Consider the following 144,179-nt stretch of genomic DNA (forward strand, 5'->3'; position numbering starts at 1 on the left):
TTATATTTTACTTATAAAATAAATTTGTAAGAAAAAACAAAATATAAAAAAAATCACCTTTTTCAACTTTGAGTTCTGATTTTGATTAATATTGTCCGTAAAAATTACAATCTGGATCCGACTTTTTATAGCCGTTTATACATATTATTTGTTTTTATTTTTCTTGCTACTGTTTATGCTTTCTCTTTTGCTACTGTTTCTCTGCTCTGTTTCTTTCCTTTTTGCAGGCATCCATTGAGAGTCAACAGAGGCAAGAAAGGCGGTCTTCTTGCCTCTTTGGTGAAAAGGAGACAAACCTCGAGACGAGCATGCTGACGTGGCTGAGGGCAGCGGCGCGCCTAATGCTAGAGTTTTTTGTTTTGCCGGTAATGTTTAAGTATTTTGGACCACTGGGCCTCTTTTTCATTTGGGTTTGATGTATTTTTTTATTTAAATCATTTGGGCCTATAAATTTGGACGGCTATTATTTATATTTTTGGTTTGGTTTGGGCCAGGGAAAAAATGGCCCGTTACATTAACTTTATTCTAATTTGGTCTTATTTGATTCTTTTTAATAGTACATTAACTAAATTGAACTATTTAATAATAAAGAGACTAATTTGATAAAGTCCTTAGAATACAGGTCGTCTCAAATACATTCACCCAAATAAATAACAATAATGACATAAACATCACTTAAGCATTCCAAATTCAATTAAAACATCAACATTATCATTACTAAATCATAATTGAAATATTAAAAATTTGAAACTAAACAACCAAAACAAACATTAGCAACATAAATTCAAGTGAACAACATAACTAATCTCTCGAGTTGATATACATACAAAGTCTAATATCATCCAACTAATTAAAATCATTTCAAACAATAAACACATTAACAAAGTCCACAACTAATTAGACACTGGAATCCAATAGTTCATTTTATAGTTTAATGATTTTCCATGATAGATTCATTTAGGTTATCTATTTTTTTATTTTTCTATGTTGGGTTAATCCAAATGCATGTTCAACATAAACATGGATAACATACTATATTGGACATAATCAGCATAAACTCCGATATCTTGGGTGATCATACATACATATTCTAACTCAAATTACCACATAAACATACTTTATTCAACTTAGTATTTAGGCTCTATTTGAATGGGTCAGCACCTACCTTCGACTCAATCAGCATATATGTTCTATTCGACATAACAAGCATGAACACAGATAACATAAGTTTTCACTAACACATGATATATTCAACATAATCAGCAAAACATGAATAACTTGTGTGATCATGTATGCATGCTCTAACACAAATTACCACATATTCATGCTCTGTTTGACTTAGCACACATGCTCTACTGGACTTGGCATATATCCTCGACCTAATCCACATTTATGTTCTATTCGACACATACTTCAGAAAATGTAAAGTGCAGGTAACATAAATAGAATGTAGCAAAGCCCAAATTGCATTCGAATGTATAATCTCTAACCTCAGCAATAGTTCCAATCAAACGAAAAAGAGGGTGCATCTCAAAACTCTGCAACTTCGGTCTGATCAAAATAGCAACCAGTAGGGCCTCCGTCGGGGATGAGAGCACATTTAACGGGGCCTCTAGCACCCTCTTCTGTCGTGATCACCCCCGTGTGCCAATTCAAGTCAGTGTTGACATAACCAGGATGAACACAATTTATGCACATATTTGGATATTTTCTGGCTAGAATTCTTGTGTAAGCATTGAGGACCACCTTCGACATGCTATAGGCTGGCAGCATTAACGGCCATCCATTAGCTTCAAGAGCATTGTCTTTAAAATCCTTCAAGAATCTTTGCAATATGCCGTCCAGTTTCTCTTCAGTTAGATTCTCTAAATCTCCAAGTTCATTTCTGATGCTTCCACCAGGAACCCTCTACAAAATTTGAAGCTTACCATTATGCAATTGTGATGGCATTATGTACCATTTCATTGGCCTTTTCCGAACTTTCTACAAGATTATGGTACAGCCAGTGAAACAAAATTGTATAATAAATGTATTTATTAAAAGTTTATATAGAAACCAAGTAAAGCTTTGGTTAAAATGGTAAAGTTGAAGATTTGAAAACCACAGTGACTGAAGTTAAAATCTCACCTTGTATGTCAAGAGCTTCAACAACAGTATAGTGTATAGAGATAACAATAGATTTTTACTTAATAGACTAGGAATTCTCAATTCAGTGATTAGTCTTTATTCAATGATTAAAGCGAAGAATAAAACTAACTAGTTATGAGATTAAGCTCAAATTGTCACTGTATTACGGTCAATATCAATTTTGTTTTTACTGTAATTTGATTGATTTAGATGAATTATACTATTATATTTCTTATTCTTTTCCTATCTAACATGGCAAAATCCAATAAAATCGAAGTATATTAAAAAAAAAAAAAACAACAACATTAGATTATAATATAAAACAAAAATTTATCCCAATCTCATTAATTATCTTGAGATAAAAATCATAATGAAAGTACCTTTAATTCGCTCCGAAGAGAAGAAACATTGACAATCCTAGCTCCTGAACTGGACAGCTGCAGCAGAGGGAGAAGGGTTTCAGTTACTCTTTGGACACCATAGTAATTAGTATTCAAGCAAACTTCTGCCTCTTCATATGTATACGTCATCACACTTTGGACCATCTTTGCCACCTTCCCTGACAGCTGCACCAACAATTAATTAGCTCATTCATATAAATAATGGCTATAATACTGAGAAACTCAAAGCTCCCCAACTATTAAGTTCTTGTACTTAACTTACCCATGCTGTAGAATCTATACCTAAGGCTTTGAGTTCATCTTCGTCAACTATAGCACCACTAGCTCCCGCATTATTTACCTGTCAAATGTAATATGATTTTATGAGCAATTGCAAAACTATAAATTTGAAATCATGTTGTCAAGATGCAGGCGATTAAGGTTGCTTTTGAAGATCTCTGTATAGGGTACTAACACCGACATTCATAGGTCATACCAAACTGCGTAACATGGATCCTTACCAAGATATCAAGTCTTCCAAACTTCTGAGATAAGAAATCAGCCAATGATTCAATGCTAGCTTGATCCAAAACATCGAGTTGATGGAAAACTACATTTGCCAATCCCAGCTGGTGGAGCTTGGCGGTTGCCTCATTTCCCCTCACTTTATTTCTAGCTGTTATTACAACTGTTACGCCATTTGAAGCGAGCTGCCTTACAATCTCAAACCCGATGCCCTTGTTTGCTCCGGTCACTACGGCATATCTACAAACACCGACAAACGAAAATCCACCATCAACGAAACCACTTTAAACGATTTGAGTGCCTGACAATTGACCAATAAACCATATATAACTAACCTCTCTGCGTCATGTTTTCCACTGTTTTCCATTTCTGCAAGTCTTGAAGAATCTGAGTCTGCCATTGAAGTGAACCGATGAACGGAAATACCGGACAGCAAACCAAAAGGTTAATTCTCAAAATAAGTAACATTCATATTCAATATAAAGAAAGAAAAAAATCACAGAGTGCCTTACCTCACTTTCAGTCGGTTCGATTTTCTGTTTTGCCCTCTAAAAATCACAGAGTGCCTTACCTCACTTTCAGTCGGTTCGATTTTCTGTTTTGCCCTCTCTTTTTCAACCTATTTTCTTCTCAAATCTTTCTCTACTCTATTCCTTTGATTGGTTGGGTTTTTTAAAAAATAATAATATTTGTGCGTATACGCAGATTTTAAAAAACAATTAGAGAACTACACCGTTTTATTTTATATTATACGGATGGCAAAAACGGCTAAATAAGGCTTATATGACAAATTTTTTTCAATTAGTCCTTTAGGACATTTTTAATTTTATTTAGAGAAGTAGTTAATTTAAAAAGTGAGCTCAACGGCACGCTTTTTGTACAGTTAGTAGAAAAATTCGTTTAACTAAACACACTTTTTTTTAAGTTGTATTTTTTATTTTTAATATAATTAATTTCTTTAATTGAATGGTTTAATGTTAGTAGTTTTGTTTTTAGTCCTAAGATTGATTTCTCTCCCACTCACGTTTATATTTTTTATTTCATATTATTTGAAGTCTTTTTTTCTAATGAATGTTTTAATATATTAATTTCCTTAGTTAAATGGTTAAATAATAATATTTTGTATGTATATTTAAAATATTTCACAGTAAACATAATGATATTTTAAATAATTAATTAAAATATTTCACATATAAAATATTTGAAATATCATATTTTAAATGTAGATGAAAAACAATGATATTTGAAATATTTTACATATAAAAAATAATTATATTCAAAATAATTATTTTATTTTATAATATTAGAAATCACCATACTCACGATATATGTTGAGAAAATAAATATTTTGACATATAAATATTATATATAAAGAAAAATATATTAAAAAATTAGTTAATGTTTATATTATGTATATATAGGAGTTATTAATTTCAAATATTTTCAACATAATGATATATGTAAAATGTATATTTTTATTATATAATTACAAATTTATTATTTGATTTTATGAATAAAAGAATTATTAATTAAAAAGATGAATTAAAATAAAAAAATTGAAAACAATATATTTATTAATTAAAAAACTTGAAACCCTATGAAATAAAAATTATAAATATGTTTAGAAAAGAGGAATTGAACTTAAGTCTCAAAGATGAAATCATTATTATTTAATCATTTAACTAAGGAAACTAATATGTTAAAAACATTCATTAAAAAGAAGAAGCTTAAAACAACATGAAATAAAAAAATATAAATGTGAGTGGGAAAAGAATTAAACTTGGGACTCAAGGAAAAACCATCAATATTTAACCATTCAACCAAAAAAATTAATTATATTAAAAAAAGTTAAAAATTGCGACTTGATAATACTCTAAAATGACGTGTCTTTATATATTAATCATGTGTTTATTTTGAGCTTGAGCCTACTAATTTGAGCTATTTATGTCTTTTTATCTTTTAAGGACTAAATTGGAGGCGAAAAATAAATTCAAAGGAAAAAGCGTCAATTTGGAGATCAAATGGGCCAATATGCAACGTGGGACAAATATGGTGTCAAAAGTGCAAACATGGAAGGCACAAGGACTTAAAAGCAAATAGAAGAAATTTTATTTCGGAAGATTCTATTTTATTCTATTTATATTAGGATAATTAATATTAAGATAATTATTAGGATTATTCAAATTTAGGATTTTATTTTATTTATCTTTAATTAAATGTATTTATCTTTTAGAATTTAAGTTCAATTAGACTATCTCCCTAGCACTATAAATAGGGGGTGAAGTGACTCTATTGGGGGTTCATCTTTTCTGTAAACACTCTCCCCCAAAAAGTCTTTTGTTCTTTCCATATTTTTTTCTTTTAATAAAATTTCTTTTTCCATAATTTTATTTTCTTTTCCACCATTATCATGAGCCACTAAAACCCTTCTAGCCAAAAGTTGTTAATATTTCCCCAAAAAGGGTTCTTGAGGCCTAGAATCCGTACTTAGCCTTCTCGCCAAGTATTCATCGTTTCTCCGCACTACGGGCTGACGCTTTCGTCCATGGACCTTAAAAAGTAAGATTTTCAGCATATGCAAAGGCGGCCACTTTGTATGTTTTGGAAGGATTGCATAGTCGAATCGTTAACTTACTGCGTCAGAGGTTGTCGAGCCAAAGAGACAAAATAGCGTGGGATTCGCCATTGAAAAGCGTTGATCTAGCATAGATTACTGGCTAGAGTCAGGTTCCCTAAAAAATTATAAGTCTAATCTTTGGAGCTGGTGGTCGTAGGCGTCCTCTTCCACTATAACTGGCTTACTTGAGTCGAGAAGGATCATCCAAAAGCCAAGGATTGAGCCCAAGGCGGAATAAGACAACTGAAAGCTGGAACTTTCCCATAAGAATTTATTTTCTCTTAAAACTCTTTTTATTATTTTTATTATTTTCGTAATCCTAATTTCAGTAAAATTTAAATTCTGTTTTTATTTTATTTTTTGCTTCCAAAATCAATTCTTAAATTCTGTTTTATTTTTTATTTTTTCTAGGAACACAGGTTTTCTTGGGCACGATTCTGCCCAGGATTTCGAGAAACAAGTATTCGTATAATCCAGTCCCTGAGGATTCGACCCTACTTCCCCTTTACTATTTCTTTTTCGTTATTTTACAGGGAATAGGATATTTTTGGTGCTCTCAACGACCGCATCAAATTTTGGCACTGTTGTCGGGGATTGGCAACGTACTAATCTTGTTTTTCTTTGTTTTTTATGACCAGATCTGCTCCAGGCACTTTTGTATTCGACTCAGAAATCGAAAAGACAGTGAAAGCTAATCGAAAGGAAACAAAACTAAGGAAAAAGCAGTCAGCGGTGGTTGGAACTCAAAGCAATCCACTACCAGAAATTAGAATCGACGACGAACTAGAGTCTAGGGTTAACGAAAACCCTACTCAAACGTTAGAAAGTAAGGAAGAAGAAGTCGATTCACTTGAAAAGGTTTTTGACACCAGGATTAACGAAAGCCCAAATCAGGTGCAGCAACAGATGGCTCAGACAATTCGGCAACTGGCAGAAGCGCCGACAGAACAACCGCCACTATGCATCACGTATCCTACTATGGATACTGATTTTGAATTAAAGTCAGGCTTGATTCAGCTACTGCCAACTTTCCGTGGGTTACAAAATGAAAACCCCCACAAGCATTTAAAAGAATTCCATATGGTTTGTTTGAGTATGAAACCTTAGGGGGTAACTGAGGATCAAATTAAATTGCGCGCTTTCCCTTTTTCCCTAGCAGATTCAGCTAGGGAATGGTTATTTTATTTACCTCCTGGATCCATTACAACTTGGGCTGATCTATCTCGCTTATTTCTTAACAAGTTTTTCCCTGCATCACGAGCGGCTGAGTTAAGAAGAGAAATCGTGGGCATAAGGCAAAAAGATGCAGAGACTCTGTACGACTATTGGGAGCGATTTAAGAAGTTGTGTGCAAGTTGCCCACAACACGGTATAACGGAACAGTCTTTGCTCCAGTACTTTTATGAAGGCCTAAAACCCATGGAAATGAATATGGTAGACGCCGCGAGTGGAGGAGCGTTGGTCAATATGACTCCACAACAAGTAAGAAACTTGATCTCCACGATGGCTGCAAATTCTCAACAATTCCGAACTAATCCTGAACCCCTTAGAAGGGTTCATCAGCTAAGTAATCCAACCTTAGAAGATAAAGTTGATAGAATTGCTAATATTTTTAATTCTCTTGTTGCAGAAAAAGTAAAGACAGCCCGGTTATGCTGAATATGTGCTACCCCTGAACATACAACTGATGCATGTCCCAGTTTGAATGATGATACTATGGCCCATTTAGATGCTGTGGAAAATTTTCCTAGGCCACCACAAAGGCGATACGACCCTTACGCAAATACCTACAACCCAGGATGGAGGGACCACCCTAACTTTAGTTATGGGGCTAATCCACAATATAACCAGCCATACCAAAATCAGGTCTCACAACAGCCACAAGATTCAGGTAATTCTTTGGAAACTTTGGTCAATAAATTAGCAGCCAATGTCCTTGATTTTCAACAGCAAACTCTTAATTTCCAAAAATAAATGAAGGCATCTATAAGAGAATTGACCACGTCAATTGAGAAATTGAGTTATCAAGGGAAGCTGCTGTCGCAAACAGAACTAAACCCGAGACAGAATGCAAATGCAGTAACGTTACGAAGTGGAAAGGTGCTGGAACCAATTCCTGGCAAGAATCTTGGTCAAGAAATCGCCTAGGAAACTCCAAGAAACGACGAACAGATCCGAGCAAAACCCCCACTGCAGAAAATCCAACCTCCGTTCCCAGAACGATTAAATCAGTGTCGAAAAACTAAAGAATACAAGGAGATACTCGAAACATTCAGAAATGTCGAGATCAATTTACCACTGTTAGACGCCATCAGACAGATTCCACGGTATGCCAAGTTCCTTAAAGAGCTTTGCACCAAAAAATGAAAACTAACAGGTAATGAAAAGGTAAGTGTTGGTGAGAATGTTTCTGCAGTGCTACAGCAGAAAATGCTGGTTAAATGTAAAGATAGGGGTATGTTCGCTATTCCATGCAAAATTGGCCATTTAGGAATTAAAAAGGCTATGTGCAATTTAGAGGCCTCCATAAATGTGATGCCTTATTCTATTTATGAATCACTTAACACGGGTTTTTTAACAAAGACAGATGTTATTATTCAATTGGTAGACATGTCTATTGTGCATCCCGAAGGAGTCCTCGAGGACGTCTTGGTAAAAGTTAATGAACTTATTTTCCCTGCAGATTTCTACATAATAAAGATAGAGGAGGACAACACTGCTAGATCTTCGGACCTCCTGTTGGGCCGACCCTTCCTTAGTACTGCTAGCACCAAGATCGATGTCCGAAGCGGCACTCTTACGATGGAATTTGATGGAGAGATCGTGAAATTCAATGTTTACGATGCCATTAGCCATCCAAGCGAAATCTTGAGCGTAAACCATGTCGACCTGGTTGACTCATTAGTAGACGAGACTTTTGAGTTAACTTATGAAGACAAATCTGAATTTAGATATGATGAATATGAATTTGTTAAGACATTATTGTCCCCATCAGAAACTAAACCTCTACCTTCTGTTGTGCAGACTCCAGATTTGGAATTGAAACCGCTTCCCGCGCATCTCAAGTATGCATTTTTAGGAAAAGGTAATACCTTACCCATTATAATTTCAAATAAACTCTCTAAACCCGAGGAGGAAAGTTTGATCAAGGTACTAAAGAGTCATAAGGAGGCGATTGGCTGGACCATTGCTGACTTGAAGGGGATAAGCCCTTTGACATGCACCCACAAGATTTACTTGGAGGAGAACAAGAAACCAAGGAGAGAGGCACAAAGACGTTTAAACCCGAATATGATGGAGGTGGTGAAAAAAGAAATAATTAAGTTTCTGGATGCTGACATCATCTTCCCCATTTTTGACTGCAGATGGGTAAGTCCGGTACAAGTCGTGCCCAAGAAAACGGGCGTGACAGTAAAACAAAATGCTGAGGGTGACTTAGTACCGGTCTGAGTGCAGAAAGGATGGCGTGTCTGCATCGATTACAGGAAGTTGAACGCTTATACTAGAAAAGATAATTTCCCTCTTTCTTTTATAGATCAAATGCTTGAACGTTTAGCTGGTCAAACTCACTTTTGTTGTCTTGATGGATATTCAGGTTTCTTCCAGATCTTTGTTGTGCCAGAAGACCAGGAAAAGACCACCTTTACATGCCCGTTCGGCACGTTTGCATACAGGAGAATGCCATTTGGACTTTGCAATGCACCAGCTACCTTCCAGAGATGCATGATGAGTATATTTTTCGAATATGTAGAAAAAATTATTGAAGCGTTTATGGATAATTTTACCATGTATGGAAACTGTTTTATTGAATGCCTTGAAAACCTTACGATAATTTTAAACAGGTGCATAGAATTTAATCTTGTCTTGAACTATGAAAAGTGTCATTTTATGGTAGACAAAAGTTTGATTCTAGGTCATATAGTCTCATCTAAGGGAATTGAGGTCGATAAGGCCAAAATTGACATTATAAATTCTCTGCCATATCCCTCTACTATTAGAGAGATACGTTCTATTCTTGGCCATGCAGGATTTTACAGGCGTTTTATAAAAAACTTCTCAAAAATAGCTGAACCATTGTGCGAGCTGTTGCAGAAAGACAAGAAATTTGAGTTTGACCTAAAATGCAATGAGGCTTTTGATACACTTAAGCAAAAGTTGGTAACCGCCCCTATAGTGCAAGCACCAGACTGGAACTATCCTTTTAAAATTATGTGTGATGTAAGCGAACGCAGCGTGGGAGCCGTATTGGGACAAAAGATAGCGAAAGAGCTTCATGTCATCTGTTACGCCTCAAAGACCCTAGATGCTACACAAAGCAACTACACAACCACATAAAAAGAACTTTTAGCTATTGTGTTTGCTTTAGATAAATTTCGATCATATTTATTGGGATCTAAGGTGATCATTTTTTCTGACCATGCAGCTCTTAGGTACTTGATCGCAAAGAAGGAAGCAAAGCCAAGGCTCATTAGGTGGATTTTACTGCTCCAAGAATTTGACATCGAGATTCGTGACAAAAAGGGGTGTGAAAACCTTGTGGCCGACCACTTGAGAAGGATAAAAACTCCGTTTGATGATGATCCCATAAAGGATGAGTTCCCGGACGAAAGCTTATTCTCAACCGAGGCTTACTATCCGTGGTATGCAGACATAGTTAATCTCTTAACCACGGGATCGTTGCCCACTAAGTTAGCTCAATCCGTAAAAAAAAAAGCTTAGACGCGAAGCTCAGAATTACATATGGGACGATCAATACTTGTTGAAACATTGCTCAGATCAGATAATACAACAATGTGTTCCAGATGTAGCGACGTAAAAATTTTAGCTTGGTCGTTAATTGTGGCAATTGAGTGAAAACTTGACACGCTAGAATTTGATTTTAAAATAAAGAGGAGTCGCCACCGATCTTTTTCTAGGCGTGATCGGACAGCTAATAAATCATCTTTTTTGAAAAGATATTTATTTTTTTTAAAAATGAGGGCCAAATTTAGGTTTACGTAAAAATCAAGAGAAAATTTAGGGTTCGGGAGTCGGTTACGCGTGAGGAAGGTTTTAGCACCCTCGCGACGCCCAAAATTGGTATCTTATAAACACATGTTGTCTTGATTTTCAACAATACGAGTTCAATGTAACATTTAGTCGTGATCCGATTGAAAAGATGAGGAATCTTAGTTTTTCGATTTTTGAAAAGGACATACCGTTTTAACGTGAGTCAATTGATGTTCACCCAACATAGCGATGAAATCGATGACTTAATGTTAAATCGGTACGTTGCCTTGATTATTGAAATAAATTAGAAAACAAGGATGTGATTTTCGAAGTAATGTAAAACAAACTTGAGATGAAATAAAAATAAATAAATGGAAGAACTAGAAATATATTGAAACAAATAACAATTATGACAATAATGTTTAAAAACGCTAACAATGCATGCAAGATTAAATGTAATTATAGTATCAAAACGAGAACACAACGAATATACATATGTAAAAATGACATTAAGAGTATGTACGTAAAATAGAATGAAAAAGGTTTACAAAACAATACTAATATGGGTACGTAATATATATATATACAACATATTTAAAATGAACATATATAATGTATATATACTAATAATAATAGTAAAAATAGTAACAATAAAAAGATAGGTGTACGCCAAATAACATATAATAATATTAAGATCATGAGTGACAATTTAGAAAAGAAATAATAAACATAATAACATATGAAAATGATACTATATAAAAATATATATATACGTATAATAAAATATATGTACTAACATTGGTAACAATAATAAGGATTATATAAAAATACCTACATGAAATAGTATACAAAATACGTACAATTAATTAAAATACATGTATATCGTATTACAATACATATATAATAAAAATAGAAACACACCATTAAAGATACATATATACATACATTCGATAACACATGCTAATATTAATAATGATGATAGGAGTAATGAAGATATATACACGATATGGTATAAAAATATATACATGGAATAGTAAAGAAACAATATATATAATATAAACATATACAATATATACATATATTAGAGATAATAATATAAAAAGAAAACTATTAGTACAATACATAAATACATACACGTAGACACATACATAAATATTAAGTGAAAATATACATTAGTACTAATAATATTATTAATAAATATAATAATAGTATATTAATAACAGCCATAATATAATAATGTGGTAAAATAATAATAATATAGATAGTAATATTGAGATACAAAAAGTTACTATAATAATGAAATTATAAAAATAAAGTAATAGAACATTACTACATATATACATATATACATAAACTATACACTAATAAATAATAATGATGATAATAACAATAATAATAAAACTATAACAATAATAAAATTAAAGTAGAATAACGGAAAAAAGTAAAAAAAGGACGAAATTGAATTGAAAAACTAGCTATTGGGGCCGATTTGAAAAAAAATAAAAAGAAGAGGACGAAATTATAAAACGCGCCTAACCTGGAGGGGCTAAAAGCACAATAAACCCCTTGGTCAAAAAGCAGCGCAACATGGGGGATCAAATTGAAAAGCGCTGAAAATTATGGGGCCAAATTGAAAATAAAAAAACTTGATTGTAAAATCCCAGAAAATCGAAAGGGCTAAAAGGGCAATTAGCCCTTCCACTTTAAAAACACGCGGATCCTGTTCGGAGCAGGTCGGGTCGACCCGACCCGGGGCCAAAACGACGTCGTTTTTCGTTTAATGGGGGGACCAAAACGGTGCGTTTTGGTCCCTATAAAAGCCAAATTTTTTTAAAAAAATTCATTATTAATAGCAGAAGAAAAAAAAGAAAAAGAGAGAGGCGAGAAAGGAGGGAGGGGAGAAAGGAGAGAGGGATTCCGGCCGAGGGGGGGTCACCGGCCGATCGTCGGCCGCCGTCCGTCGCCGGCGCTGGCCACCGTACACGGTGGCCGAAAAAGGTAATTTTATATCCTTTTTTTTATTTTTTTTGCTTAATAATATAGTATAAATATATAGTAGAATATCTTGGAATATAGAAGAAAGAAGAAAAAGAAAAGCAAAAGAAAAAAAAACGATTCAATACTAGGAAAAAAATAAATTTTAATCACCTCTTTGATGTTGATCCTGATTTGAGCAATATATAATACTGATCTATTGTTGTTCTTTTTGAAAACTAATGTATGTATTATCTGTTTTTTTGTTTTTTTTTAACCTTGAGAGCCTTTTTTTTGTTTTACAAATTTCATTCGGCTTTTATATCCGATTTGGTTACACTGCCTACTTTCTATTCTTTTGCTGATGTTACGTGCTCTGTTTGCTCTGCAGGTAGTGGTTGAAAGGTGGGAATGGGGGTTAACAGAAGGATCGGTGGAGGCAGACGGTATGGGGCTAGGGACAGAGGTCAGAGGTGCAGCCGATTTTAGGGTTTCCTTTTCTCTTTTTTCATTTTGGGTATTAGGCTACTTGGGTTTTAAGGGTTAGTGGGCTCTAAGAATTTGACATCGAGATTCGTGACAAAAAGGGGTGTGAAAACCTTGTGGCCGACCACTTAAGTAGGATAAAAACTCCGTTTGATGATGATCCCATAAAGGATGAATTCCCGGACGAAAGCTTATTCTCAACCGAGGCTTACTATCCGTGGTATGCAGACATAGTTAATCTCTTAACCACGGGATCGTTGCCCACTAAGTTAGCTCAATCCATAAAAAAACAAGCTTAGACGCGAAGCTCAGAATTACATATGGGACGATCCATACTTGTGGAAACATTGCTCAGATCAGATAATACGACGATGTGTTCCAGATGTAGCGACGTAAAAATTTTAGCTTGGTCGTTAATTGTGGCAATTGAGTAAAAACTTGACACGCTGGAATTTGATTTTAAAATAAAGAGGGAGTCGCCACCGATCTTTTTCTAGGTGTGATCGGACACCTAATAAATCATCTTTTTTGAAAAGACATTTATTTTTTTTTAAAAATGAGGGCCAAATTTAGGTCTACGTGAAAATCCAGATAAAAATTAGGGTTCGGGAGTCAGTTACGCGCGAGGAAGGTATTAGCACCCTCGCGACGCCCAAAATTGGTATCTTATAAACACATGTTGTCTTGATTTTCAACAATACGAGTTCAATGTACAATTTAGTCATGATCGGATTGAAAAGATGAGGAATCTTAGTTTTTCGGTTTTTGAGAAGGACATACCGTTTTAACGTGAGTCAATTGATGTTCACCCAACATAGCGATGAAATCGATGACTTAATATTAAATCGGTACGTTGCCTTGATTATTGAAATTAATTAGAAAACAAGGATGTGATTTTCGAAGTAATGTAAAACAAACTTGAGATGAAATAAAAATAAATAAATGGAAGAACTAGAAATATATTGAAACAAATAACAATTATGACAATAATGTTTAAAAAATGCTAACAATGCATGCAAGATTAAATATAATTATAGTATAAAAACGAGAACACAACGAATATATATGTAAAATGACATTAAGAGTATGTACGTAAAATAGAATGAAAAAAGTTTACAAAACAATACTAATATAGATACGTAATATATATATATATATATATATATATATATACAACATATTTAAAATGAACATATAAAATAGACATATACTAATAATAATAGTAAAAATAGTAACAATAAAAAGATAGGTGTACGCCAAATAACATACAATAATATTAAGATCATGAGTGACAATTTAGAAAAGAAATAATAAACATAATAACATATGAAAATGATACTATATAAAAATATATATACATATAACAAAATATATGTACTAACATTGGTAACAATAATAAGGATTATATAAAAATACCTACATGAAATAGTATACTAAATACGTACAATTAATTAAAATACATGCATATCGTATTACAATACATATATAATAAAAATAGAAACACACCATTAAAGATACATATATACATACATTTGATAACACATGCTAATATTAATAATGATGATAGGAGTAATGAAGATATATACGATATGGTATAAAAATATATACATGGAATAGTAAAGAAATAATATATATATATATATAATATAAACATATACAATATATACATATATTAGAGATAATAATATAAAAAAGAAAACTATTAGTACAATACATAAATACATACACGTAGACACATACATAAATATTAAGTGAAAATATACATTAGTACTAATAATATTATTAATAAATATAATAATAGTATATTAATAACAGCCATAATATAATAATGTGGTAAAATAATGATAATATAGATAGTAATATTGAGATACAAAAAGTTGCTATACTAATGAAATTATAAAAATAAAAAGTTGCTATACTAATGAAATTATAAAAATAAAGTAATAGAACATTACTACATATATACATATATACATAAACTATACACTAATAAATAATAATGATGATAATAACAATAATAATAAAGCTATAACAATAATAAAATTAAAGTAGAATAACGGAAAAAAGAAAAAAGGACGAAATTGAATTGAAAAACTAGCTATTGGGGCCGATTTGAAAAAAAATAAAAAGAAGAGGACGAAATTATAAAATGCGCCTAACCTGGAGGGGCTAAAAGCATAATAAACCCCTTGGTCAAAACGCAGCGCAACACGAGGGATCAAATTGAAAAGCGCTAAAAATTATGGGGCCAAATTGGAAATGAAAAAACTTGATTGTAAAATCCCAGAAAAGCGGAAGGGCTAAAAGCGCAATTAGCCCTTTCGCTTTAAAAACACGCGGGGGGCCAAAACGACGTCGTTTTTCGTTTAATGGGAGGGACAAAAACGGTGCGTTTTGGTCCCTATAAAAGCCAATTTTTTTTTAAAAATTCATTATTAACAGCAGAAGAAAAAAAAGAAAAAGAGAGAGGGGAGAAAGGAGAGAGGGATTCCGGCCGAGGGGGGTCACCGGCCGATCGTCGGCCGTCATCCATCGCCGGCGCCGGCCATCGTACAAGGTGGCCGGAAAAGGTAATTTTATATCTTTTTTTTTTATTTTTTTTTGCTTAATAATATAGTATAAATATATATTAGAATATCTTGAAATATAGAAGAAAGAAGAAAAAGAAAAGCAAAAGAAAAAAAAATGATTCAATAATAGGAAAAAAATAGATTTTAATCACCTCTTTGATGTTGATCCTGATTTGAGCAATATATAATACTGATCTATTGTTGTTCTTTTTGAAAACTAATGTATATATTATCTGTTTTTTTTTTGTTTTTTTTAACCCTGAGAGCCTTTTTTTTGTTTTACAAATTTCATTCGGCTTTTATATCCGATTTTGTTGCACTGCCTACTTTTTATTCTTTTATTGATGTTACGTGCTCTGTTTGCTCTGCAGGTAGTGGTTGAACGGTGAGAATGGGGGTTGACAGAAGGGTTGGTGGAGGCAGACGATATGGGGCTAGGGACAGAGGTCAGAGGTGCAGCCGATTTTAGGGTTTTCTTTTCTCTTTTTTCATTTTGGGTATTGGGCTACTTGGGTTTTAGGGGTTAGTGGGTTGTTGGGTATTGTTTGGGTTTTAAGGGGTTTGGGTAATTGGGTTTGAAAGTAAACGGGCTGATGTATGTAGGGTTTTTTAGAGGGTTAGTGGGTCTTAGGGTTTGATGTGTTAAGGGGTCTAGGGATTGGGTTATAGATGGGCTTATATTGTAAATGGGTTGGGTAATTTATGAATGGCCCAAAATTGGCCTATAACACCAGAAACCGAGGTAACCTCTATCCTTACTTTTTGTCACACAGAAACTTGTGGAGGTCACTTTGGCCTTAAGCGGACAGCTCACAAGGTATTGGAGTGTGGGCTATATTGGCCTACAATCGTTCACGACGCGTTTAACTTTTGTAAGTCTTGAGATAAATGTCAACATACAGGTAATATCACTAGACGAAATCAAATGCCCCTATCCCCGATTCATGTATGTGAGATTTTTGATGTATGGGGCATTGATTTCATGGGCCCCTTTATTTCTTCATTTGGAAACGTATATATACTTCTTGCAGTAGACTATGTTTCTAAGTGGATAGAAGCAAAGCCTACTCGCAATGATAATGCTAAAACTGTTGTGGAGTTTCTAGAACGAACAATTTTTTCTAGGTTTGGAACACCTCGAGCTTTGATCAGTGATTGTGGTACCCACTTTTGCAACAAGGTCATGGAGGCACTATTATAAAAATATAGGGTTCATCATCGTATAGCAACAACCTATCATCCCCAAACGAACGGCCGAGCAGAGGTTTCAAACAGGGAGATCAAGTTAATTTTGGAAAAAAACGGTTCGACCCAACCATAAGGATTGGAGTCTTCGGCTCAATGACGCGCTTTTGGCCTATCGGACGACGTATAAGGGACCAATTGGCATGACCCCGTATCGACTTGTTTTTGGCAAGGCGTGTCATCTACCAGTAGAGTTGGAGCATAAAACTTATTGGGCTATTCGACAATGTAACATGGAGTTAGAGCCCGCGGGGAAGGCAAGGAAATTGGACATTCAAGAATTGGAGGAAATTTGCAATGATGCCTACGAGAATGCTCGAATTTATAAGGACAAAACAAAGATGTTTCATGACAAAAATATAGTTCAGAAGCATTTCTCAGTAGGACAAAGAGTTTTGCTTTATAACTCCGTATTAAAGCTATTCCCAGGTAAGCTTCGATCTCGGTGGCAAGGACATTTTATTGTGACTGAAGTATTTACGCATGGCGCAGTTGAAATAGAGAGTGAAGAATCAGGAAAGCGGTTCGCAGTCAATGGTCAACGGCTGAAGCCATTTTATGAGAATTTCCAGGCCTACACGGTCGAGAAAATTCAGTTAGAACCACCATAAAACCGTTCAAGGCGTCGAGCTAACGACGTTAAACAAGCGCTTATTGGGAGGCAACCCAATCTTTAATCTTAAATTTTATTATTATTATTATTATTATTATTATTATTATTATTATTATTATTATTTTATTTTATTTTTTATTATTTTATTATATTAATAAAATTATCTTCTTTTAAATAGATGAACCGAGACGGAGGTAAAGTGCAATGGGAAGAAAAACCTTAAATCTGCAGCCAAACAACCCCACTCCAGCCCGTATCACTATCCTTATTCTTGGCCTAGACTAACCCTACACCTGCAGCCAAACAACCCTGTACCTGCAACAAACACCACTTTTCAGCAACTAAAAAACCCCCAATCCCTAAAATTTTCCCTCATTTTCTTCCATAGCCGTCGCACCCATCTCCCCAACCCCCTTACTGTCGATCGCCGACCGCGATGGTGCGAACTCGCAGTAGCGTCACTGCCGAACCCTCTTTCACCGTGAACCATCGTCAGCGCCGTTTCTCTGCCCCTCAAGCCATCGACTTGAGTGACGACACCCCCTCCTCTTCTTCTTCTTCGCATGGCACTACTCACCTGCCAACGAATTCTCCCACGCCGACCGAGCCGTCCAGCAACACACCGCACGCCTCGCTCACGCCATCACCGAACCCCGACGAGGCCACGACGCCACCCGACACAACGGCCTCCTCCTCGTCACACAACGTAAGCAACGTTGCACCACCGTCACCTCTCCAAGCCGAACACCCCCTTCTCGCCCTACCACCGCCGTCACCCCTTGCTACCCGCGCCACGACGCCACCACTATGGGTGGCACCCGAACCGTCGCACCATCGGCCCCACCGAGATAGGACTACCCAAGCTTCGGCCCAACCCACGTCCACACATGTCGGGACCTACTCCAACACTAATACCGACACCTCTGACCATGCCGCAAGTTCCGCTAGTGCCGAGAGTCGCCACGACCAGCAACCACTGCCTACTCGTGGCCGAACTTACCAGTCTCACACATCTGTCTTACCACCCGAGTGCCATCTAAATGGTAATTTACAGTTCGATACTACTACTAGCCAGAACAGGTATGATCGCTTACGCCACAAACAACTCGTACCTTGCAAATGCTTATCATTGCCTGTTTTGGATGCTCTGCGGATTGGAACTGACGTCACTAGTTATTTTCACAATATTGGTTGGGTTGGGAATTTTAATATTTCTCATTGTGCATATTATGAAATGGTGTTGGAATTTTATTCTACATTTCACTTTCATCGACACAGTAATATTTCGTTAGACACACCTGATGTTATTTGATTTCGACTGCTTGGTACTTTGCATCACTTGTCCATTACCGATTTTAACATAGCACTATCTTTTATGACTGAGGACTATTCAATAGGCAGTAATTATGAACACAGTTTATGTACTTTTCCTACAGATTTTGAAGTTAACGAGGCCTTTGCTTTGTTAACTGATAATGCCGAATCCACATATAGCCCGAAAACCTCAAAGGATTTGTGGTTTCGTAACCCTGCCTTATGTTGCATACACCGTTATTTGGCTTATAATTTTTTAGGCCGTCGAGATGCTCCAGCTACCGTCTCCAAGACGAAATTATTTTTATTATGGTGTATGTATACCGATCGTCCGGTAAACTTGGGCTATTGGTATGCGCTACAATTTGAGCATGTTATAAATGCAAAACGACCTCTAATTTTGGGCTCTTTTATTACGCAATCGCTATTTTCTCTACATGGTACTAATGCTCTTGTTTCAGAATTACATGTTGCTTGTCAGGCCGATCCTTTGGATGCTCGATGTCTCGACTCAATGGGGTTGCTCGTTGGCCATCATCCTTTCTTTTTGTCCCTCCAGGCGTTTGCATCGCACCAACTAAACGAGTCTTTCGACGGCGACATCATGACAACGCACCGACTCCAGCCCAACCTTCGATGACCGTTGAACAACGCCTCGAGCGTATCGAGGCTTGACTCGACACTTTTGGCCAGCAACTAGTGGACCTCATCGCCGTCATACGCGAACAACAGTGATTACACGGGGAGTTCTTCTAAACTTTTCTTCTACCTATTTATTTATTTATTCCACATCGAGGACTATGTGTTTTAAGTTAGGGGGAGGAAGTTATTCATTTCGTTTTAGCTGCTGAATTTTTGTTATTGCTGCTGGTTTGGTTGTTGCTATTGTTGCTGGCTCTCTATCTTTTTTGGAATATCCTGCCGCTTTTCATGCCCAAGATTTTACCAGGAATTGCCCACTGTTTGACTTTCATGCATGATTCTTACCTTCTAGGGAAGTTATGATTTCTTCCCATAGTTGATGCCATCTCCACTGCTTTATTTTTATTAGGCTAAAAATAATTGTGATTAATGGAGTTAACTCTATCTTGCTTTTCGTAAAATTGATCAAGTTTAATATAAAGTGAACACTTAAAATGATTGTATGCTTAATTAATGTTCATGGCTATTAGGCGATTATTGAAACTTATTTTTGACACTTAAATTTTTTCTTTCCTGAGTTCTCAAGAATTTTAAATATCGTTTAATTTTTAATAAAAGTTTTCCATGGTTATGAGTACAGCTTAGATCGTGACTGACTGAGTAACCGGGGTAGGGTGCTTGGGTTGTCATTCTACTTCGCGTCAAAAGGTTGTGTGATGTGACAAGTAAAACTCCGCTAGCCGAGGTTATAAGTATGGCTCAAATCGTGATCGATCGAGTAATCGGGTAGGGTGCTTGGGTTGTCATTCTACTTGGCGTCAAAAGGTTGTGTGACGTGTTGGGTAAAACTCCGCTAACCTAAAATAAATAATTTTAGGAGTATGTTAATGAGTAACCGGTGGGGTGCTTGGGTTGTCATCTCTCTTCGTGTCAAAAGGTTTAATATATTCCTAAGTAAATAAATAATAATAAAATTAAAAAAAGAAAAAAAGAAAAAAAAGAAAAAAAAGAAAAAATAAGTACTAATAAAGTTGCACTTGGGGACTAAAGGAGGAAATAATTAAGGTGTCTTAGTAGGTTTGGTAATTTACCTAAATAGCATAACTCAAGTCGATCTTAATTTTGTGTGAATTAATTGGAATACTTTTTCTGTTTTACTTAAAGCAAGCTTAGAGGTCTCTTTATTTTTCATATGCATTTTTAACTAATTTTTATGAAACTTTGGAGTGATATTTCTTTTATGGCAGAATCTAGCTTTCATAGTCGATAGGAAACATACTTGAGGGCAAGCATGGGCTAAGTAGGGGGGAATTTGATAATACTCTAAAATGATGTGTTTTTATATATTAATCATGTGTTTATTTTGAGCTTGAGCCTACTAATTTGAGCTATTTATGTCTTTTTATCTTTTAGGGACTAAATTGGAGGCGAAAAGTAAATTCAAGGGAAAAAGCGTCAATTTGGAGATCAAATGGGCCAATATGCAACGTGGGACAAATATGGTGCCAAAAGTGCAAACATAGAAGGCACAAGGACTTAAAAGCAAATAGAAGAGATTTTATTTCGGAAGACTCTATTTTATTCTATTTATATTAGGATAATTAATATTAAGATAATTATTAGGATTATTCAAATTTAGGATTTTATTTTATTTATCTTTAATTAAATGTATTTATCTTTTAGAATTTAAGTTTAATTAGACTATCTCCCTAGCACTATAAATAGGGGGTGAAGTGACTCTATTGGGGGTTCATCTTTTCTGTAAACACTCTCCACCTAAAAGTCTTTTGTTCTTTCCATATTTTTTTCTTTTAATAAAATTTCTTTTTCCATAATTTTATTTTCTTTTCCACCATTATCATGAGCCACTAAGACCGTTCTAGCCAAAAGTTGCCAATATTTCCCCAAAAAGGGTTCTTGAGGCCTAGAATCCGTACTTAGCCTTCTCGCCAAGTATTCATCGTTTCTCCGCACTACGGGCTAACGCTTCCGTCCATGGCCCTTAAGAAGTAAGCTTTTCAGCATATGCAAAGGCGGCCGCTTTGTATGTTTTAGAAAGATTGCATAGTCGGATCGTTAACTTACTGCGTCAGAGGTTGGCGAGCCAAAGAGACAAAATGGCGTGGATTCGCCATTGAGAAGCGTTGATCTAGCATAGATTACTGGCTAGAGTCAGGTTCCCTAAAAAATCGTAAGTCTAATCTTTGGAGCTGGTGGTCGTAAGCGTCTTCTTCCACTATAACTGGCTTACTTGAGTATAGAAGGATCATCCAAAAGCCAAGGATTGAGCCCAAGGCGGAATAAGACAACCGGAGGTTGAAACTTCCCATAAGAATTTCTTTTCTCTTAAAACTCTCTTTATTATTTTTATTATTTTCGTAATCCTAATTTCAGTAAAATTTAAATTCTATTTTTATTTTATTTTTCGCTTCCAAAATCAATTCTTAAATTCTATTTTTTTTATTTTTTCCAGGAACGCAGGTTTTCTTGGGCACGATTCTGCACAGGATTCGAGAAACAAGCATTCGTATAATCCGGTCCCTGAGGATTCGACCCTACTTCCCCTTTACTATTTCTTTTTCATTATTTTACAGGGAATAGAAAATTTTTGGTGCTCTCAACGACCGCATCACGATTAAAAGGAAAACGCGTTCAACTGGGTGCGCTTTCCTGCCAATTATGCAGAAAGCGTGCCCAACTAGACGCGCTTTCACACACACTCCAAAAATAGCCTATTTACCTAAATAAAATTAAAAACAACCTAAATGCCTAATGAAAAAAAATTGGCATATAAACCTTATTTAGCCGGCAAAAACGTTCGCACTTTCTTCCTTTTTCTTGTCACATTAGTAAAAATAATTTACTTCAAAATAAAATAGTTGTGGAATTAAAACTTAAAAGAGAAATAAAAAAAATATTCCTTGGATTGAAATTTGTAAAAATTGAAAGAGATTTAATAACTTTTGGAAAACTCAATAATCCCGAGATAAAATTTACAAATTGTCTCATCTTCTTTATGACAAAATTGTCACAAGAATATGAATATTGGGAAAGAAAAACTTTAAGTGTTTTTCTAATTTGTGAGTAATGTCCGATATTTTTAGATTTATGAGTAAGTAAATTTGGTGTCGTCGTTCGAATTTGATTAATGAGTATTTATTTTTATGTACAATGTTTTTTTTTTTTAATTTTATTTTAAACATGTGAAACAGATTTTCTGGTAAAGATGAGTAAATGAGTTAAAGTCGTTATTTATTATGACAGTCAAATTTGTGAAACAAAAATTGGGGTCATTTTGTTTTAACCCAATCTACATATTTAGCTTTTAACTAGAGCATCAAACTGAACTAACTTCTGTCAAGAATTAGATATCTAACATCAATGAACCTTATAAGATATGATACATTTGAGTTTGAAATATAGATATCTAACGTCAATGAACCATGTAAGATATGATACATTTGAGCTCAAATGCAACATAGATGTTGAGTTAATGTTTGATACGCATTGCTCAACTGGAAATGTTATACTAGAGCTATATATCTAGCTTGTCAATGTAGAAGAGGATGGTCCGAGTTTGACAACAATTTCGGTTAATTTTTTTTATGAACAGGAAGAAGAAAATCCAACCACGTAGTTGTGCGGTGGTTTCACAGTGTTGTTGCAAAGCTCATATCAAGGAATGCCAAAATCATTAATGGAAAAACATTTCTCGGTTTTAGCCTTCAATTTCAACTTTGATGTACAATTGGGGTAAACGTGAAGACCCCAACACGGCATTTTGTGAGCACCTTTTATTTCAACTTATGCAGATATACCATCAAGTAACATGAGTGGAAAATTCGTAAGTAATATTGGTTTTAACGTAGGTTTGATGAGAACAAATGATGTTTTGCCAACAAACTGCACTAGTGAAAGGACATACAATCCGGTACATGAAACCAAAAATGGGATTGATAATGAAAAGGAAGTTGAGAATGAAGAGGAAGTTAAAACCGATTATGATCCAATCTAGGAGTCCAAACTCAATGGTTAAGAAATTGCATTATTTTTAGAACTAGAGATCACTCCTTCCAAACTAGAGGGGAATGATTCTGAAAATGAAGGTCCAGACATTGCTAGAGGAACTCAACCAGATTTTACAATATATGAACCTCTACTCCACATGCTTAATAGCAACATTAATGCTCAATATGGGTTAGAATTTTCAAAACGTCCTCATGAAAAACCTGATCATGTGAGTTCTACTAATTTCGACGATTTACAAGTTGAAATGGAGTTTTCCTCTAAATATATTATTATTGCTGCAGTAAAACGATATAGCAAGCATAGGTCAATTCCCATGTTACAAAATCAAGAAATATAAATGCAACCATTTGAGAAACCTTCCTCATTGTTTCTCCAAGGACTATATAATCTCATTAAAGTCTCCCATTGTCATCCATAGTAGGCACCCGCTAGAGTGAAGAGAACCTAATAAGGTCCATGAATTATATCAAAGATGTCATTTAAGCAATTTTTGTCAAAATCCTTAGTTCCCCAATTAAGCTTCCTGCCTTATCAAGATTACGGGCAGGACTGATAATGGATTTCTCTTTTGAGTCCACAAAGAGAGACAAAGCAAAAAAATCCATACTGTTTGACTGTAAATTCATATATGGTATTTGTGTCGATTAAGGCCTACAAGGAAAATTTATTAATAAAAGACACAGAATCCACAAAGAGTTTCCAAATTATCTCATTCAATGGAGTCTTTGATGAGATTGGATTAAGGGCACCTTAGATCCTCTTTTTAATTGAGGATTGACAAGAATAATATAATCTCTTTAAACCTTTTTAATATAACTCAAGAGTATACATAATATTTATACAACAGTAGTCACGTAGGAATAGGAAAGATATATAATATAATCCTAAATATATTCTTAAATATATGCCTAAAAGATATACAATTATATACAATATATTCCTAATAGATAATATCCTATAATAATATCCTAACACCCTTTCAAGTTGGAGTTCAAGTTGGAGAATACAGATCATAAATGCCCAACTTGCTAAGAAGGTATTTAAATTGCGGTTTACCAAGTCTCTTTGTAAAAATGTCAGCCAAATGAATAGAGGTTCGAACATAAGAAGGTGCAATAAACCTATCCTTGATTGTATCCCTAACAAAGTGACAATCCACTTCAATATGTTTAGTATGCTCGTGAAATACATGATTCTATGCAATATGCAACGTAGATTGACTATTACAAAATAAATGAATATCTTTAGGATGATGAACACCTAAGCTCAATAGCAATGCCTTCGGCCACTTGAGCTCACAAGTGACAGAAGCCATAAACCTATACTTATCCTTGGTGGAAGAATGAGAAACAATATGTTGTTTTTTAGTTTTCCAAGAAATAGGAGATTGTCCCAGAAAGACAAGCTAGCCAATAAGCAAACACCGAGTTAACAAAAAGCAACCTAATTTGAATCATACCATCCCCTTAAGGAGAAATAACTATCAGATCTCAATAGAATCCTTTAGATGAGAGAACCTTTCAAGTATTGGACTATACGCAGAGCCGCGTCCTAATGTTCCTGTATTAGCTCATGCATAAACTAAGATAAGACATTAACCGAGTATGCTAAATCAGGTCTGGTTACTGTCAAATAAATCAAACGACCCATTAATTATTTGTATGACTTAGGATCAATCAAAACTGCCTATGTAGCATACGTAAATCTATGATTTTGCTCAATTGATGATACTGCGGGCTTTGCTCCCAAAAGGCCTATCTCTGAAATAATATTAAGTGCTTATTTCCTTTGACAGAATTATACAAAAAAAAAACTATGAACTACATCTATCCCCAAAAAATACTTTAAAACACCAAGATTCTTCATATGGAACCAACAATTGAGATACCCCTTAAAATTTTTCAAAGCAACGAAATCGTTCCCAGAAATAAGCAAATCATCAACATAAACTAGTACATTAATGTACATAGATCCCTTAGTGCATGTAAAGAGAGAATAATCACAATATGATTGAAGAAATCCATACCCTTTCAATGCAGTAACCAACTTAGCTAACCAACACCGAGGACCCTGTTTTAACCCATACAAAGACTTGCGCAAATGACAAACCATTCTAGGCTTATCAGGGGCAAAACCTAGAAGAAGCTTTATATAAGCTTCTTTATCAAGATCACCATGCAGAATGACATTATGTATATCCATTTGATGTAACTCCTAATTTTTTGAAGCTGCAATAGCTGAGAAAGCACGAACAGTCACCATTTTTTCCACAGGAGCAAAAGTTTCATTATAGTCAAAACCTTTTACTTAGTGATTATAAAAAACAACGAGACGAGCTTTAAGTCTCTTAATACTTCCATCGGAGTTATATTTAATCTTGTACACCCATTTACTACATACAACTTTCTTTTCAGGAAGATGTGTCTCTATAGACCAATTGCCATTATCTTCCAGAGCACGAATCTACTTTTTCATAGCATCATGCCATCCTACATCCTTCACATCCTCTTTAAAAGACTATGGATCAACCCCTACAGTAATAGTTGCATGAAAATTTCAGTGTTTTATAGTAAATTTTTCATAATCAACATAATGCTATAGGAAATAAAGTACTTGAGGAAGGCTCTGAAGTATGTGAGGCGGGAGATGGACTTTTCTTTATGACGGTATGAGTGAAAAAATTTCAAAGTTTCACTGAGGGAAATTTTTCCTTATGCTCTTGTCCCGATTCAAACGCATCATTACCTAAAGCCCCATGTACCACCGTGTCATCAGAAAAATAAGAAGACACCATAAGTGTCGAAGAATTCGTAGGTGGTGAACTCACGGGTTACGGAGGAACTGTTGTGGGCTATGACACCTCTGACTCACCAAAATATGTATAAAAAATTGCATCAGCACTCTCATATAGCAGAGCGACATGGTCGGGCTTAATGGTTGCAGCATTCCCATCCAAATACGAAAAAATATCCTCAAAAAGTTTCACATCATGAGACACAAAAAACTTCTTAGAATCTATATCATATAAATAACAACCCTTTTTGTCAAAAGGATACCCAACAAAAACACACTTTCGACTCTGACTAGAAAACTTATCACCTTTAGAATGTTGGATATGAGCAAAACATTGGCAACCAAACACACGAAGATCATTAAACAAAGGAGGTCTACCAAATAAAATTTCATAGGGTGTTTTACCATGAAGAAGAGGTGAATGAGTTTGATTGATAAGATGAGAAGCGCAAAAACACACTCCCCCCCCTAAAAAAAAGATATAGGTAGATTTCCTTAGAAACGCAAAGTACGAGCCACATTTAAAATATGCTGATGTTTTCTCTCCACTCTTCCATTTTGTTGAGGAGTACCAGCACAAGCTATTTGAAATCCAATGTCATTTATAAGAAAATAATCTTGGAGACAATTAAATTTCATTTCATTATCACTTCTAACAAACTTTATCTGTTGAGAAATTTGAGGATCAATCATAACAATAAATGACATGAAAATCTTGAAAACCTCTTTCTTATTAACCAATAGATATACCCAAACAACACAAAAGAAATAATCAACCAATGTAAAAAACAATGAGATCCACAAGATGAATGAGTGTCATACAAACCCTATAAATCATAATAAACTAACTCAAAAATACGAGTGGCTTTTTATTCACTAATTAGAAAGTTATTTCTTGTTTGTTTAACACGATGGCAAATTTCGCATGCTTTATTCAAATGTTCTCTAGAGTTACTAAAATAGGGAAGTAACTTCACTACTTTTCAAAATAGTGACCCAATATTCTATGCCAAAGTTCCAAAGAGAATGAAACTTTAATTGAAACCGCTTTAACCATTGATACTTGCTGGATGTAGTAAAGTCCATCTCGCCTTTCACCCGTTCCAATTAACCCCCTCAAATGAATGTTTTGAATACCACATATGTTAGTAGAAAATTGGACAAAATAATTCATATCATCATTCAACTGTGAAACCAAAATTAAATTGTAGTTTAATTTATGAACATAAAAAAATGTTTTAAGTTAATTTTGCTTGTCAATTTAACCATTCCTTCTTGGATAGCCACCATTGTTTGACCATTAGTAAGTCGTACGAAACATGCTATAGCTTCTTTAACATTCGTCAAACACATAAGATCACTTGTAACATGATTTGAACACCCCATATCAATAATTAAATTATTCTTGGACTCACCATTCAATCTATTGGTAGTGGAGTGTGTATTACTGAACACCACTAGAAAAGACAACCATTGCTTAGCGGTAAAACCAAGAAATATTACCTTCTTGACTTAGGTGGTGGTGGTGAAGAAGTAGAATCACCGCTAGCCATTGAGAACGATGAAAAAAATTGTGTTAAACACCAAGCTCAGATACCATGACAAGAATAGGGTAATAATCCCTTTTAATCTTATTGATAGACCTCAAGAGTATACATAATATTTATATAGCAGTAGTCACATAGTAATAGAAAAGATATATAATATATTTCTAAGTATATGTCTAAAAGATATATAATAATATACAATACATTCCTAAAAGATAATATCTCATAATAATATCATAACAGGAATGCTTTCATCCAATCACCCTCCTTGGTTTGATCCCAAACATTGAGTGTTCTCGCATTTTGTTTTCCCCTTGTTTGTATTTAACAGCCCCTTGCAAAAAATGACGTTGCTTGCGACAAAATGCAATAAAGCGCAGTGGAAGCTTGGAGACTTAACGTTCCACCTTCATCCTTATGAAATTGCGCTCTCCAAGTTTCTTCATATTTGAATTAAAGGACACATACTTTCTTATATGATTACTGATTCGCTCAACAATTCCTTCCACCATCTGGTCCCAAAGTTTAGGAGTATCAAAGGTATACGCTCACGGTCAAAGTTGGCCATCATAATTCTGAAACAACCATAAATGGTTGTCAAAGGACGAAGACACACCCTTGAGAACACGATATTTGTCTCTCATGGACCCAAACCTTATCAATAAAATAGAATCATCTAGTGATTCAAACTGGGCTGGAACATAGCTATTAGGGCATCCTGATTTGGAGCTCTAATTTGCGCACAATCTAGCTCCACAGTTCTTCGTAATTAGACGACTCATGTATATCTTCAACATCTTAAATCTCATTATTACTCTTGTTGAAATGACCTATTTTGTTGTTTAAAAAATTAAATTTTATAATTAAAATGTTGTAAAAAATATGAGATCAATGATTAAGTGCACACCCCAAAGTTCAAACCCTTTTTATGGAATTTTTTTACTTTGTACAAAAAATAATTAATTTTAAATAAAAAACATTTTAAAAATGATTTAATTTAGATTTGGCTGACCCGAAAAATGAATCAAACTATCCAGGCTGTTGGGATAAGTGGACCTAGAACACGTCTACTAGTTACTACTAGTTAGTAGCTTAGAATAAATTTATAAATTTGGCATAGCTCGTCACTAACTTGTTTATTACTCCCCCATCTCACTCACCTTCTCTCTCTCAAATCTAACTTGGTTCCCCTTCTCATTTCCCACAGTAGCGTTAGCCTGCCTTGACCCACAGAGATGGCAACTAAGCAGAGGGTAACAATTGTTGTTGCCACCATCTTTGTGCTAACATTCTGCAGGGTGGCGACGGGACAGGAACCGGATGCGGTGGGGTTGGGGTTGGGACCATCAGCGGAGGCACCGACGGCGGATTGTTTTACGAACTTGTTGAACTTATCGGATTGCTTGACGTTCGTGGAGGCAGGGAGCAATCTAACGAAGCCGGGGAAGGCATGCTGTCCGGAGCTGGCGGGGTTAGTGGAAAGGAGTCCACAATGTTTGTGCAATTTATTGGGTAAAAACGCAACCGCAGTGGTTGGGATGGACATTGATATGAAGAGAGCTCTGAATCTTCCCACGGTTTGTAATGTTTCCACTCCTCCTGTGACTCTCTGTTCAGGTATTTCATTTGTTCCTCTTTACCTTTTCCTTTTAGATCTGGTGAAGAATCCTAATTATCTGTCTACTTGATTCACAATATATGTGATTTTCAATTTCAAATTTCAAAAAACAACGTTTAGATTAGTTTTGAATAATTAATTATACTACAAACATGAAAAACTAAAGGATTGAACTCGGAGTCTACCTAATCTATTCATCTGCGGACACTGGAAATATATATAATATTGATACGTTAGTTGGTAAAATTTCAAAAATTCTTAAATATATAGTTAAAAAAATCATTTTCAAGTAAATAAAAATAATTAATGGCTCTTATATAATATTTTAAAAATAAAATTCTGCATAAGTTATTTCGTTTTAAATAATGAAAATTACAAATTGAAACTTTCAATTTAATTTGGATAATCATAATTTTTAAATTTAAAATTTAAAATCGGCAAATATCATAATTCAAATTAATTTTCGATTTTTCTAAGCAGTAATTACCATGAAATAGCATAAGAAAAGTATGTTATTCATTTAAATTTTGTGCATTAGATTTCCATTTTAATATAAATTTAATTTAATTTGAGTAGCATAAGAAATAAGTGTTCATCATTTTCTCTAGCCAAAAGAATAAAGTGTTAATCATTGTCCATTAACGCTAGATTACAGGGCTTGGTAGGGTCCACGGTTTCTAAATTTTAATACTTCTTTCAAAAAAATTTTTTTTAGTCGGTCATTTTAAATTATTAGTATTATCATTTCAACATAAGATATATTCGTATTTGGCTAAGTTTTCATCAAAATATCCTTACTAAACCTTATTTGTTGATCTTAATTTAATTCTTATTATTTTACTTTTTCAATCAAACAGTACACTTATGTTAATTACTAAGTAAATAGTAAATAATTTTATGTATAATTTAGATATTTTAATTAATTGTTTTGATTTTTTTTTTACTTATGCTTCTTTATTTGGTTCATTAATTATTTAATATCGGTTAAAATTGGGATTCGTAAAAACTGATCGTATTTATTATTTTTGGCATAATATATTAAATTTTTCAACTCATAAATAAAAGGTTAATACGTTTCAGTTTACTCAAACTTATATCTTCTTATATTTATATTTACTGTGTCTTATAAAATTTAATTTTCTAAGAGTTTTAAAAATTTAAATCTACATAGTGAAAGCCCTTTGGTATCTTGAATGAATGCCTTTTGCTAAAGAGAAAGTTGTCATTAAAAGCACTTATTAAAATTAATCATGTTACTATTTATACAATTATTATTCTATTATTAAATACAGCAGTTAATAATTAATTTAATAATTTTAATCTATTAAATTGTAACTTGTTCAATATGATGACCTAAAATTATATTGAAGTTATTGATTAAGTTTTAACTCGATTGGCATAGTTTTATTATCAATACAAAAGATTATTTTTTATTTATGAGTTGAAAAGAGATTATGAATAATTCTAAACATTCTATAAAAAATAGATATGATCAAAACTTATAATACTATTTTTAAAAAAATTTAGAAGTTGATTGTTGCTTAGTATTATTTTTATCAATGAAATCAAGAGTATTAATACAAATTTAAAGAAAATTTAGGAGCATTTTTTCAAAATCATTAAAAACGTATTAGAAAATTAAATATACCTGTTGCCTGGTTCTCGGTTAGCTCTCACCTCACTTTACGTGCACTGCCTTCATTAAAAAAAAGACTTCATATGCACAATTTTCTTTTAAATATTAATAATTGGGGTAGGCTTTATTTATTATAATTCTGATGGTGAGATTTTAGTAGAAAAGAATGGTAAAGGATATTAAATTAAAACAATAAATTATTAAAAATATATTTAAATTAAAAAAACATATTATATTTATATTAAACAATTATCTTAAATAATAATGATAAAAACAAGAATCCTCCAGTTCTCTACCCAAGGTTCAGTCCAGTCATAGGACCCTTAAGTTAGGGTTGGTAAAAATGATTTAACCAATTCATTTGGGTAAGATTATGGTTAACTTAATTTTCAGTTTAAGGTTTCAATTACAATGGTTTTGTTGGTCGGTTATGATTATTAAAATTAACTACCTAATCAAATGGTTTAATATATTATTTTTAATTTATATTTATAATATATAATAGTCTTAAGGCACATTTTAGTTTCTGAAGTGTACTCCTTTTTTTTATTTTAGTCTTTAAATTTTTTTGGCCCACTTTAATTTCTAATATTATCAAATATTTTAGTTTAGTCCATAATATTATATATTTTCGATTCAGTATTTTGGACATTAAAAAGAATCAGCCAACCAATCATATATTGTCACATGTTATTATAATAATGTCATTATTATGTCATCTTCTAAAAAACCTTTAAAATCTTTAAAAATATAAAAATATAAAAATACAAAAATATAAAATTATTAAAAAATTACAAAAGATGTTTAAAAATTTTAAAAATTATTAAAATAATTAGAAAATAGAAAATCTATAAAATTACAAAAGAAAATTATAAAAATATTTTAAAAACTAAAATTTACTAATTTTTTTAAAAATAGAAATTTTAATATTTTTAAAATTTTATAAATCATATTTATTAGGGCTTGAACATGAGATCGTTGTCATTTAGAAGGATATTACCTACAATAGTTATTTTATAATTTAATCAATCGAAATTATAATCGATAGATTTTTTAAGTGATAAATTTGGATAAAGTTTTATATTTTAAATTCCTTAAATAATGAAAAATAATTTTATTTTTTATGATTTGGCGTTATTAATTACTACATTTGCAGTTCCATTAAAAATTAATGGACAATGTCAATCAAAGGGTTGATTTGATCGATTTTGTAAGTCCAAAAGCTAAAAAAAAAAATTGAGAGGGGTTTAATTAATTAAATTTTTTTAATTTTCGTGGGCCTTTTATATCATTAAGTCATTTTTTTTCCATGCATAATTGAGTAGAAGATGCCCTATAATTATCCATATTATATCTATACGATAAATAAATATTTTGATTGAATTGGTGTCATCCAAAATTAAGTGCCAATTCAATTATTAAATTGCTAAAAAATTCTTATTTTGACAAAGCAATGATTAATACTTTAAGGGTACTTTTGTCTTTTTATATAACATCTAGAGGGAAAAAAATGCTTACAATGAAATTTTAACCCAAAACACCAAACATACACTTTCAATTTTTCCATTTCAACTAAAACAATTTTTAATTCATATAGCATATATGTTGTTATTATTAGTTTCAAATATTATATTTCATTATTTATTATATGTTTGTTTATAAGAGCACCCATGTGATCTAAATACGTAGTGTCTACATACATACGCGTGTAATAGAATTTTTAATATTAATAATATTGTTAATTGAGTTTATGTCACAAGTTAACTCAACACCAACTCAAGATTGATGGCAACACAATGATAAAAAAATTATACTCATTTAGTATTCTTAATCTAATATATTTATGTATTCAAATTTCATTTTACTTACAATTTAATCTATTTTTTTCATGTTTTAATATCGTATATATTTAATGTGTTATTATTAATTAGTTTCAAATAATTCGTTTCATTATTTATTGTATGTTATTTTCAAATACACTTTTCTATTCTAAAATACGTAGTTTGCACACGTATACGTGTGTGATAAAATTTCTAGTTATTATTTATGTTTGTGATTGAGTTGATATCACGAGTCAACTCAACACCAACTTAGTTAAGGAAATTATAAAAATACCCTTTTACGTATACAGTAAATTGTGTTCATACGAGAGTATTTTTATCCTTTTATATTTTTTAATAAAATCGGTAAAAAATTACATATAATAAGATTTGAATCATACCACCATCATTTATAATTTTTTTCCGTTACCACTTCAACTAAGGTTTTATTTCAATATTTTTATATGTTTTAGTATTAATACACAGTTTTTCGCATGCATTTTTATATATATTATTGAAAATATCGTTGATTAAGTTGGTGTCACAAGTGAACTCGATATAGCTCAAGAAAATGACAATACCATGATAAATATTTGGAGTGTATTTAATATTTTAATTTGATATATTTGTCTATTTAAATATTCTTAAACTAATTTTTATTTTAATTTCGTATATATTACGGATGCATTATTATTATTATTAGTTTTAAAATTTATATTTTATTATTTATTGTATATTATTTTAAATACATACTTGTATTCTAATTGCTCGATTTCCATATACATATATGTATGATAAATATTTTAGTATTATTTTAATTATATATATTTTATTTCTTTTCATATATCTAACTTTGTATAAGACATGATGTAAAATTTGCTTGAAACATATATGAAAATGACACGAATTTAAACGTCATGTTAACTATTGTATCTGTTTTTTTTTTGCTGTATAATCCTGTTTAGATTAGTTTTAATTATATTCTATACTAATAAGAACATACTTCCTAATTATTTCTCTGCTTTTTTGCAGTCATCAATCGTGCCCCAGTTGCAGGTCCACCACAAAGCGAAGAATCTGTGTCACCAGGTAACTTGAATTTTAATTTCTTTCATTTCATTCTTACTTTAAATTTTTGTTTCACAGAAAGCTTATTTTATGTCAAAAAGATTTAAGCATGAACATGAATTGAAATCTATACTCGTTAATCAAAATTGTCACCAGATAAGAAATTTATATGTTAAATTAAAGCTTATGGCTAATAAGGTCTGGAATTCCGAGGTTTCAAAACATCAAATTTCACCCTAGGTCATCAATTATGATCATAAATAAAATTTATGAGATTCATCCTTTTATAGTAATTTTTCATCCATCATGTAAACCTAACCCTAAATATGGTTTTAATTATAATTTTTCTTTTTTCGTGTTTCGAGTTTACATTATTAAATAACTGAGCTTTTCTTCTTTTTTCAGGTGGCAGCCCTTCAAATGGAAACAGAAATGGAGCAGTCATTGGCTTGGCATTCGCTACTGCCATTTTGCACACACTTTTTGGGATCTATTAATTTCTTTTCCCCATTACTAATCATGTACTACATTATTTTAACATCCAAATATTCTGTGTGTCCTATGTATGCCTTTGTTTCTCTGGTAATGGGGGTAAAATACAATACAATACAATACAACAGATGAAACAAAGAAAAACAGCAAATCCATAAGGGACAAAAAATATGGTTCTGATTGCAGCATATACATATGGAGTTCCGTATTTTCAATTTTCCTTTAACTTGGACTGCTATCTACTGCCATTGGTATATGGCTGATGTGCATGAGTTTTTCAGGAAAATTACACCAATTCTCAGCTAATTCCAGGGATACAGAACAATGGGTTTCCCTAACAAAGGAACTTGAATCTATAGTGGTCTGTGAGAAATGGTGAAGATGAGTGAGGAGGGTCAAGTGGGAGGGGACACTGAAGAGTAAACCAGACCACGGATTGTAGTTGGACGGCAAATGTTGGAGAGGAGTTGTTGACCGGACCATGTTGACTCGGCAAGCAATGAGTTTACTTTGGGTGTTGGGTTATAGAGATCCCACCACACATTTGCTGAAACAGTGTTGCAGGCTATATCTGAAGTCACGCACCCAATCTCTGCACCATACAAACCAAGCCCACAGCATGCATTCTTTGCATCCTCAAATCCTGTTTTTTTTGTCACACATTTTAAGTAAGATTTCTGTTCATGTGATTGCAAAATTTTTTTAGGTTTTTTTATGTTACTCTTCGGGACTCTTCATTTTTCTTGAAGTAGTCGTGTTGTTAATTCGAATATAAACAACCCCTTTTTGTATCCCTTTAACAGTTTTATAAAAGACAAAATGGAAGGATTCATACCGAAGAATTGTGGATAAGTTATGATCTTCTTGACTCCTTGGTAAAGATCACAAAAGACGAGATGTGCATCAGGCAACTCTTCATTGAGCCTAACAATGCTCTTTTCTAGCAGTACATTATACCTCAAAATCACTTCATTTATCATCTCAACGCAGCCTGTTGCATCATCAATGTGCCATTGGAACAGTAAACTTGGAGCACATCCCAAAGGCAGTATCCCCATTAATACAACTTTTCTCACATTCATATCATACAGGTTCATCACTGCATGTACCATTTGGTTAACTAAAATTTCAGCAAATTGAGGGCCATTGTATTCAGCCATTACACCTGAGAAATTGCGGAGAAAGAGATCTATGTAGTCATCTTTGCCGAATGCGAGGTAAAAAAGGGAGGATCTGATGAAATGGCGAGAGCTTTCATGGCCGAGTTGTAGTTCCAATAGTTGAACCGTCTCGAATACTTGCCTTAGCTGGTGGTTAAGAGACTGGTGGCTAAGGCTAGTGGGGCTAAGGATTGTTGCGTGGGCTGCACCGTAGTTCACACCGTTTAGCAAGCCATCGATGGTTCCGTTCTGGGCGTAGAATGGCTCGGCGTATGGTAAACCCATTTTCTTAGCTGCATGCATTGGCCATGAAAATCATCAATTTATTTTAAGTGCATTGCAATTTTCAAGAAGAGAATTCTGGAACAAGATTGAAAGCGGAAAATGCAAATTGTAAAGAAACCAAGAAGCATATGCAAATTAAACATATATTTTCCAGGAAAAAGAAAGCAAGAAACAAAACGAACACCACAAATGCATATATGAAAGAAAATAGGGGAGAAAGAGGCAAGTGGTTACCAAGAAGATAGGGAAGAAGGATGGAATTGGAACCGTTACAAGGAAGTAAAGAAAGATTTAAATGGATGATAGGGTAAAAGAGAGTGTTGGAGCCACAATCCACAGAAGAATCACCCAACAGGTACATAGCAGACACATTCCGATTTGTTTTCCCAGGAACCATTGCTAGGTTGGTGATGCCCATTGAAACAAGTGCAACCAAAAACAAAGCAAATCCTTCCATCGTCCTTCTTTTGATCTTAGGGTTCCTGCTCCATGTGGAATTTCTTTGTTTCTTTTGCTTCTGTTTCAATGCAAAGGACTCAGGTACCGTTGTATAGATTTATAGGGGAAATAGATGCCGAATGAAGTATGAACACAAAAGAGAAGAAAGCCCGGGCTTCGGTTTGGGCTTTCAACAACTTCTTAATTAGATTTAAAACCCGATGTCCATCAATTTTTAATAATTAATTATTTTTGCAATTCTAGTTTTTGTCATTATTTAACAATATTTATTATATTTGTAATTAATATAAATATAATAAGTTGAAAATGAATAAGTGATCATAATTTAGGAGCCTTCTTCTCATTTACAAATATAAGGGAAGACCAATTGAAATATCAAAATATAATGTACTCCTTCAATGTCTTCAAACATTCTCTCCTTGAATATCATCAAAGTCTTAACATTCATGCATCGTATCTTTTTCTTTTTCTCTTTGGGTGTATCATCATTCATTACAACTCCTTTGTCCTTTATCTTGTCATAACTTTTAATCAAACTTTCTGATCAACTTCTTAAACATTCTATTAAAGTTTTACCTTTTAACTCAATAAGATCAATTGCTCCAGGTCGTTCATTGTAGTTTCACTCTCAATTGCAACTAGAATTACAACATATAGCACAATGATTTTATCATCTTTTATCTTTTTTTTTCTATGTCTCATTGAGATTGATCTCAAATGTTTTCAATGAACTTAGTCATTAATTTTCATATTATCACTATCATTTGCCTCCTTCATAGCGGTCATCTTGATTGCAAAATTTTCATGCAAAGATCGAAGCACTTTCCTCACCTACTTCAAATTTGAATATTCTTCACTCAATGCAAATGCTTGATTTGTGATATTACATAGCTATGCATAGAACTTAGACAAGGTTTCAATGTATTGCATCCACAAGGTCTCAAACATTGTAGTCAACATCCAAAGTTTGGACCACTTCACATTATTATTTCTTTCATGAGTTGTTTCTGATATAGTCTGAGCCTATTTAATAAATGGTAAACTTAGAGATGTGTCAGAGGTCATAGAAGTATAATGTAATGGCCTAAATTCAAAGTTATCAGAACAGTAGTTTCGTAACCACAAATTCGATTTAAAGAGAAATTTATTTCAATATTTTTGCATGAAAATTGATATGATAGGAAAATCGTATGAAAATATTGATAGAAAAATTTTACCGATTTAGTGGTTAGTTAGAAAAAGAAATTATTAAAGAAATTGGGTAAAAACAAGGTATCGGGACCTCTATCTCGTAAAACCAAGTCGAAAATAATTTTATAAATATTTATGAAATGTTAGTAATGTGGTATTAAAATTTCTTTAGGAAATTTTAATGTTTGGGTAGTCAATTAAATGAAAAGGACTAAATTATAATAGGTGTAAAAGTTGCTAGAATGATTAAATAGCTTAAGAGTCTAATGAGAAAGGATTTAAAAGGAAATTAGACCCAAAAGTTATTTGGGCTGGACGGCGAGGGTATGAAATCAGCAGAAAAATTAATAAATTAAGGGTAAAATTGGAATATTGCAAAATTAACTAAATAAAGCTAAGACTAAATAGGAAATATCTAGATTTCTCTTCATTTCTCTTCAATTCCAGCAGCTAAAAACGCCATAGGAGGATTCTATAAGCTGGTATTTCATAATTTTTGCACCAAGTGAGTTAATCCTTGCCTTTTTCTTGTAATTTTTGTGTTTCTAAGACTTTTACAACTAGGTCCTACTATTAAATTCATTAGTTTTTGATTTCATGGATGAAATTGAAAGTCACCATGGTTGAGTGCTGTAATTTTATGATGAAATAGAATGAAATTAAAGCTTTAATTTGTTTATGAGATGATATTATTAGGTAATTTCAATAAAAATTGATTTTTAGGACCGAATTGTGAAAATGCTTGGAATTAAAGTCTATTGCTGAAATTATGATTCCTAAAGGTTTTAAAATAGTTTAAGGTGATAGAATAAAATGTTAATTGAGAAAAATAAGCTCAATTGAGAGGCTAATTGAACAGGGACGAAATTATCATTTATTAAAAGCTTAGGGGAAAAATGGTAATAAACAGCTTGAACAAAAACAGTTTGGACAGCAGCAGTAGACTAACTTTGAAAAAATCACCATAAATTGTAGAAATCGAATTGGAAGATGAAAAAAATATGGAATTAAAGCTTATTGAGTCTAGTTTCTCATAGAAGAAATAGCGTAAGCAATGGATTTGTAAATTTTGAGATATAATGAATTTTGTGAGACAAGATCAGAATGAATTCGGGTTTCCCTGTTCTGACTTTGAAAAATCATAAAAAATTGAAGAAAAACAATTAGGGGCTTAAATTTATATGTCTAGAATTCTTAATGAGTATATTTTTAAGAGAAATGAACGAGAACATCATTTAAATTCTGTATGAAGAGATAATTAATTTTTAGTGAAGAAGGGTCAGAACTGTCAACAGCAGAACAGGGGTGACTTTAAAGAATAAACTGTACTGATTGGCTAAACCAAAAATTCTAAAAATTTTATGGTAAGAAGATATGTGAGTCTCGTTTCAGGGAAAATTATCAAATCCTAATTTGGAGTTCTGTAGCTCAAGATAAAAATAATTTAGTGACTATAACTCAAGTAGACAGCTTTGAATGAACTATAAATAATAGTTGAATTATAGAGAATGTTGCATATGAACATGAAATGTATTAAATTGATAATTAGATTTATTTATTTAGATCCAGAAGATTCAAATACGAAGCTAGATCGAGGAAAGGAAAAAGTTCGGGATTAGTAGATTTTTTTTTTTACAAACAAGTATCAAGGGGAAGAAATTTCGGTTGAATGAAAGGAAAATTTGATGGATCTCTAAAAAGGAATTGACGGTAAAAAGGATCAAGCCCAGACGGGTGATCCTAACCTGATATAGCCCTCCCGAAGAATATGTGGAAAATGGATTTAGCCCGGACGGGTAATCTGAATTAGGGTCTGAATTTAGCCTGGACTGGTAATTCAGATCCAAGCTCATTAGAGTAATTGTCGTTGCAAGGGATTTAGCCTGGACTAGTAATCCCGACAATACTCTATAAGTTTATATTGCAGGGGATTTAGCCTGGACTGGTAATCCCACTGCAAGGTTGAGGTTCGCGGGAGTGTGCTCTCTGAGATGGAAATGTGCGCACATGAATATGAATTGACGGACCTAAAATTGTACACTAAAAGTGTATGTAACGCCCCGTACCCGAGACCGTTTCCGGAGTCGGACACGAGGTGTTAACGGACTTAATTCATTTATTTATACAGTTCATTTTAAAATTTCCAGACAAGCTGGCTAACTGCGTCACTATCACCTTAAAAATCATATCTCGAGCTCCAAAACTCGAAAACTGATTCCATAAATTTTCCCTGAAACTAGACTCATATATTGATCTACAAATTTTTTTCTAGAATTTTTGGTCGGGCCAATTAGTACAGTTTATTAGTTAAAATCTCCCCTGTTACAGGGTTGTACTACTCTGACCTTCATGCATTACGACTTAGATATATCCCTTTACAGGGATTCAATACTTATGCCGTTTGTTTCTAATGAAACTAGACTCAAAAAGGAATCTGTACATATAAAGCATGACTTCTAATTATTTCTGGTTAATTTATGGTAAATTTCCAAAGTCAGAACAGGGGATCCAGTAACCGTTCTGGCACTGTTTCACGAAAACTTAAACATCTCATAAAATACGGCTCATATGATCGTTTCGTTACTTTCATATGAAAATATACTCATCAAGGTTCAATTACATAATTTATTAACTAATTAATTCCATTTATACTATTTTTAGTGATTTTTCAAATTCACTTTACTGCTGCTGTCAGCATCTATTTTTAAGGTAGGCTTTACCTATTTCATGGTTTTCCATGGATCAACTAGCCATATGTCATCCAAAGCACCAAAATGATCGTGATTAACCATTCCAATGGCTAATCATTACCAAGCATTTCCATACCATTCAATGAACAATATACAAAATGATTATAATGCTATGCTCAAAATATATATATAAGCCATTTTCGCATGGCTATCTAAATACATACATTACCAAAAGTACTTGACTAACAACAAAAGGGCAGTCCTATACATGCCATTATCAAGGTTCAACCAAAAGAGTACCAAAAGGGCTTTGATAGTGTGGGCGACTTCGACCTTGACACTCCCGAGTCCGATAGCTGACGAACCAAAATCTATAAAACAGAGAATCAAAGAAACGGAATAAGCATTTAATGCTTAGTAAGTTTGAGTAATGAAATCATGCACAACTGAAGTATAGCATTCATATGACTAAACGAATAATTTCATATACACATATTCTCAAAATCACACCTACTTCACATTTCCAACCCTTATATTCATACATAAGGAATCAACTTGGCTAAAGGCCGGAAGCTTGTTAATCGATTGAGCGAATACTATTTTAAAAGGGATCAACTATTCCAATGCATATACGAAACATACCTCATCGTTTGGATTTTTACGAGCGTATTAATTGAAATTATTACAGCAAGTTCGCTCACTTCCAAACCCAAGTACCTTCGGGATTTAGCCGGATATAGCAACTCGCACAAATGCCTTCGGGTCTTATCCCGGATATAGTCAATAGCACAAATGCCTTCGGGACTTGGCCCGGATATAGTCACTAGCACAAATGCCTTCGGGACTTAGCCCGGATATAGTCAATAGCACAAATGCCTTCGGGACTTAGCCCGGATATAGTCACTAGCACAAATGCCTTCGGGACTTAGCCCGGATATAGTCACTAGCACAAATGCCTTCGGGACTTAGCCCGGATATCATTCGAATAATCATGCACATATATCAATAAATCATGACACATCCATATTTCATTTTCATTACTAAAGCTCAAACACAAGACACTTATCAAACTTACCAATTTTGGCTCAATAGCCACATACAAGGAACATGATTTTGATTGGCTTTATAACATGATCTCTATACACATTCGGCTACCCGTCATAGGTATAAACTAATCACCTCAAAATATCATTCAAGTAGAATCATTATATCTCCATTTATTCGTTATGCTTATATGTCATGACTTAATCAAATCATAAACTAAGTTTCATTACTCGAAGACTTACCTCGGATGTTGTCGAACGACCTCAACGGCTATTCAATTACTTTTTCCTTTCCTTTATCGGATTTAGTTCCCCTTTGCTCTTGAGCTTAATTTAACAAATAAATTGATTTAATCATTTCGAACATCAAAGAGAAATTCAAGGTACTTAGCCTATATATATATTAGGCATTGGAGTCATATATATATGAAATCATGAATCAAATTCAACATATTAGCCAATGTTCTCCTTTAGCCGATTATCTAAGTCAAGATAAAGCCATCAATATGCTTACCTATAGCCGAACGTACAACATCAATCTATGTATTCATTCATGTGGCCGAATATGCATGTCTATGTTGAGGCCGATTATATACTTAATACATTCTACAAATATGGTTACTTGTATTGACTAAATACCATTTTGTTTCAAGTTCAAAACTCGGCTAATACACATATATACACTAGTAATCAAATACTAACATTTGCACTTCACCTTAGTAGCTAGCTTAGCAAACCTTAATTTAACATATAATTGTTCATAACACAATTAAAGCATCCTCTTCATTCCATCAATTCAAAACACATACATTACTCAATAATATTCAAAATCATATTCGGCCTTAGCACACACTTGTTAGCCGATTTTTCTCCATTTAGCAACTAATGCACACATGTGCTCATTTGTTAGACTCTACTTCACCTAACTACCATTTCTCATCCAAACAACATGAACAACAACTATTTCTTGAACATTATCTCATGACCGATTACTCATGTTACCAACAAGATCCAAAATTTGGACATGGGCTAACTAAGGGACTTAGTAACTAGCTTAATACATTCAACAATTTCATAAGCTACCATGAATTACATACCTTATTCAAGACTAGAAGGAGTGGCCGAATATTTGCTTCCCCTTCCCCTTTCTTCTTAGCATTTTTGGCCAAGGATGTTAAAAGATGAACACTTTTTTTTTCTTTTCTTTGTTTTATTCACTTAATTAGTTTAACACCCTTTTTCTTTATTTTTTATGCCATTAATACATTACTTTATTGTTATTACCCATCACATTTTGTCTATCCTCATTGTCATGGCCGGCCACTACTATCAAAGTGGGGAAATTGACATGCAAGTCCACCCTTTTGATTACATGCACTAATAGATCCTTATAGATTCACCTATCACATTTCAAAAGTGTCACACATAAGTCCTATTAACTAAATTCACATGCAATTAAATAAATCGAAGCTTAAAACTTTCACACACTCATATTCACATATTTTAGACAATAAATATTATACTCAAATACTTTGGTGACTCGGTTTAGCGGTCCCGAAACCACTTTTTGACTAGGGTCAATTTAGGGCTGTCACAGTGTACCTCTGAAAATCCATCGAAATTCCGAGAAATTTAACAGGATAAATATGGAAAAATAACAAGGAAATGGAAATCATGGTATTGATGAGCTCATCAATCATGGTATATATTATTGGTACATGGAAATTATTGTACTAACTTGAATGTTGAGTTTGTGCATATTAGGGTAATAATGCATTGAATGGATATATGGATGTTTATTGTATTGTATTGAAAATATTAGGTAAGTATAATTCTTATTACATGAGCTTACTAAGCACAAAGTGCTTATCCCGTTTCCTTTTTCCCTGTTTTGTAGTGTTAAGAGCTCAGAGGTCAGATTTAGTCGGAGACACATCACACTATCAACCTCAGGATTTCGGTATATAAAGAAACTTTATTTTGGAAATCAATGGCATGTATAAGCTAATAAAGTAAATGATTCGGTGAAATGAATGTAGAGTTAGCCATTGGTATGGTTAACAAACCTGGTTTTGGGTATGTGATGACGTTATTTTATAAATATGCATGAAATTATCTTGAAAATATGTTGAATTGGATTGGTTGATGTGGATTGTTTTTGGTTTAAAATTTAAGGGAATGTTAGATATCTGTAAAAGGATTATATTGAGTTTTCCTAAAAAAAAAAAAATTAATTCGTAAAACTCCGGTAATACCTCGTACCCTATTCCGGCAATGAATACGGGTAGGGGGTATTACACATAATTCATAAAAAAATTGCATTGGAGGCTTTGAGTTTGCATTAGTCAAAATTTCTTCATCATCAGTTCAAGTTACTTTAAGTTTAGGAGTCTTCATAGTATTTAGATCAATTGTTGAGGATTCTCAACCAATTAGAATTAGGTGCCAAAATTTTTCTTCCATGTGCTTGATAAGAGCCTTCATCCTTACCTTCCAATAAGTATAATTTGTATCGCCCAACATATGTGTCTCGAGATTGGTGTTTCCTCTATCTCAATAGCAAATCAATGACAAGATCTTCACTTAGTGCGTTGAGTGTCTAGCTTTGGTATCAATCATAAGTTTGTTGATTTTGCCTTCTAAAATTTTTTTTGGTTGCAATTGAACTTACTATTAATTATAAAATAGGAGATGAACACCAAAGTTTGGTTACGTAGTTCAAAAACATCCTACGTTTGTGTCGAGCTGGTAAATCAGGCTCGAGCAAAAAAGCCCGCCTATACTGATTCGAGCCCATAACAATTCGAATAAGAGAAAGCTCGAGTCTGAAAAATTTGAGCCTAAAAAGCCTGAGCCCGAGAAAGCCTAAGGCTGTAAGAAAGCCTGACCTGAGTTGGCCCGTTTGTCACCTCTACATTTGTGAGGCCTTATTGAAAGAGTAATTTACTATGAATTAACAAGTACAAGACAAAATTTAAATCCAACTCACTTACCTAATTGCAACCTCACTCCTATCCTTAATCCGGATCACTTTCCCCACTAATATCTTCCCTTTGAAAGCTTAGTTCTCAACTAAACAACAAGAACAATTTACTTACAACAATTTTTGTCACTGAAATATGTTCCTTATATAAACAAGATAATTGCTCTCTTAATCTCGAGAAATTATTAGGTAGGCCTTTCCTATCACATCAACTATAGTCCCATCTAATAATATAATGCCATATCATTAAATATTTGCTTAACTCATCCATTCCAATTCACCTTCCCCTCTTTCATCATGTACTTTTCTCTTATAATCTTCCTGCAATTTTTTTTTTCCAATTTTGAAACCAAACTAAAACATGATCACCTAAAATCTTTAAAAAAAATGGGCAAAAAAAAACTTAGTGAATATTCCTACTAAATCAAAGCTACATGAAAGTTTTTTTGAAGTATATATATTTTTATCCCTCGATGAAGAATGCAAAAAATAAATCTAGACTTCATCTTATGTTTTTTCAAGCCGATAGAAATATATTAAAAGGAAAACCCGAAATACCAAGCATAAGGTATCCCATACAAACACAAAGATTCAAAATAAAATCTTCGTCCGAAATAAATTAGTGGATAGCAAAATAATACCAAACACCACAATACAAATGAAAAACATACCATTACACCTCACAACAAAGAACTTACAAGCCAAAAGAATGAGACATGATTCTAAAATATGACCATCGAATCTATGAAGACTTTACTAGAAAAAAGAAGAAGAAGAAAAGTTGGGAGTTCTAAGAGATGGAAAAAAACAAAAAGACATGCTTCAAAATTTTCTTGATTTAGTAGGAATATTTACTAAAATTTTAATGATAATCCATATGTCATTATATTATTAGATGGAATCATAATGGAAGTGATAGGAAGGGAGCATTTAATAATTTCTCCTTAATCTCATATAAAAACTAAAACAAACATTCTTTGATGGCCTGTAAAAATTCAATATGAAATAAATTGAAAATCATAATGTACAAATTTTCAAATTAAAGTCCAACCCATTTAATCTTTTAACATAAAGTCAAATCCTATAGGAACAAAATATTTTTATTATTAGAAATATAGAACACCATTAACATGTATAGAAATGATCATGGTGGAGGCAAAAGTCCTTGAAGGAAAGAGGAAATCATGGTAAGAGAACGAGCTGGTTGGTAGCTTGGAACTAAATGGCCTGCGTCTCTCACTGTTACCAATGTCAGCCCTTCGTATTCTTCCACATATCCTCCAACCTCCATTCAGCAATTATATAAATAAATAAATTTACACATTAATTCATTTTTATGTAGATCTTAATACATTTATACTTCATATTTTTTTCACATTTGTCATAATGATGAAATTCAAATAATAACATGTGTGCTTTTTGTTCCATTTAAATTCATATCGCATTTTATATAATTTATCAAGGAGAAAATTGTATGTAAGTATTAAAAGTATGATAAATTTATATAAATTTTATATGTTAAATATTAATTTTATGTAAAATTTAATTAGTATTTAGTCTAACAAAAGAAAGTTAATTATATGCTCAAATAAAAATTTTTACTGTCCACATATAATTCAAAAAATTAATAAAATATATAAAAAATAAAAAATTCATAAAAATTTTAAAAATTTTATCCATGTTAGCAATGAAGTATATGTAAATGCCACATAAGCTACCACATCAATGCCATTAAAATTTTAACAGTTCAATTTATTTTTCTATCCAAAAGAAAGTAATTTGACTAAAGTTTAAAGGTTGAGGCCAAAATGATAAAAAAAAAAAAAAAAGAAAGAAGAGAATAACGCCAACATGACAAAATGAGTAAACATTAGGGCTAAATTTATCTTTATGCCTTTATTTAAAAAAAAGGTTGTGTTAATTTTATTGATGAAAAATAAAGTTATTATTTGAATAGAATCCTAAACATATTAATCATTACTTAATTAATATTAAAATTAATTAGTTATTATTTTGAATAATGTTAACATTAATTACATAAAGTAAAACTATATTGTACGTTGAATATGTTAAAATGCTTTAATTATTATTTGAAAAATTTCTATTATAATATTTGAATTGATAAATTATTATATTTAATAATTTAAAAAACTATTTTAGGTTAATTACTACAATTAAAATATAATATTTAAAAATTAATTAAATATTAAGGGTGTAAAATTAGAAATATATAAAGCAGGAAAGGTTAAAATTTGAGATATATATGTTATTACCTGGTTGTGGGTGGACCATGCACGCCAAGCAGTCTTGAGGGGAAGCTTGAGTTCATTTATAGCGTACCTAGTTGAGGTGATTGGGACAACTGAATCTACGTCACCACTGCAACATTTTCCCCTCTTGATTATTCAATCCATTACATAATTTAAATTTTGCATTTTATATGTTTATTCTTTATTTTTATGTAATTTTTTTTTTAACATCAAATTTATTAAATGCCAGACATTATTTCCTTGGCAAAGTGTTAAATAAAGTTTTTACCTGTATAACCAAACTCTCAGACCACTTGCCATGAGATTCTTGATAATAGGTAAGATAGAGGCGGGACTATCAGTCCATCCGAAAATTGAGTAACTGAGTGAAATGATATAATACGATTTAATACTAACAAAACAAGTTACCCACAACAAAAGAGCAAGAGATGATGGGTATAACCTGCACTTATGCCATTTTGCAACCCCAACGTGGAGAGCTGTTTGAACCTCTGCTCTATTCAGATAAGATATCATATAGTAGTCTGAACATGGATCAAAACTATTTACCTGATTTCAAATTCATATCACTATTTTACTACAAATCCCTTAAAAAAATCAGTAAGATTTACAACTTTTGCCTTTTATTTTACTTGTCTGATCTCCTCGGTGGTCAACCATCATCATATTAATGAATGGAAGATGAGAAAAATGAGTCGCAAATATCACTAACTCATAATAAATATGATTACCTCACAAAGAATAAATTTTTAGTGTGATAAAGTAGAATGACTTACCGAATCATACGAGCTTTTTATTGATGAAGAAAAATCTAGTGGACAAAGTGGGGCATAAATATTGTACCCATCAATATCACCCTGCTCAGCAGACGATTTGGATTGGAAGTCATCACACTCATTCGGATCTTTATCATTAAAATGATGACAATAGGTATGGATTCCTTTGTTGGTTTCATCTGAGTTCAAAGCATGTGTCCATAAATAGTCATATTGGCCCAAATAACCTGTACGATCATCAATCCAACCATTCCCAACCTAAATTTTTTACCACCGCTCACTAAAGTTAGGTCAAAATAAACACATTTGCTAATACAATATTAAAATTATATTATGCTCTCTCAAAAGTTTACAATTTTATCCTGATGTTTTAGTATAAAATTTTTGGTTTTGCCATTGCATATATATCAAATAAATATATTAAATACAATTTAAAATGAGAAGTACAAGTAATAATATTGATTTTATATTTGAACATACCGCAATTCCTTTAAGATTAATTAGGGTTTGATTTGCATTTTTGTTGTTGAGAAGAATAGTGTAAGCAAGTTGAGGCACATAATGACCGGCATAACTCTCTCCGGTGATGTAGAAATCTCTAGTCTTATATTGAGGGAACCTCTCGAGCCAATTAACAAGGAAGGTGTAGGCATCTTTTGCAGTGCTCTTGTCACCTATATGATGGTAATCGGAGGAGGTATTCGAATATGAAAAGCCTACTCCAGCTGGTGATTCTAGGAAGATTACATTTGCCACTGTCAAAGTTCAACAAAGAAGTAGTTAATTTCTAGTAATAACAATCTAAATATAGACTACAGTAAAGGACGAAGTAAGACCATTGTTCCATGCATAATCGTTGCGAAAAAGTGTTTTGCCATCGTTGTTTATTCTAAAAGGGCCTAATTCCGTCATTGCTCCGATTAATGAAGAACATCCTGGTCCTAAAATTGCCAAAAATTAAGCAAAAGATGAGGATTAATTAATAAGTTGTTTAATTTAATAGAAATTGTTAAAGTTAGGTTCATTCTCTCAAAGTGTATGTCAAATAAAAATGAAAAAAAAAAAGTTAGTTTCTCCATTTTCGTGGAAATTAAACTTGTCCATGGATTGATCATTGTTAGGTTGTAACCTAAATATATTTGTTTGTAATTTTTGGCTTGACTTAATCTAATTTTTTGACTTGAATCTAGTTATCCAATACTATATGATATAATAAAAATTTTAAAAAACATATTAATACTTATAAATTCTCATTGTTAAATTTAAAATAAAAACAATTTTTAATTAATAAATCGATATCAAAATTTACTTATCCAAACCGATCTAAATTAAGTAATGTTAGCTCAATCTTTGGGCAGATTTAGGGTAAACAGGTCGAAAAATGAATGAATTTTTAGGTGATTGAAACATAAGTAAAATGCAAATATGAAGAATGATAAGAGTGGCCATACGCAATGCGTCATAAGGATTGATATTTCATAAAAACCATACATCCATTGAGCCATAAAACCAAAGGATTGGTGGAAGAGTTGTCGGGGGACTCGGCAAAATAGTAGAAAAGTGCTCTGCCAGCCTTAGAATCAACCGTCACATATCCTGAATAATGGTTGAAATCAACACCATTAGGTTGACCAGGCAATGCACCAATTCTATCAGCCTCCATGGATCCATCTTGAGGCTGAATATAATTGGGAGAATTCCCAGTTTTCTCATTCAACCATGCCCAAGAATGCACCGCGGGAGATGATTTCTTTGACAATCTGGACTTGAGAAAGTTACCAAGGACTTCTGCCTCATTAGCTTCTACATATATTATGAGATACCCCAAAAGGCACATGGAGAGTAGCATCCATGTACACGCCACCCCTTCCATTTTCTTCTTCTTTTCTTTGACTTTACTCTTGTTGGTGAAATCTGTAAGTAATTCATAGTTCTATTTATAGTTTGGAGGGTGTCAAGACCAAGGCAGCTACATTTATTTTGGTGATTGTTAATGTAATTATTGTTTCACATATATACATATATATGCCATGAACAAAGTTGATAGATTGTGGTATATCCTTCTTTTAATAAAAAAAAATTTATTTTATATAAAATAGAATTTTCATCCTAGAATTATAATTTATCATCTATAATAGCTTTCTTCGTAGGTTTAACCTGAAGTCTTCTTCAATCCTTTTAACCCATACTAATCCAATAATCATTTTGTTTAAATAATTATGTAACACCCCGAATTTGGGCCTAGAAGTATTGGGCCTTGAGTGCGGGTCTGTAAGGAGGTTGTATATAGTTATTTAATTGTGCAATGAAATAACACAATTAAATGTCTGCTTTGGTGGTTAATGGCCCTGAGAAGTGTTAGAGAAATTTTGGGTTCAAACATGGGCTTTAGCAAAAATTTTGGTATTAAGAGAAGAAAAACCTAAATGCTTGGATGAGGGTTTTTAAATTATTGTGTTAAATAAATGACACAAGGAAGCTTGTAGTCTAGTGGTTGTGGCGTCATTAAGGTTGTATGGGAGCTTAGGTTTAAGCCTTGGCTCTTGCAATTTATTTACTTTGGCCTTTAGACCTTATAATTAATTAGGGATAAAATATGACACAAAAAGGCTTAGTGGCAAATAGCGTGTGGAGCATCTGAGGGGAGGCATGGGTTCGAATCTCATGGCAAGCAACGAGCATTTATTTTGCTAACAGGGGGCGGCAAGAGTTGGTGTTGAATTTAAACTCTGATGTTGGAGGGATCCCACATCGGGAAGCTAACATAAGAGTGGTTGCGAAGCTGGCTTTAAATAGAGGGAACCATGAGGAGAGTAAAGGTACCTTTCTTGGCACCCTTTTGTTGTATGGCGTGCTCGTTTGGGTTGGGCGTCGGCTAAGAGTGTTCGGAGCTTGGATGAACTCCAGTCGCCAATCAGGTGTGTATTTCTCGCTACTCTAGCTGTAGGATGGCTACTTCGGGCCGCGATGGGCCGAAAGGGGTCATGTGGGCCTACGAGCCCAATTGGATAAGTTGTTTGATTGTGTAGTAAATATTAGACTAGGCTAGGTGAATCTCATGTCGGTTCTAGTCTGTCTTTTTCTATTTCTATATATGTATATGGAAAGTTCAAAATCATCATATAATAATCCAGAAATAGAAAAGAAAAAAGGGAGGTTAATGATAATTTTAAAATCTTTTATACCAGGGAATCTAATATCCTTATACATGACGATAATCAATTCGGTTGTTATGGTTGAACTCTATTTTTAAATTTATATTAAATATTAAATTTTATTATTATTCAATTAATATTCAATTATATAATAATAATTTTTAATATTCTAAAAATAAATAAAAAATGAAAATCTATAATCTATAAATTTAATATTAATATATAAATTGCATAAAATTAAAATAAAATAAAGTAGGAAATTACTAAAAAAATGAATACATAAACTAAATACAATAATAGATAAAACGAGTGGCTAGATCTGGGCTAAAAGGGCCACACGAGCGTGTGGGCCTATTTGGGCCGAGAATAGGCTTTAGGCCCATTCGTATTGTTATCATTGTTTAGAATACTTTAGTTTACCAAATTACTGAAATACTTTCAAATTGTAAAATTACCAAAGTACCCTCGATTTATAGAATTACCGTTTTACCCTCGATTTACAGAATTACCGTTTTACCCTCAATTTATAGAATTACTGTTTTACCCTTGATTTACAGAATTACTGTTTTACCCTCGATTTACAAAATTACTAAAATACCCTCGGTTTACAAAATTACCAAAATACCCTCGATCAGTAAAATTACCAAAATACCCTAGTTTGTAAAATTGCTAAAATACCCTTGGTTTGTAAAATTACTGAAATACCCTCAATTTGTAAAATTACCAAAATACCCCTAGTTTGAAAATTACCAAAATACCACTGGTTTGTGAAATTACCGAAATACCCTCAATTTGTAAAATTACCAAAATACCCCTAGTTTGAAAATTACCAAAATACCCTTGACTTTCTAAAAATTATGGAAATACCATTGGTTTAACAAAATTACTGAAATACCCTTGGTTTGTAGATTTAACAAAACACCCTTGTAGGATGAAATGACTAAAATACCCTTATTAGGTAAAAAGACCGTAAAGCCCCTGTAGGGTAAAGAGACCGTAAAGCCCCTGTAGGGTAAAGTGACCGTAATACCCCTGTATGGTAAAATGACAAATGTGCCCTTATGTTCCGTATGACTGATGTGCTTAGGATTTACATATATTGATATTGGATTAGTTAAGTTTGAGTGACAAGTGGTGGTTATCGTAGGCGATTGATTTTGGAACGTTTCAACTTCAACCCGTAATGTGTGTACTAACCCCGTAATGACTTAGATTAATATTTGTTGAGAAGTCAAATGCTAAAATACCGTATTTCGTGAACTTGTAATGTTGCGTTTGGGTAGATGCGATAAATACGATAAGATCGGTGTTTGGATCGATGGAACAGGTAAGAACTCAATTTTGTGCACGATGGTAAGTTGGGCCTCAATGGGCTGAAATTGGGCCCAATAGGCTTTCGGACCCATTTGGGTAGAATTGATAGAAAATGGAATTTGGAAAAGTTGCATGTTAACACGGTTAGTATTGTTGTAAAATTTGGGTTAAGTAGGCTAAATCAGCATTCGTAGGGCCCATTAAGGGTTTTGGGCCCAAAAGCCCGAATTTGATAAAGTGGGTTAAAGATCATTGTTTAAACACTCGGAAATATTGATAATTGTAATGAACATGGAAAATCCTGATATTTGGTAAAATTACAAAAATACCCTTATAATGTGAAAAATGACTGTTTTGCTCTTGTGGGCAAGTGACTGACTTGGACTGTGTGGTTGACGGATTGATTGTGAATATATGTTAGTGATATGAATGACTTGACTGTGATTGTTTATTCAAATATGGGCACGACATTCTGCATACATGACATGTTGCATTGGGTTGGGTTTTTATATGGATGGAGGAAGTGCAAAAGGGCTTATGCCCCGTTTATTGAAAAGGGCTTATGCCCCGCCATTTAAAAGGGCTTATGCCCCGCTTATTGAAAAGGGCTTTGCCCTGTTTACAAAAGGGCTTTGCCCGATTATTAAAAGAGGCTAGGCCTCCAAATATATGATAAAGCAAATGCTTTGCAGTGGTGTGTTGGTTGGGTGGGTTGAATCATTCCCCACATGGTGTGTTGGTTGGTACGGGTGGAGAGTAGCGGATGGTGGGTCGAGTAGTCTCCCCAAATGGGCTTGCATACATCCATTGACATTACATGTGATATTGAAATGGGCCTAAGGGCCATACCGTTTACAGTAAAGGCTTCGGCCCAATGATATGATTTATGAAAAGGCTTCAGCCCAGTGATATGATTTATGAAAAGGCTTCAGCCCAATAACCGTTAAATGAAAGGCTTCGGCCCAGTATATGTCAAGACTAAATAGGGCTTTGGCCCAGATTGTACTGATACTGTGTTTTCACTGTTTGTTTGTTATTGGGATTACACACTGAGTTTTCGTAAACTCACCCGTTGCTAATCTGTGCGGTGTAATCCCTAAGCTTAGATGGTTTGGAGTGCGAGGACTCGGAGATGGCCACACTCTCTGTTTTTGTTTCTTTTAATTGCAATAAGTAGCCGATTTATTTCTTTATAAGTTTTATCTTATTAATATTATTGTTTGGTTTTGAGTTGTAATAAGGTCATTTTAATTATTTTTCGGGATTATTTTATTTTTAATAACTTTAACTGCTTTGTTAATAAATGGGCTAGACTTAGGACGTGTTTTCAAAATGATAATTGTTTTCAAAATAACACCACGCCACGATTATCCGATTTATCAAAGATTTCAACTTAAATAAATTACAACTCGATTTAACCAAGTGTGGCAATGGTTGTGGGCATGTCTAGGATTGGATCCATTAGAAGAGCTTGGTACTTAAGCGACCTTCATGGCTCACCTCCTCATTACAGTTCCTACCGGTGCCCAGCTCCCATTCACTTTGTTAGCTTAACAAAAGTCAGTTTTTAAAGCACTAAAACGAAACATGGGTTTTTAACTTCAATGTGGCACATCAGATTCGGCCATAACGTCTGGGCCGGGTTTGGGGTGTTACAAATTGAATATTAAAAATTATTTTACATGAATATTATATATAGTGGTTTATTATATAAAATAATGGTATTTTCTATCTTAACCAATGGTCTAGTGTTCAATTTTCGTATTGGGTATGAAGCAGCTCTAAAATTGATATCTTAGAAAAAAATTTATTTTATTATAATTAATACTTTATTATAAATTTTGAACAAAAGCAGCTGCTTTTAGAGTCTACTATAAATATAACCAAACTGTCATTTGCATAGTAATTATCATGGTCGTCAAAACCGGTTGATCTCCTTTTGTTTGTTTGCCTTAATAGTATCTACAATTCTCCACTTTGTTCAACCCAATTTGCTGTATTTTGTTTCTTGCTTTGGGGCATCGGTTTTTTATTTCTGTTAATTCTGTAATTCAATTTTCTAGGAAATGCTAAAATAACTTACCTAATTGAGTTAATTTAGTTCCATTATTTCAGTTAATTAATTAAATTGGAACTACACCTTTCATTAAAAATAATACGTTTTGAATAATTCCATCAATTATGATTTTTTTAAAAAAATCAATTAATTGTTACAAAGTTTATAAAACTTATTTATGTTTATAAATCTTGCCATAAATTTTATTTCTATAAAGTTTAGATTTAATAGCAAAAATTAATTTCAAAACTTTAAAATTTAAAGTTAAATCTCATTATGTATACATATACTTTGAGTAGGTACCTAAAGGATTATTAGTATGTTTTATGGGATTCAATCTACTCATTTGATACATCATACTATTCATCCTCTCTTATTTATCTAATTCATGTATTACGTACGGTACATTAAATTATTAATTTAATAGTTAATTCAACCAAAATTTCATACGAAGAAGTATATTGTTGTTTACTAGATTTTGTTACATCGACCATATGAGTAATTATATATATATAATATAAAATTTATATTTATAAAAAAAAATTAGTAATTGATGTATAGGTGAAATGGTACAATGTTTATGGTTAAATATTTTTTAGGGTTAGGTTTAATTCTTAGACATTGCATTTTTCATTGTTTTATTTAAAATTTCATAAAAATAGTAAAACACAAAACATTGTTATTTTAATATTAAATTTTTATTAGAAATGTTTTTCTAAGTAATTTCGATTGAGTTAGTGTCGAGTTGACTTATGACACCAAGTCGATAAAACAATTAGATGATCTAATTTTTCTATATTTGCAAAATGATAGTCTAATTTTGCCTCAAATCCTAGTATTCTTTGAACTTTTAAAAATGAATCCCTCTGCTTTTAAATTCAGAAATTCAATTCCTCCATTTGTCTGATTTCAAATTAAAGTTCAATTGATAACACTATTAATTGACTTCCATTAAATTTGAATGTGTCATCATTTGGACTTTAATAACTAAATCATACCTTTGAATATTAGAATGTCACATATCAAGGGTGAAACTAAGATGGCCGATTCGATAAAATTAAAATTTTTGAGGGGTAGGAAGCTAAATGTTTTATATTAGAATTATCAATATTTTAGAATAACTCAAAATGCAAAAAAAAAATTTAATTAAAGGACTAAAATGGATAAAACTAAATGATTAAATAGAAGATAAGCTAAAATATTAAATTTAAAATTCCAAGAGTAGAGGGATTAAGCCTAAAATGATTGCATATATTGGCAATTTCAAACAAATGATTGCTTAATAGAAACATATAATTGCATAAAAGGAATGAGAACATTAAAAAAAAAAAACACACATTTAAATCAAACCTTTTTAATCTTTTAACTTCAATAAAAATTTAAAGTAAGCAAAACACATCAACTCTTGACTCAAGTTCATTAATGCACATTGCATTAAGGTATATTCAAACAGTATATTCGTCTCATTTACCTTAATTATTAGTTGAAATAAAATATAGAAAATCATTAACACAATCATCTATAGATATTGCTTTAAAATGATCATGGTGGAGGCAGAACTCCTTGAAGGAAAGATGAAATCATGGTAAGAGCACGAGCTGGTTGGTGGCTTGGAACAAAATGTCCTGCGTCTCTCACTGTCACCAAAGTTAGCTCCTCATATTCCTCCACATATCCTCCAACCTGCTTGTTTCCATTCAGCAATTTCAGCAAAAAACGTATACAATTATGAAAAAGAAAAATCATAATAAGCGTTGTCGAAACCATATTTTTGAAAAACGGGGTCGACTTGGTTTTGGAAATGAAAATAAAAAAACGGGAGTCGCCACTAATCTTTTTTGATGAGGTGTGATCGGGTCACCCGTAAAAGTAGTTGTTTTTAATAAATTATTTGATTTATTTAAACCACAGTTGTAGCGACATAAAAATTTTAGCTTGGTCGCTAATTGGGGTGTTTGATTGAAAGTTTAAAGACCGATGTTTGATTTTAAAAAGGGAGTTGCCACCGATCCTTTTTCTTACGTGTGATCGGGAACCTAATAAATCCTCTTTTTTGAAATATTTTTGAATACAAAAGAAGGCCGGACTTAGGTCTACGTTAAAATCAGAGAAAAATAGGGTTCGGGAGTCGGTTACATGCGGGAAAGGTATTAGCACCCCACAACGCCCAAAATTGGTATCTCATTAAACACGTGTTGTCTTGATTTTCAAAAATACGAGTTTAATGTAACATTTAATCGTGATCCGATTGAAAAGACGAGAATTTTTAAATTTTGATTTGTTAGAAGGGCGTTCCGTTTTCAACACGAGCCGATATGATTCACCTAACATAGCGATGAAATCAACGACTTAGTGTTGAACCGATACGTTGCCTCATGTATTGAAATTAATTAGAAAACAAGAATAAGATTTTCGAAACAATGCAAAGCAAATTGATATGAAATAAAAGAAAGAGCTAGAAATATATTGAAGCAAATAATAAATGTGACAATAATATTAAAAACGATAAAGATGTATGCGATATTAAACGTAATACTAGAATTAAACATGAAATGGAAACAATGAATGTATATGTATACACATATAATAATGGTTAATATGATTATAAAAACATGATATTAAAAATATTAATGATGCTACATATACGTATACATAATAGTAACAATAAAAAAAACTATATACATAATGGTATTTAGAACATGTACACGATACATATGAAAATGTATAAATAACATAGTATTAAAAAGTATGTATATAATGATGTTGAAAGATACGTACATAATACGGTGTTAAAAATACATACATCATATAGTTATTAAAAATATATATATATATAAGATAGTACAAAACATTAAAATGTATATATACATGACGTACATAATATGGTAAAAATCTATGTAACTTAGTATTGAAAATATATACAATATGGTATTAAAAGGATAGATATATAATATAGTATGAAAAATATATGTACATAAGATAATGTAAAAATATATATAACTAATAATATGAGAAGTACATACATAATATATGAAATTGTAATATACAATATAGAGTTAAAAATAATGTGCATAATATAAAAGAGATATAATGTTTAAAGCAAAGTATGTGAAACAATTTTAAAATGAGCAATAAAACAATTTTAACTAAATAATACATGAAAGCAAATTTGAAACAAAAATATACGAAGCAATTTAAAGTAGATAATATAAAACAATTTAAAATAATTAATATATAACATAATTTAAAATAAAATAAAGCAAAAATAAATAATATATATAACAATTTAAAACAGCATGTAGAATGTCTAAAATGAATAATGTGTGAACAAGAAATTTAAAATAATAATAGGTAAAGCGAAAAACAATTTAATGTAATAATACATAAAATGAACAAATTAAAACTTAAAAGAATAACGTAAAAGATTTGAAATAAGTGGTATAAAATCTAGAGATAAATGATGTACATAAAAGAATTTTAAAATAACAGTATGTAAAGACTAAAAAATAAATAATGTATATGAAAGATTTAAAATGACAGTAAATATATAAAATTTAAAACAAATAATGTATATATGTATAAAGGCATAAAATAAGTAATATATATATATATATATATATATATATATAAATAAGGAAAATCTTAAAATGGATAATAAATAAGACATTTTAAAATAAATAAAGAGAGCTTACAAAAGTATATGAAATAATTTAAAATAGGTAATATATATAAGTCAATTCAAGATAGTATATAAAAAGTTTAAAAATAATATGTGTAAAAGAGAAATTTAATAAAATACCAAAACAGTTTTAAAAGCATAATATATATAAAACAATTTGAAATAATCAACATGTAAAACAAGTTAAAATATAAAGTATACAAAAATAATTTAAAGCAAACAGTATATTAAAATAACATACAATAACAGTTCTAAAATAAAGAAATAAATTAAATAGCTCTAGGACGCGATTGAAAGTGAACTAAAGTTTAAGGTAAAAATCGTAAAAAGGGGCCAGGGACAAGGGTGAAACACGCCTAAATGTGCAAGGACCAAATGGGATAATATCCCTGGTCTCAATGTGTTGCGTTTCAATTCACTAAGCCATGGATCAAATTGAAAATAAAATGGAAATAGCGGGGCAAATTCAAGAAGAGAAAAAGAAAATGTAGCACCTCAAACCTGGCCCAGAAGTTATGGCCGGATCCGGCATGCCACATCAAAAACGTTAAAAACATTTTATATTATTGATCCAGAAAAACCTACTTAGTGTTTTAAAAGATAATTTCATTATAGGTTAAAGTGAATGGAAGTTGTGCACCAGGTAGGAAACCGGAAGAGAGGTGGTGAGTCCATCGGACTGCTTGAGTACCAAGCTCCCTTCGGATCCAATCCTAGACATGCATACCGCCATTGCCACACCTTAACGTCATGGATATTTCTAGGAAACCGATTTGATTAAGTCATTTTTAGGAAAAGTGATTAATTTTGAAAAATACTTTCATTGCGGAAGCTTTGTTTGTTGTCGTGTTATTTTGAAATCAATTGTTGTTTTTGAAAACGCGCCCTAAAGCTATCCAATTTCAACAATTAAAATAAGTAATACCTATCTTAGTAATACATATTAAAACCATCAAAAATAATTAAGCGGCCTTATTACATTTAAAACCCAAACCTCAACGTAAATAATAGGATGTCCAGTTCACCGAAAAAATCAAACTTTCGAATGGGTGGCCACTCCAATTCCCTCACGACCCAAGCCCACTATGGTTGGGGATTTCTGGTGGATGAAAATAAAAGGGGTGAGTTTGGGGAAACTCGGTGTGTAATAAAACCCATTCAAAGCCCAAGTCAGCTCAAGCCTATTGGGCCTAAGCCCATTCAGTAATAGTGGTATTGGGCCGAGCCCTTTTCAGATTATAATAACCGGGCCTTAGCCCCTTATTCAGATAATAAGATGGCCCATAGGCCCATTTCAAAATACATGCAACATCAAGAAACATATGCAAGCCCATTTGGGAGACTACTCAACCCACCAACCACTACACTCCACCGTACCAGCCATACACTCCATGTGGGGAATAGCTCAACCCACCCAAATTTAACACTCCACAGCTTGCAAATTGCAGCCGCTTATCAAAGAATTGAGGCAAAGCCTCCAAGACGTGGACAAGCCACTTTCAAGATTCCTCCGTCAATATCCCATTCCATGCATCGATAATAAGAACATGGCATGCAAGAAATAACAACATCAAACATGCATTTAGGTCAATTTAACCTAGGGGTATTTTAATTTATCTACTAGGGTAAAAGCGTAAATTTTCCACTTTTAAAGGTATTTCAGAATTTATCTATTTTAGGGTTTTTCATGCATATTCCTACTTTTCACGTACTAATAGAATCACTACCGAAGCGTTCTTACGAATTGGGCCCGTATGGCTATCATTCCAATTTTGGCCCATTAAGCCCAAAAATATCGAGGCACGTAAATCATGCACTTTGCAATCCAAATTTTGCAGTTTACCAAAAATATTAATCGATTTACCTCACGAGCATTCGCACACTCGCAAATCTACAAAATACCGATTTTCTAAGCATTTCGCTTTTCGACTTTTGCCGATCCAGACTAAGAAAGAGGGTGTTAGTTACACACTGCTTATGACGATATGTTGACGAGATCCACACACGAACCGCCTACAATTGGATTACTAACACGTTAATCTAACTATTCAAATACGAACTACGTATTAACCCCTTACAATATTTGACCAACCACACCTACAGATCATAGTAAGCTTATAAGAAATCAATAAGCAACTCATTAACAAATTTTTGTCAATGTTTACCACATAATCATAATTTCACTGCAAGCTGTCTTCCTAAGCAACAGTCACTAAATTATTTATAACTGGAGCTACAAAACTCCAAATCAAGTTCCGTTAATTTTCCCTGAAAATAGACTCATATATATTTTATCCATAAAATTTTCAGAATTTTTGGTTTGGCCAATCAATACCAGATTTTTCTCAAAGTTTCGCATGTTTCACTGTTTGACTAATCTGACCACTCTTCATTACGAATCAAATTTCTCATTGTACAGAATTCAAAATATGTTCTCGTTTATTCCATTTGAAACTAGACTCATTAAGCTTTAATTACATAATTTATGCAGCTTCTAATTCATGTCCCACAATTTATGGTGATTTTCCAAAGTCACGTTACTGTTGCTGTCTCAAGCAGATTTATTACCAAATCACTCTTTCACACCTAACTTGCATGCTTGTTATTTAAACATGTATATCACCAATCAATCATCACATATCTATGATTTTACTTAAGCATAATCTCCATTTCATCATTTTAAAGCACAACATGTTAGCCGATTTCCCTTTAGCATCTAAGGCACATGCATGCTCATTTGTTTGGCTCAACTTCACATATCTTCCATTTTTCATCAAAAGAACATGAAACAACAACCATTTCCTTCATTTTAATTCATGACCAAATGCTCACAATACAACCAAAAATCAAAATATACTTCAAGAGTTAAGGTAGAATCAAGAAGAACTCATGAACCTCAAAATAAAAGCAAGGTACCAAGAACTTACCTTCAATTTTCCTCCTCCTAATGACCGAATACTCAAGAGCTTTCTCCTCTCCTTTCTCTTCTCTAACTTTCAGCTATGATGAACAAAGATGGACAAAACTTTGTTCTTTTCACCCCTTTTTCTTTTAATAAAACTTCATATTTCATCCATTTAATTCTTTAATACAAAAGACATGAAATTCTTATCATGAAACATTTACCTAACCCATTATCATGAAACATTTACCTAACCCATTATCATGGAACATTTACCTAACCTATTATCATGGAACATTTACCTAACCTATTATCAATTTGTATCAATTTGTACCATAAATTATGGATATCAAGTGCACATTTTGTCTACAACAATATGATGGCTGGCCACTTCATGTAAAATGGGAGGTTTGTCATACAAATCCTCCTATTTTGCACTCCTATTTATTGGGCCACTTCAATTTAGCCTATAGCATTTTCAAACATTTTCACATAGGTCCTATTTCATAATTTCACTCACAAATGACAAAATCAAAGCATGAAATTTTGCCAACATTCACAGAATTCCCGAAAATTGGGGCGTTACAGAAAAGGGACTATATTGAAGCATTCCGCAGAAATGGAAACCCCATATGTGCAAATATCCCCATATGCATCCAAATCCATGGCACTAACGGTGCCGTTTAGAACATTGCAAAACTAAAAAACAAAAACCCTAAAACTAATCGTTCATTCATTCTTGAACATAAAAAAAAAAAAACTCTCCTAATTCCTCTCCATTTGACTGACCGTCTGCCTCACACCATTCCACCATCATAATCGGTTTCTGGTGATGAAAGAAGGCTCCGTTTAAACCCACTTAAAACCAAACCCGAAGGTCCCAGTATTCAGTCCCAAAATCCCCTATTTGCTTCGATTTTAGCGAAGAAGAAGGGTTTCGAAAGCACAATTAAAAGGTTATCACCCCCATTTCCCTTTTTATTTTCAAAACTTCAAAGCAAAATAAAAGAAAAGATAGAAAAGAAGTCGAAAAGGATAAAAGATGCAACCTTTTTTTATTGATCTTTCTTTTGTATTCAAAATTCGGAGGGATTTTTGTGTTTGTCTCTTTTTCAATATTGTAAAATCCCCCCTTTACAATAGTTTTCCATTCGGCTTTATAGCCCATTTGTTACACTATTTATTTCCCTTTTTTTGTTGCTCTTGCGTGTTCTGTTTGCTGTGCAGGTGGTGGTTGAACGGTGGAGCAGAGGCTGGTATGGGGGTTGACAGAGATGATGGGACAGAGGGGGTGGCTAGGGTTTTCTTTTCTGATTTGTTTTGTGTTTTTTTTTGGGTTAGTTGGGTTAGGGTTTAGGTTTGGGTTATTCTTGTTGGGCTGATATTTGGTGGGTATTGAGTTCAATTTAGTTTGGGTTAAATTGGGTTATTGGGCCACTCGAGTTTGATTGTAAACGGGCCAAAATTGGCCTACAACAACGATTTTGGTCCACGAAATTTATAAAGACGGGTTCGGGAGTCGGTTACGCACGAGGAAGGATTAGTACCTTCGTAACGCCCAAATTTGAAAACTTGAAAGACTTTAAAATACGATCTCTCTTTTTGTAAAAACGCACAAATTTAAAGGCCCTCTCGTCTCAAAGTAAAAAAATGTCACATCCGGTAAGTTAGGACACGACATCTCAAACTTTTGAGAGTGAGCTTGTCCCCCCCCCTTTTTTTTTTAAATTCGTGTATTTTAACACTTTTTGAAAGGATATTCGATTATTTAGGGTAAACAAGAAAAATCAAAACCCAGTAAGTTAGGCCACGATCTCTCGAACTTCCAAATACCGAATATTGCCTTTGTTTGCAAAAATATTATCTCGAGGTAACAAGATGTCATATCCGGTAAGTTAGGACACAACACCTCGTATTTCCGAGAATAAGTATTTTATTTAAAACTCGTGTTAGGAAAAAGGAATAAGCTGTTATTTAGGTTGAACGAGAAAAATCGAAACCGAGTAAGTTAGGGCACAATTTTTCTCGAAATTCTAAATACGGATCATTGCCTTTATAAAAGAATTAATTTTGGGTTGGGTAAAATATAAGTTCGTAATAAAACGAGATAATAGAGAATGCATAAACAAATAAAAATTTTGGTATTGACAGGCATAACAGAATAAACATAAACGCGAATGTGAACAATAAAGATAAAACAAATGAGTAAAATGAATAAGCTAATAAAATAAAAAGAAATAATAAATAAGCTAAAAAATTGAAATTAAAAAGAACTAGTAGTAAATAAGTAAATATTATGTAAAACTATTAAAAAATGATAGTAATAGTAGTGATAATAATAACAATATGAAAAATATAACAATAGTGAAATGATAATATAGATATAATGCTTAAAATACAATAACAACGAAAATATAAATAGATAGAAATATAAATAGGCAAGTAACAAGAAAATCTATATAAATGAAAATATAATAGTAATAATAATACGATAGTAATAATGATAATAAAAATTAGTAATAATAATATGTTAAATAAAAGATATGATAGTGACAATAATTAAAGAATGTTAGTAGTAATAAGATAAGGTGGTAATAATAATAATAATAATAACAATAATAATAGTAATAATAGTGATAATAATAATACATTGATGATAAATAATAAAAGGAATAATAATAATAATAATAATAATAATATATGTTGATAACAATAATAATATAAAATAGGAAATAATTGTATGCTAATAAGAATAATAATAGTAAAAATAGTAATAATAATATATTAAATTAATTAATTTGATTAAAATATTGAAAATAACAAAAAAAGAGACCAAATTGAGCCTAAAATGAAAGTTCGGGGCAAATTTAGAATAAAATACAAAGAAAAGGACCAATTTGGGCGCGCGGATAACAAGGGAGGACCAAAATGGACAATATCCCATCCTTCCAAAACGCACAGCACCAAGAGGGACCAAAATGAAATAAAAACAAAATATTTGGGCAAAATTAAAAATAACGAAAGATTTAATTATAAAACTATAAAAAAGCAGAAGGGCCAAATGCGCAAATAGCCCCTTTATCGAAAACAAGCGGATCCCCTAAGGCGGGTCGGGTCGGCACGCGGGTCGTATCAAAACGACGTCATTTTGACATTCAGAGGCCGACCAAAACGAAGTCATTTTGATTGGCTATTTAAATCAGATTTTTTTTAAAATTTCATTTTTCTCATTTGTTTTAAAAAAAAGAAAACTAATCTTCTCTTTTTTTTCTCTCTAAAAAGGCTGCTGCTCTGGTAGGAGTCCAGCACCGTGGTCCACCACCGGCACCATCGTCGGCCACCACGTGCGGTGGCCGGAGCTTAATAAAAAGGTATTTATTTATTTATTTTTATAGTTCTTTATAGGCTTTTAATATGCGTATATATGTGGGGGAATAGATTCAAAAATAGGAAAGAAATAAAATAAAATCACCTTAGGCTTTTGGTTTTGATTTTTGGTATTTTGGTTCTCCGATTTGTGCTTATTCTCCTGCTTTGGCACTGCTAGAATCACTGTTTTTGCTTCTGTTTTTTAAAAAAACGAGTGCTTTTTATTTATGAAAATAGCCAACCGTTACAATGGATTTGGCTTGGCATTTTATAGCCATTTACATGCTTTTGTTTATTATTTATTGTCTTTTCTCCTTTTCTTGCAGGTGCAAATGGTGACAGTGACTAGGGTGGTGGAGCAAGTGGCAATGGATGGCAGAGGTGATGGCCGTGGCAGAAGATAAGCTAGGGTTTCAGCTTTGGGCTTATTTAGTGGGCTTGGGGTTTTTAGTTATTTTATGTTAGGTCTATTTAGATTGGGTTTTTTTTTGTTTTGGGTTAAAAGTTGTAAAATGGGCCCGGGCAATTTGGGCCTTCTACAAGCGTTGAGTTGAATGTCATATTAACATTTAAAGCAGTATTTGATTTTATGTGTGATAGATTAATGATGTTAATATTTGAGTTTTGTTTTTACCTTGTCGTTGATGGACCATGGACGCTAAGGAGTCTTGACGGGAAGCTTGAGCTTATTTATAGCATACTTGGTTGAGGTAATTGGGACAACTGCATCTACGTCATCACTGCAACATTTTCCCATCTTAATTAGTTCTAAATATTGAACTTCAGATGTAGCATAGGGGTAGGAGAAAAGTTCATGCTGATATTCAAATCCAACCATGTCAAATGCCAAGATGATTATATCAGTCAAGTTAAATATTGTGATTTAAAATCAAATTTATCTAACGATATTTCTTAAAACGATTGCATAAATCAATTAAACTAAATCCACAATTCAAATTTGTAAAATATTTTACCTATATAACCAAATTTTGAGACCACTTGCCATCAAATTCTTGATGATAGGTAAGACAATGGTTGGGCTATCACTCCAACTATTAATTGAGTCGTTGAGTGATATAATATAATATGGTATTTTAGTTACATTATAAAATAAAATAAATACTGGAAAAAATATTAATAATGAACTCACGACAAAAGAGCAAGATGATGGGTATAACCTGCATAGATCCCATTTTGAAACCTTAGTATGGAGAGCTGTTTGAATCTCTGCTCTATTCAGATAAGAATACAAATAGTGTTTTGAACATTGATCGAAATTGCTTACTTGAAATGAGAATAATATGACTATGTTTCTACAAATTTGTCCAAAAATCTCTTGAAAACTATTCCAATAATAAATGTTATTTCCATGATCGCATCTTTTGCTTCTTATTTTATTTGTCCGATTTCATTAGACATGAACCATGATCATATTAAAAACTATATAGAAGAATAATCAAAGATTCAAGCCAATTGCTTTTGTTGTTACTTGTAATAGGAGGCACCGACAATTATATTATTCAAATTGGAATGATTTTGTAAGTTGTTGATTTTAAATTCTAAACCCTAAATGAAATGATTATATATTTTATGTTTGAATATGCATTATACAAAAGCACTTCAAAATAAATAAAGAGTTGAAGCAACATAGTTGAGTAGATACGAGTTCGAATATAAATTTTGCAATCCTTTTTTCGATCTTTGAAAAAGAAAGAAAGAATTCAAACAACCAAATTATTATTGTGTTTAATATTGACCTCAATGTAGGGATCATGATGAGAAAAAATGAATCTCAAATTCATAGGTACATTTGGTTTTCTAATAGTAAGTTATTAATGTAAGAAAGTAGGAGGACTTACCGAACCGTATGAAGTTTGTATTGACGAAGAATCTTGTTGACAAAGCGGAGCATAAATGTTATCCCGATCGATATCACCAAACTCATTATACGCTTTGGATATGAAGTTACCATATCACCAAACTCATTACACACTTTGGATATGAAGTTACCACACTCTTTTGGATCTTTACCTTTTAAATAGTGACAATAGGTGTGGATTCCTTTATTAGTTTCATCTGAATTCAAGGCATGTGTCCATAAATAATCAAATCGGCCCAAAGCATTTGTACGGTCATCAATCCAACCATTCCCAACCTGAAAATTTACCACCAAGTTAGGTCAAAATCATTACATTTGTATGGTTATCTAATACTTATTTCGTATGGGTATGCTTAATATATTCAAATACATATATTCAATACAACTTAAAATGAAAAGTTCGAGTAATAATGTTAATTTTGTATTTGAACATTCTGCTATGCCTTTAAGATTAATTAAGGTTTGATTTGCATTCTTGTTGTTGAGAAAAATGGTATAAGCAAGTTGAGGCACATAGTGGCCAGCATAACTCTCTCCGATAATGTACAAATCTCGGGTTTTATACTGAGGGAACCTCTCAAGCCAGTTGACAAGAAAGGCATACGCATCTTTTGCAGTGCTCTTATCACCTGTATGTTGATAATCAGAGGAGGTATTCAAATATGAAAAGCCTACTCCAGCTGGTGATTCTAAGAAGATAATGTTCGCTACTATCAAAGTTCAATCAAAATATAATTAATTTCTAGTAGTAACAATGTAAATATAGACCATCCTAAAGGAAGAAGTAAGACCATTGTTCCATGCAAAATTGTTAAGAAAAAGTGTTTCGCCATCGTTATTTACTCTGAAAGGGCCTAATTCCGTCATTGCTCCGACTAATGAAGAGCATCCTGGTCCTAAAATTGTCGGAAATTAAACCAAAGATGAGGATTAATTAACGTGTTGTTTAGTTTAATAGAAATTGTTAAAGTTAGCACCATACTCTTAAAGTGTATGTTAGGTAAAAATGCCCTCTTATTCTCCTTTATAAAAAAGGAAAATATTATCTCTTCACTTGTAAAATAAATTTGTCCATAAATTGGTTCCTGCTAGGTTGGAGTTTGTGTTACAAGCCCAATTTTCTCGGCCCAAAACCCAACTATCCCAAAACCAATATCCAAACCCTAGCCCAAAACACAAACCTAACTAGCCTACAACCTATTTTCAGAAATCACAAACCCTAGCCCCCTAACCTATATGCGCGCCGCACCCTAGCACCGCACCATCTGCTCCACCGTCACATCATCAGTGCAAGTGGCGCACCTGCTCCACTGTTACCACCACCGTTTACCTGCAAGAAGAATAGAACAATCAAGTAGAAAAACAAGTTGTAAAATTGGTTATATAAAAGCCTAAAGATCAAATGTAATGATAGAGGTTTTTTTTTTTGGACATTGAATATAATAAAAAAAGAGATTTAGATATAAAAAAATCCCCAAAACAGATTCGGAGAAGAAACCAAGTTATACAAGGGCAAAAGGTTACTGTTTTTTTATTTTCTTTTTTGTTTTTGAATCTATTCATAGGCATACATTGATATTTTCTCTATTTTTTTTCTTTAAAAATCAGTTAAATATAAAACTATAAAAATAAATAAATAATACATTTTTTTGGAATTTTCGGCCACCGTGCGCGGTGGTCGGCGGCGGCGTCCGACGGCGGTGCGACGGCGATCCCCTCGCCGGATTCTGGGTTCGTCCAGAGAGAAAATGAAGGAACCCCCCTTTTTTTGTGAAAAACGCACAGCAAATGGCCCTTTTTTCCCAAAATTTTTCCTTAAATAACCCCCCAAAACGACGTCGTTTTGGGCAGCCCCTTTAGGCACCAAAACGACGTCGTTTTGCCCTTGGTCCGACCTGATCAGGCCTAGGGTCCGCGTGTTTTTTAACGGAAGGGATAATTTCACTTTTAGCCCTTTCGCTTTTTTATTGTTTGAAAATCAAGTTCTTTTGTTTTTTAAATGTGCCCTGTAATTTATTTTGGTTTTCATTTCGGTCCTCCCTTATGCAGCGCTTTTTGAAGGGAGTTATTGCCCATTTTAGTCCCTCCTAGTTATTTGCGCATGCAATTTAGTCCTTTTCTCTCTTATTTACTTCGAATTTGCCCCAAAATTTTTGTTTCAAGTTCGATTTAATCCCTTTTAGTAATTTTTGCTATTTTATTATCCAAATTATTATTATTATTATTATTATTATTACCATTATTTTTGCTGCTATTATTAGTATTATTAGTATTATTACTACCACTATTATCATTACATTTTTATGTTTTATTCCTTTTCTATTATTATTTATTATATTGTATATTATTATTATTATTAGATTATTATTTTTATTAACGTATTATTATTTTCTACTTTATTATTATTATTATTATTATCATTACTATTTTCCTTTTTTTTACCATATTTATCATTATTAACATATTGTTTTTATTTTTATGATTCTTAATAATGTACTCATATTTTTGTTATTTTTCTATTTTATTCTTGCATCATTATTATTAATAATAGATCATTATTATTTGTAAACAATTATCATTTTCTTTTATTTTCATAAATTATTATTGAAGCTACGTAAAAAATTTGTTTCGCTTTGGCTTAGCTTTCGGTTGGTCGCTAATTGTGATGATTCATTAAACATTTGAAAACCAACTTTCGATTTTATTTATAAAGGGAGTCGCCACCGAATAGGTGTGATCGGACACCTAATAAATTTATTTTTAAAACGAAAGAAGGCCGAGTTTAGGTCTACGTTAAAGTACAGAGAAAAATTTGAGTTCAGAGTCGATTCTGCCGAGGAAGGTATTAGCACCCACGCGACGCCCAAAATTGGTATCTTATAAACAAGTGTTGTCTTAATTTTTAAAATTGCTAGTCCAAAGTAACATTGAATCGTGATCCGATCAAAACACGAGAAATTTCAAGTTTCGCTTTCTATTGAGAAGGATATACCGCTTTTAACACAAGTCGATTGATATTCACCCAACATAGCGATGAAATCGATGGCATAGTGTTTAAAATCGACGTTGCCTTACTTATTGAATTAAATAAAACACGAATAAATATTTTAAAATAGTGAACAAAGGGTAATATATAAAAATAGGCGGAAACGAAAAATAATAGTTGGAAATACATCAAGGCACATAATACATACGACAATAATATTAAACAATGACAATGCACGCGATATTAAATGTAACAATAGTATGAAATACGAGAACACAATGAGAACACGATAAATATACATATAAAGATAATTAAGAGTATATATGTAAAATATATATATATATATATATGTATATATAAATAGTAATAGTGTTAGAAATATACTATATATAGTGTTTGAAGTATATACATAAGATAGTAAATAGGTATATGTAACTTGTATTATTAAAATATGTACATAGGGTAATATATACAAAAATTTAACTAATAATATTGAAAATACATATTCATAATATATATAAAGCATATATATAATATAATATTAAAACATTTTACATAATATATACACATATAATTATGATGTTAAAACATATTAATACTAATAATAATACTAATATTACATAAAGATATACTTATATATATATATATATTAAAGATATGTGCATATATGATATAATACATGAATAGTACGATATTTAATATATAATGTAATATGTATAATAAAAATAATAATATACATAATATATAAAATATATACGTATATAACAAAACATATACTACGGTTAATGATTATAATAGTAATGGTATTAAAATACAAAAAAACAACAATGTAACATAACAAAAATACTATATATATAAATCTATACACTATTATAATGATAATAATAATAAATATAATAACAATATTGAAACACAAAAACAAAAACAATAAAGATATTGAAGTAAAGTAAAAAATAAGCCTATACGTAAATATATATATACATATATACGTAAAACATATATAAACATTGGTGATAATAATAATAATAATAATGTTGAAATATAAAGGCAAGTATAGCATTAAAAATATTAAAATAAATAAAAAACCTAATACAAATACATATATATATACGCATATAACAAAAGCACATAATAATAATAATAATAATAATAATAATAATAATAATAATAATAATAATAATAATAATAATAATAATAATAATAATAATAATATCAATAATATGAAAATAACAAGGATATTTAGATAAAAAACGAAAAAAAACGAAAACAGACTAAAATTAAACTAAAACAAAGTTATGGGGCAAATTTGAAAAGAAAATAAGGAGGAGAGGGCAGATTGCAATATGCGCAACATGGGAGGACCGAAAATGAAATATCCCCAATCATTAAGACGCAGACTTGGTACGGGCTAAATTGAAAACCTTAGAGAATTAGGTGGCCAAATTGCAAAATCATAGGAAAAAGGTAACTAAAGCACTAAATTGCAGCGACCGGAGAGGTTGAGGACTAGGGAACAAATATCCTAAAAGCGTAAACATACAAATGTTAGTGGTGCCGTTTCCTTTTGACTTTTCAATTTTTATTTAAAACCATTTTAACCTTTATATATTTTTTCGAAAACGCTCTCAAACCCCCTTTTTTTATCTCTTCCTCATTTCTTCACTAAGGTTTCAACACCCATCATTGCTTGGCAGTTCACCGTGCGAACGGAGAGGGAGCGCCACGGGTAGATCCGTAAGACTCTTTTCTTCCTTGATTCTTTTTTGTTTTAAAGTAAGTTAATGAAATAAAAAATAAAACAAAGCAAAGATAAATAGAAAGATTGAGATAACAGAGGAAAAAAATTGAAGTTCACCTTCTAAGCTTTTCTTTTTTCTTTTGTTTTTGATACAAAATTTTTTTTTTGTACATCCTTCCCCCCCTTTTACGTTTGTTGTTTGGATGGCTTTATATAGCCTAATTTTTACATACTTTATTATTATTTTCTATTCTTACTGCTTTTGCTTGTTTGCGGGGCATGGGCATGGACGGTGGGGTGTGTGATGGTGTTGGTGGCGCACAACATAGGAGAGTGGGAGTGGTGCTGGTGGCGAAAAGATGGGAGAGTGTTGGCCAAGGTTGAGGGGTGTGCTATTTTTTTTTTCTTTGCTGGAAAATGTTTGGTGATGGTGGGCTAGGGTTAGTGGGTTAGTTTAGGTGGGCTGATGAAATTGGTGTGGGTATTTGGTTGTATTTGGGCCAAAATTGGCCTACAACAGCTGCCCCTCTTTGCTCATTATCGTGTAATGGGAATAGAGCAAAGACATAATGAAAGGCCAATTTTGCCCGGTCTTGCCAATTGTTGACTTCTTTGGCGCTCTTCTTTTCCGGGCAGTCTCTTACTAGTCCATCGCATCTTGTAGCTTTGGTTCAGTTCATTGCATCTTCTGATATGGGCCTTGTAGCTTCAATCTACTTCAATGTAGTTTCAAGGATATGAGATTTGTGGCTTCCATCCGCTTCATCAGAACCCGGAAGGATAAGATCTACAGCTTCAATCCTCTCTTCTATTGCTTCCGTGAGATAAGGTTTTGGTCTTCTCTTCTGCCACTTCAGAAAGGTATGATCTGATGTCCTCGACCAGCTCCACTGCAACTTCAGGGAGACAAAATCTGGTGCCTTCAATCGGCTCCAATCTTTATTCTTTACTCGGTGTGTGATCCTGAGCTCAACTCATTTCTCGCAATATGAATCGACTTTTAAAAACTCAAGATGTGACTCGAGGCTCAACTCACCTCTCGTAATATGAGTTGATTCTTGAAAAGTATAAATTGAAAAACATTAATTGAAAATACCTCGGCAGTGATCCCGAGGCTCAATTCACCTCTAGCAATATGAATTAACTTTTGGAAAAACATAAATTAAGAAACGAAGTTGACAATACCTCAGCGTGTCTTGAGGCTCAATTCACCTCTAGCAATATGAATTAATTTTGGAAAAACATAAATCAAGAAACGAAGTTGACAATACCTCAACGTGTCCCGAGGCTCAACTCACCTTCGCGATATGAGTTTTTTTTGAAAGGCAGAAATTGGAAAGCAAAAATTAAAAATACCTCAGCGTGCCCTGAGGCTCAACTCACCTCTCGCAATACGAGTTGATTTTTTTGAAGAGCAGAAATTGGAAAGCAGAAATCGAAAATACCTCAGCGTGCCCTGAGGCTCAACTCACTTCTCGCAATATGAGCTAATTTTTGAAAAACATAAATTGGAGAAAACAGAATTGAAATTACCTCAAGATGTCTCGAGGCTCAACTCATCTCTCGCAATATGAGTTGATTTTTGAAAACGGAAATTAAAATACCTCATCGTGACTGAGGTTCAACTCACCTCTCGCAATATGAGCTGATTTTTGAAACATGGAAATTAAAACAAAATTGAAAATACCTCAACGTGTTCTCGAGGCTCAACTCACCTCTCGCAATATGAGTTGATTTTTGACAAACAACAATTGAAAATACCTCAACAGTGCCCTCGAGGCTCAACTCATTTCTCGCAATATGAGTTGATTTTTGAAAGACGAAAATTGAAAGGCTTAATTGAAAATACCTCGGCGTGTGACACGAGGTTCAACTCACCTCTCGCAATATGAGTTGAAATTAAAACACAAAATTGAAAATACCTCAACAGTGCTCGAGGCTCAACTCACCTCTCGCAATATGAGCTGATTTTGAAAAAGTAGAAATTAAAAGGTTCAACCCACCTCTCGCAATATGAGTTGATTCTTGACAAACAGAAATTGAAATTACCTCAGCGTGTCCTGAGGCTCAACTCACCTCTCGCAATATGAGTTGATTTTTTGAAGAGCAGAATTGAAAATACCTCAACAGTGCCGAGGCTCAACTCATCTCTCGCAATATGAGTTGATTTTTTGTGACAAACATAAATTGAAATTTCCTCAGCGTGTCCTGAGGCTCAACTCACCTCTCGCAATATGAGTTGATTTTTTTGAAAGACAGAAATTGAAAAGACCTCAGCATGTGAGACGAGGCTCAACTCACCTCTCGCAATATGAGTTGATTTTTGACAAAAATTGAAGAAAACAGAAATTGAAATTACCTCAGCATGTCCTGAGGCTCAACTCACCTCTCGCAATATGAGTTGATTTTTGAAAAACAGAAATTAAAATTACCTCAGCGTGTCCTGAGGCTCAACTCACCTTTCGCAATATGAGTTGATTTTTTTGAAGAGCAGAAATTGAAAATACCTCAGCGTGCCCCGAGGCTCAACTCACCTCCCGCAATATGAGTTGAATTTTTGAAACAGAAATAAAAGCATCAGAATACCAAAACATGTTATCCGTGGAACTCGTGTCTTTTCCTTTAATTTAATACAACTATCATCACATCTTCTTATTCTACTAGAGTACCATGCATGATGTTATCATGATATGCACATGTTTGTCTTAAATGCCTTTATGCCTACATGATTATGCTATACGCCTTAGGCATGTTTGTCGATGTCCCTTTCCGTCATGATTTTTAATGATCTGTGTTCATTGCTTTGACTCTTGACTTTCTCTTCAGCCCTGCATCTGTCCTCTAGCTTCACGAGTAATCTGCGTTTCTCGCTTATCGCTCTCTTACCTGGTTGAGCTTTGTCCTTACGTTGAGGCTCTTGTACTTATTAAATTCTCATCCGGTAATGCTCAACATTTCTTTTGTTTGGAGCATGTCATTTCAAAATACTCTAGATCTTCAACGCATGAATTCTTCCACATTTCTTAATCAAGAATATTTTTGAGTATGTCATCTTGCGTATAAATTTTCGAGCTACTGAAAATCCTTCAAATACTGTAGTCTTACTGCTTGACTCACTTCTTGAATCTTTTTACTCCTTGGGCCCAAACCTGCTTCATTAGGACGTCCTTTCGGGTTTTCATCCTAATTTTTGTTTATCAAGATGCCCTTTTCAGGTTTTCATCTCGATCTTCTTCTTTTTTTTTTTTTAAAGCGTCATCACTCATTGCCCATCAGGGCTCTATTACTGACGTAGAACGCTGCCCTAATGCTCGGTTGGTATTTTGACCCAAAATCCGAAGAAATAATCGCGTTTTGCTCAGCCCTACCGTAATTTCAGGGTCCATTCCACTGTAATTTTGGGATACAAGGTTGGCACTATCCTTAAACCATTCCACTGCAATTCACGGCTATAGGATCTCAGATCCTCACTGTAACTCAAGGGTGTATGATCCGTAATTTGTTCCATTGATGATATTTTGATGAAAATCGAGGAGATAAACTCAATTTGAGCTCAAATATTTCCAACCCTTACACTTGGTAAGCTCTTGAACAACCGACTGGTTTCAGGTTCTTGTACTATTTAGAAGCTTTTAGAGTAATATGCAAAATTTCTTTTGTAAAAGTATGATTAGTCCATTAATCATTATTTCAATACAAAATGCTTGAAAAGGATCGAACTGATGGACAAGAAGAAAAATCGGTTAAGAGCATAGCTCGAAACAAACAAGTTGAACAATGAGAGTAAATGCAAGTTTATTGGAAGCTTATTTTGAAAAGAATAAGATAATCAAAGATAAATTTAGAAATAGGTAAAATAAAGCTAAGTGCCCCAAATATCACCACCTGAGCTTCTCTGTACAAACTCCTTTTGAGACAATTTTGAGTTCAACATGTGTTTAGGGGATTTAGAGTACTTTTTCAATGCCCCAAGACGTAGCATACTTCTTCACTGTCAATTCAAGTATAGCAAGACTACCATATGCCCTACCTTTGAACAAGATTTGAGTCGCTTTTTCGTGTTTTCAACTCAAAACCCTTTGGTCTCAAGGTGCCCTTTGCGGTTTTCACCTTGACCTCTCCATTTTCTTTTCTTTTTTCTTTTTTGCTTTTGAATAAATGAAGGTCACAAGGCGCCTTTATGGTTTTCACCTTGGCCACTCCTTTTAAGTATTTCGATGGATTCAATTTAGGATTGGATCGGTGTTCTTTCGGGAAAGCCTCCTTTACCTCATAAAGTTCTTAAGCATCCATTTCCTTTGAAATCCTTTCAGATAGAAAGGATCTTCCGCAATATCAAGTTCCTACTATGAAATTCCTTTGGGTGAACCATTTCGTCATAACTCAAAGATCATACGCATTTGACCTTCAAACCCTTTTCTGCAGTCAAGTTTAATGAAGACATTTTACTTCATCCAATTCTTGATTCAATCAAAGCTTGGAGAAAAAAGAATCTTAATTTCCATGGACAGAACCACCTCTAATGCCCCAGTGAAAGTCCTGGTCAACTTTAATAAGCACAAAGAGTAAAAGGTAGCTTCTTATGCCAATATTTACAAGTCTCGGTCACCTTCTATAACTTTTCTTGATTTTTGTATTTTTCTTTTGGCAGCCTTTGTTGCATTGTGATATGACATTGTACAGTTACGCATTAAAACATGATTCTTTCTGGCATTTGATTTTTTTTTTGTTTTTTTCTTGTCCCTTTTTTTCTTTTTATTTTTTTTTGTTTTTTTCTTTTCTTTTCATGACTGTCGACTTTATAATATTGGCATATGAAGCTACATTCATCTTCTTAGTGAAGCAATTGACGGTCACGACGATGATGTCGACTGAAAGCTTTTGACGAGATTATCCCCAAAACATCTATGCCCTACGTATTGAAAAGTTTGTGAAGAGATGAAAGAAGCACGTGAGTCTTGACGTCATAACTGATGCTATTCCCTTCCCATGGTGGACCAACAACATCCGATCCTCATTGATTAGCTTGGCTATTGCAGAACCATTGTCATGTGTTCTCTAGACACCCTTATAGACCTCTTTCCAGATGTTCCTAAGTGCGTCTTAATATGATCGTGCAAAAACATCCTTGAATTCTTAAAAATAACTCAATAGTCTTGCCTTATTTTTGCGGTGAGCTAGGTTTCGATCTTCATCACTTTCCCAAGCTCACAATGTCAGCTGACCCTTTGTAAGTTAGGGTCTGTTTTTCATCTTATTCTGTTATCCTTCACGAATCAGAAGATGGACACAGTCTCTGTCATCTTCGAAGTCCTGAGATTCCTCTAGACACACATCTTGCTCCAAAGGGAGTTAGTAACACGTCGCTTGTGACATTGATATCTGGGGACCTACTGTGGGTATGAAGGAAAATTCTAGAGAATAAATGATTCTAAGGATGATTATTTGTATAGGATGATCATGAATGTAAAATAAAAGAATGAAAGTCCAAATAATAAAAGAATCTATAAATAGAAGAAAATATACTCAAAAAGATGCATTTCATTGAAATAAAAATCTTGGACCGAAACCTATTTCTCAAAAGAAATCTTATCACCTCTAGGTCTTAAGGCAATAAGTATGTTTTGAATATTACTCTAGATTAGCTTTAAAAGTACACGGATCTCTTCCATCGTCCCATTGTTCAAAACACTCCCAAGTATGTGAAATTGGAGGTGGGTGATATCGAGGTCATGGTTGAGTTGGGTGCAATTAGAAGCATAGTGGCTTCCTATTCCCACCACATGGGTTTCGGCTCTTTTTCTTCATGGGTGCTGCCTTTTGAGCTCTCGGGCATTCCATCCTTCCATTTTGATGGCATTCTCTATAAGTTCCCCGATATCACAATGTTCGCAAAGTCCGTCAGTAGCACTTCCTACCAACTTGTCATAGAATGGTGCTCTCAAAGTGTTGATGAAGAGAACCACTATTTCAGCTTTTGGTTAAAGGGGTTCTACTTGTGCCGAGATGTCCTTCTATCTCTGCGCGTACTGCTTAAAAGTTTCCGTCGGCTTCTTTTCCATCATCTACAGAGTCAACCGATCAGGCACCATGTCAGACACATGCTTGTACTGTTCACAAAATGCTGATGCTAAGTCTTTCCATGATCGGATCCTTTCTCTATTAAGTTGATTATACCATCGAAGAGCCGATCCGACCAAGCTGTCTTGGAAACAGTGTATTAGCAACTTATCTTTATTCACGTGACTCGTCATTTTCGGCAAAACATGACAAGATGCATTCTTGGACATCTCGTTCGTCGTATTTTCAAAATCGGTGCTTTAAACTTGGAGGCGAACCGGATCGGGCACCGACCGAGCTCCTTGGCACTTAATGCGAGAAGACTTGATGCCTTCGATTGCCTTGGCGTTTCTTCAAAACTCCTATACTTGCCCCAAACATCATGATCGTCTAATTTCAACTTGGCTATCTCTCTCGGGTCATCCCAATCTGGAATATTGGGATCAACGGATTACCTCCGGGTTTGATACGATATACCTTGCCCTAAATGAGTAGGTGGTGCAGTCGTTGCTCCAAGCCTACTGTGCTCCTTTTGAGGACATCCTCTTTGCGTTACATGAACGTGAGACGGGTGAATCTTGGGGATAAAACGGATCCCGATTATGATTAACTCTTGATCGAGGTTCTATAACGTCGGGACTCGCATAAGTCCATTCCCTTTAACAAAAGTCGACATCATCTCCATCATTTTGGCCATTTGATCCCTTTGCTTGAGTGATTCCTCTCGAGACCTTACCATCAGATCTCTCATTTCTTGCTGTGATTTAGCCAACTGTTCTTGCAATTCTCTTTGGGCCTTTTCCATTCTTTCAATTCTCTCATTGAATTTGGTCTCCATAGTTCTAGCACTTAGCCGCGTCTTATACGAATAGCGTGATTCCAGACTCGTAGCGTCACAACTGTAGATCATACGGTTTCAGCCTCAGTGGATGATTAAGGGACATGTACATGCAATGAATGAATGAATGAATAAATGGCAGATGAATGTCAGTCATGAATATGCAAAAATTTGGTGTTAATTTCAAGATAGCCCCTATTTAGGCATTTCCTTAATCAAAAGAGTCTATTACACAATATTTCAGTCATTCGTATAATTGACTCCTCCATCAGAAACCCGTTTTTGGCAACCAATCTCTAATCAACACCTTCCTAACAAGATGCCTTTGATGCATGATGAAAAATAGAAATACAGACAAACAACCTTGGTTAGCATAACACATATGAACAGAGAAAAACTGTGGAAAATCTAACAAATTAAGCTCCTTGGTCCAATGGACTCGATTCCCTTGCATAGAAAGCGTAAATGTAAAAGAAACAGAAGGTAGGATGTGTTTTTCCTGTGTACTTATTTCGGTGACTAGTAAACGGACAAAGGTTAGGCATGGCTCTAGTTAGGTGGCTCGTACAGTTCACTATATGCGGTTTTGGCTCTAGATAGGTACTCGAATTGTCCATCTGTCATCTACTAAGATTAGTATAGAGCCTCGGTCATTGCCCATCATAGGCTTACGAGTTCAATTCGAGGATTACATTTACATATGCCTATGCGGAGGGACAAGTTAACTCACGAAAGCATAAGTCATATGTAACCCGAAAGTATTCACTAGCCTGTGCGGAGGGACGAGTTAACTCACGAAGGCGTAGCGTTTATTTTCACTTAAACGGACGGAGCCCGGGTAGAGAACTCATGTTATGCGAAAATGCAAGTGCACGGTGTGTGGGGAGAAAATCACAAACCTTTACGTTTTATTTGAAGAAACTAAACCAGAATTAAAACCATAAAAACTGAAAAACAAACAAATAACAAGTTAGAAGAAATATTTACAACACGATACAAATGCATGAATTTTTGAAAACGAGATTTTCGGATCACGACCAAATATTTATTTTGAACAAGGAAGTTTGAAAATTTTGACAAAACATGTTTAATTCGACTCGACTCGCAAGGCTATATCCCAAATGAGTCGCCAACCTGGCTACGTAAAAATTTGTTTCGCTTTGGCTTAGCTTTCGGTTGGTCGCTAATTGTGATGATTCATTAAACATTTGAAAACCAACTTTCGATTTTATTTATAAAGGGAGTCGCCACCGATCCTTTTTATAGGTGTGATCGAACACCTAATAAATTTATTTTAAAACGAAAGAAGGCCGAGTTTAGGTCTACGTTAAAGTCTGAGAAAAATTTGAGTTCGGAGTCGATTCTGCGAGGAAGGTATTAGCACCCATGCGACGCCCAAAATTGGTATCTTATAAACAAGTGTTGTCTTAATTTTTAAAATTGCTAGTCCAAAGTAACATTGAATCGTGATCCGATCAAAACACGAGAAATTTCAAGTTTCGTTTTCTATTGAGAAGGATATACCGTTTTAACACAAGTCGATTGATATTCACCCAACATAGCGATGAAATCGATGGCATAGTGTAGCGACGTAAAAATTTTAGCTTAGCTTGGTCGCTAATTGTGGCGATTTATTAAAAAAGTTTGAAATCTGATGTTTAATTTTTTTGAAATAAACAGGGAGTCGCCACCGATCCTTTTTCCTAGGTGTGATCGGACACCTATTAGATCTCTTATTAAAACAAATAAAAGGCTGAGTTTAGGTCTACGTTAAAATCCAGAGAAAATTTAAGGTTCGGAGTCGATTCTGCGAGGAAGGTATCAAGCACCCTCGCGACGCCCAAAATTGGTATCTTATAAACAAGTGTTGTCTTAATTTTCAAAATTGCGAGTTCAAAGTAACATTGAATCGTGACCGGGTAAAACACGAGAAATTTCAAGCTTCCTTTTTTTTGAGAAGGATATACCGCTTTTAACACGAGTCGATTGATATTCACCCAACATAGCGATGAAATCGATGACATAGTGTTTAAATCGATGCGTTGCCTTGCTTATGGAAATAAAAACACGAGTAAGTATGTTCAAACAATGTAAAGCAAATTAATAAATACAAATAAATAAAAGACAAATCTAGAGGTACATTGAAGCGAATATAAATGTGACAATAATATTATAAACAATAAAGACATATATGATACTAGAATTAAATATGAAATGGAAATAATGAATGTAGATACATGATATTAAGAGTATGTATGTAAACTATACATAATGTTTGATAGTAAAAATATAACTAATAATGTTAAAATATATACATAATATATACCTATATACATATGAAAGATGTGTGCACATGACGTATATGAAGAATATATACATAGTAATATAAAATAATAAGTGATAATAGTGAAAATAATGGGTATAATAATTATAATGATATACTGAAAATAATACTATATATAAAATATGTACACAAATATAATAAAATATATGTCTTGATGTTAATAACAAACATAGTAGGAATAAATAAATGTAATAATGATATATACACAATATGGTATTAAGAATATATATATATACACAATATAGTATTTAAAAATATATACATAGGATGGTATAAAAATATGTACATGGAATACAAGAAACTAGAATAACAATAATAATAATATTTCCAAAAAGAAAATAAAACAAATCATGTACTAATAATAAGAAGAAAGTGATATACTTGGTAATGATAATATAAAATAATATGTACATAAAAGATACTTCATATATATGCATATAATAATAATAATAATAATAATAATAATAATAATAATAATAAGAATAAGAATAAGAATATCTACAATAAAAGAAAATATTAGGAAATGTACAAAAATATATACATATAAAATATTTACAATAATGATGTAAATAAACAATATATAAAATATTTGAAATAACATATAAATGAAACATTTAAATAAGGTTAATAAATGAATTAAATAGATTTAGGACATGGTTAAAACAAATGACAATTCAGGATATAAAAGTATAAATATTGGATAGTTAATTAGGGATCAAAACAAAACCAAACAAGATCTGAGGGGCCAAATTTAAAAAACAAAAGAAGATAGAAAATGGGGTTAATTGAATGAGGTTGCGAGGAGGAGGACTAAACACATAAATTTCCTTTTAGGAAAGTGCACAAACTCCACCCACCAAATGAAATAGTGCCGTTTAACTCCATTATTTAAGAACAAAGATTTTTTTGTTTCATTTTCAACCCCAATATAAAAAAAACAAAAAGCTTCCATGTTCTCTTCCCTCCTTAAAATCCTCTCAAGCCTTTTCTTCTTGGTGGAATCCTATCTTCGGCCACCGCTGGTCACGCCACCATTGTCACGCCACCGCACATGGTGGCGGAAGTTCAAAAGGTAATTTTTGTTTTTTAATAATATATATGTATATGTATATAGAAAGAAGAAAAAAACAAGGAAAAAAATTGAAAGAAGAGAGAAAAATGCAAACCTTTTATTGATTTTTTCTTTGTATTCAAGTTCGGAGGATTTTGTGTTCGTCTCTTTTCAATCTTTCTAAAATCCCCCTTTACAATGCTTTTGAATCAGGTTTTATAACCCGCTTACATGTTTTTTATTATTTTGCCATTCTTGCTTCGCTTTGTTTGTCTGCTATTTCTTGAAGGGCATGGGCATGCGCGGGGCGTGGTGGCCGACAAGGTGGAGCAATGTCAGACACTTGGGGGCGTGGTGGCCAAGGTTGGGGAGTGGCGGCTAAAAACTTGGTGGCTAGGGTTTTTTTTGCTGCTGAAAATGTTTAGTTTGTTGGGCTAGGTGGGCTTTAGGTTTTTTTGTTGTTTGGGTCATTTGATGTGGGAGTTGGGCCTGCTGAAATTGGGGTGGGTATTTGGTTGTATTTGGGCCAAAATTGGCCTACAACAATGCCTCTCTTTGCTCATTATCGTAACGGAATAGAGCAAAGACATAATGAAAGGCCAATTTTGCCCGGTCTTGCCAATTGTTGACTTCTTTGGCGCTCTTCTTTTCCGGGCAGTCTCTTACTAGTCTAGAGCATCTTATAGCTTTGGTTCATTCCACTGTGACTTCAAAGAGATAGAAACTTGTGTTTTCAATCTACTCGCATCTTCAGGGATGTAAGATCCGTCGTGATCTGCTCTTCTGCAACTTCAGAGAGATGAGATCTGATATTTTCAATATGTTCCGCTACAACTTCAGGGAAGCGAGGTTTGTGGTCTTTTCTTCTGCAACTTCAGAAAGGCAAGATCTTATATCTTCGATCAGCTCCATCAGTAACTCGGAGAGACAAAATCGCATCTTCAACCAGCTCGGTCTTTATTCTTTACTCGGTGTGTGATCCCGAGCTCAACTCATTTCTCGCAAAACTAGACATTAAAAACAGAAATCGAAAAATAGCACAGCACATGAGCTAAAGCTCAACTCACTTCTCGCAATGTGAGTTGATCTTTTTGAAACTTAATTTGAAAAGCAGATTTTGAAAATACCTCGACATATGACCCGAGGCTCAACTCACCTCTCGCAATATGAGTTGATTTTTGAAAAACAGAAATTAAAAGGCTCAACTCACCTCTCGCAATATGAGTTGATTTTTGAAAAACAGGAATTAAAAGGTTCAACTCACCTCTCGCAATATGAGTTGATTTTTGAAAAATAGAAATTAAAAGGTTCAACTCACCTCTCGCAATATGAGTTGATTTTTGAAAAATAGAAATTAAAAGGTTCAACCCACCTCTCGCAATATGAGTTGATTTTTGAAAAACAGAAATTAAAAGGTTCAACTCACCTTTCGCAATATGAGTTGATTTTTTTGAAACTTAATTTGAAAAGTCGATTTTGAAAATACCTCAACGTGTCTTGAGGCTCAACTCATTTCTCGCAATATGAGTTGAATTTTGAAAACAGAAATTGAAATTACCTCAACGTATCTTGAGGCTCAACTCATTTCTCGCAATATGAGTTGAATTTTGAAAACAGAAATTAAAATTACCTCAACGTGTCGTGAGGCTCAACTCACCTCTCGCAATATGAGCTGATTTTTTTGACAAACATAAATTGAAATTACCTCAGCGTGTCCTGAGGCTCAACTCACCTCTCGCAATATGAGTTGATTTTGAAAAAGTAGAAATTAAAAGGTTCAACCCACCTCTCGCAATATGAGTTGATTTTGACAAACAGAAATTGAAATTACCTCAGCGTGTCCTGAGGCTCAACTCATCTCTCACAATATGTGTTGATTTTGATAAAGTAGAAATTAAAAGGTTCAACTCACCTCTCGCAATATGAGTTGATTCTTGACAAACAGAAATTGAAATTACCTCAGCGTGTCCTGAGGCTCAACTCACCTTTCGCAATATGAGTTGATTTTGAAACATAAACTAAAAAATACCTCAGCGTGCCCCGAGGCTCAACTCACTTCTCGCAATATGAGTTGATTTTAGGAAAGTAAAAATTAAAAATAGAATTTGAATAACAGAATTTGAAAATACCTCGACATGTGACCCGAGGCTCAACTCACCTCTCGCAATATGAGTTGATTCTTCCAAAAATAGAAATTGAAAATACCTCGGCGTGATCTGAGGCTCAACTCACCTCTCGCAATATGAGCTGATTTTGAAAAAGTAAAAATTAAAAGGTTCAACCCACCTCTCGCAATATGAGTTGATTCTTGACAAACAGAAATTGAAATTACCTCAGCGTGTCCTGGGGCTCAACTCACCTCTCGCAATATGAGTTGATTTTGACAAACAGAAATTGAAATTAAATCAGCGTGTCCTGAGGCTCAACTCACCTCTCGCAATATGAGTTGATTTTTGAAAACAAAATTAAAAGGCTTAACTCACCTCTCGCAATATGAGTCAATTTAAAACATAAACTAAAAATACCTCAACGTGCCCGAGGTTCAACTCACCTCTCACAATATGAGTTGATTTTTTTGACAAACATAAATTGAAATTACCTCAACAGTGTCCGAGGCTCAACTCACCTCTCGCAATATGAGTTGATTTTTTTGAAAAGCAGAAGCAAAAATTGAAAATACCTCAGCGTGCCCTGAGGCTCAACTCACCTCTCGCAATATGAGCTGATTTTCGAAAAACATAAATTGAAGAAAATAGAAATTGAAATTACCTCAGCATGTCCTGAGGCTCAACTCACCTCTCGCAATATGAGTTGATTTTTGAAAAGCATAAATTGAAAAACGGAAATTGAAAATACCTCAGCGTGCCCTGAGGCTCAACTCACCTCTCGCAATATGAGTTGATTTTTTTGAAAAGCATAAATTGAAAATACCTCAACGTGTCTTGAGGCTCGACTCATTTCTCGCAATATGAGTTGAGTTTTGACAAACAGAAATTGAAATTACCTCAGCATGCCCTGAGGCTCAACTCACCTCTCGCAATATGAGTTGATTTTTGAAAAACAGAAATAAAACATCAACATACCAAAACCTGTCGTCTGGTGGAACTAGGTGTCTTTTCCTTCAATTCAATACAACTATCATCACATCTTCTTGTTCTACTGGAGTACCTATATATGTCACGCATGATGTTATCATGATATGCACATGTTTGTCTTAAATGCCTTTATGCCTACATGATTATGCTATGCGCCTTAGGCATGTTTGTCATATGTCCTTTTCCGTCATGATTTTTGATGATCTGTGTTCATTGCTTCGACTCTTGACTTTCTCTTCAGTACCCGCACCCATCCTCAAGCTTCACGAGTAATCTGTATTTCTCAGATATCACTCTTTTGCCCCTGGTTGAGCTTTGTCCTTGCTTTGAGGCTCTTGTACTTATCAAATTCTCATCCGGGTAATACTCAACATTTGTTTTGTTTGGAGCATGAACTCTTCCACGTTTCTTAATCAAGAATCCTTTTGAGTATGTCTTCTTGCATAGAAATTTTGAGTCTGAAAATGCTTCAAATGTTGTAGTCTTGCTGTTTGACTTGCTTCTTGAATCTTTTTACTCCTTGGGCCCAAACCTGCTTCATTAGGATGCCCTTTCAGGTTTTCATCCTAGTTTTTGTTTATCAAGACGCCCTTTTCAAGTTTTCATCTCGATCTTCTTCTCTCTTTTTTTTTAAGGCGTCATTACTCATTGCCCATCAGAGCTCTATTACTGACGTAGTACGCTGCCCTAATGCTCGGTTAGTATTTTGACCCAAAATCCGAAGAAATAATCATGTTTTGCTCAACCAGTTTGCCCCACCGTAACTTTAGAGTCCATTCCACTGTAATTTGGGGATACAAGGTTGGCACTATCCTTAAACCATTCCACTGCAATTTCTGGCTATAGGATCTGTATCCTACTGTAACTCAAGGGTATATGATCTGTAATTTGTTCCATCAACTGATATTTTTGACAGAAAATCTGAGGAGATAAACTCAATTTGAGCTCAAATATTTCCAACCCTTACACTTGGTAAGCTCTTGAACAATCGATGGTTTCGTGTTCTGTACTATTTAGAAGCTTTCAGAGTAATATGCAAAATTCCTTTTATAAAAGTATGATTAGTCCATTAATCATTATTTCAATGCGAAATGCTTGAAAAGGATCGAACTGATGGACAAGAAGAAAATCGGTTAAGAGCATAGCTCGAAACAAACAAGTTGAACAATGAGAGTAAATGCAAGTTTATTGGAAGTCCATTTTGAAAAGAATAAGATAATCAAAGATAAATTCAGAAATGGGTAAAATGGAAAGCTAAGTGCCCCAAATATTGCAGCCTGAGCTTCTCTGTACAAACTCCTTTGAGACTATTTTGAGTTCAACATGTGTTTAGGGGATTCAGAGTACTTTGTCGATGCCCCAAGACGTAGCATACTTCTTCACTGTCAGTTCAAGTATAGCAAGACTACCATATGCCCCACCTTTGAACAAGATTTGAGCTGCCTTTTTCAGGTTTTCAACTCAAAACCCCTTTGGTCTCAAGGTGCCCTTTGCGGGTTTTCACCTTTACCTCTCCATTTTCTTTTTTTTTTTTTTTGCTTTTGAATGAATGAAGGTCACAAGGTGCCCTTTGCGGGTTTTCACCTTGGCCGCTCCTTTTCAAGTATTTCTGGACTGAATCCGAATTTAGGATAGGATTAGTATTCTTTCGGGGAAAGCCTCCTTTACCTCATAAAGTTCTTAGGCATCCATTTCCCTTTGAAATCCTTTCGTATAGAAAGGATCTTCTGTAATACCAAGTTCCTACTATGAAATTCCTTTGGGTGAACCATTTCCGCCATAACTCAGCATCATACAAGTTTGACCTTCAAACCCTTTTCTGCAGTCAAGTTTAATGAAGACATTTTACTTCATCCAATTCTTGATTCAATCAAAGCTTGGAGAAAAGAATCTTAATTTCCATGGACGTAAACACCTCTAATGCCCCAAAGAAGGTCCCGGTCAACTTTAATAAGCACAAAGAGTAAAAGGTAGCTTCTTATGCCAATATTTACAAGTCTCGGTCACCTTCTATAACTTTTCTTGATTTTTGTATTTTTCTTTTGGCGCCTTTGTTGCATTGTGATATGACATTGTACGATTCGCATTAAAACATGATTCTTTCGGCATTTGATTTCTTTTTATTTTTTCTTGTCTTTTTTCTTTTTTCTTTTTGTTTTTTGTTTTTTTTCTTTTTCTTTTCATGATTGTCGACTTTATAATATTGGCATATGAAGCTACATTCATCTTCTTAGTGAAGCAATTGACGCCACGACGATGATGTCGATTGGAAGCTTTTGACGAGATCATCCTCGAACATCTATGCCCCACGTATTGAAAAGTTTGTGAAGAGATGAAAGAAGCACGTGAGTCTTGACGTCATAACGATGCTATTCCTTCCCATGGTGGACCAACAACATCCGGTCCTCATTGATTAGCTTGGCTATTGCGTAACCATTGTCATGTGTTCTCTAGACACCCTTATGGACCTCTTTCAAGATGTTCCTAAGTGCGTCTTAATATGATCGTCTGAAAACATCCTTGAATTCTTGAAAATAACTCAATAGTCTTACCTTATTTCTGCGGTGGGCTAGGTTTCGATCTTCATCCCTTTCCTAAGCTCACAATGTCACCGACCCTTTGTAAATTAGGGTCATCTTTTGTCTCATTCATCATCTTCACGAGTCGTAAGATAGACACAATCTCATCATCTTCAAGTCCGAGATCCTTCTAGACACATATCTTACTCCAAAGGGAGTTAGTAATGCGTCGCTCGTGACATTGATATTTGGGGACTCTTTGTGGGTGCGAAGGCAAATTCTAGAGAATAAATGATTCTAACGATGATTATTTGTATGAAAGAATAAATAATAAAAGAATCTATAAATAGAATAAAATTTACTCAAAAGGATGCATTTCATTGAAATAAAACCTTGGATGAAACCTATTTCTCAAAAGAAATCTTATCACCTCTAGGTCTTAAGGCAATAAGTATGTTTTGAATATTACTCTAGATTAGCTTTAAAAGTACACGATCTCTTCCATCGTCCCATTATTCAAAACACTCCCAAGCACGTGAAATTTGGGTGCAATTAGAAGTATAGTGGCTTCCTATTCCCACCACATGGGTTTCGGCTCTTTTTTCTTCATGGGTCTTTGCCTTTTGAGCTCTCGTGGCATTCCATCCTTCCATTTTGATGGCATTCTCTATAAGTTCCCGGATATCACAATGTTCGCGAAGTCTTTCGTAGCACTTCCTACCAACTTGTCATAGAATGGTGCTCTCAGAGTATTGATGAAAAGGACTGTTATCTCAGTCTTAGTCAATGGTGGTTCTACTTGAGCCGAGATATCTCTCCACCTTTGAGCATATTGCCTAAAGGTTTCTACTGGTTTCTTTTCCATCCTTTGTAGAGTCATTCGGTCAGGCACCATGTCAGACACATACTTGTACTGTTCACAAAATACTGATGCTAAGTCCTTCCAGGATCGAATCTTTTCTCTACTAAGTTGATTGTACCACCGAAGAGCTGACCCTGTTAGACTATCTTGAAAGCAATGTATGAGTAGTTTATCCTCGTTCACATAACCAGTCATTTTTCGGCAAAACATGACTAGATGCGCCTTTGGACATCTTGTCCCGTCATACTTCTCAAAATCAGGCACTTTAAACTTCAGGGGCAAAATCAGATCAGGTACCAAACTGAGTTCTTTGGCACCTAGTGCGGAGAAGACTTCAGTGCCTTCTATCGCTTTGAGTCTTTCCTCTAGACCCCTATATTTTGCGTCATGGTTATCCGATTTCAACTTGGCTACCTCTGCTGGGTCATCCAGATCTGGGACTAGTGGATCAACAAGACTAGCCCCTGGGTTTGACGCGAATATTCCTTGCCCCAAATTAGTAGGCGGAGCAGGTGGCATAGGTCGATGTTCCAATCCAAAGGGTTCCCTTGAGTATACTCTCTCGTGTTGTATATGCGGCGGTGGAGTGAATCCTGGGGGATAGAGTGGATCCTGATCGTGATGAATTCTTGATCGAGACTCCTCAATGTCAGGGCTCCGCATGGGTCCTTTTCCTTTAACTAGAGCTAACATCATCTCCATCATCTTGGCCATTTGATCTCTTTGCTCGAGTAATTCCTCTCGAGATCTCACCATTAGGTCTCTCGTCTCTTGTTGTGATTTGGCCGCTTGCTCTTGTAATTCTTTTTGAGCCTTTTCCATCCTTTCAATTCTCTCATTGAATTCACTTCCATCACTCTAGCTTGTCGCTGCGTTTTATCGATGACGTGGTTCCATCTTGTGGTATTACAACCGCAAATTATATATTTTGTCTTCAATGACCGAGTATGGGATATGCAATGTATGGATGAATGCATGAATGAATGCACGAATGTCAAAATGAATGTCAGTCATGAATGAATATGCAAAAATTTGGTGTTAATTTCAAGATAGCCCCTATTTAGGCATTTCCTTAATCAAAGGAGTATAATACAACGTTTCAGTCACTCGTATAATTGACTCCTCCATTAGAAACCCATTTTTGGCAACCAATCTCTAATCAACACCTTCCTAACAAGATGCCTTCGATGCATGATGAAAAATAAAAATACAGACAAACGACATTGGTTAGCGCAACACATATAAACAGAGAAAAACTGTGGAAAATTTAACAAATTAAGCTACTTGGTCCAGTGGACTCGATTCCCTTGCTTAGAAAGCACAAATGTAAAAGAAATAGAAGGTAATATGTGCTTTTCCCGTGTACTTATTTCGGTGACTACTAAACGAGCGGAGGTTCGGCATGGATCTAATTGGGTGGCTCGTATGGTTCACTATATGCGGTTTTGGTTCTAGACAGGTACTCGAATTGCTCGTACTATCATCTGCTAAGATTAGCACGAAGCCTCGGTCATAACCCATCACAGGCTCACGAGTTCAATTCGATGGATTACATTTACTTATGCCTATGCGGAGGGACAAGTTAACTCACGAAAGCATAAGTCATATGTAACCCGAAAGTATTCACTAGCCTGTGCGGAGGGACGAGTTAACTCACGAAGGCATAGCGTTTACTTTCACTTAAACGGACAGAGCCCGGGTATAGAGCTCATGTTATGCAAAGATGTATGTGCACGGTGTGTGGGGAGAAACTCATAAACCTTTACGTTTTATTTAAAAACTAAACCAAAACTAAAATCACAAAAATTTAAAGTTGAAAAACAACCGAATAAAACAAGTTAGAATATATACAACACGATGCAAATGCATGATTTTTTGAAAACAAAAAAATTTGAGGATCACGACTAAATGTTAATTTGAACAAGGCACTTTGAAAAATTTGACAACGCGCGTTTAATTCAACTCGACTCTCAAAAATGGTCCCCAAAGTGAGTCGCCAAATGTGTAGCGACGTAAAATTTTAGCTTAGCTTGGTCGCTAATTGTGGCGATTTATTAAAAAGTTTGAAATCTGATGTTTAATTTTTTTGAAATAAACAGGGAGTCGCCACCGATCCTTTTTCCTAGGTGTGATCGGACACCTATTAGATCTCTTATTAAAACAAATAAAAGGCTGAGTTTAGGTCTACGTTAAAATCCAGAGAAAATTTAGGGTTCGAGTCGATTCTGCGAGAAAGGTATCAACACCTCGCGACGCCCAAAATTGGTATCTTATAAACAAGTGTTGTCTTAATTTTCAAAATTGCGAGTTCAAAGTAACATTGAATCGTGACCGAGTAAAACACGAGAAATTTCAAGCTTCCTTTTTTTTGAGAAGGATATACCGTTTTAACACGAGTCGATTGATATTCACCCAACATAGCGATGAAATCGATGACATAGTGTTTAAATCGGTACGTTGCCTTGCTTATGGAAATAAAAACACGAGTAAGTATGTTCGAAACAATGTAAAGCAAATTAATAAATACAAATAAATAAAAGACAAATCTAGAGGTACATTGAAGCGAATATAAATGTGACAATAATATTATAAACAATAAAGACATATATGATACTAGAATTAAATATGAAATGGAAATAATGAATGTAGATACATGATATTAAGAGTATGTATGTAAACTATACATAATGTTTGATAGTAAAAATATAACTAATAATGTTAAAATATATACATAATATATACCTATATACATATGAAAGATGTGTGCACATGACGTATATGAAGAATATATACATAGTAATATAAAATAATAAGTGATAATAGTGAAAATAATGGGTATAATAATTATAATGATATACTAAAATAATACTATATATAAAATATGTACACAAATATAATAAAATATATGTCTTGATGTTAATAACAAACATAGTAGGAATAAAATAAATGTAATAATGATATATACACAATATGGTATTAAGAATATATATATATACACAATATAGTATTTAAAAATATATACATAGGATGGTATAAAAATATGTACATGGAATACAAGAAACTAGAATAACAATAATAATAATATTTCCAAAAAGAAAATAAAAACAAATCATGTACTAATAATAAGAAGAAAGTGATATACTTGGTAATGATAATATAAAATAATATGTACATAAAAGATACTTCATATATATGCATATAATAATAATAATAATAATAATAATAATAATAATAATAATAATAATAATAATAATAATAATAATAATAATAATAAGAATATCTACAATAAAAGAAAATATTAGGAAATGTACAAAAATATATACATATAAAATATTTACAATAATGATGTAAATAAACAATATATAAAATATTTGAAATAACATATAAATGAAACATTTAAATAAGGTTAATAAATGAATTAAATAGATTTAGGACATGGTTAAAAACAAATGACAATTCAGGATATAAAAGTATAAATATTGGATAGTTAATTAGGGATCAAAACAAAAACCAAACAAGATCTGAGGGCCAAATTTAAAAAACAAAAGAAGATAGAAAATGGGGTTAATTGAATGAGGTTGCGAGGAGGAGGACTAAACACATAAATTTCCTTTTAGGAAAGTGCACAAACTCCACCCACCAAATGAAATAGTGCCGTTTAACTCCATTATTTAAGAACAAAGATTTTTTTGTTTCATTTTCAACCCCAATATAAAAAAAACAAAAAGCTTCCATGTTCTCTTCCCTCCCTTAAAATCCTCTCAAGCCTTTTCTTCTCCGGTGGAATCCAGTCCATCGGGCCATCGCTGTTGGTCACGCCATTATTGTCGCCGCCACCGCACATGGTGGCGAAAGTTCAAAAGGTAATTTTTGTTTTTTTAATAATATATATGTATATGTATATAGAAAGAAGAAAAAAACAAGGAAAAAAATTGAAAGAAGAGAGAAAAAATGCAAACCTTTTATTGATTTTTCTTTGTATTCAAGTTCGGAGGGATTTTTGTGTTCGTCTCTTTTTCAATCTTTCTAAAATCCCCCCCTTTTACAATGCTTTTGAATCAGGTTTTATAACCCGTTTACATGTTTTTTTATTATTTTTGCCATTCTTGCTTCTGCTTTGTTTGTCTGCTATTTCTTGAAGGGCATGGGCATGCTGTGGCGTGGTGGCCGACAAGGTGGAGCAATGTCAGACACTTGGGGGCGTGGTGGCCAAGGTTGGGGAGTGGCGGCTAAAAACTTGGTGGCTAGGGTTTTTTTTGCTGCTGAAAATGTTTAGTTTGTTGGGCTAGGTGGGCTTTAGGTTTTTTTGTTGTTTGGGTCATTTGATGTGGGAGTTGGGCCTGCTGAAATTGGGGTGGGTATTTGGTTGTATTTGGGCCAAAATTGGCCTACAACACATAGTGTTTAAAATCGGTACGTTGCCTTACTTATTGAATTAAATAAAAACACGAATAAATATTTTAAAATAGTGAACAAAGGGGTAATATATAAAAATAGGCGGGAAACGAAAAATAATAGTTGGAAATACATCAAGGCACATAATACATACGACAATAATATTAAACAATGACAATGCACGCGATATTAAATGTAACAATAGTATGAAATACGAGAACACAATGAGAACACGATGAATATACATATAAAGATAATTAAGAGTATATATGTAAAATATATATATATATATATATATGTATATATAAATAGTAATAGTGTTAGAAATATACTATATATAGTGTTTGAAGTATATACATAAGATAGTAAATAGGTATATGTAACTTGTATTATTAAAATATGTACATAGGGTAATATATACAAAATTTAACTAATAATATTGAAAATACATATTCATAATATATATAAAGCATATATATAATATAATATTAAAACATTTTACATAATATATACACATATAATTATGATGTTAAAACATATTAATATTAATAATAATACTAATATTACATAAAGATATACTTATATATATATATATTAAAGATATGTGCATATATGATATAATACATGAATAGTACGATATTTAATATATACGTAATATGTATAATAAAATAATAATATACATAATATATAAAATATATATGTATATAACAAAACATATACTACGGTTAATGATTATAATAGTAATGGTATTAAAATACAAAAAAAACAACAATGTAACATAACAAAATACTATATATATAAATCTATACACTATTATAATGATAATAATAATAAATATAATAACAATATTGAAACACAAAAACAAAAACAATAAAGATATTGAAGTAAAGTAAAAAATAAGCCTATACGTAAATATATATATACATATATACGTAAAACATATATAAACATTGGTGATAATAATAATAATAATAATGTTGAAATATAAAGGCAAGTATAGCATTAAAAATATTAAAATAAATAAAAACCTAATACAAATACATATATATATACGCATATAACAAAAGCACATAATAATAATAATAATAATACTAATAATAATAATAATAATAATAATAATAATAATAATAATACTAATAAATAATAATAATAATAATAATAATAATATCAATAATATGAAAATAACAAGGATATTTAGATAAAAAAAAAAAAAACGAAAATAGGACTAAAATTAAACTAAATGTAACGCCCAATTTTCGAATTTACGTGAATGTTGACAAAATTTCATGCTTTGATTTTGTCATTTGTGAGTGAAATTATGAAATAGGACCTATGTGAAAATGTTTGAAAATGCTATAGGCTAAATTGAAGTGGCCAAATAAATAGGAGTGCAAAATAGGAGGATTTGCATGATAAACCTTCCATTTTACATGAAGTGGCTAGCCATCATGTTGTTGTAGACAATATGAGTACTTGATATCCATAATTTATGGTACAAATTGATACAAATTGATAATGGGTTAGGTAAATGTTCCATGATAATGGATTAGGTAAATATTCCGTGATAATGGGTTAGGTAAATGTTTCATGATAAGAATATCATGTCTTTTGTATTAAAGAATTAAATGGATGAAATATGAAGTTTTATTAAAAGAAAAAGGGGTAAAAAGAACAAAGTTTTGACCATCTTTGTTCATCATAGCTGAAAGTTAGAGAAGAGAAAGGAGAGGAGAAAGCTCTTGAGTATTCGGTCATTAGGAGGAGGAAAATTGAAGGTAAGTTCTTGGTACCTTGCTTCTATTTTGAGGTTCATGAGTTCTTCTTGATTCTACCTTAACTCTTGAAGTATATTTTGATTTTTAGTTGTGTTGTGAGCATTTAGTCATGAATTAAAATGAAGGAAATGGTTGTTGTTTCATGTTCTTTTGATGAAAAATGGAAGATAGGTGAAGTTGAGCCAAACAAATGAGCATGCATGTGCCTTAGATGTTAAAGGGAAAAATCAGCTAACATGTTGTACTTTAAAATGATGAAATGGAGATTATACTTAAGTAAAATCACAGATATGTGATGATTGATTGGTGATATACATGTTTAAATAACATGCATGCAAGGTATGTGTGAAAGAGTGATTTGGTAATAAATCTGCTTGGGACAGCAGCAGTAACGTGACTTTGGAAAATCACCATAAATTGTGGGAGATGAATTAGAAGCTGAATAAATTATGTAATTAAAGATTAATGAGTCTAGTTTCAAATGAAATAAACTAGAACATATTTTGAATACTGTACAATGAGAAATTTGATTCGTAATGAAGAGTGGTCAGATTAGTCAAACAGTGAAACATGGGAAACTTTGAGAAAAATCTGGTATTGATTGGCTAAACCAAAAATTCTGAAAATTTTATGGATAGAAGATATATGAGTCTATTTTCAAGGAAAATTAACGACACTTGATTTGGAGTTTCGTAGCTCCAGTTATAAATGATTTAGTGACTGTTGCTCAGAAAGACAACTTGCAATGAAATTATGATTATGTAGTAAACATTGACAAAAATTTGCTAATGAGTTGCTTATTGATTTCTTATAAGCTTACTATGATCTGTAGGTGTGGTTGACCGAATATTGTAAGGGATTAATACGTAGTTCGTATTTGAATAGTTAGATTAACGTGTTAGTAATCCAATTGTAGGCGGTTCGTGTGTGGATCTCGTCAGCATATCGTCGCAAACAGGTGTGTAACTAACACCCTCTTTCTTAGTCTAGATCGGCAAAAGCGAAAAGCGAAATGCCAAAACCGGTATTTTGTAGATTTGCGATCGTGCGAATGCTCGTGAGGTAAATCGATTAATGTTTTTGGTAAGTTGCAAAATTTGGATTGCAAAGTGCATGATTTCTGTGCCCTCAATATTTTTGGGCTTAATGGGCCAAAATTGGAATGATGGGCCAACGGACCCAATTCGGTAAGAACCCTCGGTACGTGATTCTGTTAGTACGTGAAAAGTAGGAATATGCATGAAAAACCCTAAAATAGATAAATTACTGAAATACCTTTAAAAGTGGAAAATTTACAGTTTTACCCCTAGTAGATGAATTATCGAAATACCCCTAGGGTTAAATTGACCTAAATGCATGTTTGACTGTTGTTATTTACTGCATGCCATGTTATTATCTCGATGCATGGACCGGGATATTGACGGAGGAAGTACTGAAAGTGGCTTGTCCACGTCTCGGAGGCTTTGCCTCAATTCTTCGATAATCGAGCAGCAAGGTCGCAATCGTGGAGTGTTAAATGGGTGGGTTGAGCTATTCCCACATGGAGTGTATGGCTGGTACGGGTGGAGTGTAGTGGTTGGTGGGTTGAGTAGTCTCCCAAATGGGCTTGCATATGTTTACTGATGTTGCATGTATTTTGAAATGGGCCTATGGGCCATCTTGTTATCTGAATAAGGGGCTAAGGCCCGCTTATTGTAATCTGTCTGAAAAGGGCTCGCCCAAGACCACTTATTACCCAAATGGGCTTGCATATGTTATTGATGTTGCATGTATTTTGAAATGGGCCTATGGGCCATCATGTTATCTCGATTAAGGGCTAAGGCCCGGTTTATTATAATCTGAAAGGGCCCTAGCCCAGTACCACTGTTACTGAATGGGCTTAGGCCCAATAGGCTTGAGTGACTTGGGCTTTGAAGGGTTTTCCTTACACACCGAGTTTCCCCAAACTCACCCTTTTATTTTCATCCACGCAGAAATCCCCAACCATAGTGGGCTTGGAGTTGTGAGGAATTCGAGTGGCCACCCGCTCGAAAGTTTGATTTTCTTCGTGAATGGACATCCTTTTATTTACATTTGAAGTTTTTGGGCTTTTAAATGTAATAAGGCCGCTTAATTATTTTTGATGGTTTTAATATGTATTACTAAGATAGGTAATACTTATATTTAACTGTTGAAACTGGATAGCTTAGGGCGCGTTTTCAAAAACAACAGTTGATTTCAAAATAACACGACAACAAGCAAAGCTTCCGCAATGAAAGTATTTTTCCAAAATTAATCACTTTTCCTAAAATGACTTAATCAAATCGGTTTTCCTAGAAATATCCATGACATTAAGGTGTGGCAATGGCGGTATGCATGTCTAGGATTGGATCCGAAGGAGCTTGGTATAGCGGTCCGATGGACTCACCACCTCTTTTCCGGTTTCCTACCGGTGCATAGCTTCCATTCACTTTAACCCTTAATGAATTAATCTTTGAACATCAAGTACGATTTTCGGACTTAGAAAGGAATTTTTTTTTACGTTTTTGATGTGGCATGCGGATCCGCCATAACTTCGGGCGGGTTTGGGGTGCTACACTAAAACAAAGTTATAAAATGCGATTTGAAAAGAAAATAAGGAGGAGAGGGCAGATTGCAATATGCGCGCAACATGGGAGGACCGAAATGTAAATATCCCCAATCATTAAGACGCATTATTTGTGCGGGGCTAAATTGAAAACCTCGAGAATTAGGTGGCCAAATTGCAAAATCATAGGAAAAAGGTAAAAGCACTAAATTGCGATTACCTTTGGAGAGGTTGAGGGACTAGGGAACAAATATCCTAAAAGCGTAAACATACAAATGTTAGTGGCGCCGCTTCCTTTTGACTTTTCAATTTTTATTTAAAACCATTTTAACCTTTATATATTTTTTCGAAAACCGCTCTCAAACCCCCTTTTTATCTCTTCCTCATTTCTTCACTAAGGTTTCAACACCCATCATCGCCGGCAGTTCACCGTGCGAACGGAGAGGGCTGACCACGCCACGGTAGATCCGTAAGACTCTTTTCTTCCTTGATTCTTTTTGTTTTAAAGTAAGTTAATGAAATAAAAATAAAATAAAGCAAAGATAAATAGAAAGATTGAGATAACAGAGGAAAAAAATTGAAGTTCACCTTCTAAGTTTTTCTTTTTTCTTTTGTTTTTGATACAAAATTTTTTTGTACATCCTTCCCCCCCTTTTACGTTTGTTGTTTGGATGGCTTTATATAGCCTAATTTTTACATACTTTATTATTATTTTCTATTCTTGCTTCTGTTTTGCTTGTTTGCAGGGCATGGGCATGGACGGTGGGGTGTGTGATGGTGCTGGTGGCAGACAACATAGGAGAGTGGGAGTGGTGCTGGTGGCAGACAACATGGGAGAGTGTTGGCCAAGGTTGAGGGGTGTGCTGTTTTTTTTTTTTCTTTGCTGGAAAATGTTTGGTGATGGTGGGCTAGGGTTAGTGGGTTAGTTTAGGTGGGCTGATGAAATTGGGGTGGGTATTTGATTGTATTTGGGCCAAAATTGGCCTACAACAATTATTATCATTATTATTGTTGGTATTATTATTATCATTATGTTTACTATTATCCTCTTTTACTATTGTATTTATTAATATTGTTAATATTAATATTTTTAACGTTATTATTTTTATAAGTATTATTATTATTTTCCACTATTTCATGTATATACTATTAGGTTTCTTTTTTATTTTATTTCTATCATTTTTTGTCTATTTATTATTTAATTTTTACTCATCTTTTCTACATTGCCTGCTTGGTTTTACTTCTTTATTCTATTCTTATTATTGTTATTTACATTACATATTAATTATTATCCCACTATGCTTGTTAATACCATAATTTTTTTTCTATATTTATGTTATATTAACCTTTACCCGAAAAAAATAATTCTTTAAAAAAAAAGCAATATTCCGTATTTGGGAATTCGAGAAAATCGTGCCCTAACTTACTGGGTTTCGATTTTTCTCATTTAACCTAAATAACGGAATATTATTTTAAAATCGCAATACGAGTTTTGAATAAAATGCTTATTCTCGAAAATACGATGTGTTGTGCCCTAACTTACTGGATATGACATCTTGTTACCTCGAGATAAGATTTTCTTTTTGCAAATAAAGGCAATATTCGGTGTTTGGAAGTTCGAGGGATCGTGCCCTAACTTACAGGGTTTCGATTTTTCTCGTTTACCCTAAATAATAAATAAAAGGCAAGCTCATTCTCAAAAGTTCGAGATGTCGTGTTCTAACTTACTAGATGTGACATTTTATTACTGCGAGAAGAGAAGGTCTTTAACATTCAAGTGTTTTTACAAAAAGAGGGATCATATTTTAAAGTCTTTCAAATTTTCAAATTTTCGACACTAAGACACTAATTAACCAACTAGGTACCAATTTTTGGGCGTCACGAGGGCGCTAATCCTTTCTCGTACGTAACCGACTCCCGAACTCATTTTTTGATTTTCGCAGACCAAAAAATTATCGTTTTAGTAAATCTTAACTTTTATTAAAATGATTAATTTAAGGTGACCCGATCACACCTCATCAAAAAGGATTGGTGGCGATTCCCATTTTTTCGTTTTCATTTCCAAAAAATAAAGTCGACCCCGTTTTCCAAAAAAAATAGTTTTGACAGTTTGAATTGTCCAGACTTATTTTTAGTTCAATTTAATTCAGTTTGTCGGCTTGAATCTATTATCATGTTATAATTAATTTTTTTTAAAAAATAATATTGATAAATTCTTATAATTAGCTGATTCAGTTTTAACTTAGTTGATATCGACATTTTTGGTAATAGGATAACATGGGTCCGAACGCGTTGAAGCGTATTTAATTCTAGGCATTGTATCAAATAAATTCTTATAATTAAATTTAAAGTAAAACTATTTTTAATTAAAAAAAATCGAAATAAAAAATCCAAGCCTATCCAAATTAAGCAGTGTTAGCTCTTTCTTTGGGTGGATTTAATGTAAACCGGATGAAAAATTAAAGAATTTTCATGTGATTGAAACATTAAAAAGTAAAATGCAAATATGAAGAATGATTAGAGTATACACAATGACCCGTAACGATTGATGATTGACAATAACCATACCTCCATTGAGCCATAAAACCAATGGATTTGTGGAAGAGTTGTCGGGGGACTCGACAAAATAGTAGAAAAGTGCTCTACCAGCCTTAGAATCAACAGTCACATATCCTGAATAATGGTTGAAATCAACACCATTAGGTTGACCAGGCAATGCACCGATTTTATCAGTCTCCATGGATCCATCTTGAGGCTGAATATAATTAGGATAAATATTCCCAGTTTTCTCATTCAACCATGCCCAAGAATGCACCACCGGAGATGGTTTCTTTGACAATCTGGACTTGAGAAAGTTATCAAGGGCTTCTGCCTCATTAGCTTCTCCATATATTATGAGATGCCCCAAAGGCACATGAAGAGTAGCATCCATGTATATGCCACCCTTTTCATCTTTTTTCTATTGTTTGACTTTATTGTTATTGGTGAAATCTGTAAGAAATTCTAATCTTATTTATAGCTTAGAGGGCGTACGTCAAGATTAAGACAACTATTTGGCGATTAATAATGCAATTGTTGTTTCATATATGTAGCCATTTATATATATATATATATATATATATATATATATATATATATATATATATCATGAGCAAAGTTGATAAATTGTCGTAGATCCTTCTTTTAATAAATAAAAATTACTTTTATTCTGTTTTTAAAAGAAAATTTTCAATGAGAGGATAATTAATCATTTAGATTTGTTGATGAGTACAACTTGAAGTCTTTTTCAACTATTTTTATAACTAGTAGAATATTAGGAATTATTTTATATAAATATTATTTATATTAGTAATTAAGTAACTCACTGAGCTATTTGTCTCAAATTAATCAAACATTAACCTAATTAAAAAATATTAAATAATAAATTTTTAAAAGATAAATTATACTCAAAGTCACTAAACTATTAAATTTACGTTTTAGTCTAAAATTAATTTAAAAAAAACAAATCATATATATATATAAGTAAGTTAATTTACTTTTAAAATAAAATAAAAATATTTTTAAGGTTTTGAACTTGGTCCATAACATTCTAAATATTCAATCTTACCCATGCAACCAAAATTTAATTTACATAATAATTTATATTTTTATCAAGTTTTATTTGGAACAGTATTATGTGACACTTAGATAACATAGGTTCAAGTTTTATCGTTCTCTTCTTTAATATGATAATAATTAAAATAAATAAATTATTATTATTTTTCAAAAATTCATTATTTTTATATTATTTCTCCTTCATTCATTATTATTTTATAATTAACCTTAAATATTTTTTGTTATTAAATAAAATTCAAGTCCAACTGACTCAAATTTTTAAAATCTTTGTCGAAATTAAGCCCTAATATTTGTACAATTGCAGGGAAATTTTTTTCTTACAAAATACAATTACAAGAATTACATTAACAGTTGTATTTTGTGCCTATATATAACAAAGCTATCATTTGCATAGTATCGACAAATCAACACTTTGTTCAACCCAATTTGCTGTATTCTGTTTCTTGCTTTGGGGGCATCATTTTTTTCTTCCAACGTATCTGTTAATTTTGTAATTCATTTTTTAGGAAATGCTAAAATAACTTAATTAAATATTTTGATTATTTCAGTTAATAATTAAATCATAATTACATCTTTCATTAAAAAACATTTTGAAAAATTTAATTACTTATTATTTAAAAAATCAATTAACTAAATTGATTGAATTAATAATATATGTTTACGTGTTTATAAAAAGTTATTTATGTTTATAAATTCTTTCACATTAAATTTTTATTATGATAAAATTTTGATTTAATAGTAAAAATACATATTAGAAATTTTAAAATTTTAAAGATAAATCTCACCATGTATGAATTTATTATAATATAGCATTTTTCATGTTGTGAATGACTAAATACATAAAGGATCATTAGTATGTTTTATGGGATTCATGTACTCATGTAGTACATGGTATTATTTATCCTCTCCTGTTTATGTAATCTATGTATTATATGGTACATTGAATTATTGATTCAATGGGTTGATTCGATCAAAATTTATTGTAAGATACATATTGTTGCTTATATGAGATATATATAATCTATTTTTTATATTTACAAAATGATGGTCTAATTCTATCTCCCATCCTTCTATTTTTTGTGTTGATACAAATGCTCAACAAAAGGGAGATAAGAAAGAAAAGATGAGAGTGATTGGAGGAACGGTTCACATGTGATAGACAGAGAGTCAAAGTATGGGAAAGAGATTAAAGGGAGAGGAGATGAGAAAGAAGGATGACGGAAATAGGAGATAGTTGCAAAGATACTTAAATAGGAGATAATTGCAAAGATACTTAGGTTTTGTAACACCCCAAACCCGGCCCAGACGTTATGGCTGGATCCGACATGCCACATCGAAGCGTTAAAAACATTTTATATTGTTGATCCAGAAAAACCTACTTAGTGTTTTAAAAGATAATTTCATTATAGGTTAAAGTGAATGGAAGTCAGGCACCGGTAGGAAACCGGAAAGAGGTGGTGAGTCCATCGATCGCTTAAGTACCAAGCTCCTTCGGATCCAATCCTAGACATGCATACCGCCATTGCCACACCTTAACGTCATGGATATTTCTAGGAAACCGATTTGATTAAGTCATTTTTAGGAAAAGTGATTAATTTTGGAAAATACTTTCATTGCGGAAGCTTTATTTGTTGTCGTGTTATTTTGAAATCAATTGTTGTTTTTGAAAACGCTCCCTAAAGCTATCCAATTTCAACAGTTAAAATAAGTAATACCTATCTTAGTAATACATATTAAAACCATCAAAAATAATTAAGCGGCCTTATTACATTTAAAACCCAAAACTTGAACGTAAATAAAAGGATGTCCAGTTCACGGAAGAAAATCAAACTTTCGAGCGGGTGGCCACTCAAATTCCCTCACGACTCAAGCCCACTATGGTTGGGGATTTCTGCGTGGATGAAAATAAAAGGGTGAGTTTGGGGAAACTCGGTGTGTAAGGAAAACCCATTCGAGCCCAAGTCAGCTCAAGCCTATTGGGCCTAAGCCCATTCAGTAATAATGGTCTTGGGCGAGCCCTTTTAGATTGCAATAAACGGGCCTTAGCCCTTATTCAGATAATGATATGGCCCATAGGCCCATTTCAAAATACATGCAATATCAATAACATATGCAAGCCCATTTGGGAGACTACTCAACCCACCAACCACTACACTCCACCCGTACCAGCCATACACTCCATGTGGGAATAGCTCAACCCACCCAAATTTCAACACTCCACAGTTTCATTGCTGCTTGTTGATTAACGATAAATTGAGGCAAAGCCTCCAATCGTGGACAAGCCACTTTCAAGACTTCCTCCGTCAATATCCCAGTCCCATGCATCAGATAATAACAACATGGCATGCAGTAAATAACAACAGTCAAACATGCATTTAGGTCAATTTAACCCTAGGGGTATTTCGGTAATTTATCTCTTAGGGGTAAAATTGTAAATTTTCCACTTTTAAAGGTATTTCAGTAATTTATCTATTTTAGGGTTTTTCATGCATATTCCTACTTTTCACGTACTAACAGAATCACGTACCGAGAGTTCTTACCGAATTGGGGCCGTTGGCCCATCATTCCAATTTTGGCCCATTAAGCCCAAAAATATCGAGGGCACAGAAATCATGCACTTTGCAGTCCAAATTTTGCAGCTTACCAAAAACATTAATCGATTTACCTCACGAGCATTCTCACACTCGCAAATCTACAAAATACCGGTTTTCAGCATTTCGGCTTTTCGACTTTTGTCGATCCAGACTAAGAAAGAGGGTGTTAGTTACACACCTGTTTGCGACGATATGCTGACGAGATCCACACACGAACCGCCTACAATTGGATTACTGACACGTTAATCTAACTATTCAAATACAAACTACGTATTAACCCCTTACAATATTCGGCCAACCATACCTACAGATCATAGTAAGCTTATAAGAAAACAATAAGCAACTCATTAACAAATTTTTGTCAATGTTTACCACATAATCATAATTTCACTGCAAACTGTCTTCCTGAGCAACAGTCACTAAATTATTTATAACTGGAGCTACGAAACTCCAAATCAAGTTCCGTTAATTTTCCCTGAAAATAGACTCATATATCTTCTATCCATAAAATTTTCAGAATTTTTGGTATGGCCAATCAATACCAGATTTTTCTTAAAGTTTCCCATGTTTCACTGTTTGACTAATCTGACCACTCTTCATTTCAAATCAAATTTCTCATTGTACAGAATTCAAAATATATTCTCGTTTATTTCATTTGAAACTAGACTCATTAAGCTTTAATTATATAATTTATTCAGCTTCTAATTCTTCTCCCACTATTTATGGTGATTTTCCAAAGTCACGTTACTGCTGCTGTCCCAAGCAGATTTATTACCAATTCACTCTTTCACACATACCTTGCATGCATGTTATTTAAACATGTATATCACCAATCAATCATCACATATCTATGATTTTACTTAAGTATAATCTCCATTTCATCATTTTAAAGCACAATATGTTAGCTGATTTTTCCTTTAACATCTAAGGCATATGCATGCTCATTTGTTTGGCTCAACTTCACCTATCTTCCATTTTTCATCAAAAGAACATGAAACAACAACCATTTCCTTCATTTTAATTCATGACTAAATGCTCACAACACAACTAAAATCAAAATATACTTCAAGAGTTAAGGTAGAAGCAAGAAGAACTCATGAACCTCAAAATAGAAGCAAGGTACCAAGAACTTACCTTCAATTTTCCTCCTCCTAATGACCGAATACTCAAGAGCTTTCTCCTCTCCTTTCTCTTCTCTAACTTTCAGCTATGATGAACAAAGATGGACAAAACTTTGTTCTTTTCACCCCTTTTTCTTTTAATAAAACTTCATATTTCATCTATTTAATTCTTTAATACAAAAGACATGAAATTCTTATCATGAAACATTTATCTAACCCATTATCATGGAACATTTACCTAACCCATTATCATGGAACATTTACCTAACCTATTATCATGGAACATTTACCTAACCTATTATCAATTTGTATCAATTTGTACCATAAATTATGGATATCAAGTGCACATTTTGTCTACAACAACATGATGGCTGGCCACTTCATGTAAAATGGGAGGTTTGTCATGCAAATCCTCCTATTTTGCACTCCTATTTATTTGGTCACTTCAATTTAGCCTATAGCATTTTCAAACATTTTCACATAGGTCCTATTTCATAATTTCACTCACAAATGACAAAATTAAAGCATGAAATTTTGCCAACATTCACAGAATTCCCGAAAATTGGGGCGTTACAGGTTTTCTTAGGGAAAAAGATAGGATCCTTTGCCCATTGTGTTCAAGGGTATATATGAAGGGTGCCTCTTGGTAGTGCCATGTAGCTGACAACATGGATGGTAGGTTAGCCCATACGGTCTGCTAGGTTGCAGGGCCATTGTAGGACAATTGTTAGCATGTGCTGTACTATATGGTCTTGCTCTAACATTCTCCTTATGAAGGTTGTAAAATGTTGTTATGCCTCAATGGTCTCCCAGTGGTCCCCAAGGAAAAGTTCATAGCGGATGGTGTCTTAGCTGGTTCAAGTGGGATTCGCGAATGGTTGGTCATGGATGGCTCTAGTCGAAGGGCCACCATAAAAGGTATCAAAGAAATAGTCGCTTGTAAGTCACATCCAATCGGGGTTCTTTCCAGACCGCCCTGTGTTCTACCACATGTTATTGTTGGGGTAAAGGTATAACAAATGTCCCATTTGGTCAAGAGGTATGTTATAAAGTGGCCTACCCCAAGACTATCCGAACGAATTATCAACAAAGGGTGCTTGAGCAAATAAAGTAGCAAATAGGATGACATACCTAGAGTTGCCTATTGTGCATGTTGAGGATGCTCCATGAAAGTGAGAGATGCACTAAAAGTTCTAGTGTTGGATCTTGTGTGTAACGGCCCAACTTTTTTTTATTTAAATTGCTTAAAACATTTTAAGTAATTTAATTTGGTTAGATGGTTAACTTTAAGTGTTTGTTTTGGGTTTGGTGATCAAACCTATGTGTGTGTAAAGAGGGGATATATTTTTGTCCTTTGTTAGTAGTTTGGTTAACTTTAAACTCTAAATGTGCTAGTGGGTTAGATTTTATCAAACTCTTCTTGATTTATTCTGTTTTTATTTTTATTTTAAATAATAAAGTTCCCTAATTTTCCTCTTCCCAAACCATCCACTTCCTCTCTCTTAGTTACGTTTCTTTTCTTTTTACCTTATTAACATGATGGTTGAATTTTAATTTTATCCCTCTATTGTTTTATATTAGTTTCAGTTTCTATTTCTATACTCCACTTAAATTTAAGATTTAATCATTATACTTTAATTTTTGGCATAAATTGGTATCTCAGCATATATAATGCCATTAGATAATCTAAATACTTTATTTTGATTAAAATGCTAATATGAATTCTAAAAATTTTTAACACGGTTGAAATCCTTTATAAAATTCAATCCAGGTCTATTACAATGTCATTTTCTATTATATAAATACCAAATGAGTTCCTTTTGTAATTTTAAGGTGTCATTCCAACGAATTTAAAAAAATTAATCGCAACTAAATTTTTAAATCTGAATTTTTATTTTTATTTTTTGCTTGATCTAAGATTGGTTAAAGATATGTGTTTCATTAGGTTTAAATTCTTTGATGGTAGTATTTTCTACTTTTGAATTGCATGGATGGTTAAAAAGTGTGCTAGAAATTAAAGTAATTTATAATGTTTTGTTCTTTATATTTATTTTGGATGCATTATTAAATTCTTCATTTGGTTGTTCACTAATTATTTTCTATTTGTTAAATTCTTTTGAATAATTATAATTATTGTTATGTGGCACATAAAATTCAACATTTGTTATAATTTGATATATTTATAATTAATTATTTTTAAAATATATTTATTAATTCAATTTATATAAGTATAAATCATTTAATCATAATTCAATTAGTATAAGTATAGGCATAAAAGAAATGCCAACAGAAAATACACATTTAAATCAAACCCTTTTAATCTTTTTAAGATAAATCAAATTTCAAAATAAACAATACACATAAACTCATCATTCCAATAATATGGTATATTCGAACAATATATTTGTCTCATGTACCTTTATTATTTATTATTATTTGAAATAGAAAATCATTAGCTCAATCATCTATCGATATTGCTTTGAAATGATCATGCCGGAGGTAAAGCTCCTTGAAGGAAAGATGAAATCATGGTAAGAGCACGAGCTGGTTGGTAGCTTGGAACTAAATGGCCTGCGTCTCTCACTGTCACCAATGTCAGCCCTTCATATTCCTCCACATATCCTCCAACCTGCTTGTTTTCATTCAACAATTTCAGGCAAAATGGTTGTAACTCGAAAGTATACTTATGTAAAAGAAAATTCATAACAAGTGTTAAGTTGAATGTCATATTTGCATTTAAGAAGGTAGTTGATTTGTTGTATGATAACTTAGTATTAATTGATCAGGTAAAGTCAGCCTAACACTGATTCATTGAGGTAACTTGTTAATAGAATATGGCTTTATTTTAAAGAAAATAAATTAAGTATCAAATGATATAGAGAGAGGCATAAAATGTTAATATTTAAGTTTTGTTTTTACCTCGTCGTTGGTGGACCATGGACGCCAAGCAGTCTTGACAGGAAGCTTGAGTTTTTGTATAGCATACCTGGTTGAGGTAATTGGGACTACTGAATCTACGTCACCACTGCAACATTTTCCCATATTAATTAGTTGTAGTGTAAGGTAGGAGAAAAGTTATAAATGTCCAAATATGCCAAATAAAAGTAAGCTGAGTTTTTACCTATATAACCAAATTTGAAGACCACTTGTCATCAGATTCTTGATGATAGGTAAGATAGTGGCTGGACTATCAATCCAACTATCAATTGAGTCGCTGAGTGATATAACATTATAAAATAAATTAAAACAAATACTAACAAAAAAACAAACTTAATAATCTTAATTTAGAAGCCGAGACAAAAGAGCAGGATCATAGATATAACCTGCATAGATCCCATGTTGAAACCTTAGCATGGAGAGCTGTTTGGACCTCTGCTCTATTCAGATAAGACAACATATAGTAGGTTGAACATGGATCGAAATTGTTTACCTGAAATGAGAATCATATTACCATGTTATTACAAATTTATCTAAACGTCTCTTGAAAATTATTTCAATATAAATGTTTTGCCATGGTTGCAACTTTTGCTTCTTATTTTACTTGTCTAATTACATTAGACGTTAACCTTGATCATATTAAAATTACGTAGAAGAATAATCAGTGATTCGAGCCAATTGTTAATGTTGTCACTTTTGAGAGGTGGCACTCAACAATTACATTATTCAGATTGGAACGATTTTGTAAGTTCTTTTATGTATTTTGAGAATTATGGAATGGTCATATAGTACTCTAAGATAAATAAACAACTAAAGCAACATAATTCAATAGGTAAGAGTTTGAAAATCGATCTTGCAATCCCTTTTTCTTTCTTCTTGAAAAAAAAAATTCAAACAACAAAATATTTATTGTGTTTAATACTAACCTAAATGAATGGATGATGAGAAAAATGAATTTCAAATTCCAAAATCCAGTTATCTAACGAGGAGCCATTAATGTAACAAAGTAAGATGACTTACCGGATCATATGAGCTTTTTATTGATGAAGAATCTTGCTGACAAAGTGGGGCATAAATGTTATATCCATCAATATCACCAGGCTCATTATAGGCTTTGATTACGAAGTCACCGCACTCTTTTGGATCTTTGTCATTAAAATAGTGGCAATAGGTGTGGATTCCTTTGTTAGTTTCATCTGAATTCAAAGCATGTGTCCATAAATAGTCAAATTGGCCCCAATAGCCTGTATGGTCATCAATCCAACCATTCCCAACCTAAAAATTTTGCCACCGGTAAGAAAAGTTAGGTCAAAATCATTACATGTGTATACTTATTTAATATGGATATGATTAATATATTCAAATGCAAATCATATACTTATATTAAAAATAATTTAAAATGAGAATTTCATGTAATAATATTGATTTCGTATTTGAACATACTACTATGCCTTTAAGATTAATTAAGGTTTGATTTGCTTTCTTGTTGTTGAGAAAAATGGTGTAAGCAAGCTGAGGCACATAGTGACCAGCATAACTCTCTCCGGTAATGTAGAAATTTCGAGTTTTATATTGAGGGAACCTCTCGAGCCAGTTGATAAGAAAGATATAGGCATCTCTTGCAGTGCTCTTGTCACCTGTATGTTGGTAATCTGAGGAAGTATTCGAATAGGAAAAGCCTACTCCAGCTGGTGATTCCAAGAAGATTACATTCGCCACTGTCAAAGTTCAACCAAAATGTAGTTAATTTCTACTATTAACAAGGTAAATGTAGATTATGGTAAAGGAAGAAGTAAAACCATTGTTCCATGCAAAATTGTTACGGAATAGTGTTTCGCCATCATTGTTTACTCTGAAAGGGCCTAATTCTTTCATTGCTCCGATTAATGAAGAACATCCTGGTCCTGAAAATGCCAAAAATTAAACCAAAGATGATGATTAATTAATAAGTTGTTTAGTTTAATAGAAATTGTTAAAGTTAAGACCATACTCTCAAAGTGTAAGTTAGACAAAAATAGCATCTTATTATATTTAAATTTTGTCTCCTTTATTAAAATAACATTATCTCTTCATTTATAAAATAAATTTTTCAATGAATTGGTTCATGGATGCCGTTTGAATTGTTCAAGCTTCTTTTGGCCTTGTCTAATTCAGAATGTCGACTGGAATTTATTATCACGTTATAATTAAAAATTAAAAATTTAATATTTATAAGTTCTTATAATTAAAAATAAAAAAGTAATTATTAAATCGATATCAAACTGTTCTTATTCAAGTCGATCTATATTAAGGAATGCTAGCTCGACCTTTGGAACCGGATGAAAAATTAAAGAATTTTCTTGTGATTGAAACATTAAAAGTAAAATGCAAATATGAAGAATGATTAGAGCATACTCGTAACGATTGTTGATTGACAATAACCATACCTCCATTGAGCCATAAAACCAATGGATTTGTGGAAGAGTTGTTGGGGGACTCGGCAAAATAGTAGAAAAGTGCTCTACCAGCCTTAGAATCAACAGTCACATATCCTGAATAATGGTTGAAATCAACACCATTAGGTTGACCAGGCAATGCACCGATTTTATCAGCCTCCATGGATCCATCTTGAGGCTGAATATAATTAGGATAATTCCCAGTTTTCTCATTCAACCATGCCCAAGAATGCACCGTCGGAGATGGTTTCTTTGACAATCTGGACTTGAGAAAGTCACCAAGGGCTTCTGCCTCATTGGCTTCTCCATATATTATGAGATGCCCCAAAAGGCACATGGAGAGTAGCATCCATGTACATGCCACCCCTTTCATTTTTTTTTTCTTCTCTTATTTGACTTTACTCTTGTTGGTGAAATCTATAAGAAATTCATAGCTCCATTTATAGTTTAGAAGGCGTCAATACCAAGGCAGCTACATTTATTTTGGTGATTGTTAATGTAATTATTGTTTCACATATATACATATATATGCCATGAAAAAAGTTAATAGATTGTGGTATATCCTTCTTTTAATAAATAAAAATATTTTATTTTATTTTATATATAAAAGAGAATTTTCATAATATTATTATATGATGGTGGAATTATAATTTATCATCTATAGTAGCTTTGTTCATGAGTTTAACCTGAAGTCTTTTTCAATCATTTTAACCCAACCTAATCCAATAATCATTTTGTCTAAATAATTTAACATTAAAATTATTTTATAAATATTACATATGCTATTATTTAAATTATTTATTATATAACATAATAGAACATTAAAAGTATTTTATCTTAAGTATTATAGTCTATAATTAACTTTAAATATTTTTTATTATTAAATAGTAATTTAAGTTTAATAAATTCGAATTTATAGATCTTTGTGGAATATCCGTCTCTTGAACCAGTATTATTGTAAGCCCTAATTTTTGTACAATTACAAAAATTACATTAACAATGATTGGGCTTTAATCATGGATGTTAGGTGAGAGGGTACGAATCTTTTCTACCTTAACCAGTAGTTGAGAATTTTATTTTCTGTCTTGAGTATGTAATAGCTTTAAAACTCATGATCAATGTTTATTTTCTTAATGGACCTATAGAACACGAAGAATTAATCACTGGGATCGTTTTAGTTGATGCATTGAAAAAAATAAGGGATTTTAGGGGGAAAACATAAAAAGAGAATAGCTCATGATGTTGTTTTGATTGTAAGTAATACTTTACTATGAATTGTGAACAAAGCTGCCATTTGCATGGTAATCATCATGTTCGTCAAATCGGGTCGATCTCCTTTTGTTGTTTGCCTTAATAGTATCTACAATTCTCCACTTTGTTCAACCCAATTTGCTGTATTTTGTTTCTTGCTTTGGGGGCATCGGTTTTTTTATTTCTGTTAATTCTGTAATTCAATTTTCTAGGAAATGCTAAAATAACTTACCTAATTGAATTAATTTAGTTCCACTATTTCAGTTAATTAACTAAATTGGAACGACATCTTTAATTTTAAAAATACATTTTGAAGAATTCCATTAATTATGATTTTTTTTAAAATCAGTTAACCTTGATTGAATTAAAGATGAATGTTTACAAAATTTATAAAAACTTATTTATGTTTATAAATCTTGCCCAAAATTTTTATTTCTATAAAGTTTAGATTTAATAGCAAAAATTAATTTCAAAATTTTAAAATTTAAAGTTAAATTTCATTATGGATGAATTTATTGTAATACATATACTTTGAGTAGGTACCTGAAAGGTTATTAGTATGTTTAATGGGATTCATGTACTCATTTGATACATCATAATATTCATCCTCTCTTATTTATGTAATTTATGTATTATGCGGTTCATTGAATTGTTAATTTAATAGTTGATTCAATCAAAACTTCATGTGAAGGAGTATATTGTTGCTTACTAGATTTTGTTACATTGACAATACGAGTAAAAGAAAAATATAATATTAAATTTATATTTATAAAAAGTTAATAGTTGATGTATAGGTGAAATGGTAAAATGTTTATGGTTAAATATTTTTAGGTTTAGGTTTAATTCTTAAACATTGTATTTTCCGTTGTTTTATTTCAACATTTTATATAAAAATAGTAAAACACAAAAACACCATTAATTTAACATTATTAATTTTTATTAAATTTTTTAAGTAATTTTTAACTGAATTGGTGTATAAAGCTAAATGTTTTATATTAGAATAACTTAAATTAAATTATTAATATTTTAGAAGCAAAAAAATGTTTTTTTAAAGGAATAAAATGAATAAAACTAAATGATTAAATTTAAGATAAGCTAAATTATTAAATTTAAAATTCCAAGGGTAGAGGCATTAAGCCTAAAATGATTGCATGGCAATTTCAAAGAAATGATTGCTTAATAGAAACATATAATTGCATAAAAGGAATGAGAACATTAAAAAAAACACATTTAAATCAAACTTTTTAATCTTTTAACTTCAATAAAATTTCAAAGTAAGTTAAACACATCAACTCTTCACTCAAGTTCATTAATGCACATTGCATTAAGGAATATATACTATTGTTTAAGTTTTTTATTTTTTTTTTAATTTTATTTTTTTGCAATGAAAACTAATATTCATTAAATAAAGGGTGAGGCCCAAAAAAGAAAAAACAAAAAGTCATATCAGAAAGAAACAAAACCACCAAAATAAGCAGCTTAAGAAACAAGCGCACAGAAAAGAAACCAAAAGACAAAAACAGTAACCAAGCCAGACCCTCAAAAGAAAACCACAAAGAATACTAGACAGGTCTTTTCGATCAACATCCAAACTTTCACAGCCCGAAACAGGAAAGCAAAGCGAGCTTTGGAAACCTCAAAGAAGATTCAACAGATTCTTCTTCCTTCGTCCAAAACCCAAAACAGAAATCTCAACACTGATTGAACCAATCAGTTCGATCCTTCTCCACCATCTTAACAACTAAGTCCGGAGCCTCCTCAACCCAAAAACAGTAACCAAGCCAGACCCTCAAAAGAAAACCACAAAGAATACTAGACAGCTCTTTTCGATCAACATCCAAACTTTCACAGCCCGAAACAGGAAAGCAAAGCGAGCTTTGGAAACCTCAAAGAAGATTCAACAGATTCTTCTTCCTTCGTCCAAAACCCAAAACAGAAATCTCAACACTGATTGAACCAATCAGTTCGATCCTTCTCCACCATCTTAACAACTAAGTCCGGAGCCTCCTCAACCCAAAAACAGTAACCAAGCCAGACCCTCAAAAGAAAACCACAAAGAATACTAGACAGCTCTTTTCGATCAACATCCAAACTTTCACAAACCAAACAGAAAGCAAAGCGAGCTTTGGAAACCTCAAAGAAGATTCAACAGATTCTTCTTCCTTCGTCTAAAACCCAAAACAGAATCTCAACACCGATTGAACCAATCGGTTCGATCCTTCTCCACCATCTTAACAACTAAGTCCGAGCCTCCTCAACCCAAAAACAAGAACAAGCCGGACCTCAAAAGAAAACCACAAAGAATACTAGACAGCTCTTTTCGATCAACATCCAAACTTTCACAGCCCGAAACAGGAAAGCAAAGCGAGCTTTGGAAACCTCAAAGAAGATTCAACAGATTCTTCTTCCTTCGTCCAAAACCCAAAACAGAAATCTCAACACTGATTGAACCAATCAGTTCGATCCTTCTCCACCATCTTAACAACTAAGTCCGGAGCCTCCTCAACCCAAAAACAATAAGTCTGCCTACTCCGCCCATTCATCGCCAGGGCATGCGCTGCCCTATTAACAACTCTTGGAACAAAATGGTAATCAATTTCCTCAAAATACCTCTCAAGTTGCCGAATACTCTGTGAAATTGTTCTGAGAATAGATCTATCCACTTTGTTCGGTTGCAGCTTCTTAATTAGCATTAAAAATGAGCTTTCTAAAACCCATATCCAACGCAAAACGAAGAGCTCTCTCACACGCACGAGCTTCTACGACAAAAGCATCCGCCACTTCTGTATAATGGTAAGTGCAAGCATCCATTATTTGTCCTTCAGCATCTCGAGCAACTACTCCTGCAATAGAAAAATTAATGTCACCCATAAAAGATGCATCAAAATCCAACTTAATAGTCCCAGGATTAGGTGGTCGCCACGAGATATTCATAAGTGTTTTAAGGGAGAAACAAACAGCTTGACTCATACTAAGATTATGAGCATAACTCTGAACGAAACCCAAAATTTCATGCATAAAGAAATTGAGACCTTCATTTACCAATTTGTTTCTTTTAAACCAAAGAGTCCAAATCGAGATAGTTAGAAGTTTCCTTGTAGTCACATCAGCTACAATAAAATTACTTACAAATGAAGTTTTTCCTTCCGATGTATTCATGCTTGTGTCGAGAGATAGATTCAGAAGGTGCCAAAGATGTCGCAGAACACTACTAGACCATAAAAAATGATGTATATCCTCCGGGGCCTCCTTGCACAAAGGGCATACAGTTTCAATTCGCAGTTTCCTTTTAGCTAAATTGAGAAAGTGGGGCACATAGTCCTTAAGGAGACGTCACATATGTATTTTGATTTTAGAAGGGAGTTGTAAATCCCAAAGTGTTTTGTAGATAAGTTTGTAATTGTCGGTTGCATCCAAAACACCATCTGTAAATAGAGTCTTCTTAGAAAGTAAGGTTCGATACCCACTCTTCACCGAATACTCCCTAGAGGCATCATAACGCCAAACTAACAAATCTGAAACTCTGGAACCTGCAATTGGAATATTAAGAATGCGACTAGCTTGTTCGCCATCACAATCTTGCAATCACCTCCCTCTTCCAGGTACCCGATTCCATGTCAATTAATTGATTTACTCTTGACCATCGAGTGTCAATAGCATGAACTGATAATCTACCATTCCCAAGACCAAGCAACCAAGCATCATTCCAGATATTCACATTCTCACCACAGCCAACTCGCCAAAGTAAGCCGTCTTCAAACAAATCCCTAGCACCGCAGATACTTCTCCGGTAAAGAAGGGTAAGATCTAACTTTAGCCGACATAATGTTTGTGAATGGGTGATAACGAGACTTAAGAACTCTAGATAAGAGACAATCTGGTGAGTAAGAAGACGCCAAATTTGCTTAGCTAGTAGAGCCTTATTAAAAGAAATAGGTCTCAAAACACATCCCACCATCCATTTTGGATGAATAGAGTGCATTCCAAGTACTCCAGTGAATTCCTTTGGCTGTTTTACCGTTAGACCACCAAAACTTATTTAAAATTCCTTCAAGTTGGTGACATAAACTTTTCGGCAATGCAAAACATTACATCACATAGATGGAATTGCTTGCAATCGCTTTGATAAAGACTTCCTTACCACCCATCGAAAGATACGATACTCCATCCTCAATTTTTTTCTAAACTCATCCATAAAATTTGCAAAGGCCCATTTCTTCTTTCTCCCAACCATCATAGGTAAACCCAAATATTTATCTGGGTTCGTAGCCATCCGAACACCCAAAGTATTGGTGATCAAATCCTATCCTCAGACCCCACACTTGCACCAAAATAAATAAGCAACTTGTCCATATTAATTTGTTGACTCGATGCCAATTCGTATTCCTTCAAAATAGTACATAAGTATTAGCACCTTCTATTGACGTATCACTGAAGATAATGCAGTCATCAGCAAATAGTAAGTGGGTAATCGCTAATCTTCCCTTACCAATCAAAGCTTTTTGCCTCATTCAGTAGAGTAGAAAGACCTTTCGTACAAGAAAGAAAAAGGTAAGGGCTAAACCGGTCACCTTGCTGCAAACTTTTGGACGGGAAAAAACAATCACTAATGTTCTCATTAATTCCCACCGTGTAGGTAACCTAACAAACACACCGTATAATTAGAATAATCCAATCTTGGTAAAAACACAACCTAGACATCATACCAGCCAAAAAATCTCATTCTACACGATCATATGCTTTGTTAAGATCCAGTTTGAGTGCAAAATTCCCTCTTCTTCTTTTCTTCATATTAAGGGAATGTAAAACCTCATAAGCAATTAAAGTATTGTCCGATATGTGTCTCTCAGGAATAAAAGTGCCTTGAGTTTCATCAATGCAATAACCTAATAACGGACTCATAAGATCTACCAAGACTTTTGCAATAATCTTATAAAGCACAAGACATAAACTTATGGGTCGAATTGAGAAAGATTTTTTGGTTTATTAACTTTAAGAAGTAGGATGATATGTGTTTTGTTAATCTCATCCATTTCAATCTTACCATTCAAAACATCCAGACAAAAGCTTGAAATGTCATTACCTACAATGTGCCAAGACTGCTTGATAGAACAGGTTGGAAAACCATCGATCTCGGAGCTTTTAAGGGCACCATCAACTTCACCGTAAGCCAAATTTCATCTTTAGTGAAAGGTTTGAGAAGATATTCATTCATGGTTGTTGTGATTTTTTGCTCAACAAGGCCAATCACCCTGTCATTACACCCCGATTCAGAAGCCGTAAAAAGATCTCCAAAATATTTCAAAGTAACCTGTGTCATTTCCTCTGGACTAGAAACCCACCGTCCAAACTTATCCTCCAAACCAAGAATCCGACTACGACTATTATGAGTCACTGCAACTTTGTGAAAAAAACTCGTATTCCGATCACTATTTTGTAACCAGTTAACTCGGGCACGTTATTCCCAAAATACCTCCTCTTTGTCCGCCTCAAGGTTCAAACCAATTTACGCCTCCAATATTTTAGTCAAGACCTCGTCAGTTGGATCCTGATTGAGAAGCTCATCCAATTTTCTTTCCAATTGCAAATGGTGTTTTCTTTGCTCCTGAACTCTTGACCGACTCCAATTAAAAAAATGTTGGCCCACAATTGTCAATTTAGTCAGGATGTTAACATTATGAGTAGCTCAAACATGACGAACAATCTCTTCAAAAGAATGGTCCAAGCACCACTTAGCTTCAAAATAGAAAGGATTAGACATCGAATACCTCTTATGCTGTTACTTTCTAGTAGTATCCAAAAGAACCGGACAGTGATCCGATATCGAGTGGCTCAAATGTTCAATCGAATATCCAGGAAAAAGATTTATCCAATCCAAATTTGCAACACCCCTATCAAGTCTTTCTCGAATGTTGGTGGACAAAAATCTTCCTCTTTCCCAAGTAAACCATCTACCATCAAAACCCAAGTCATAAAGAGAACAATCCTCCAAAACAGTTCAAAATGCAGCCATTTGCCGTTTAGACCGAAGCCGACCCTCTTCTTCTCAAAAGAACTTGTAATTTCATTAAAATCCCCAATCACAATCCAAGGGACTGACTAGTCATGCCTCAAATGTTAAAACAAAGCCCAAGAGTCCCATCGAGAATGTTCATCGGGATTTCCATAAAAACCTGTAAGTCTCCAAGTCTCACCATTTTCAGGGTCATGAACATCCATATCCACATGAAAAAAAGAATAGCTTCTGAGTGAAACTAAGGCGTTACCTTTCCATCCCAAGGATAAACAGCCTTTCGAACCAATTGCTCCAATATTTATCCCATTCTGAAAACCACATTTTAAACGCACAATCTCCATCTTTTTAGAGTTTAATTTTTTTAATAAGAAACAAAATATGAGGATTAATGGCCCTTAATTTATTATGGAGCCTAGTTACCGTCCGAGGTCTCCCCAAGCCTCGGACATTCCAGCTAATCAGTTTCATTACGTTCGGCTGCTCTGTCCAGCAGAGCTAGTTGATATATCAATAAATTTTGCGTCAAAAATAATACCCGAGTGATGGGACAAATCACTCACCAAACACTGGCGCTTCTTACCCTCCATAGCAAGTAATGGGCCATTTTCCTCATCCGAATGCAATTCCATAGGCCCATGTCCAATATTGGCCCCATTCAATTCTCGATTGTCCACACTGAGCCAAGTATACGATCCCTTATTTTTCGCCAATTTACCAAATCCTAAGGGAATTAAATTAGGATTTGGATAAGATTGAGCCAAAACACTCCCACAATTATTCACAGAATCATTCGCATTCCCTGAATTTTGCCCCGATATTCATTTCCCATATCTACCAAACTGCAATCCGTCCCATCAGGCTCCTAGAGCCACCTACTAACCTAAGTATTGCGTCGTCTTGCCACTGCACGAAGAGAAATATCCCAACCGAAAATGATTTTAGAAGGATCTAATCTGGTCCGAAAAGGGAAAAAGCTCTCACCATGGCCAAGTTTTTCGCATATAAAGCAAAATAAACTCAATTTTTCGTATTGAAAATAAGCATAAACGATCCGGTCATTTAAGTTGTTTATTATATAAAATAATAGAACATTAAAAAATATTTTATCTTTTAAGTATTATAGTTTATAGTTAACCTTAAATAATTTATTATTAAATAATAATTCAAGTTTATTTGACTCAAATTTATACATCTTTGTAGAATATTCGTCACTTGAATTAGTATTATTGTAAGTTGTAATTTTTGTACAATTACAAGAATTATATTAAAAATGATCGGGACTTTAACTATGAAGGTTATAAGGGTCTTATCTATCTTAACTAGTGATCGAGGGTTCGATCTTCGCCTTGGGTATAGAGCAGCTTTAAAACTCATGACCAACGTTTACTCTCTTAATAGACCTACAAAACGCGGGTATTAATCACGGATTCAAATCTCATCATTTGCAATTTTTATTAATTTTATTTAAAATGTAAAAACAAAAAAAACAAAAATACCCTTCTAATAACTTATTTCAAATATGTAAGGTAATTTAGCATTTCTCCAAATGACTTGTGCATAAATTTGAAAAATAATAAAAAAATTATAGAAATTGATTTATTAATAAAGAAATAACTCTTTGTTGACCTGTGGCACTCAAGCTTTCTTTCTCAAAATGATTAAAATTTAGTTTTGATCCTCTATTATGGTTAAATTTGAGATTTAATCACACTATTTTAATTATAATTTGGTCTCTATATTTCTATAATCTTATTAACTAGTCCAAATAGTTTAATATCATTACCTTTCCTATTAAAATATTACATGGTTTTATATAATTTGAATGCCCTAAGAGTATAAGAGAGTGACACAATGATCAATTTTCAATTTTGGACCTTATACTATGCTAAAACTTGAGATTTAGTCTATATACTTTAATTTTGATATAATTTAGTCTCTCTACTTTTATAATGTCATTAGTTAGTCTAAATAGTGAATATTTTTAACTATTTCAATCAAAATGTTGACGTCAATTTTTCTTAAGAACACTATTCCAACATAAAAAATTATTTTATAATGACGAGTTTGAATGAGTATTTTCAAGAAAGCATAATCAATATTTTCAATGTTATTTTTATTGTTACATGGCTACCAAGTGATTTTTAAATTTCAAAATGTCATACCAAAGAATTTAATAAAAGAAATTTAATGGTGGTAACAACTAAACTTGATTTTTAAATTGAAAAGTAGAAGGACTAAATTCTTGAAAATAAAAATAGGAGACTAAATTCCAAATATATGAAGTGTGTAGAGACTTAGAGAATATTTTAACCTTCAAACTTTTACTCATTATTTACACAAACAAATAATCAACCCAACACAAAACATGAACTAAAAACCATACTATCAATAAGTATATAAAAGTTATTTTATATTTTAAAAATATCATTCACTCCTTTTGTTTTCATTTTGTTTTATCCCAAATTTCGTAATAAAAAGTAAAAAATTTAAAAGAAAAAGAAGAAGCTTACAATCCTTTTATTTCTTTTACAATAAAGCATATTAATGTGGTCTAATGATAAATTTAGCTTTTAACATTTATAGATTTGAGGTCATGAGAGCTTGATTTAGAAAGTCCATGTACCAATTTGCAAAACTTTTAAAATTTTAGGAAGTTTCCATTGTTGAGTTCTTGAAGTTTTAGGTGTTAAATAGATAGATTTTAAGCTTAGATGTGAAAAATGACTAAATTGTAAAGCTTAATTGATAGTTTTGTACATTAAGAACCAAACTAAATAAAATGTAAAATTGACTGTAGAAATAAGAAATAGAAGGTAACTATAGTGAAATCGGGATTCAATTTGAAGGTTTAATTTGGAAGTTATGTTAGTCTCGATTTTAGGGGTTAAATTGTATAAATTAAATTTTTTTATAAATTGATAATTGATTGTGAATTTGTTGACTATTGATAATACTATATGTTTTATGTTAATTCGTAGCAAACGTTGATCTAAATTCATCGAGAGGGAAGGGAAAATCCAAAGTCGTTGACTAAACCTGCCCATGGGTCGAACCACCCAGCCTGTCCCAAAGGCCCACCCGAAAAGTGGAATGGTTTGGGTAAAAATATAGGCCCGAAATATGGCTTGGGAAAAAACTAAGACCCGGGCCTTGGGTAAGACTTTTTCAGCCCGACCCGAATATGTAAAAAAATTGCAATTTTTTATTGTTATTTTTTACTCTTTTTTTTTGTTGTTGTTGCTATTTTCTTGTTATTTTTTCACTATTATGTTCTACTATTTTGTTGTTATTGTATAACTCTTGTTTTATTGTTAATTTTATTATTATTTTAGAGGCATTTGCTTGTTAAGTTGCACATATCTTAATGTTATTTAAGTATATATATTTTTTAAAATTTATTTTCAATTTGTTGGGAAACATTTATTTTAATGTTTTTAGTATTTTGATGTATTATATTATTAATGAAATTTTATAAAAATTAATATAAAAATTAATACTGGTAGGGCCTGGTTTTAACATTTTATAGGGGTTGAGCTTGGAAAAAATTTAGGCCCATTTTTGGGTCGTCGGGTCGGATCGAGCCCATGTCTAGCAAATGGGCCTAAAATTTTGGTTGAGCCCGACCGACTCATGAGCACCTCTATCGTTGATTTAATAACTCGAAATTTATGATTTGTATTTCTATGATTCAAGACCTATTTAATTGTTGCATTTTCAATATATTTTACATCATACATCATTAAGGTAAGCCAGTGATGACTATTTGAGCTGATTTGGTATATTTGAGATTAGTTATCGAGTTAAGGACTAAGTTGAATAAAATAAAAATTTATGAATTTGATTGGTAATAGATATTTGGTATGAAATTGAATTGAAACATGTAGTGTGTAACATCCCAAAATAGGGCCTAAACGGAACAGTGGTTGCGAAACCACAAATCCGAGGTAGAAAATTTATTTTATTATTATTTTGAGGTTCATGGTATGATTGCATGATTGTGTGAAAATTTCGTGATGAAATTCTATGCATAAAGTGCTTAAGTTGAGGTTAGGGACTAAATCGAATAATTTGCAAAACTTGCATTCTAGAAGTTTTTAGTATGAAATTGCTTTGGAATATTAATTAGGAGGGTTTAAATAAAATTTGACCAATTTTAAGTTCATGGACAAAAATTAGGACATGGAAGGAATTTTTTGAAAGTTTAGTAAGGAGGGGCAATTTGGTCATTTGGATATTAAATGAATTAAAAGGGAAAAATAACACAAAATGGTCATCTTCTCAATTAGTTTCTGCCGATTTTGCTCTCCTCCATAGCTGGGGTTTCTTCAACTTTCAAGCCTCATAGTAAGTGATTCTAAGCCCGCTTTTAATGATCTTTACGTTTTTGGAGTCCCTTAACTTGATTAAGCTTATTCTAGCAATAATTCAACCTAGGGTTCATATTTGGAAAAATACCCATAGCTGAAATTTGTGTATTTTGGTGTTTTATGATAGAATATAAGGTTTTAAATTATGTTAAACAACTTATACTACTCGGTTTTAAGTGAAAACGAGTAAAAGAGCTTAAATCGGAAAAAAATACCAATAATCATAAGTATATGTTAGAGTGTGATTTTGATATTGCCATAGAAGGGAAAAATGATCAGCATGTCATAAAACATAAGAAAATAGGATGAAGTTTAATTTACGAGCCTTGGGGCAAAAGTGAAAATATGTGAAAGTTTAGGGGTAAAATATAATTTTTCCAAAGTTTGGGTCACGGACTGTTTTAATAAATATGAATATTAAATAAGTTAAATTTTCTATTATAGATCAAGAAGAACGAAATTCGGAGTAGATCGGGAAAAGAAAAGTAAAGGACTAAATTGTAAAGTTTAGTCACATTTTGTATCAAGGTAAGTTACAGAAATAAATGCAATATTCTTTTATTTTACATTATTATTGTCAATTTCAGCATTTATATATTTATGTTATGAAAATATTTAAAGTTGAATTTAAGGTGAAGTGACAGAGGAAAAGTGTTAGAAAGCCGGTTGAACCCTAGGAATGTTAGGATACTAGGGTTGACAGACGTAACGAAATGAGCCATGTAAGTCCATATTAGAAATATGGCTTTGGAGACAGATTGAGCCATGTAAGTCCATATTATATATGGCATTGGGGACAGGAATAATTCATGTAAGTCCATTTCAAAGACATGGCATTGGCAGGATATTGAAAGACAGGAACGACCCTAGTATCCTTAGTATTCCGAGTGGTTCAACGGGTCAGGGTACGAGTTAAATTAAAGTGAATTAACAGCAAAGGAAAAGCAGATTATATTTATGAAAAAGGAAAGGTCAGGTAAGAAAGAAGGTAAGGGAATAAAGAAGAAGATAGAAATTGAGAAGTAAAGAAATTTATGATGTTAGATGATATTATGCATAATTATCCATTATGTTGAATGTTGTGATTTATTTGCTTGTAAGCTTACTAATCCTAGTGCTTAATCTCTTTATTTTCTTCTTCTTATAGTACTTATCTAGCCACTCGGGATCAAAGGAAACGCGTCGGAGGCCGATCACACTATCAAAGAAATAACTCGGTATAATTAGGCGTTTTGTTTTGAGTATGGCATGTATAGAAACTTAGCTACTTTTGGTATAATATGAACAATGAATGATGTGTAAATACTTGCTAGTGATTAGCTAATAAAATGGCCAATGATATACATGTTTATTAATATGTATGATTGAATGGTGATTATCACATGAAAATTATGAAAATGTGAAAGTAACCTAAAACATATTCAAGTAATAGAAATGACGTAACTTTGAAAAATAACTAAAATTGTAGAAACATAGTTTGAAGATTAATAATATATGGAATTAAATCTTATTATGTCTATTTTCTTATGGAATAAGTAAAATAGGTAAAGGTATTATATTTTATGAGATATCTGAGTTTTAGTGAAACAAGGTCAAAGCGATTTCTGGATCCCCTATTTCAACTTTGGAAATTCACCATTAATTGTACAAAACTAATTAGAAGGTGTACTTTATATGGTTAGAATACTTGTTGAGTCTAGTTTTAATATAAACAAATGGATTAGTCATATGAATTTTTTATAGGAAGAAACATCATTTGTAGTAAGAAGAGGTCAGTGCAGTCGAGTTTTGAAATAGGGGAAAATTTAACTAATAAACTGTACTAATTGGTCGAGTCAAAAATTCTAGAAAAAAATTAGTAGATATATATATGAGTCTAGTTTCAGGAAAAATTTACGGATCTTAATTTCGAGTTTTTAAACTCGAGAAATGAATTTTTAACCAACCATGACGCAGAAAAATAGTTTATTCCGAAAATTAAAATAAGTGGTTTAGAGTTGTTTAAAAGGTAAGATAAGTTTAGTAACACCTCAAGCTTGACTCCAGTGACGGTTTTGAGCATGGGGGTGCTACATTTATTGGTATCAGAGCCAGGTTTAGTCGGTTCTTTGAACATTTAGTGTGAGAAAAAGTCTAGCTATACATGCAATACTTGTATTTTGATAGTGTGACGACTCCTGACGATTTTTAAATATTTTGTTTTATAGTAATGGATCCCGGGCGAGCTGGTGATGATGATGTAGAAAGTAATGCGCCTGTTCCCGCAGAAGGGGCAGCGCCATCTAAGAATAGGCCAGTAATAGTTGATTAGGGAGGAGTGACTCGAGAAGCTCTCTTCCGAGCTTTGAATGATTCCGGCAGTTAGACCTCCACCACCTCATGATTCTCAAGCTACCCATGTAGCTCAAGCTTCCCCAGTCACAGGTACAGTGGTAAGAGAAAAGCCACCAGTTGATAGAATCAGGAAACAAGGGGCAGAAGAGTTCCGAGCAACAAAAGATGATGATGCAGAAAGAGCAGAATTTTGGTTAGAAAATACTATCAGAGTCTTTGACGAATTATCTTGTACACCCGAGGAATGTATAAAATGTGTAGTATCACTTCTTAGAGACTTAGTCTACTACTGGTGGAAGACACTTGTATCAGTTGTACCGAAAGAGAGGGTCACTTGGGATTTCTTTCAGGAAGAATTTCGTAAAAAGTACATTAATCAAAGGTTTATTGACCAGAAGAGAAAGGAATTCCTGGAATTGAAACAAGGCAATATGACGGTGACCGATTATGAGCGTGAATTTGTCAGGCTTAGTAAATATGCTCAAGAATGTGTGTCCACAGAGGCTATCATGTGTAAAAGGTTTGAGGATGGGTTAAATGATGATATCCGACTGTCAGTAGGTGTCCTAGAAATAAAAGAGTTCGTTATTTTAGTTGAGAGAGCCTGTAAGGCAGAGGAGTTGTTAAAAAGAAAAAGGCAAAGTTGAGACAGAGATACAAGATACAAAGAAAAGACAGATGAGTAGATCATTTTAGGCTACATCCAAGAGGCCCAAAGAGTTTTCTACCAGATCTAACTTTTCGGCATGGCAATCTAGTCAGAATAGAGGTAGCAGATTTAAGGATCCGATGGCTCAGACCACCTCGACTACGAGTGTAGGTAATGTCGAGACGGTAGATCGGGGTGTCCACGGTGTGGTAGACTTCATTATGGTCCTTGTCGAGCAAAGCGAAAATGTTTGCTATAAATGTGGTGCTCCAGATCATTTTGTACGAGAATGTCCAGAAGTGGCTAGCCGAGAGGTAACACAGAGTGCTAGATCCGGAAATGCTCCTACTAGAGACAGATCACCGAGGCAACCGGGAGTAGGAGCAAGTAACAGAGGTACCTCTAAAGATTCAGCTGTGAGACCAGATGTTAGAGCCCCTGCAAGGACTTATGCTATTCGTGCACGCGAAGAGGCATCCTCCCCCGATGTGATTATGGGTACATTTTCTCTACATGATATTAATGTCATTGCTCTGATTGATTCGGGTTCGACTGATTCTTATGTTTGTATGAAATTGATGCCTAATATAAGTATGCCTATAGAATCTATAGAATTTGTGATTAAAGTATCGAATCCATTAGGCAAGCATGTATTAGTAGATAAAGTATGTAGAAATTGTCCTTTAATGATTAGAGGCTACTGTTTTCCGGTCGATCTCATGCTATTACCATTTGATGAGTTTGATGTGATTCTTCGTATGGATTGGTTGACTACACATGATGTGATAGTGAATTGTGGAAAGAAATTCATGTAACACCCCTATCCCGTAACCGTTGCCGAAATAGGTAAGGGGCATTACCGGACTTGTAACTCATGCCAGATCAGTAAAATTTTGAACATTTTCTTGAAGTAAAGATCATTCAATTGGATAATTGCAAGACACAACCAAGGATAAAATTTAAAAACTTATAAAAGTAAACATTCAAAAGATGTCATATTCGCATGGCTTATATACATTAACCAAAATATCCTCCCACTACTAGTCTATTCTATACATGCCATAAGATAATCCAAAACATAGCAGTACCAAACAAAGGATAGTGATAGTGTGACAAGTTCTTGACGATCCCCAAGCAAAAGGCCGGATCAACAATCTATAAAAGAGAAACATAACAACAGAGTAAGCTTTTGTAAGCTTAGTAAGTCTTAAGCAATTTAAAACCAAAGTGAACTCAAATATAACCAATTTGTTTATTTGATTCACATATAACATTCATTTCATATCTATAGTTATCCTCATCGGACAAATCAAAATGTATATCTCCCAATATCCTATAGTATTTCTCCATAACCGAATACTCACATATTCATATGGCATTTTATATTTGCTTTTCACTTTGCAATCATGATCTAATTCTGATGGGTCTAACATGTACAATTATTTATCACATACCTGACCAACCAAATTAAAAGTCGATCTTACGAGTTCTCATATAACCTCTTTCTAGGTATACTACCCTTTTTGGCCGAATATACACAATTACGTAATACACAATAAGCAGATAAATTCTCACTTGATAGTGATCTCTTATAAACATAGGTACATTATATATTTTCACCTAACTTTTCACATTGACCAAATGCACAATAATCATAGAACAGTCTTATTGCTTTACTCACATATGCATCACATAACAACCTTGTGATTTAATCCAAATCAAGCTTAAATATAATCTCAAAATACATACCGACCAACTTAACGCATTGAACGTATTTATTACCAATTGTTACTTGTGAAGTCGTATAATCTTATGCTTTACTCGAATCTTCATGAGACCTTTAGCTCGAATAATCCCCACATGTAGTTATCGGGTCTTACCGGACAAAATCTCCACACGTAGTCATCGGGTCTTACCGGAATATATTTCAGTTTCATGTACATTTAATCACATGTTACAACATTCACATCGACTGTCATATTTGTAATTCATTTGCCTCATTAAATATCTAATAATACACACCTTTCACATTTGGTCATTCGGCCACAATATATACACATCTCATACATATTTCACATTAGCCATACGGCTTTACCACATATACATATCTCATACCTATTTCACATTAGCCATTCGGATTTACCGCATATATATATTTCATACATATTTCATGTTAGCCATTCGGCTTTACCACATATATATATCTCATACATATTTCATGTTAGCCATTCGGCTTTACCACATATATATATCTCATACATATTTCATGTTAGCCATTCGGCTTTACCACATATACATATCTCATACATATTTCACATTAGCCATTCGGATTTACCGCATATATATATCTCATACATATTTCATGTTAGCCATTCGGCTTTACCACATATATATATATATCTCATACATATTTCATGTTAGCCATTCGGCTTTACCACATATACATATCTCATACATATTTCACATTAGCCATTCGGCTTTACCACATATATATATCTCATACATATTTCATATTAGCTGTAATCACCAAAATTTGCCCGGATTATTAAAACTAAAAAGTTAATAGATAAATAATTAAATATTTATTTATTTAATTTAAACTGTCCATAAAAGTTTTTTTACAAAGCCCAAATACACAGACCAATGACCAAATAGCCGTTACATTTGTAACCTAATCAGCCCAAACTACCCAAAGAGACCCACAAACACCGTGACCCAATTAAAACTAGCTAGCCCAAATTCAAAAAGCCCAATTGGTCCACTTGTTACACCAAGGCAGAAACCCTAGGGTTTCGCTTTCTCCTCGCGCCATAGCGAAGCTTCGAAGCAATTTCAACGGATGCGTCTGCTCGTCTCTCACGACGGTTCAGTAACCCTCCATCAGTGCCGTGATCAGTGCACGCGTCTACACCAGCATGGTCACTGCCGGATCCCTCTCTCGATTGCCTACAAGAAAAGGAAACAAACAGCAGATACGCGAAAAAACAGAATAGAAAATGGCAAGGAAATCGTAGCACATCAGTCAAAGATACAATAAGAATCAGAGATTTCTTTCCTTATGTAACAAATTCGTAGGCTATAAAAATCCCTTTGTAACTCTTGTAACAGGATACGCATGACGATCTGAAATAAAAAACAAATATAAGCAGTTTCAAAGGTGATAATCGAGTGACTTGTTCTTTTTTTGGCACATATATATGAACTATTTAGCAAAATACTAGGGGTATTTGAGAAGGAGAAGGACTACCTGTTCTGGATCTTAAGAGACGAGGATTTTTAACCCTCCGATCCTCGTATACAGTGGCCCTTAGGACGGCGCGTGGGCGCGTGGGCCGGCGCGTGGCGTACAAAGACCAGAACCGGAGCTCCCTTCTTCTCTCTTTTTCAGAGAGAATTTTTTAGTTTTTTTTTTTAAAATCGGGGTGCAAATAAATTTTAAGCTGAGATGGTAGCTTATATAACTTGAACGAAACGGCGTCGTTCTGCGACCCCCAGGATCTGCGTGTTAACCCGATTACCCGGGGAGGATCCGCGTATTTTTTAAAATTAGGTTAATTGCCCAATTGGTCCCCTCGCAATTTTTATACTTTTAATTTCATTTTATTTATTTGTTTATTTGGTATTAATATTTTAATTTTGTTTCAATTTGACCCTCCCAATGATTTACAATCGTATTAGGGGAAACGGTGACGTTTTGGGAATAGGGCTATTTGCCTAATGACTCCCTTTGATTTCGCGAATGTTTCAAATTGGGTCTTAATTCAGTTTTAGCTTTGTGAATTTGCCCTATAATTTTGTTAAACATCAAATTTAGTCCTATATTTATTATATTATTCTATATATATATATATATATATATATATATATATATATATATTGTATTATTTGTTTATTTTAATTTTACTTTTATATTATATATTATAAAATTGTTTTATTATGAGTATTATTTTTAATTATATATTGTTATTACTTATTATATATATTATTTTCCTTAAATTATTATTTTACATCTTTTTATATATTATTATATTTTCACATATATTATATTTATTAATTACTTATATATATATATATTGTTTTATATGTTATTTTATATCTATTATTTTTCTTATATGTTTATATTACATTTTATTATATAATCTTTATTATGTTTTATTTTCATATTATTTATTGTTTTTATATATATGTTATGTATATCATGCATCATAAATTATATTATTATATATATATTATTTTAAAAATGTAAAGCATTATTATTAAATCATATTTTTAACCCACACTATATACATATTTTTATTAATTATTTATTTATTTACTATATATTATTTCTTTTAAAACTAATGTTGTTATATTATGAAATCTTTTACATACTTCTAAACCAATATATTATCATATAATTATTATTCTTTTATTATATTATCTATTAAATATTATTTTAAAATGGTTATGAAATGTCTTGTTTTTAATTGTATGTATATTTTGTTAGCAATAAATTACTCCTTTTTATATGTTAGTTTCTTTTCACATGTTTTATATTGTATGTATCACGTATGTGTTAAGTTTATTTTATTATAATATGCACTATATTTCTTTTATTTGTATATCATACATTATTTGATTTATGTTTTTTATATCATGCATCATTTAAATATTATTTCGTGTGTTTATATACTTTGTTTATTCATTTTCAATACATGTTATACATATATCTTTGTTTGCATTTTTTGCTTCAGTATGTATTATTCTTTATATCATAGTATTCATTTTTTATCTACCTAGTACAATAATATATTATTATGATTTGTAATGTAATCGATTTTCCACGCATCATCTTTAAAAAGACAAAGCTCTAAAATTTTCAAAAAATATAAAGGCAATACTTGGTGTTTGGAAATTTCGAAAAAGTAGTGCCCTAACTTATTGGGTTGCAACTTTTCTTGTTAAGTTCGAATAGTCAAGTACCCTTCTAAAGTTTTTAAAGGATTTCGAAATATAAATGACTGTCTTGGAATTGCAAAGTGATATGTCCTAACTTACTGGATGTAACATTTTGCTGTTTTGAGATAGAGATTTCTAAGGGCTAACTTATAGTCGATACTTTGATACAAGTAAACCCAAATTTTCAAATATTTTAAAGAGGATTATATCTTAAAATTTTTAAATTTCCAACATTAAAGACATTTGATAATCAATTAGGTACCAATTTTTGGGCATTACGAGGGTGCTAATCCTTCCTCGTACGTAACCGACTCCCGAACCCATTCTTTTATTTCGTGGACCAAAACTAATGATTTAAAAACAAAATGTTTTAAAGGTGATCCAATCACACCTAAAAAGATTGGTGGCGACTCCCGTTTTCGTTTTTTAAAATCGATTCCCATTTTCCAAAACTCAATTTGAAAATGGTTTCGACAGCTTGGCGACTCCACTGGGGACGTTTAAGAGAGTCAAGCCGTGTAATTGATTATCTCTTATCTTAATGTCGGAAATTAAAATTTTAAAATTTAATCCTCTTTGCATTACATGTGTTTGTATTATTGCATGTGTTGCTATATTCTAATACGCATTGCATTTGCATGACCGTTGTGGTCACACCCTTAAGTGGGAGTGAGAAGCTACGCCTTCGTGAGGTTTTCGCCTCCGTGCAGGATAGTGGATCACTTTCGGGATACATCCGTACCTATGGTTTCAGAGATTTTCATCTTCGTAGCCATAGGGAAATGTATTCCCCTGAACTGAACTCGATTCAAATGAGCCTATAATGGGTGAGGATTGAGGAATCTGTTGGTTCAGGTACCTCAAACTTTAGAACCAACCTCATATAGAAAAAACCGTAAGAGCCCAACTTAGTTAGAGTTAAACTTTAGATATTACCCTTATAAATTATTGTTGAGATTTATTGATATCATGTGATACTGACTATTTCTTTTCTTTTGTTTGCATGACATTTTGCATTTACAAAGGTATCAATTCACGGTCAGTGTCTAAATTAGAGAGTTTTATTATGGAGGACGGACTTCTTGATAGAGTAGAGGGCAACGCCAACGTCCATAGATGGTCTGAGCAAACTCAGTTAGAAAAGGGAGATAGTATAGCTGTGGGATATATATCGGAGCTGTCAGGATATACTCGCATCAGTGTTACGCAGAATAATCTCCAAGAGCTTAAGGAGATTTGGGATCAATGGGGCAGCGAGACTAAACAGTTATTCTATGGTAATTACGGAGACTTACCTTACTTGCTCGATGTTCAAATAGATGAGCATTTGTTCCGAGCCCTGGCTCAGTTTTGGAATCCATCGTACAGTTGCTTTACTTTCGGGGAAGTAGACTTGGTGCCTACCGTAGAGGAGTACACTGCCTTGTTACGATGTCCCAGGTTCCAGGCGGATAGAATCTATTCTCGAGCTGTTAATGTCCCTACCTTTTGGAAGAAATTGATGGCTATTACAGGGAAGAGTGCGCAGTGGATTACAGCCAGGATTAAAGAGAAAGGTGAGTGCAAGTGCATTTCATGGGACGCTTTAAAGGGCCTGATTTTGACGCATCCCGATGAAACAAAAAGGGTAGATGTATTTGCCTTAAGTTTGTACGGATTGATGGTGTTCCCTAGGGCTTTGGGATATATGGATGAGGCAACCACAGATCTTTTCCATAGACTCAATAAGAGGGTCACTTCTGTCCCTGCAATTTTGGCAGAGACATTCAGGTCCTTAGGCACATGTAGAAAAGCTGGAGCAGGCAGGTTTGTTGGTTGTGCACAATTGCTTCTAGCTTGGTTATATAGTCATTTTCGGTTGATAGATAAGGTTGTTTGTCGGGTTTTCTTCGAGGATTACTCACCGCTGAAGGATATAGTTGTTTCAACTAGGAAAGTTGATGTTCCAGAGGAGAATTGGATGGCACTCTTGCAAAATCTTCATAGAAAGATGTTGAGTGGAGAGCTCGTGGATGATTCTGGTGAGATTCTTTACCGCTATGGCGGCTTCGATTGGGTCCCTTTATTGGGAATTTGGGGTGCCATTGGTTATGCCCCCTTGCTCGTGTTAAGGCAATTCGGTTTGAGGCAGTTCGTGCCAGCAACTCATGGGCTAATTCAAAGTGAGTTCGCATATAGATGAGTAGATTACAAGAAAAAGGTCGGTGAGATCTCTAGCGCTTAGAACAAGACGTGTCGGTTAAAAGGAGTAGTTATTGGCCCTGCTACGACTCCAGAATATGTTGAATGGAGAGGTAGAAGGATTAATGATAATATTCTTGAGCCAAATATGGAAGGAGCTCGACCAATGGAGGAATATCTGCAAGTGATGCCCTCGGAGTTAGAAATTATGAAGTAAGAATTTGAGAGGAAAAACCTGGAGCTCGAGAAAAGGATAGCAAAGCTTGAAGAAGAAAAGACGTACTTGAGTTTAGATATTGATGTCCAGAAGATGGAGGTTGAAAAAGAAAGAAAGGAAAAGAGGAAGATTGAAGAGGATAGAGATGACTTGAAGGAACACTACAAAAAGGCACAAGTATCATTGAGAAGAGCGAAAATAGGAGGGTCTTCAGATCAGTTGCAGAAAAAGGTCCAAGAAGGAAAGGCTAGAGCTGAGTACTGGGAAAAGAAGTTTCAGGAGATGCAATCACGAAATTTGGCATTGGAAGAAGAGAATAAAGAGTTGAAGTCTAAAGTAACTGAGCTTGGAAGATCCCTTCGTTGGCATCGCAACCAAGATTCTACAGTCGAGTTAAAAGAGCTAAAGATTAAAGTTGAAGATTTGGAAGCAGCATTACAGGAAGGTAAACTTCAGATCGAGCAACTCGAGATGCAAGGAAATTATCTGAAGGAGAGCTTCATCGATCTAGAGGCGATTAGAAAGGGATCATGTCATGAAAGAAGCCATAGCTCAGATTCGAGATGTTGCTGAATATGTGCAAGACTTGGCTGTACGAGCCGATGTATTGAGTATGATGTGTGGGACGTCGTCAGACATAGGAAGAGAGTTAGCCCTTTTATTAAGTAGAGTTAAAACTTTGGGCATTAGGGCGAAAGCGTACTTGTAATCCATTTATATGTAAAGATATTCTTTTTCTAAATAAAGTTTTCTAAATGGGATTGAATCGAGATTGATGCCTTTGTTGCATTCATACATTTTGCATTACATCATATCATATGCATTCAAGGTTATAGAAAGACCCTAATTAGTTAAAGTTTCTTTATAAAGGTAGAAAAGAAAAACTGAAATTACACATCCTTACGGCTTTCGCACTAAAACTAAGAACATGGATCAAAGGTTTGAGCGATTGCAAAAGGATATGCAAGACCGATTGCAAGAATAGTTGGCTAAAATGCGAGAATGAGATGAGGGAGCAAATGATGGAAGCTCAGAGGAATATAATGGCTGAAATGGCTCAGTTACTGAGGGCCACTGAGAAAGGAGAAGCTCCTATGACCATCACTGAAGAGGAAAATGAGGGTCCTCCTCCAAGTTTTACACCGCCGCATGTATCATTGCAAACTGAGGCACCTCCTAAAAGGCCATCTACTACTGTGAGGCCTCAGCATGGGCCGATTGATGCTGGTGTCCATGTGAATTTCCCGATTGGTTCAGGACTTAATATGGGTGACAATCTTACTAATCCTCTTGTTCCCGATCTAGATATGGTAGAAAAAGAGGATTTGAAGGTCGAAGCTGCAAGGCAATTGGATGAACGCTGCAGATGGTTAGAAGAAAAGTTCAAGGCTTTGGAAGGCACTGGCAATAATCATGGGGTTGATGCCAAGGACTTAAGTCTAGTCCCAAACCTAGTGTTACCTCACAAATTCAAAATGCCAGAATTTGAAAAGTACAATGGCACTACTTGCCCAGTGGCTCACATCACAATGTTTTGCAGAAGGATGACGGGGTATGTAAATAATGACCAGCTGTTGGTTTATTGTTTTCAAGATAGTTTAATAAGTGCGGCAGCCAGATGGTACAATCAGTTGAGCCGGGATAGAATAAGTTCATGGAGGGATCTTGCACAAGCCTTCATGCAACAATACAATCATGTAACAGACATGACCCCTGACAGGATTACCTTACAAAACATGGAGAAGAAGCCTAATGAAAATTTTAGGCAATATGCACAGAGGTGGAGAGAGGTAGCGATACAGGTCCAACCACCACTGTTGGAGAATGAGACCACTATGTTATTTATTAATACTCTGAAAGCCCCATTTATTACTCATATGATTGGAAGCACTACTAAAAGTTTTGCGGACATAGTTATGGCAGGAGAGATGATAGAAATGCCATAAGAGGGGGAAGTAGCCAAAAGATCAGCCCTAAGAAGAAAAGACAACGAGGTAAACAATACAAGTGATTTCAATTCAAAAGTAGTCACAGTTAGCCAACCTAAAGTAGCCACAGTTGGGCAACAAGGCTCTCAAAAGCAGGAATGCAACACTAGGCATGAGAGGATGTAATTTACACCCATATCTGTGACGTATAGAGAGCTCTATCAAAATCTATATGATGCACATGCTATAGCCCCTTTTCATTTAAAACCATTACAACCTCCGTATAATAAATGGTATGATGCAAATGCCAGATGTGAGTATCATGCTGGAATATCGGGGCACTCAATCGAGAATTGTACTGGATTCAAGAAAGCCGTAGAGAGGTTGATCAAGAATGGGGTTCTGAAATTTGAGAATACCTCAAGTACGGAGAATCCTTTACCAAACCATGACAATCAGGGAATAAATGCCATTGGTAAAGTCGGTGAAATAAGGGAAAAGGAAAATGTTGGGGAGATAAGGATGCCTATGAGGGTAATCTGGGAGGAGATGATGAAGAGAGGTATGTTGACTTCTAAAAATACGTGGGACTACGGTGAGTTCCGTGAAGATTGCGAGGAATTCAAGGCCTTGGTGCAAGGCTTTATAGACAACAAAGAGCTACAGGTTTATGAAGGTAGCTCTAGTGAAAAGCAAGTATGTGTGCTGGAAAATGAACAGCAAAAAACCAATAGACCAATGATTATTATCTCCCTGCCAGGGAATAATGAAATGGGGACACCAGCAGTACCTAAGGTTATTATCCATACACCTACTCCTTTCCCTTACAAGGATAGCAAGAAAGTACCATGGAGTTATGACTGTAGCGTGACGGTGCCAGGAGAAGGAAACATAGCCAGTGCATCTAAAGAGGTACGAGATGAAAGTTTCCATACGCGGAGTGGGAGGCGTTATGATATGGGGGACGTCAGAGTAGAGCCCACAAAACCCAAGAATGTTGAAATTAAAAAAAAGAGTGAAGTACCTGTTAACGAGCCCGTAGGTGAGGAGGAGGCTAAGGAATTTCTAAAAGTTCCTTAAGCATAGTGAGTACAGTGTGGTCGAGCAGTTGCGTAAACAACCAGCACGCATATCGGTTTTAGCCTTATTGCTAAGCTCTGAAATGTATCGAGAAACGTTGTTAAAAGTACTCAACGAGACATATGTCACTCATGATATATCTGTCAATAAGTTGGACCGGTTGATAAATAACATTAATGCCGATAATTTCATCTACTTTAATGATGATGAAATTCCACCTGGGGGCATAGGGTCAACTAAGGCTTTGCACATCACCACTCGTTGCAAAGGATACACGCTTCCAAGTGTACTCGTTGATAATGGGTCCGCTTTGAACGTCCTTCCATTATCTACATTGAATAGATTGCCCATCGATAGTTCGCACATGAAAACGTGTCATAATGTGGTAAGAGCCTTTGACGGAAATGAAAGGAAAGTAATAGGGCGGATTGACATCCCTCTAGAAATTGGACCAAATACATACGAAGTTGACTTCCTGGTAATGGATATCAAGCCCTCCTATAATTGTTTGTTGGGGAGGCCATGGATACACTCAGCAGGAGCAGTGCCTTCTTCACTGCACCAAAAATTAAAGTTGGTGATAGACAGACGCTTGATAACCATCAATGCAGAAGAGGACATCATAGCATCTGTTACCAGTAAAGCCCCTTATGTGGAGACAAATGAGGAGGCTATCGAGTGTTCTTTTCGTTCCTTGGAAATTGTTAATGCTACCTTCATTTCGGAGGGAAGCGAGGTGCCGCTTCCCAAAATATCTAGAGCAACAAGGATGGCCTCGCAAATAATGATGGGGAAAAGAACATTGCCAAAAAAAGGACTAGAGTTGCAAGGAGGGATTCAAGTCCCAAAATTGATAGAAAAGAAGGATCGTTTTGGTTTGGGTTTTAAGCCAGACTATAAACAAAAGAGACAGGAGATGGAAAAGCGTCAGCGAGAAGGAAGGCGTTTGAGCGGAGGAGAGGTGGATGAACCGATGATATTCCCACCTATATCCAAAACCTTTAAGTCCGGAGGGTTCTTTGGTAAAGAGAGCCATCGGATCAATGTTGTACATAGTGGGTGGTTTGGACAGAAAACCTCGAGGGTATTCGCCTTACGAACCGGGAGCTCTTTAAACAATTGGATCATGGAGGATTCACTGTAGTCTTTAGAAATTTTCGAGTAATTCTCGAAACATGTTTATTACTCTAAAGCCTAGGAGTAGTAAGATTACATTTGTGAGAATAGGCTTATGTTCATCTATTATTATTCAAATAAAGCATAACTTTTACCAATTTAAAAGAGTATTGTCTCATTTTTTTATCAACCGATATTCCTTTAAATTCTAACAACTTCTATTCTTTTATTCATAGCACATAAACAATCATTCTCAAATTCATTCATTCTTTGTATATTCTTTCATACCCCTCACAGGTCTCTAGATATCAATGATATGAGTGCTAATACTGCCGTTCCTGATTTCTCTTGTGAGCAAGACATGTGTTTAGAGGAGTCTCAGGATTTTGAAGATGTTCAAGATTGTGGCGTATCTCTCGATCTATTAAGAATGGTAAAACAGGAGGAGAAACAAATCATGCCACATGAAAAAGAGGCAATAGAAAATATAGCCTTAGAGGAAGGGAAGGAGGTGAAAATTGGAACACTGATTGCTAATAACACAAGGCGTAGCTTGATTGAGTTGCTTCAGGAATTCAAAAATATCTTTGCATGGTCTTATCAGGACATGCCCGGATTGAGTACTGACATTGTAGTACATCGTCTTCCGATAAGACAAGAATGTAGACCGATACAACAGAAGTTGCGAAGAATGCGGCCAGACATTGTCCTGAAAATAAAAGATGAGGTCAAGAAGCAGTTTGATGCAGGATTTCTGCAGGAAGTGAAGTACTCTGAATGGGTAGCTAATATTGTACCAGTCCCTAAGAAAGACGGGAAGGTACGAATGTGCGTTGATTACAGAGATCTAAACAAAGTAAGCCCAAAGGATAATTTTCCTCTGCCACACATCGACACTTTAGTAGACAACACGGCGGGATATTCGTTGTTCTCCTTCATGGACGGTTTCTCAGGATACAATCAGATAAAGATGCATCCAGAGGATATGGATAAAACTACTTTCATAACATTGTGGGGCACCTTTTGTTATAAAGTAATGCCATTTGGGTTGAAGAACGCAGGGGCAACATACCAACGAGCCACGGTAAACTTATTTCACGACATGATGCATAAGGATATTGAGGTATACGTTGATGATATGATTGCCAAGTCGCGAACAGAAAAAGAACACATTGAGGTCTTGAGAGGATTGTTCTTAAGATTAAGGAAATTTCAGTTGAAGCTCAATCCAGCAAAGTGCACCTTTGGAGCCAGATCGGGGAAGTTGTTAGGCTTCGTAGTCAGTGAAAAGGGAATTGAAGTTGACTCAGACAAGGTCAAAGCCATACGAGAGTTGCCTCCACCACGTACTCAAAAAGAAGTTCGAAGATTCCTAGGAAGGTTGAATTACATTGCCCGGTTCATTTCACAATTGACTGAAAAATGTGATCCTATCTTTCGTCTCCTCAGAAAGCACAATCAAGGTGTTTGGGATGAAGAATGCCAGAATGCTTTTGAAAAAGTCAAACAGTATTTGTTGAATGCTCCAGTGTTATCTCCGCCTAGTCCAGATAAACCATTAATACTATACTTGTCAGTGTTCAGCAATTCTATGGGATGTGTGCTTGGTCAGCATGACGAGTCAAGGAAAAAGGAAAAGCAATTTATTATCTCAGCAAGAAATTCACTGACTATGAAATGAGATATTCGTTAATCGAAAAGCTGTGCTGTGCGTTGATTTGGACCACACGGAGATTGAGGCAGTACATGCTGTACCATACAACTTGGCTCATCTCAAAATTAGATCCATTAAAATACATGATGGAATCAACAGCTTTAAATGAAAGAATGGCTAGATGGCAAATTTTGCTTTCAGAGTTTGATATAGTCTATGTAAGTCAAAAGGCTATCAAAGGGAGTGTTGTGGCAGACTTCTTGGCCAGTAGAGCTTTGGAGGATTATGAGCCATTGAACTTTGATTTTCCAAATGAGGAGTTAATGTGTATAGCAGCAACTGAAGATTCTCCATGGAAGTTAAATTTTGATGGGGCTTCTAATGCAGTCGGAAATGGAATTGAGGCAGTCTTGGTATCCCCGAATGGTCACCATTACCCGTTCACATGCAAGTTGGATTTTGAATGTACAAATAATATGGCTGAATACGAAACATGCATCATGGGGCTCCAAGCGGCCATAGAAAGAGGCATAAAAACCCTAGAAGTATATGGAGATTCTGCGTTGGTAATCTATCAGCTAAGAGGTGAATGGGAGACAAGAGACCCTAAGTTGATCAATTATCAAATGGTAGTTTTGGGGTTACTAAGAGAGTTCGATGACATCACCTTCAACTATCTCCCACGAGATGAAAATCAGATGGCAGATGCTTTAGCAACCTTGGCTTTAATGATTAAGGCAAACAAGGAGGAAGAGATGAGACCAATTCAAATGAGTATCTATGAATTTCCAGCTAGCTGTTGTAACCTTGAAGAGGAAGAAAAGGATGATAATCCTTGGTATCTGGATATATTGCGATATGTAAGAGATCGTAAATATCCAGCACAGGCATCCGAAAATGACAAACGAACCCTGAGAAGATTAGCTTGTGACTATGTTTTGGACGGGGATGTTCTGTATAAGAGAAGGAAAGACCAAGTACTTTTGAGATGTGTCGATGCTGTGGAAGCCAAGCTAAGTCTAGAAGAGGTCCATGAAGGTGTATGTGGTACGCATGCAAATGGATTCACGATGGCAAGACAAATCATGAGGTTTGGCTATTACTGGGCCACTATGGAAGGAGACTGTATCAATTATGCCAAAAAATGCCATAAGTGTCAGATTTATGCGGACAAAATTCATGTACCACCCTCACCTTTACATGTCATGACGTCTCCATGGCCATTTTCCATGTGGGGCATGGATGTCATTGGGCCAATATCGCCAAAAGCTTCGAATGGACATCGATTTATTTTCGTAGTTATTGACTACTTTACAAAATGGGCAGAGGCTACTTCGTACGCAAATGTTACTAAGACAGCTGTAAGTCGATTTTTGAAGAGGGAAATCATTTGTCAGTATGGAATGCCTGAGAGAATCATATCCGACAATGCATTAAATTTGAACAACAAAACGATAGCAGAGGTTTGCGACCAGTTCAAAATCAAGCATCACAACTCTTCACCCTATCGTCCAAAGATGAATGGGGCAGTGGAGGCTGCCAATAAGAATATTAAGAAAGTAGTGGAAAAGATGACTGAGACTTATAGGGACTGGCATGAAAAGCTACCGTTTGCACTCTTGGCTTATCGGACATCTGTTAGAACTTCTACTGGGGCAACTCCGTTCTCGTTGGTTTACGGGATGGAAGCAGTTTTACCTATTGAAGTGGAAATACCTTCTCTCCGAATTTTAACAGAGATAAAGTTGGATGAAGCTGAATGGGTTCAGTCTCGATATGACCACTAAATTTGATTGAGGAAAGAGGTGAAGGCTATCCGACATGGTCGATTTACGAAGCGTATGATGCGAACTTATGATAAAAAGGTTCGTCCAAGGGAATTCCATGAGGGGGACCTTGTGCTAAAGAAAATCCTTCCCATTCGGAAGGACTTTAGAGGAAAATGGATGCCAAATTGGGAGGGCCGTGCGTCGTGAAGAAGGCTTTTTCGGTGGTGCATTGATTTTGATGAAATAGATGGAAAGAGCCTACCCAATCCGGTGAACTCAGACTCAGTCAAAAAGTACTTTGTCTAAAAGAGAAAAGAATCTAAGGTGAAAACCCGCAAAAGGGCGCCTTGAATTTTGAAAAAAAAAAAAAAGGAGAGGCCAGGGTGAAAACCCACAAAGGGCACCTTGAGACCAAAGGGATTTTGAGTTGAAAACCGAAGGGCGACTCAAATTTTGAAGGGCACACAGCAACCTTATTTGACTTAACAGAGAGTGAGGCACAGTGTACATTGGGGCATCAACAAAGTACTTTGGATCTTTTAAACACATGTCGAACAAAAAAAAGAGGGCTTCAAGGAGCTAATGTATAGATGCTCAAGCGGCGATATTTAGAGCATCTGATTTTTATCCTATTTGCTATCTTTAGATTCTATTTCTTCTTAAAGATATGCTATCAGACTTATTTCCTTTGTACAGTTAACAATTCGAATCCAATTATTCTCAAAGATTTACTCATCTCCCAATATTTTTAAAGTATGTTGCATTGAAATAATGCTAGATGAACTAAAAAAATTTTCACAAGCAAAGTTTTGCACATTACTTTGGAATTTCTAGATAATGCAAGAAACTAAAACAGGACAATTGTTCGAGAAATTCACGTAAGTAAGGGATGAAGGAACTCGAGGGATTTTTTTTTCTTCCAATCCAAAAAGAAATGGATGATTCAATTCTTACAGACATCCTCAGTAGATCATAGAATTGGATGAAGGCCTACAGAATAAAATTTTGAGAAAGACAAATGAAGGAATGAATGATGACACCTGAGATAGGGGTCATATTCCCAGCACTTTGCATCATAACATGTTCGACTCATTTCAATATAGCATACTTAGGCATAGACACATACTCATCTTACAGGTCATGTCCTCTAGGGGATAATGAAGATCAAAGATTTCAAAATGGCATCCCTTTGCTTATGGGGAACAAATTGAAGATAGCAGATCTAACCTTCAGATGTTTATACTGAAGCAGATCCAAGATGATTTGGCATCCTTGTGCTTCCAAGGAACAAATCGAGGACATAGCAGATATGACTCTCAAACGTTCTCAAACAGACTCAAGATGATTTGGCATCCTTGTGCTTACAAGGAACAAATCGACGTTGCAGATATGACTCTCAAACAGACTCAAGATGATTTGGCATCCTTGTGCTTACAAGGAACAAATTGAGGACGTTGCAGATATGACTCTCAAACGTTCTCAAACAGACTCAAGATGATTTGGCATCCTTGTGCTTACAAGGAACAAATCGAGGACGTTGCAGATATGACTCTCAAATGTTCTTAAACAGACTCAAGATGGTTTGGCATCCTTGTGCTTACAAGGAACAAATCGAGGACGTTGCAGATATGACTCTCAAATGTCCTCAAACAGACTCAAGATGGTTTGGCATCCTTGTGCTTACAAGGAACAAATCGAGGACATTGCAGATATGACTCTCAAATGTTCTCAAGCAGACTCAAGATAATTTGACATCCTTACAAATCGAAGAAGCAGACTCAGTGTCTCTGTGTTCGGCAGAAAACAGATCAAAGATATCAGCATAGCATTCTTGAGGTCATAGGGAGAAGGTAGAAGACCATTCGAGGAAGAGATCGCAAAGATCGGGCTAGGCCGGGCAAATTTGGTCCTTTATGGTCTTTGCTCAATTCCTATTACATAGCAATGAGCAAAGAGGGGCAGCTGTAATCACCAAAATTTGCCCGGATTATTAAAACTAAAAAGTTAATAGATAAATAATTAAATATTTATTTATTTAATTTAAACTGTCCATAAAAGTTTTTTTTACAAAGCCCAAATACACAGACCCAACAACCAAATAGCCCGTTACATTTGTAACCTAATCAGGCCCAAACTACCCAGTAGACCCACAAACACCCGTGACCCAATTAAAACTAGCTAGCCCAAATTCAAAAAGCCCAATTGGTTCAGCTTGTTACACCAAGGCAGAAACCCTAGGGTTTACGCTTTTCTCCTCAGCATAGCGAAGCTTCGAAGCAATTTCAGCGGATCGTCGCTCGTCTCTCACGACGGTTCAAGACCCTCTATCATAGCAGTGATCGATTGCAGCGTCTACACCAGCATGGTCACTGCCGGATCCCTCTCTCGATTGCCTATAAGAAAAGGAAACAAACAAGAGATCGCTGAAAAAGCGAGAATAGAAAATGGCAAGGAAATCGTAGCACATCACCAAAGATACAATAAGAATCAGAGATTTCTTTCCTTATGTAACAAATCCGTAAGCTATAAAAATCCCTTTGTAACTCTTGTAACAAGATACGCGCACAGATACAGAAATAAAAAAACAAATATAAGCAGTTTCAAAGGTGATAATCGAGTGACTTGTTCTTTTTTTGGCACATATATATGAACTGTTTAGCAAAATACTAGGGGTATTTGAGAAGGAGAAGGACTACCTGTTCTGGATCTTAAGAGACGAGGATTTTTAACCCTCCGATCTTCGTATACAGTGGCCCTTAGGACGGCACGTGGGCGCGTGGGCCGGCGCGTGGCGTACAAAGGCCAGAACCGGAGCTCCCTTCTTCTCTCTTTTTCAGAGAAAATTTTTTAGTTTTTTTTTTTAAAATCGGGGTGCAAATGAATTTTAAGCTGAGATGGTAGCTTATATAACTTGAACAAGCGGCGTGGATTCTGCGACCCCGTGATCCGCGTGTTAACCCGATTACAGGGGAGGATCCGCATTTTTAAAATTGGGTTAATTGCCCAATTGGTCCTCTCGCAATTTTATACTTTTAATTTCATTTTATTTATTTGTTTATTTGGTATTAATATTTTAATTTTGTTTCAATTGACCCTCCCAATGATTTACAATCGTATTAGGGAAACGGTGACGTTTTGGGAATAGGGCTATTTGCCTAATGACTCCTTTGATTTCGTGAATGTTTCAAATTGGGTCTTAATTCAGTTTTAGCTTTGTGAATTTGCCCTATAATTTTGTTAAACATCAAATTTAGTCCTATATTTATTATATTATTCTATATATATATATTGTATTATTTGTTTATTTTAATTTTACTTTTATATTATATATTATAAAATTGTTTTATTATGAGTATTATTTTAATTATATATTGTTATTACTTATTATATATATTATTTTCCTTAAATTATTATTTTACATCTTTTTATATATTATTATATTTTCACATATATTATATTTATTAATTACTTATACATATATATATATATATATTGTTTTATATGTTATTTTATATCTATTATTTTTCTTATATGTTTATATTACATTTTATTATATAATCTTTATTATGTTTTATTTTCATATTATTTATTGTTTTTATATATATGTTATGTATATCATGCATCATAAATTATATTATTATATATATTATTTTAAAAATGTAAAGCATTATTATTAAATCATATTTTAACCCACACTATATACATATTTTTATTAATTATTTATTTATTTACTATATATTATTTCTTTTTAAAACTAATGTTGTTATATTATGAAATCTTTTACATACTTCTAAACCAATATATTATCATATAATTATTATTCTTTTTATTATATTATCTATTAAATATTATTTTAAAATGGTTATGAAATGTCTTGTTTTTTAATTGTATGTATATTTTGTTAGCAATCAATTACTCCTTTTTATATATTAGTTTCTTTTCACATGTTTTATATTGTATGTATCACGTATGTGTTAAGTTTATTTTATTATAATATGCACTATATTTCTTTTATTTGTATATCATACATTATTTGATTTATGTTTTTTATATCATGCATTATTTAAATATTATTTCGTGTGTTTATATACTTTGTTTATTCATTTTCAATACATGTTATACATATATCTTTGTTTGCATTTTTTTGCTTCGTATGTATTATTCTTTATATCATAGTATTCATTTTTTTATCTACCTAGTACAATAATATATTATTATGATTTATAATGTAATACGATTTTCCACGCATCATCTTTAAAAAGACAAAGCTCTAAAATTTTCAAAAAATATAAAGGCAATACTTGGCCTTTGGAAATTTCGAAAAAGTAGTGCCCTAACTTATTGGGTTGCAACTTTTCTCGTTAAGTTCGAATAGTCAAGTACCCTTCTAAAGTTTTTAAAGGATTTCGAAATATAAATGACTGTCTTGGAATTGCAAAGTGATATGTCCTAACTTACTGATGTAACATTTTGCTGTTTTGAGATAGAGATTTCTAAGGGCTAACTTATAGTCGATACTTTGATACAAGTAAACCAAAATTTTCAAATATTTTAAAGAGGATTATATCTTAAAATTTTTAAATTTCCGACATTAAAGACATTTGATAATCAATTAGGTACCAATTTTTGGGCATTACGAGGGTGCTAATCCTTCCTCGTACGTAACCGACTCCCGAACCCATTCTTTTATTTCGTGGACCAAAACTAATGATTTTAAAACAAAATTTTTTAAAGGTGATCCAATCACACCTAAAAAGATTGGTGGCGACTCCCGTTTTCGTTTTTTAAAATCGATTCCCATTTTCCAAAACTCAATTTGAAAATGGTTTCGACATTAGCCATTCGGCTTTACCACATATACATATCTCATACATATTTCACACTAGCCATTCGGCTTTACCACACATATATATATTTATCTTGTACATCAATTTCAGCAATAGCTTATAAGCAACTCAAATAGTTTCATCAATGTTTACAACAAAATCACATATTCACTACAAGCTGTTTTCCTGAGCAACAGTCATTAAATTATTTGTAACTGGAGCTACAAAACTCCAAATGAAGTGCTGTTAATTTTCCTTGAAAACAGACTCATATATCTTCTATCCATAAAATTTTCAGAATTTTTGGTTTGACCAATCAATACCAGAATTTTTCTTAAAGTTTCCCCTATTTCACTGTTTGACTATACTGACCACTCTTCACTACAAATCAACTTTCTCATTGTACAGAATTCAAAATATGTTCTTGTTTATTTCATTTGAAACTAGACTCATTAAGGAGTCTAAGCATATAAATTTTATCTTATAACAATTTTTTTGTGTGATTTATAATGATTTTCTAAAAAAAACAGGGGATTTTGGAGTCATTCTGACACTGTCTCACACAACTTTAAATATCTCTTTATAGGAAATTCCTTTGCTTACACAGTTTCTTTTATAAAAAACTAGACTAATTAAGCTTTGATTACATATTTTATTCAGCCTATAATTCCACACCAACAATTTATGGTGATTTTCTAAAATCACGTTACTGCTGCTGTCCTAAGCAAATTATTACAATTTGCTCTTAAATTTCCAAGTCCAAACACTTATGAACTTACCATTTGAGTTTAAAACATATCATGGCCACATCATATCTTATTAAATCAACTCATTATGTCCTATTATGATTGAATTTACTCAACGTTTAATCACTTAAAACTTACCTCGGAAGTGGTCGACGACTAGATATCCACGGCTATTCGCTTTACTCTCTCTTTCCCTATCCGACTTTGATCCTCTTTGCTCTTAAGCTTAAGTAAAACAATAGATTTGCTTAAGTACTTAACTAATATTATTCACTTAACAATCACATTTGGCAATCACATATCATTTAATCTATATCTAAAACAATAGATTTCAATATGTATCATATTTAATAAAACATGCCATGACTCGATTTCATGCTTATTTAATTTATATCTAATTCACATTCACAAGCAAAGAGTCACTTAATTTATCATGCTTTCTTATACATGAATTTAATCATATTGCGAATGTCCTTATGT

At 33.5% G+C, this 144,179-nt stretch overlaps 4 protein-coding genes, 1 long non-coding RNA gene and 2 pseudogenes across 5 annotated transcripts; 2 read left to right on the top strand and 5 right to left on the bottom strand.

The window, feature by feature from the left end:
• Nucleotides 1–1,228: 1,228 nt before the first annotated feature.
• LOC108453413 (salutaridine reductase-like) lies at nt 1,229–3,763 on the bottom strand. Its single transcript, XM_017751538.2, has 6 exons — nt 3,545–3,763; nt 3,368–3,425; nt 3,029–3,272; nt 2,791–2,868; nt 2,508–2,693; nt 1,229–1,908 (listed from the first exon to the last, which is right to left on the bottom strand). The coding sequence occupies exons 2-6, from the start codon at nt 3,397–3,399 to the stop codon at nt 1,531–1,533; spliced, it is 918 nt and encodes a 305-aa protein (XP_017607027.1). The 5' UTR covers nt 3,400–3,425; nt 3,545–3,763; the 3' UTR covers nt 1,229–1,530.
• Nucleotides 3,764–28,914: 25,151 nt separating this feature from the next.
• LOC108470483 (non-specific lipid transfer protein GPI-anchored 12-like) lies at nt 28,915–34,675 on the top strand. Its single transcript, XM_017771811.2, has 3 exons — nt 28,915–29,468; nt 33,958–34,014; nt 34,399–34,675. The coding sequence occupies exons 1-3, from the start codon at nt 29,087–29,089 to the stop codon at nt 34,488–34,490; spliced, it is 531 nt and encodes a 176-aa protein (XP_017627300.1). The 5' UTR covers nt 28,915–29,086; the 3' UTR covers nt 34,491–34,675.
• LOC108470474 (GDSL esterase/lipase At1g71250-like) lies at nt 34,574–36,487 on the bottom strand. Its single transcript, XM_017771800.2, has 3 exons — nt 36,165–36,487; nt 35,321–35,938; nt 34,574–35,128 (listed from the first exon to the last, which is right to left on the bottom strand). The coding sequence occupies exons 1-3, from the start codon at nt 36,385–36,387 to the stop codon at nt 34,881–34,883; spliced, it is 1,089 nt and encodes a 362-aa protein (XP_017627289.1). The 5' UTR covers nt 36,388–36,487; the 3' UTR covers nt 34,574–34,880.
• A 1,509-nt stretch (nt 36,488–37,996) lies between these two features.
• On the top strand, nt 37,997–43,437 carry LOC128295268 (uncharacterized). The gene is made up of 2 exons (XR_008285615.1): nt 37,997–38,085; nt 43,211–43,437. It is a non-coding gene; the product is annotated as an uncharacterized LOC128295268 (long non-coding RNA).
• Nucleotides 43,438–45,440: 2,003 nt separating this feature from the next.
• LOC108476447 (serine carboxypeptidase 1-like) lies at nt 45,441–49,191 on the bottom strand (annotated as a pseudogene).
• Nucleotides 49,192–55,205: 6,014 nt separating this feature from the next.
• On the bottom strand, nt 55,206–98,857 carry LOC108476440 (serine carboxypeptidase 1-like; annotated as a pseudogene).
• Nucleotides 98,858–105,569: 6,712 nt separating this feature from the next.
• On the bottom strand, nt 105,570–109,035 carry LOC128295484 (serine carboxypeptidase 1-like). Its single transcript, XM_053031099.1, has 8 exons — nt 108,619–109,035; nt 107,992–108,096; nt 107,636–107,910; nt 107,213–107,467; nt 106,579–106,685; nt 106,377–106,469; nt 106,175–106,280; nt 105,570–105,884 (listed from the first exon to the last, which is right to left on the bottom strand). Exons 1-8 carry the CDS (start codon nt 108,998–109,000, stop codon nt 105,744–105,746), a joined length of 1,464 nt encoding a protein of 487 aa, XP_052887059.1. The 5' UTR covers nt 109,001–109,035; the 3' UTR covers nt 105,570–105,743.
• Nucleotides 109,036–144,179: the final 35,144 nt, after the last annotated feature.

This window comes from Gossypium arboreum, chromosome 7 (genome assembly GCF_025698485.1).
Source record: "Gossypium arboreum isolate Shixiya-1 chromosome 7, ASM2569848v2, whole genome shotgun sequence".
In the NCBI taxonomy this organism is placed as follows: Eukaryota; Viridiplantae; Streptophyta; class Magnoliopsida; order Malvales; family Malvaceae; genus Gossypium; species Gossypium arboreum.

Coding starts and splice junctions, on each gene's coding strand:
- LOC108453413 (XM_017751538.2), bottom strand. CDS start 3,399: ATGGAAAACAGTGGAAAACATGACGCAGAGAG. Junction 3,273..3,367: donor GGAAAACATGACGCAGAGAG/GTTAGTTATATA, acceptor CGGTGTTTGTAG/ATATGCCGTAGTGACCGGAG. Junction 2,694..2,790: donor GTATAGATTCTACAGCATGG/GTAAGTTAAGTA, acceptor TTGTTGGTGCAG/CTGTCAGGGAAGGTGGCAAA.
- LOC108470483 (XM_017771811.2), top strand. CDS start 29,087: ATGGCAACTAAGCAGAGGGTAACAATTGTTGTTGCCACCATCTTTGTG. Junction 29,469..33,957: donor TCCTGTGACTCTCTGTTCAG/GTATTTCATTTG, acceptor GCTTTTTTGCAG/TCATCAATCGTGCCCCAGTT. Junction 34,015..34,398: donor CGAAGAATCTGTGTCACCAG/GTAACTTGAATT, acceptor TTCTTTTTTCAG/GTGGCAGCCCTTCAAATGGA.
- LOC108470474 (XM_017771800.2), bottom strand. CDS start 36,387: ATGGAAGGATTTGCTTTGTTTTTGGTTGCACTTGTTTCAATGGGCATC. Junction 35,939..36,164: donor CCTTCTTCCCTATCTTCTTG/GTAACCACTTGC, acceptor CAATGCATGCAG/CTAAGAAAATGGGTTTACCA. Junction 35,129..35,320: donor AACTTATCCACAATTCTTCG/GTATGAATCCTT, acceptor CAAAAAAAACAG/GATTTGAGGATGCAAAGAAT.
- LOC128295484 (XM_053031099.1), bottom strand. CDS start 109,000: ATGAAAGGGGTGGCATGTACATGGATGCTACTCTCCATGTGCCTTTTG. Junction 106,470..106,578: donor TCAACATGGGATCTATGCAG/GTTATATCTATG, acceptor TATATCACTCAG/CGACTCAATTGATAGTTGGA. Junction 106,281..106,376: donor CTTCAAATTTGGTTATATAG/GTAAAAACTCAG, acceptor AAAATGTTGCAG/TGGTGACGTAGATTCAGTAG.